This window comes from Phyllostomus hastatus, unplaced genomic scaffold (genome assembly GCF_019186645.2).
Source record: "Phyllostomus hastatus isolate PE091 unplaced genomic scaffold, TTU_PhHast_1.1 phas_scaffold_12, whole genome shotgun sequence".
Taxonomy (NCBI): domain Eukaryota; kingdom Metazoa; phylum Chordata; class Mammalia; order Chiroptera; family Phyllostomidae; genus Phyllostomus; species Phyllostomus hastatus.
The window spans coordinates 2355-146533 of record NW_025334007.1 but is presented as its reverse complement, the minus strand read 5'-3'; the positions used below and the strand labels follow the sequence as shown (position 1 = coordinate 146533).

The following is a 144179-nucleotide window of genomic DNA, read 5'->3' as shown; positions in this document are numbered from 1 at the left end:
AAGCCTGTACTATCAGGAGCCTGCCCTCCAGATGATAACTGTGGGTGTTTAGGGGTCCCCCCTCCTACATGGCATAGTTGATTGGGAGATTATCCAGGCTGGGCCTGATTTAATTAGGTGAGCTTGTAAAAGGCACAGAGAAGACTTCCAGTCCAAATGGTTTATACTCCTCTCGCACCCTGCTCTCCTTATAGAAGTACAACTATATATTCCAGAAACAACATAAGATAACCGAAGATCTTTCAAAGGTCTGAGGAAGAAGGTAAATCAGCTAGAGACCCTTGAAACTGATGAACAACTTCATTGCAGGCCATCTTATGACTGCCTCTCAACAGGAAAAGGTAACTCAGGCTCAGCATTTCATAATTCTTAGTTCCTAATTTAGTAAGAGGAGTTAGCTCAAATAGGCTCTTCCTCTTCAAAATCAAATGTGAGTCTCTCTGAAAACACCAGGCAACCCCTGCTGAAGCTGCAAGGAACAACAATTAGAAGTCTTGCTGAGAGTTAAGTGACCAGGAAAAAGTACTATCCCTCCCCAATAGGCCTGAGACTCTCCTTCCCCACCTAGACATATGGGTGGCTAAGGGTACCTGCAAAAGTGATCCTATCACAAAAGGTCCCACATGGAAAATGCTCTTCTTAGCTGGGCCTGAGACTACCTTCCCTTACCCAGAGACACCAGGCAACTTGCTGGTACCAGCAACAGGGATTCTACCACCAAAAGCTCTCAACTTGTTAAGTACCAAGTGCCTGGTCCAGAAAGTACTCTCAATCCAAGTGCTCCTGTGATTCCTCTCCCCCTACCTAGAAGCACTGGGTACCTTGTCCTAGGGAAACATCTGTACCCTTAAGCAGCATGATCAGGGACCCAGTGGTAAACCAACCTGCACAACATAAACCAAACAGACTAAAATAGCACCACAGAGGTTCTGGAAACTAGACTGTCATGGAACCACAGTCTACAAAAATAGAGGTACTATGTGGCAAGTCTAAACAGAGTGAATGCTTGCTAAAATTAAACGAAAAAAAAAACACTTTAGGAACCAATGTATCCTAACATAAACTAAAATGTGAAATAGACAATAAAATATCACATTTATAACAAGAACCAGATACATGACAATTTGAAAGAGAAATGACAAATCATGCCAACCCCAAGATGAACTAGATGCTAGAAATATCCAACAAGGATTTTAATGTGGATTTCAGGCCTTTAAGTCCTTGAACAGAGGACCTAGTTTCTCAATGCCAGTATTCCAAACTAACTGCAAACAAAACAAAGAATGTTTTGGGGTACTATGTTTGTGCTAATTTCCAATGCAGCAACAGAAAATTAATACCACTTCTCATCTACGGTCCATCCTGAGCCCAGAAAAAAGATTATAATGAGTCCTAGACAAGTAAATGGCTTGATGTCCTGGTTCTAGGCCTACTGTGACCTTACTATATTCTTGGTCCTGCAGAAAATACAATTATTAACCTATGAGCACCATTTTCCCCTAAAATGCAAACCCTACCTAATTCTTGCTATTGAAGCTCCAAGAGTACAACTTGGTAGTACTCTTGGTAGCTTTAAACAACTACCATTATCTTACCAGTCTAACTTTGCTTCATATCAAGCTTTCCCACTCTACCACTGTATGGTGCTTATATCATAAACCCAATTTACTACCCTGACTTTAAAACTATGTAGCCACTTATTTTTATCTCAAAGCAACTGCTGTATTATATTGCTCTCCCAAATCACATTACTCTATATCTGCCCTGCTAAATATTAGAAGTTCAAAAGATTTGAACCTTACTCTACCAAACTCCACCTGATCTCTATTTTTTACATTACAATCTATTGGTTTAAATCTGATGACTATGGAATTAAAGAAACCACATCCATCCAGATGGGTAGGAGGGGTACAGAGGCAGAACAGGCATGGGAGGGATATCTCGGGAGCAAGGAGTCCCAGCCCCACACTAGGCCCCCCAGTCCAGGGTTCCAGTGCCAGGAAGATAAGTCCCAACAACTTCTATCTGCAAAAACCAGTGGGGATTGAGTTGGTGGAAAAAAAATGTTGGAACCCCAAGCAATTCCTCTTAAAGAACCCACACATGGACTCAGCAACTCAGACTCACTGCCTCTGAGCTCCAGTACCGGGTAGCAGCTTGAAAGTCACCAGTGGCATAAGTGAGGAACTGAAGTGTCTGTCATCAAGGCAAGCAGAGGCTATTGTCCCTTTTCTAAACACTCCTCCTACAGAGTTGGCAAGGTGGTGCCATATCTGAGACTCTGTCAACCTGGCTAGCACTGTGGGACCCACTTTGGAGATCCCCAGAGACTCTGCCCCACACAAATTATGGGCCCACCCAAGCTGCTTTTCTGTATGAATTGCTACTCTTGGCTCATGGTTTGCAACTTCCTAAATCCTATCAAATAAGAAACAGCTGGCCTCAGTGAGCCCCAGGCCCAGCACTAGCAGCAGCCAGCCTAGATTCACCGCTTGGCTTTGCCTGGGAATCTCCAAGCCCAGCACAAGTAGCAGCCATCTCATATTGCTTTATAGCTCAGGCAGGGTGGCCCTGGGCAAAAACACAGGTGGGGGCTGACCTTGGTCTGCATCACCCAGGAAACTCCAGGGCCAGCGCACCCAGTGGACAGCTACAGACCACATCAGTATACCTCCACCCTGCCCTTGCACAGATGATCCTCCACAGATGGTGGAAGTTGGTAGTAAGTGGTCATAGCCAGTCCTTGCATCTGACTGACATGGGTAAATCCCTCCCATTGACCTGCCAACAGCAATCAAGGCTCAATTATAAGTGGAGGGTGTACTCAGCCCACACGAAGGGCACACCTCAAGTACCCAGCTTGGGTGATAGGGGAGGCTGTGTCACTGGACCCTATATGACACCTATCACATTAGGCCATACTACCAAGACACGGAGTCAAAGCAGCTCTACTTAATATATAGAAGCAAACACAGGGAGGCTGCCAAAACAAGGAGACAAAGAAACATGGCTCAAATGAAAGAATGGACCAAAACTCCAGAAAAAGAGCTAAACAAAATAGAGATAAGCAACTTATCAGATGCAGAGTTCAAAACACTATTTATAAGGATGCTCAAGTAGCTTAGTGAGGACCTCACTAAGAGCATAAAAAAGAGTCAGAAATGAAGGATACACTAATTGAAATAAAAAACAATTTACAGGGAAACAACAGTAGAGTGAATGAAGCCAAGAATCAAATCAATGATTTGGAATACAAGGAGGCAAAAAACAACATCAAACAACAAGAAGAAAACAAAAACCAAAAAAATGAGGATAGTATAAGCAGCCTCTGGGACAACTTCAAGAGGTCCAACATTCATGTCATAGGGGTGCCAGAAGGAGAAGAGAAAGAACAAGAAATTGGAATTCTATTTGAAAAAATAATGAAAGAAAACTTCCCTAATTTGGGGAAGGAAATAGACATGCAAGTCCAGGAAGCACAGAGTCCCAAACAAGATGGATGCAAAGAGGTGCACTCCAAGACACATCATAATTAAAGTGCCAAAGGTTACAGATAAAGAGAGAATCTCAAAAGCAGCAAGAGAAAAGAAGTTAGTTCCCTATGGGGCATGGGGGTGGGTTCCCATAAGACTGTCAGCTGATTTCTCAAAAGAAACTTTGCAGGCTAGATGAGATTGGCAAAAAATATTCAAAGTCATGAAAAGCAGGGACCTATAGCCAAAATTTCTCTACCTAGCAAAGCTATCATTTAGAATTGAAGGGCAGATAAACTGCTTCCCAGACAAGAAAAAACTAAAGGAGTTCATCATCACCAAACCATTATTATAAGAAATGTTACAGGGACTTATATAAGACAAAGATCAAGACTATGTATAGCAAAATGTCAAAAAATACATATCCATCAACAATTGAATCTAAAAAACAAACTAAGCAAAGAAGAAGAACAGAGACAGAATCATGGATACAGACAGCATTTTGAGGATTGCCAGGTGGGAGGGAGGTATGGGGGAATGGGTGAAGAAGTGGGAGGATTAATAAGTACAAATAGGTAGTTACAGAATAGCCATGGGGACGTAAAGTACAGTATAGGAACTGGAATAGCCAAAGAACTTATACCCATGACCTATGGACATGAACAATGGTGGGGATATTGCCTGAGGGAATGGGGATTGCTGGGTGGAGGGGGGCAAAGGGAGAACACCAGAACAACTGCAATAGCATAATCAATAAAACATAATTTTATTTTTAAAAAGATTTTACTTTTATTTTATTTTTAGACAGAGGGGAAGGGAGGGAGGAAGAGGGGGCCAGAGACATCGATGTCTGCTTGCCTCCTGAGCACCCCCCACTGGGGACCTGGCCTACAACCCAGGCAACTGGGAATTGAACCAATGATCCTTTGGTTCACAGGCTGGTGCTTAACCCACTGACACACACCCACCAGGGCTCAAGAAAATACAATTTTAAAAAAGAAAGAAAATAAATTGTGCTCTCAGTTTTCCATGAAGAATTACATGTAAAGATTCTTTTGTACATACAAATAAGGTTGAGCCCATAACAATATAAACATCAAAACACTACATGTACTAGAAACTTCACAAAGAAATGTGATGTTTCTTTTCAGTATTGTTACCTTTATCGATGTATTTTGATATTTTTATTATCTTCATCTTCAATATCTCCTTTTATTATATGAGAGGTGAATACGTAGTGCCTTCTATGAGAAGTTTTCTGGTATGAGAAATTTCAGTGGAAATCTGAACTATATGTCTCTTCTGTGACTTCACCTAATAAGATTTGAACATTCTTTCCCATCTGAATTCAGGCTTTTTCACTATGAAATAAGAGACCCTCCTTTGTGTAATATTTGAAATTCTCCATTTTCAAGTCATCAAGCCAGTGTCTCTAATATCACTGCAAAAAATGTGAAGACTTGAAAAAGGATTTTCTGGAAATTCCTTTTTCTCTCATTCACCATGCATACAGGACAGACATTAATTATCAGCCAACTCTGGGTTCTGGGTTCCCCTTTCTGACATGATTCGTCAAAACACAAATTTCCACCATCTCTGAACTTATCTTTAATTCTGGCAGTGTATTTTTTTTCTTCTGTAGCACTTCTGGCAATTGAAAACATTTCTTATTTATCTTGTACTTGTTTTCTTCCCCACTCCTATCTCAAAATAGAAGTTCCAAAAGATCTGCTTTTTTAATTTTAAAATTTATTTTTAGAGTGAGTGAAAGGGAGAGAGAGAGAGAGAAATATTGATGGGTTGCTTCTCATAGGCATCCTGACCTGGGACTGAATCTGCAACCTAGGTGTGTGCCCTGACCAGGAATCTAACCTTAATCAGTGACCCAGCGACTTCTTGCTTTGCAGGAGGATGCCCAACTAACTGAGCCACAGCAATTAGGGCCTTTTTAAAAAATCACTGCTACATTTCTAAAGACTAGAACAGTTATTGGCATATATATTATATTCCCCCACCCTCGAAGAAACTTCTTGGTTCTGTTTTAGAATTTTTTACCAATGTCAGCATCCCAGACATATTTTTTCACCCTTTACTTTCCAGTAACAATCATACTGGCCACTGTAGTTCACCCTGGAGACAACATTTTCATTTCTTGAAAGAAAATGCTCCAGTTTAAAAAAAAATGGTAAGTGGGTGGCTAAATGCCTTTCTGCCAGTCATTTAGCTTGGGAGCAAGAGGGTATATAAATTTACATTTATAAGGGAAATCTCTTTTTGTGAGGATATCTTCATCTCTGTACCAAGAAGGGGAGGATGACCAAGTTTCTAGAAACTCTCATAAATAGAAAAGGCAATGACTTAAATCTGCATAACAAACAAAGCCTTGTTTAATCTATTTTTCTTGATAGCCTCCCATAAATGACTCCCCAACCTCAGCACCTTCTCTAGTCTTTAGCTGGAGATGGTATTTAAGGTGGTGGCTTCCACCATTTCAGGGAGTTACTCAATTTTCCTGGGTCTCTCCCATGTATACAGGAGGTATACATGTGATTCAAGTTCTGTGTTTCTCTTGTTAATCTGTCTTTTATTACAAGGGAAGGGGGTTAGCCAAACCTAGAATTGTAAAGGAAAAATTATTTTCCTTTCCTACAACACTAAAACTATTCTCAGTCTACTCACTGTACTATTTTGCTATAGTCTTTGTCCATGATCCAATCTAATTCATCCACTATATTTTGCTATGATGGCTCTTGAATGTTCCATGATCTGGAACTGATCTAACGTCCTCTCCTTTCAATAGTATTGGATCCATTGCAGAGATAAGGTCATTTGTTCTTCAGCATGTTTCACATTTGGGATTCATCTGAATGTGTTCCCATGTTTAGATTCAGACAAAATATTTCTGGCAAGGATACCACATAGATGATGTGTAACTTCCTCTGCATCTCATCAATAAATAGGCACATAATGTCAGGTCATAACATTATTAGTGATTTATGAGGTGGCCACTAATATCTTTGTTGTAAAAGCATATTTTCCATTTCTAAATAATAAGTAATCTGAGGGAATGTGAATTTCCTGTTCTCCACAGTTTTTTACCATATGGTTTTGGCCATTGATTTTTTTACCTGAATATATTGCACACAAAACAGTGAGTGTCTAACTCTGAAATTCTTTTTATAGTTATTTACAGAGATCATCAGTTATCTCAAATCCTATTTTTAAAAGTTCATTTCCTTTTTTGTATCTTCTTTCTTTTTAAAATTATTAGGGGTATTTCTTATTTGTGGATATTATTTTAATATATTATAATTCACTACTGTTATTATTCTCTTTAGTGCTCATATTGCACTGAATTTAACCATTGGACCCACCTTCAACCTAGCTCCTGAATCCTTTTGAATTGGCCTCATTTGTGTTAGAGCACTTCTTTGCTTTCTGGTTGACCTTATACTTTCTCTGACCTCTCAAATATTGGGTCATAGCTCAAAGGAGCCTTGGCTCCTTTGAGCAAGAAATGATTTTTAGAAACCAAGATCTGAGTGTTATTTATACTCTTTGGAACTGACAAGTCAACATGTCAAAACCCCACAATCATGCCTAACTCTCTTTTTTTTCTTAATCAGAATATAATAGCTATAGTGAAGTCCAATTTCTTAAATTATTGATACAATTAAGGGAGGGTTGTACATTCTGATTCTGCATCATCATTTTGTTTCTGTAGGATTTAGTCTCCTTTATATACTTTATCCTTTCTCTTCATTTTCAAAAGTCCAAGGGATGCTCACAATACTAAGTTGCTCCCTTCCCCCGCCTCAGAACCAGTGCATTCCTATGACTGCTACCTCTGGCACTACACTTTTAGGTCCCTTCTTTGGTTCTCAGTAGTCAGTGTTCAGAACCATCTTGTCTCATATCCATTACAACATCACAGAGTTAAGATGTTTGCACCACAAATTTGCCTAACAATGTACTTCTCAAAACATATCCCCTTCGTTAAATGATGCATGACTGTAGATGTAAACTCAACTTGTAATATTCTTTGACTTAGCTATGCTGTTGGCATGAATTTTATGTGGTTTTCTTTCCTTGTTGATTTCTATGGGTTTTAGAGCACATGTGAAAATATTAGAATTTAAGAAGCTGCTATTATGCTATAGAAACTCAGAAATCAGAAACAATCTCTGTATGTTTGAAATTATTTTTATGTTTTATTTAAATAAAACTTGCTTTGCCTTCTGAGTTGTCCGTTATTTATAAAGAGGAAGTGCTTAAAAAAATTCAACATAATTTTATTAAAAGATTCACAGTATCTTTAGGCTTAATTTTAGCAGGACTTATGCCTCTGAGCCAAGTTGCTGGTCACTTTCGAGGTTCACTTGCACACTATGAAAGTTTTAAATATGCAAATGAACAAATGAAAGAATATTTGTTCCTAACTCTTTAGTCTAGCACTTCTGAATTAACTAAGAAAATAATTACCTCCTTATGTGCCTGCTGACTAATGATGTGCTAGACATCAAAAATTAATTTTCATCTGTTCCTCATTTCTTTTCCTGTTTGGTCTGGTGTTCAGCTGGTTAGGCTGTCTGTAATCAGATGCTTGCATTCTTTTTAACTAAGAAATACTAAATCAAGTGAGAGCACAAAAAGGAAACAAACGGCATTGGGTAATGATGAGAGCATCTAATTAAATAGAAAAAAAAGTACCCCAGGAACCTATCAAACTCATTTAAAATGCCCATTCAGACATTGCCAGTGTCCTCTTACAGTTTAATGAGTGTGTTTTCCATTATGTCAGCCAGATCATTAATGATCAACTGTCCCTTTTCCCAACTGGTTTTCATGCACAGTGTTACTGTAGTGCATATTGGTAAAATGACAAAAAGAAGAATCAAAATTATCTTAATCTTGTTGCAGACTACAGCCATATCTTTTCTTGGGGATGGGGGTGGGGAGTGGTTGTGCTCCAAATAGACAGATGAAAACGAACATTGGGAAGTTAAAGTTACAATGAGAATTTTTATCAACTTGAATCCCTGGCCCCATTTCCCAATGCACTGATATCTGGGGAACTTAAAATGGAACACATTAAAAGATGCTTCATGTTTTTCTAAAGCATTAGGCTTAAATACCTTCATGTCAAACCAGATCATACTTTGTTTTAATTCTTCTCTAACTCATTCAACACAATTTTTACTGAAAGTTTAAAATGTGGCTGGTTCTATGCTATAAGCTAAATACACATTCTTAAATAAAATATCTTTTGTACCTACCCTCCAAAAGCTTACAGTCTGGTGGGAAAGCAACATTAAAACAACAATGATACTATAAATGTGCAATCATATGTATCTATCATTGTTTGATATATTGAAAAAATGAACTATTGTGAGACACATAAATATAACACTGGTCATGATTCAGATGTAAGGTTGGAGATCTCTGTCAAGAAGGGACAAGTTCACCAGGTCCTGACAACAGCTGCCAGCCAGAGGAAGCTACCAGGGGAGAACAGGTAAGCAGGAAAATCAATGATATGGCATGTGCCCAAACTCAAACCTCTTTACTTTCTACGTTCCAGCTGGGTGGCAAGAAGAGGCAGAAGAAAAGCCAAACAAAAAGAAAATAGGCCTATCTAACAGAGTAGGCCATTGGTTTGCTGAATATTCTAGCCATTTGGGTAAAAAAGAGAGAACCACTCTGATCAACTAAAATTTAAACAGATTATCCAAAAGTAAGCATAGCTTATTCATTCTAACCAATTCATAAACTATCCTCCTCCCTTTGGAGGCAGTATATGAGGGATTAGGAAGGGGTCAGAGAGTGTGTGGCCTTGAATTACTTCTCATCCAAGCAGCATACCTGACTTCAAGAAAATGGTTTTTCAGCAGGAAACATCTGGAGGCAAGGCTCACCCTCCTTAGCTCTCCCCTAATGTGTCTGCCGTCATACCCATTTCTCCTTCCTGCCCCACTGAAGAAACTATTCTTCCTCATTATCATGACTGTGATAACCTTTTCATCTGTGTTCTGGATTTGATAAATTTTCATTTCTTCAGGTACCCTTTTCCATCTGATTTATATATCATTATCTTCTCCCCCTCTCTTGGCTCCTTCATCCCCAGCATTTAAGAAAATATTGATTTAAGCTGCTGAAATCTGGAGAGTAACCTCTCCATCTATTCTGCATCTTCTTGACCCTGCCACCATCATCATCAGAGATCTTACAACTCCCTTCATAACCCTCATACCTAAGTTTATTTTGAAAAGTTATCTCAGTTCTCTGCCTCTACTTCTTAATCCCCATGCATTTCCCAACTCACTGGAATTTAGCTTCTTCTCTAGTCTCTCCACAATGAGCAATCACTAAAATCACCAAAAGCTTCCCAGTTTTGAAAACCGGAAACATTTTGGAGATAATCTAACATTACCCCTGAAACCACCTATACTGATGGCCATGTCCATTTTCCTAAAATTTCTTTCTCCCTTGATTTCGGTAACTCCCTCCTTGATGCCCCTTGCTTATATTTATCCTGCTGCAATGTCTTCTTTTGGGGTTTTACAGGATCTCCTTCTCAAAGCTTTTAAAATATGTACATAGTTTCAAAACATATATTGCCCTGTGAGTACTCCCAAACTTTTTCCTCCTTCTAACAAAGGTTCTGACTCTTTTTTATCAGTGTTTTTGCTGATATGAAGTCTCTAAAAGGCTCTGGACATTCACAGACCCTTTCAGTTTTCTGAAACACTAAATCAGGAGAAGAAGAAGTAGTAAACAATTAAGAGAAATATATTATTGTTTTAGAAAGAGATGTTTTGGCAGAGTTTATAAAGAGGATTGCAGAGACTGTTGGGGTTTTAATGAAAAGTCTGGAAGAGATAAGCTGAGGAACTTTATGGGTGAAAGGAAGTGTGAGGGAAAGAAAATGTCATTTTAATAAGGACTTCTCTAAACTCCAAATATCATTGCCAATGTTTTATAAACACAAGAACTCCAATTATTTTGAAGTTCATTTAGTTTATGAGCTGTGATTCCTGTACTAGAACATCACTCTCAAAATAGAATATGTGTTTCATGTATTCAATTGGGTTATCTGCAGATTAAAATATAGTGATGAGATGGGTGTTTCATTTTGTGAAGTCATTGAACTGTGCACTCAACAATTCCACAGTTTTGTAAACTATACTCCAAAAATTGCTTTCCAAAATGTTTTTATGATGACTCTCTTGCAAATTAAATGTCCTAATTATATTTAGCTCTTGAGATCCAGAAATACATTTTCAACTACTTACCACATATCTCTGTTACTGTGTACCATAGGCAAATAAAGCCAAATTTTTCTAATGAAAAAACCTGTTCCTGATTAGAGAGCCTGGAAATAAACCCAAGTGTCTATGGTCAATTAATATTTGACAAAGGGGGTAGAAAGCATAAAATGGAGTAAAAATAGCCTCTTCAATAAATGGTGTTAGGAAAGCTAGACAGCTACATGCTAAAAAAAAATGAAACTCGATCACCAACTTACATCATACACAAAAATAAATTCAAGGTGGATAAAAGACTTAAGTAAAAGCTGTGACACCATAAAAGTCCTAAAGGAGGACATAGGCAAGAAAATCTCAGATATTCCATGCTGCAATATTTTCACCAATGTGGCCCCTAAAGCAAGGGACATACAGAAAAGAATAAACAAATGGGATCTCATCAAAATAAAAAGTTTCTGCACAGCTAAAGAAAACAGCATTAAAATGAAAAAAGAACCAACCAAATGAGAAAACATACTTGCCAATAATACCTCGGACAAGGGTTTGATGTCCAAAATACATAAAGAACTCACACAACTCCACTCCAGGAAGACAAACAACCCAATTAAAAAATGGGCAAAGGACTTGAAGAGACACTTCTCCAAGGAGGACACACACAGGGCCCAGAGACATGTGAAAGGATGCTCAACATCACTAGCCATCAGAGAGATGCAAATCAAAATGAGACTGTTGGGGTTTCAAAACCACAATGAGATACCACTTCACACTGGTCAGAACAGCCATCATAAACAAATCAACAAACAACAAGTGTTGGAGAGGTTGTGGAGAAAAGGGAACCTTAGTGCACTGTTGGTGGGAATGCAGACTGGTGCAGCCACTGTGGAAAACATTATGGAATGTCCTCAGAAAACTAAAAATGACTGTGAACTGCCTTTTGACCCAGCAATTCCACTGCTGGGATTATACCCTAAGAACCCTGAAACATTAATTCGAAAGAACCTATGCACCCCAATGTTCATAGAGGCACAATTTACAATAGCCAAGTGCTGGAAGCAACCTAAGTGTCCATCAGTAAATGAGTGGATCAAAAAACTGTGGTGCATTCACACAATGGAATACTACGCAGCAGAAAGAAAGAAGGACTCCTGCCCTTTGTGACAGCATGGATGGAACTGCAGAGCATTATGCTAAGTGAAGTAAGCCAGGTGGCGAAAGACAAATGCCATATGATCTCACCTATAAGTGGAAACTAATCAACAAAACAAGCAAGCAAGCAAGCAAGCAAAATAGAACCAGAGACATTGAAATAAAGAACAAACTGAAGCCCTGGTTGGCATAGCTCAGTGGATTGAGTGCGGGCTGGGAACCAAAGTGTCCCAGGTTCGATTCCCAGCCAGGGTACATTCCTGGGTTGCAGGTCATAACCCCCAGCAACCGCACATTGATCTCTCTCTCTCTCTCTCTCTCTCTCTCTCTCTCTCTCTCTCTCTCTTTCTCTCTCCCACTCCTTCCCTTCCCTCCCTAAAAATAAATAAATAAAATAAAATAAAATAAAAGAACAAACTGACAGTAACCAGAGGGGAGGGGGGAGAGGAATAATGGGGTATAATAGAGGAAAGGCCATCAAGAAACATGTATAAAGGACATATGGACAAAGTCAAAGGGGGTAGGTGTGAGGGTGGGAGGAGGGGATTGGTTGAGTTGGGGGGGACGTTGTGGGGGTGAAAATGGAGACAACTGTACTTGAATAATAAAAATAAATAAATAAAATAAATTTTGTATGACTCTTAGTGGAAAAAAATAAAATGCATTTTGCATCCCTGGAGCTGCTTTTCAAAGTGGCTGATGTTCCTTACACTACACAGGCTTGGGGAATGGCTAGAGACTCTCAGGATGCTGTGAAGAGAGAATGATGAAGTCCAAAACTGGGTAGATTGCGGTACAGTAGTCATGGAATAGCCAACTACTAAAGAGATTGCAGAAGAAAAGATTTCAAGTGAATCAACACCTTTCCTTGTCTTCCACAGCAGGCTTCCCTCCTTACTCAGTACTGAGAATGGATATAGAGCAGATTGACCCATTCACTCTGCTTATCAAGAATGGGCAGATTGATCTACAGCCCATTTAGGTGCCTGCTTATCAAGCGAAGAGGTCAATGTACACGTTCATGGATGAGAATATGGGTATTAAGCATTTAAAGAACAGTTTCAACAGTTCCTTGCTTGATTTTTTTGCTTAGAAACAAATGGAATTGACAAAAACCTCTGGGTGTACACAGACATCCAAGGGGTGGGGGAAGAGAGAAAGAAAGAAAAACATGTTGTATTGCCTCTCTAGCTTTATTCAGAAGACTGTATGAAGACCATGTTTATCTCAGGCCATACTCTGTCAGAAGAGTCAGACTTCAGGTTACTTACTGAAGAGTTTAGTACTTAATCTCACAAATAATCAACCAGTCAATGAATCAAGTATTTATTGAACACTCACTAAATGCAAGGGGTTTATGATATAACTTCTGGGATGAGTATTAAATTCCCATACTTAAACTTTCTTCTTTTTTATATCTTGCACTCATTATTCAAATCTTAATCCTCTTATTGTTGCTTATACTTTGAGTTACCCTATTGGAAATTTTCTTGACTTTTCTTTCCCACTTCCAACCTATCTGCTCCTAATTTTCTTCTTTCCTGTTTTCTTTCCATTTATCCATTCTTCAAAGCTATTGTCAGGAAGAAAAGTAGAGGTCTATTTCAAAGTTATTATAATGATCATATTGCTATTTTTTGAGAGCTCATACTACATGCCAGACACTAAAACATGCTTTAAATATACCCTAGTCATTGCCCTGGCTGGTGTAGCTCAGCAGATTGAGTGCCGGCCTGTGAACCAAAGGGTTGCTGGTTCAATTCCCAGAAAGGGCACATTTCTGGGTTTCTGGCTAGTTCCCCAGTAGGGAGCAAGTGAGAGGCAACCACACACTGATGTTTCTTTCCCCTCTTTCTCCCTCCCCTCCCCTCTCTAAAAACAAATAAATAAAAATCTTTTTTAAAAAGTTAACTTAAATACCCTAGTCATATAATCTCAAAAAGAAAGCAATTATCAAAACAGAGTTATTGTTATTTTACATTTCATCACAAATACTATTTCTATGGATCTTTATTTATTCATCAATTTGGTAAACAAATAGTTTGTTATATCCATTTTGTACCTTGCAATGTAGAAGTTACTGTGGTTAAACAGTGATTAGCCTCATGATCTTTTTCTTAATGACAACAAATAAGCAAAAAATATTTAATGGTAGTTAATAAGTACAGTGGTAGAGATATATCCTTGGCATCTCATGAGATAAAGACAAGGATGTCAGGAGAATGTTTTGAAGAAATTAATATGCATTCCTTTTCGAGAGAGAAGTTAATCACATAGACAAATTTGATGTGGCCATGGCCATGGGGAGAGTATCCCAGGTGAATGGAAAAAAATATGAAAGATGTCAAAGACATAAAACATATATGCTATTTTCAGGAAATTAAAAAAAAAGCCACTGAAAGGAAGGTCAGAAAGGACAATAAGTACCAGATATTGAGAGCTAGCTAACAGCAGAATTTCTTTGTTCCCCCCAGCTTTATTGAGTTATAATTGACAAAAAAAAACTTTGTGCAAATTTAAGATGTACAATGTTATCATTTGTTATACATATACAGTGATTAGCACAATAAAGTTAATAATGAGTTTCTGAAGTCCTACAGCTTTGGTGCAAATCCAAGCTCTGGTCATTGTTACCTATTATTTAATCTTTTTGTGATTCAGATTTATACCTGTATAATGGAGATAATATTAATCCTTTCATTATAAAGTTTTGTTAAGGATTAAACAAGTTAATAGCATTAAAGATTTCCAATATCCTCTATCATGTAACAAAGGCTACTATATGAGTATTGGCTGCTATTATGCTCTGCTGAAGAAACTGAAGGGACAGGGATATGTTTAGACTTTTATTTTAATAGGATCTCTATGGAAGAACTGATAAGAATGGACAGTGGGATGCATAACTGCCCTTAAGGAGACCAGACTCGTGTAGTGTATGGCTCAGAAATGTTGCACAGATCAACTAAGATGCTAGATGTGGGGATGGGGAGGGGGCATGGGTGTAGTTTGTGCCCGACTCAGGACCCTTACCATATGGAGAAGGAAAATCTGTTCTGAAAAACTGGTTGTGTTGTAGTTCTGCTCATAGAAATAGAAAAAGGAGTAGGAACAGGTTTTTCTCTCTTTTTTATATATTTTAAATTGTGGTTCAAGTACAGTTGTCTCCATTTCCCCCTCCACCATTCCACCCACCCCAGCCATCCTCACTTCCCACCCTTGATCCTACCCCTTTTGGATTTGTCCATATGTCCTTTATACATGTTTCTTGATGGCCCTTCCTCTATTATACCCCATTATTCCTCTCCCCCCTCCCCTCTGGTTACTGCCAGTTTGTTCTTTATTTCAATGTCTCTGGTTCTATTTTGCTTGCTTGCTTGTTTTGTTGATTAGTTTCCACTTATAGGTGAGATCATATGGCATTTGTCTTTCGCCACCTGGCTTACTTCACTTAGCATAATGCTCTGCAGTTCCATCCATGCTGTCTCAAACTCAGGGCAGGAGTTCCTTCTTTCTGCTGCGTAGTATTCCATTGTGTGAATGCACCACAGTTTTTTGATCCACTCATTTACTGATGGACACTTAGGTTGCTTCCAGCACTTGGCTATTGTAAATTTGCCTCTATGAATATTGGGGTGCATAGGTTCTTTCGAATTAGTGTTTCAGGGTTCTTAGGGTATAATCCCAGCAGTGGAATTGCTGGGTCAAAAGGCAGTTCACAGTCATTTTCAGTTTTCTGAGGACATTCCATAATGTTTTCCACAGTGGCTGCACCAGTCTGCATTCCCACCAACAGTGCACTAAGGTTCCCTTTTCTCCACAACCTCTCCAACACTTGTTGTTTGTTGATTTGTTTATGATGGCCGTTCTGACCAGTGTGAAGTGGTATCTCATTGTGGTTTTAATTTGCATCTCTCTGATGGCTAGTGATTCTGGGCATCCTTTCATATGTCTCTGGGCCCTGTGTGTGTCCTCCTTGGAGAAGTGTCTGTTCAGGAAAAAAATCCCATTTGCTATAGCAAAAAGAAAAATAATGTACCTAGCAATAAAGCTAACCAAGGGGGTAAACGACCTGTACTCAGAAAACTATACAACACTGAAGAAAAAAATTAAGAAAGACACAAATAAATGCAAGCATATGCCATGTCCATGGACTGGAAGGATTAACATCAAAATATATATATTACCCAAAGCAATTTATAGATTCAATACAACCCTTATTAAAATACCAATGGTATGTTCATAGACCTAGAACAAACATTTCAAAAGTGTATATGGAAGTGTAAATGACCATGGAGAGCCACAGAAATTTTAAGAACAAAGTAGGAGGGATCACGATACTTGATATAAGACTGTATTACAAGGCCCCTGTAAGCAAAATGCATCTTAGAAATAAGAAAAGTTATTTGGTGATACAAAGTACAGAGGTCCAGGTTGTTTTTTGGAAGGGGGTTTGTTTTTATTTTATTTTATTTTATTTTATTTTTATTGTTTATGCTGTTACAAGTGTTCCCACTTCTTCTCCCTTTCCCCACTTCTATCTGGATTCACTCTCTCCCCTCCCAAAGCCAATCCCTATATTGTACATGTCCAGGGGTTGTGCATAAATGTTCTACAGTTAATCCCTTCATCATTTTTATCTCCCCCCCCCAACTTTCTTTCTGGCAGCTGTTAGTCTGCTCTATGTATCTAAACTTTTGCTATTGTTTAGTTCACTGGGTTATTGTGTTCATTAGATTCCACACAGAAGTGAGATCATGTGGTATTTTCTTTTACTGACTGGCTTAATTCACTTAGCATAATTTTCTCCAGGTCCATCAATGTTTAGCATAATTTACATACACGTTAATGTAAAAATGTAAGAGCTTCTTCTTTTTTACTGTTTTATAGTATTACATTATGTAAATGTACCACAGCTTTTTTTTTCAATTCACAAAATAATCTTTATTATCCTGGACCCTTTGCCTTTGCCTTTGGTACAAATATAATACAAAAATACCAATTATATAAGGAAAAGCAACACTAGATAGCTCTCATTATTAGTCCAAATCCACTGTATATCACCTGTTTTTGGTAACTTCAGTTGGCTATTTGGCTTTTTAAGCTCTGCTCTGGGTTATTTTTTAAAATCATTTTGTATTGTTATTCTATTACAGTTGTCCCAATGGAACTGAAGAATATTATGCTAAGTGAAGTAAGTCAGTTGGTAGAAGACAAATATCACATGATTTCACCTATAAGAGGAATATAATGAACAAAATAAACTAATGAACAAAATAGAACCACAGGGGTGGGAACATGAAACAGCCTGACAGTGACCAGAGAGGATGGGGGAGGGAGGTAACAGTGGAAAGAAGGGGAAGGGACAAGTAAAAGAACATGTATGAATGACCCACACAGGCATGGACAACAGTGTGAGAATTGACTGTGGGAGTGAGGGGATGGGGTGGGATGATCAGAGAAGGGCAAAGGGGGAAAAATTGGGACAACTGTAATAGAATAACAATACTACAGCTTTTTTTATCCACTCATCTACTGATGGGCACTTAGGCTGCTTCCAAATCTTAGCTATTGTAAATAATGCTAAAATGAACATAGGGGCAATGTTTATACTTTTTTTCAATTGAGGTATAATTGACATATAATATTATATTAGTTTAAGATCTCCACCATAATGATTTGTGCATATTATAAAATGAGTACCTTAGTAAGTCTAGTTAACATCCATTACCACACATAGTTGGAAAAATTTTTTTTCTTATGATGAGGACTTTTAAGATGATGATTTTATTTTAATTGAGTCAATGACTATTTGAACAAGTACAAAGTTTATTCTGTTAAAGATTTCACCTAAAAGAAGAACACAAGTAGATTAGTGAAAAAGAAAAAGAACAGAGACTTCTGGCTAAGATGGAAGTGTAGGTAGATACACTGTGCCTCCCTGCACAACCAAAAGAAGGACAACAACACATTTAAAAACAAAAAAACAATCAGAACTGACAGAAAATCAAACTGTATGGAAGTCCAACCACCAAGGAGTTAAAGAAGAAACATTCATCCAGACTGGTAGGAGGGGCAGAGATGGGCGGAGAGGACTCGAGGCAAGGTGGTAGCTGGAGGACCAGGGTGGGTGAGGCAGTGGCTGGAAGACCAGGTGGTCCCATATATGTTTACAGATAAACCATGACGAACAAATGGGGACTGAGACAGACAGTGCAACCCATTGTTCCATTGTGGGGTAATAAAGTCTCTAAACCTCTGACTGAAAAAACCTGTGAGGGTTGAGGTGGTGGGAGAAATTTCCAGCCTCACAGGAGAGTTTGCTGGAGACACCCACAGGGTCCTAGAACATACACAAAACCACCCACCCACCTGGGAATCAGCACCAGAAAGGCCCAATGTACTTGTGGGTAGCAGCAGGAGTGAATGAAAGCTGGCAGAGAGCTGAACAAGTGACATTGTTCCCTCTCAGACCTCTCCCGCACATACAGCATCATAACACAGCAATGTGGGGAATACCTAAGCCTCTGCCCCTTACTACGTAACAGGCATACTGACACACAGAAGAAAAGGCCCAAATAAAAGGACAGATCAAAGCTCCAGAAAAAATACCATGACGCAATGAAGAGATAGCCAACTTATCAGATGCACAGTTCAAAACACTGGTAATCAGGATGCTCACAAAATTAAGTATGGTCACAAAATAGAGGAAAAAATGAAGGCTATGCAAAGTGAAATGAAGGAAAATGTACAGGGAACCAAAAGTGACAGGAAGGAATCTGGGACTCAAATCAATGATTTGGACCAGAAGGAAGAAATAAAACAGGCAACCAGAACAGAATAAAGAAACAAGAATTCAAAAAAAATGAGGAGAGGCTTAGGAACCTCTGGGACAACTTAAAACATTCCAATATCTGAATCATAGGGGTGCCAGAAGGAGAAGAGGAAGAGCAAGAAATTGAAAACTTATTTGAAAAAATAATGAAGGTGAACTTCCCCAATCTGGCAAAGGAAATAGACTTCCAGGAAGTTCAGGAAGCTCAAAGAGTCCCGAAGAAGTTGGACCCAAGGAGGAACACACCAAGGCACATCATAATTATATTACCCAAGATTAAAGATAAGGAGAGACTCTTAAAAGCAGCAAGAGAAAAGGAAAGAGTTACCCACAAAGGAGTTCCCATAAGACTGTCAGCTGATTTCTTAAAAGAGACGTTGCAGGCAAGAAGGGGCTGGAAAGAAGTATTCCAGGTCATGAAAGGCAAGGACCTACATCCAAGATGACTCTATCCAGCTAAACTTTCATTTAGAATGGAAGGGCAGATAAAGTGCTTCCCAGATAAGGTCAAGTTAAAGGAGTTCATCATCACCAAGCTCTTATTTTATGAAATGTTAAAGGGACTTATCTAAGAAAAAGAAGATTAAAAATATGAACAGTAAAATGACAACAAACTCACAACTATTAACTGAACCTAAACAAAAACAAAAACAAAAACAAACTAAGCAAACAACTAGAACAAGAACAGAATCACAGAAATGGAGATCACATGGAGGGTTATCAGTGGGGAAGTGGGAAGGGGAGAGAGGGGGGAAAGGTAAAGGGAATAAGTAGCATAAATGGTAGGTAGAAAATAGATAGGGGGAGGGTAAGAATAGTATGGGAAATGTAGAAGCCAAAGAACTTATATGTATGTCCTATGGACATGAACTAAAGGGTGGGAATGTGGGTGGTAGGTGGTATGCAGGATGGAGTTGAGTAAAGGGGAGGATGGGACAACTGTAATAGCATAATCAATAAAATATATTTTATAAAAATGAAACAAGAAAAGAAAAAGAATAGCAGCTTTAGTTAGGAAATTCAGTTAAATAAAACAAGCAAATGAGTAAGTGATGGAGACAACAAGCAAAACTTCCCTCATATTAGATACTAGGGGTTCAAAGAGGAAAAACTTTATCGATGTTGTATCACTTCCAATTCCCTTAAAAAATACATACATACAAATGCAAAAGGTAAACAACATAATTTATTAGTACAATTATTCTAAGAACATCTAGAAAATCTTTCAAATAAATTTGTTCAACTTGAAATCAGAGCTTTACCAGAACCCACAAATGCTGTTATTACCTTGTTTTTATGGATTACATATACAGTATGTATTATTATTAGCAATCTTGCCTGATTAATAAAGTCACAGTTTTAATCATTTTAAAACTCAACTAGATGTCACTAATAAAAATTAACAATTTTAGAAAGGCAATCCTGAGAATGTAAGTGCAAATTTTTTCATGAGACATTAAATTAGAAAAATAATATGATCCCACTTTTAAAAAGTATTATATCTTATTTGATTAATTTGTCCAAGTATAGATTTAGGTTGAAATGGGAAAAATGACTTTAGAAGAACATTAGAAAGACCCTAAGGGTTTTTCCTATTTCATTTTCTCCTATTTGTATTTCTCTCTGTTTGTGTGTGCATATGTGTGTGTGTACTAATACTCCCTGTCATAATTCTTCGTCAATGTAGTCTAGTAGATGGAAAAAAGGGGAACACACCAAAAAAACAAATATGAAGCAATTTTTAAAAAACCCATTACAAAGTATAACATAAATTTGAAATGGATCACGCATTACCACAGAAACAAAATGTGTACAGATCAGAAAACAAGTCTATAAGATTGTACAAAAATGATACTCCCGTTGTCCATTATCTTTTGTAATGAAGAAGAAAAGAGATCCTATGTCGTCTCATGGCAAATATAAAGGCTCTTTACCATCAGGTCCAAATCTCATCTGCTTTCAATTTCACATTTCTAAATAGCTCTGGTAAAAATCTCTAAATGACTATGAATGTTCATAATGTTTCTCAAACCACATTTCATACTCCTAAATTATTGAATCAAGGCAAATCAGTGCTTCTTAATGTTACCCATTCCTTGGAAATTTTACTGTTTCTTAAGTATTAATTTTAATCAAAGTAAAAGTAAATATGATCTGTTACAGCTCCTAGAAGGAAAAGATTTTATTTTCCCCTTAACTCAGTGAATCCATTGCAAATGGAAGCAACATTGTCACCTAATATGACTAGTGAGTAGAGTATACAGTGTTGACTAGTCCACAAGTCTCCATTTACTTAGCAGTAAATCAATGTAATCACCACTGTAACCCATGGTGTTGCTGTAGTCATAGTGAAGAGTGAAAGGCCAGCTTTGTTCATTTTGCTAGATCCCCTCATTAGAAGATGAAATATAGTGTTTTAATGGTCTGGTAGAATAATTAATGGAGAGCAAATTTTAAATGCCCCATGATCAATTCTGAATATTTTCTGTTTTAGAATTCTTTAAGGGACACAAAAGCTGCATAGTACTTTGAGACAAAAACACTTATGCACTTAGATTCAACAGAAATTTTAGATCCTATTCAAGGAATTGTGTTCAAGTATTGTATTAATGTACCAATAAATAGTAGAAATCTTTTTTACAAAGAGCTCACAGAATAGAAAAGTTTTAAAGTATATATAACATGATTCTGAAACACAGTTTACTGGGATAAAGGCTATGGAAGAATTTCAAATTGCTAGTATGTGTGATGATAGAAATACTTTTTTTTAGCCTCCCAAGATTGCAAAAGGATTCATGAAGGAGAAAGTGGCATTTGGGGGATCCTTCAAATGCTGACGCTTGACAGAGGTGGAGGAACTGGCAATGTACAAAGAATAATTTTAAAGGAATAAATACTAAAAGGTACAGGTGTCTTCAGGTCATGGTGTATCCTTCTCTGTGCCTACATTATTATGGGGGGAATCGAAAACAAGGCTTGAAATCAGAGAGCAGATCATCATGTTTATAAAATGACAATTCATTGTTTCTAGAGTAATGAGAAAGCAATATTATTCAAGGAAGAAAGTGATAGGGTCAGAATCAACCCCAAGATTATTCTTACACTAGCACTTGTGGAATGGTGATATGAAAAGTACATCTAATCCTCAACAAAACAATCATAATTGGTGATAGTTATTTTTTTAAAAAATTTAAAACCCCTACTTGTAGAGCAGAGGTTCTATCCTAAGCATAGCAAGCTAAGAATCCTGGGATCCCATTAGCTCTTGTCCCAGCTTACTCATTGGGTGAAAATTCCACAACAGGAGAAACAAGTGGGGAAGGTCAGAGGCTACTGCCCTACCCAGTGCCCTGCTTGTAAAGCAGTGCTATCATTCCAGTCCCCATCTCCAGAGTAGTGGCACAGAGATTTTGCTCAGTGGGAAGAGACTGTCCGTAAGAAGAGACTTTCTAAGCTCTCCCAAAAGGAACTGACTTTATTTGAAACATAAATTGAGCAAGTTCAAGTATAATATTGCTCTCAAAAACAATGGAGGTTCTGGTGATAAGCATAGAGAATAATCTGGTAGCTCTATGAAAACTTCAAGCTAGAGTCTCAGTGACAGAAACAAGATGACAAAGGGAACATCATTGTTTGGAAAGGGTCACAATAAGACACACACATTGTGCTGCCAATCTGGCTCAAAGGCCCACCACCTTCAGAAGTCAACATGTGGCAAGTGTGGCTACCCTGGCAAGATGAAGAGAAAGTATAACTAGAATGTCAAGGCTAAAAGATGAAATACCACCAGGGCTTGTCAAATGAGTCACCTAAAAATGGTATACCACAGCCCTAGCTGGGTGGCTCAGCTGGTTGGAGCACTGTCCAGTACATCAAAAGGTTGAGGGTTCAATTCCCAGTCAGGGAATATCTCTCACTCTTTCTCTCTCTCCCCACTCCTTCCTCTAAACATATCCTCAAGTCATGATTTTTTAAAAAATCATGTACCACAGATTCAGGCATGGATTCTGTGAAGAAACAATGAACACCTAAACACAAGAGGGCAGCTGTTGCAGCATCCAGTTAATCTTAAGGATTTCAATGATAAATCATGCAATAAATGTTCTAGTTTAAAAAGAAAAAACAGCTTCAAGCTAATCCATATGCTAGTTAGTTTACCAGAAGATCCAGGGAAAGAGATATCCAATAAGAGCCAAAAACCCCCCAAAACAAAAATCCCCACAAAGACTGGGCTCAAAAACTACCCCTGTAATGGCTCTTGAATTTAATTGGCTATTGTCAAAAAGTAAGTCCTTAACAAAACACTAGCAAACCACATTCTGCAACATATTAAAAGGAACATATACCATGACAATGTGGGACATATCAGGGATGCAATGTTCTTTTAACATCCAAAATAAAATTAATGTAATATACCTTATCAAAAAGGTAAATAAAAGACAAAACTACATGATGATCTCAATAAATATAGGGAAAGAAAGAATTTGATATCTGTTCATGATTTAAAAATGTTCAAAAAGTAGAAATAGAAGGAAATTTTCTTGAGAAAATAACCATGAAAATATCACATTTTACTTAATTGTGAATGAAAATGTTTTGCCCCTAAGATCAGGATGGCAAGAAAGGATCATCACTCTTACCATTTCTATTAAATGTTGTACTAGAGGTTCTAGTGAGGTTACTTAACAAAGAAAAAGAAATAAAGGCAACCAAGTTGGAAAAAAGTAAAACTATCTCTACAGATAATATTATCTTATATAGTGAAAATCCTAAGGAATACACTAAAAAATAATTAAACCTAATGAGACCACTAAGGTCGCTAGGCACATGATCAATTATAGAAACATCAGTTAAGTTTTTATTTACTAACAATAATAAACCATTCTAAAATAAAATTTATCACATGATTTTATCTCTAATAGCATCCAAAATAATAAATTACTTAGGAATAAATTTACCAAAACAAGTATAAAACTTACACAGAAATCCCCCACTGTTTGAAAGTTTGCCTTGTGCCACTTTGCTTTTACAAAGGACATGCATTAGTACCTCTTTTCCCTAACTGAAAGACATCCAGAGAGGATTTACACATTTACAAAAAAAAAAAAAGGTCAAAAGTGAAAATGGCATTTGCAGCACACACCCTGAATAGTGAGAGTGTCACCACCAAGTTCCTTCTGTGGGAACTACACTCAGAATCTCAACATCAGGCTACCATAAACTTTGAATTGTGTCTGAGCATCTCTTTTAGCTCATTTTGCGTGTTGGTTAGCAAGATGCGTCCCAAGATACTAGCAAAGCTTATGAGAATTCATCAAGATGTTAGGCTTAGCATAAAAGTGGACATAATTTAGCATTTCCATCATAGTAAACAAAATTAAACATAAATTAATAATTACTTCTTTGCTTTATGCTATTTTGGCCTATAAAAGATTTCATCAGAATGCTCTACTTTCTGGTAGCAGGGGAAATGTGTATTTTGAAAGAAATCAAAGACCTAAATAAATGGAAAGACATTGTGGATTATAAGATGTCATACTGTTAAAGTAGCAATAGTCCCTCAAATTCATGTATACCTTATTCACAATTCCTATCAAAATTCTAACTAGTTCCTCTGCAGAACTGGACAAATTGACCCTAAAATTCACATGGACATGGAATGAACAAAGAATAGCCAAAACAATCCTGAATGAGTCAAAGTTGGAAGACTCACACTTCCTTACTTTAAAACTTAAAGTTGCAATAATTGCTATGGTTTGTTATTGGCATAAAGCTAGACATATAGATCAATGGAATATAAGGGACAGTCTAGAAATAAATATTCATTTTACAGTTAATTTAGTTTCAAAAGGACTGCCAAGACATTCAATGGGGAAACAGTAATCTTTTCAACAAATGGAGCTGACATTACTAAATATCCACGTTCAAAAGAATGAAGTTGAACCCATCTCTTACATCATATACCAAAAGTAACTCAAAATGGAAATGTAAGGGCTACAGCTATTAAACTCTTAGAAGAAAACATGTAGTAAATTCTTGTGACCTTGGATTAAGCAATGGTTTCTTAAGTATCATACCAAAATCAAAGCATAAGCAACAAGAGAAAAAAAGTAAATTGGATTTCATCAAAAATTTTTTAAAAAGACTTTTGTGCTTTAAAGGGCACCATTAAGAAAATAAAAAGACAGCCCTGGCTGGCATAGCTCAATGGATTGAGCGCGGGCTGGGAACCCAAGTGTCCCAGGTTCAATTCCCAGCCAGGGTACATGCCTGGGTTGCAGGCCATAGCCCCCAGCAACCGCACATTGAAGTTTCTCTGGCTCTCTCTCTCTATCTCCCTCCCTTCCCTCTCTAAAAATAAATAAATAAAAATCTTTAAAAAGAAAGAAAATAAAAAGGCAACACATAGAATGGGAGAAAATATTTGCAAATCATATACAGGGGTCAGCAAAAGCAGGTTCATAGTTGTGAGTATATGAAACACAGTTTACTATTGATTATTTATTAATTCTTGTATTATTCATTTGTATTACAACTCTAAACTTACTTTTGCCCACTCCTGTATATATGGAGCTTTTACCTAGAATATACAAAGAACTCTCATAGATTGACAGTAAATACACAAATAACCCACTTAAAATGGGCAAAATATCTGAATAAACATTCCTTCAAAGAATATATACAAATACTCTAAAAGCACATGAAAAATGCTTACTGTCATTAACCATCAGGAAAATGCAAGTTGAAACCATGAGATATCACTTTACATACAATGGAATAGTTATCATCAAAAAGATAGATAACATGTTTTGGTGAGGATATGGAGAAATGAGAACCTTCAAATACTACTACTGGGAAAGTAAAATTGTACAGATACTTTGAACAGTCTCACAGTTCTTCTAAATGTTAAGTATAATTACCACATGACCCAGAAACTCCATTCCTAGATATATACCCAAAAGAAATGAAAATGTATGTCATAAAACAAATTATAAGCAAATGTTTATATTAGCATTATTCATAGTAGAAAAAATATATATATCTGCAACTGAATATCATTTGGCAATAAAAAATGAAGTGAAGTACTGATACACAAAACAATATAGATAAGTCTTGAAAACATTATGTTGAGTGAAAAACCAGCCACAAAACACCACGCTATTATTACATTTATATGAAATGTCCAGAATATGCTATTCTATAGACAAAAATAGATTTGTTTGCCAAATAGCCTTTGTCGTCAAGGGCTGAGGTCATTGGGAAGAATAGAGAGTGGCTACTAATAAGTATGGCGCTTCTTTTGGGGATAATGACAATATTCTAAAATCGATTATGGTGATGGTTGCACAACCATGTGAGTATACTAAAAACCATTCAATTATGCACTTTAAATGTGTAAACTGTATGAAATGTGAATTAAATCAAAATATATAAAGCTGTATATTCTCCATCAATGTAGAGAGCAGAGAGGATGAGTTAGAAGAAGAGTCTTTTTTTCTGATCTAGGCAAATGTAAGCAAAGTAATGTATCAGATATATATATATATATGTATGTATAGATATATATACATATATATACACATACACGTGTGTGTACACATGTGTGCATGTGTGTATGTGTGTGTATGTGTGTATGTGTGTGTGTATATATATATATATATATATATATATATATATATATATATATATATATATATATTTTTGGTCCAGCACAAATAACACCCCATTTTTATTACAAAATCATAAGCATCTAATTCTGTAACATAAGAATATCACACTCAAGCACACCATGACATTTTAGGTGAAATATTCAAATTTAAACTATAAATTATTATACCCATATTATTACTCTATCAACCACACTCAAGCAGGTCTTGCTGGACCTTGCATACTTCTCACCCAAGAATGTTTGGATGTTTATTGATTTTAGAGAGTGAGGAAAGGGGAGGGAGGGAGGAGAGAGACAGACAAACAGAGACAGAGACAGAGACATTAATTGGTTGCCTCCCGTACACACTCCACCAGGGATCAAACTCCCAACCTAGGTACATGCCCTGACCAGGGATCAAACCCACAACCTTTTGATGTGTGGAATGATACTCCAACCAACTGAGTCACACCAGCCAGAGCCAGACTTATATCTTTGAAGAGATAAAAGATGTTTCTCCTTTAAGGTACTGGAAATGAGTCTATACTCCAGTATTTTCCCCTGTACAAAATATTGCATTATTACAGGAAAGAATCTGTGTTCTCCTGATAGTTTGAAGCTGAATTTCATCTTTTAACCCTTTAATTTCTAAATTCTCAAAGGTTTGGTCTATGATTATTACATTATGCTTGCAATGCTACAGTGGCTGATTCTTTCTCCTATATCACTATACTTTTGCAAGCCCAGAAATAAATCTAAAATTTCACAGTCATGTTCTTTTCATATGATTATTCAAGTAAAATATGAACTTTCTTGATATTTTGGCAAGAACAAACTTTACAAGTTTCTTTAGTGAAAATTAAGGTCAAAAGTATATGAAATTGAAGTTCAGAGAAGATGAACAAAATCATGCATGCCTGGAATAACTTATGAAGAAACATTAAACAAGAAAGACTAAATTTGGAAAGCTGGGAATAGCAGATGACTAAGTGGAAACATAATTATATACAAATATTTGATAGATGTCAAAGGAGAGAGAAGTGACACATAGAAGCCAAGAATACACAGAAATAATTAACAATGTCACTTTGATTTTTTTTTCACAAAAAGGAAAATCAAAATGACAACTAAAAGGGGAAGCTAGTGGAATAATCTGATATTGAAAAAGTTTGCTAGATTGCAGGGTATCAAAAATGTTTTTCTTGTGTGTCGGTATAAAGGGCCAAAGTTATGCTAACAATTCCCTTTAAGCCACAACATTTGAATGCTCACTATTACTTTAAGAAGCAAAAACGGGGTAATTGAGCAAAGAGATTAGTAGTCTACATTGATAATCACTGTTCAGAAATATGTGCTTTGGGAGATGTTAAACAACCACAGCAGGCTCTTTTTCAATAGCTATAGCTCCTAATGATGACTTCCATAGCCAGAGTAGAATGGATACTTGTAAGATGCTGATTTTTACACAGTAACATAATCTCTTTTATTAGACAGTGCAGTGAGACCTGGAAGCATTGTTTGGAACACACAATGCTCATTCATTACATCTCACTTCATAATTTTAATAATGGATACATGTAATTTCTGCTTTACAGATATCTTTCCGCTTATGGAAAAAGTATATACCATATGACAAAGTGAGAAAACAGTAAACTTTCAAAGGTGTTTGAATATCGGGTGTTTTCCTATACTGAGCATTAACTTTAGGCTAATTGCCTTTTTTTATGAAAATGTCACTTTGTTCTAGACCTTAAATGGAGATGGTGTGCCTGTGATTCATACTGCAGAATTATTTTGAAATTAAAATTAAAATTAAAATTAGAATTATTATTATTTTAATTATTGCAATGATTTCTAGACTAGACCAAGTCCCCATTGAATTGTGGTCATTGAATTTTCATTCCTTGGCTTTATTCTTTAATTTCCTTTTTTTAAAAAAAGGATTTTATTAATTTTTAGAGAGAGGGGAAGGGAGGGAGGAAGAGAGGGAAAGAAACATCAATGTGTGGTTGCCTCTCACATGGCCCCCACTGGGGACCTGGCCTGCAACCCAGGCATGTGCCCTAACTGGGAATCGAACTAGCGAACCTTTGACTCATGATTCTGTTAAGGCTCCTACACACTGAGTAATGAAATTCCTCTCAAAAGTATGTGATAGTATATGGGAAGATGATTAGATAATTTTCTTTTTTTTTCAATTTAAGTATATTTTATTGATTATGCTATTACAGTTGTCCCATTTTTTTCTGTCCTTTATTCCCCTCTGCCTTATACACCCCTCCAGCAACCCTCCTCCTTAGTTCATGTCCATAGGTCTTACATATAAGTTCTTTGGCTTCTCCATTTCCTATGCTATTCTTAACTTCCTCCTGTCTATTTTGTAACTACCAGTTATGCTTCTTATTCCCTATACATTTCCCTATATAGGAGGAGGTGTGGGGGAATGGGTGATGAGGTGAGGGGAACAAGAAGCACAAATAGGTTGTTGCAGAATAGCCATGGGGATGTAAAGTACAGTATAGGAAATGGAATAGCCAAAGAACTTATATGCATGGACCATGGATATGAACACTGGTGAGAAGATTGCCTGAGGGAGTGGGAGGTGCTGGATGGAGGGGGGCAAAGGAGGAAAATCAGAACAACTATAATAGCATAATCAATAAAATATAATTATAAAAACTTACTGATAATGTTAAACACTTACTGATAACTTTAAACAAAAAGAACCCCATAGAAGAGAACTGAGTTTATTTACATTGTTGAGGAAGCTTTGTGAAAACAAATGAAGTGATTGGTACAATTGTTACATGGAATATGGACTCTAGATCAGATACTAGTATCACACCCATATTAAATTTCCTAAATTTCATCACTGTATTGTGGCTATGTAGCAGGATGACTTTGTTCTTAGGAAATGCACAGTGAAGTATTTTAGGGAAAGAAGGGTCTCATTTTCTCAAGTGAGGAAGATAAAGGAAACAGAGAAATATTAATAGGTGATTCTGGGTGAAAGATAAAAAGGAATTCCTTGCACTATTCTTGAGGATCTTCTATTAATTAGTTTGAAATTATTTCAAAATAAAACATTTACATATACCAAATGAAGTAATTTTAGTTTGATGTACTTAAACACTATATTTGTAGAGATAGTATTTAAACATTCCTAAATAAGCTTCTGCTTGAGTTCATCAATATTTTATGTATTTTACTAAGTATGAAATCAATATTCACATAAAGCCTCACATTTTATAGCATCGCAAATATTACATTGTTATATTAACTATTTGTAAAAAATAAATAAAAGACTTACTTAAAAAAATCTTGTTATGTCAGCTACAACATGGTATGAATCTCAAAATAACTGCGCAGAATTAAAAAATTTTAGCCTCATTCAGTAGTGAAATTGTTATCTCCTTTATTAGGATTGCATCAAGGCCCAAAACCAGATTGAAAACTACTTATCAAAAGTATAGGAGAAATGTTAGTTCTGTTGTTTTATCATACCTACCAATTAAATGTTTAAAAATTTTCACTTATTCATAAGAATTCACTGTGAAAGTGTGTTTTCATATCATGTAACACAGGTGAATAACAGGGAGCTTCAACTCCTGAAAATCTAGTGTGCAAAACAGATGTGTGAGTAAAACTACCCAGCAACCTTATATAACCTCGCCAATTTATTCAAGTGCAATTAATCTTTGCATTTCATGAATATCAATTTAAAATTCACTCATAAATTTAAAATAAAAGTCAAGCAATGTCTTCACATTTCTAAAATAACAGCTAAATCTGTCTGGGACAGGAAAATTTATAGCAAGAACAATTTGTAGTGCAGATCTAGAGTGCACTTCTGCTTGCATTAATGAAGAAATTCATATGTAAATGAAAGTGTATGTATATAGTATTTCATCTTTATAGGACGAGAGAGATATACATTTATTTGCAAATTTTCTATTTTAAATGAAGCTTATCTGTGTGTATTGTGTGTCTGGAGAACCAGGTCTTTTCTATGTATTTTTGTAAATGAAGGCCTAAAATTTCTCTCTAACTTAGAGTTTATCATCATAATCAAGTCTATTTTACCACTGTATCTTATTTTTGCAATGGTTTCCAAACTAGTCTCTGTTCTCCGTAGGTGTATTTTTCTAAAATGCAAATCTGATGAAATTCACAAGCTTGTTAATTCTCCAGGCTCATCTAAATTACCTACATACAGACACACCTCCCACACACATACAGCCATACAAACATGCTCCTGCATTCCAGACTCCAGTGAATATGTCCTTTCATACTGCTATGCCTTTGTACACAAAATTCTCTATTGTTAGGTCTTCTACTCAGGCCATTGCGATCCTGTTTCAATACTCTCTCTTCCAAAGCCAATTTTATGACTGGTTTGATCAAGATCTTATGTTTTTAAACAGTTTGCTTTTTACTAAAGACTTCACTCTAATATCTTAGTGAAGTGAGTCACTAATGCCTTCAAAACCTAGAAAATACCCATACTTATTTTTTCAGACATCAAAGAGGCCAATATTATGTCCTCTGGTTCAGTATTATCTGGTTTCTGTGGCTCTCCATTCAAGTCTTGGGATATGTGCTGCAGCATTAACCTGTACACATTCATTCAGGTCCACAAAGTCTGCATCTCCATATTTGGGCTATGTGACCTTGTGTTTCACTGAACATGCCTCCTCCTCTATAAAATAGAAGCCATATCATCAAACTTACATTTTGATGAGAGTGAAAGGATTACTTTACCTAAGTTCCTAAAACCACAAGCATCACAGAATGATACACAGCATGTATTTGTGGAAGGGTAGGAAGAAGAGATGAAGAAAGGAGAGTGCTAAAAAGGTATAAAGAAGCCAAGAAAAAATGTTTTAATAGTGTTTGTCTTGTGTGGTAGCTTTCAAATAAATTTCACTCAATTGTATCTGTTGATTAAGATGAAAACATTTATTGGCAAAACATGTGTCATTAGCAAAGCTTCTGTTGGTTTTGGGTGATGACTACTTCCAGTGAAAGAAACTTTCCTTGGAGAAATTATGTGGGGGTTTCCAGTGCTGCAATTACTTGAATTGGTGTCAGTTGTCATACAGAAACAAGCAGGCACAGTGTTTGATCTATTGAATTGTTTAACACCAATGAGACTACAAAAAATAAACTGGTGGGGTGGGGGAAAAAGACAGAAAACTACTTGAAAAACAATTAAATTTTTAAAAATTAAAAATAAATAAACTGACCTCAAATCTGTACTTTTTAGGAGCAGATTACAAGAGCCTAATGTATAATTTTGTTAGCATAGCTCCCTAAATTGTTCAAAACCCATTTTCAGTTTTTAATTTTTTTTGTTTTTGAGGTTCACAATATAAAGAAACCCACATATTATAATAATCAATTGTATTATGTTGTCACAGAAGGTGTAACAGAACCTTTGGAGAATGTGGCTCTAGGAACATGTAGTTTAATAGAGACAAAGGAATTTTTTTTCATTTCTGCCTAGCTCCAAAGGTCATGTTCTTAAAATTAAAGAGTATTAAGAACATGGCATTTGGAGCTAGGCAGAAATGAGTTCATATTCCAGCACTGCCATGTTCTTATCCTGTGATTACAGGCAAGATGCTTCACAGACCATGTTATCTCAAATGTGAAACAACAATACTTATTTCACCCTGGTTTTGAAGACTAAATGAGGTATGAATGCTTCTAAAAGTCTTGGTTGTCAATGAAATTTCCCTGTTCATCACTTGGTAATGAGCAAAATATGAAATACCTATTTGCTTTAAATTATCAATGTAAGGAGGAAACTTAAGTAAACATCAGACACAGCTTGATTAATTTCTCTAAATCTAATGTTTAGACTGAATGTACATGGCAAAGGAATTACTGAACTGAAGTTGAATATTGTACCAAATAGCCATTCAGTTATATCTTAAATAAAATTAGACTAGACTTCATATAAAATATCATGATATGAAATTGCTCCCAGGCACCACCATGGAGAAGATGCCATGGAGAAGCACACTGCTTTTCTGTGCAATAGAAGTTTTGAGCTCAGTGAGAACTGTGTGAAGTGTGCCTTATTGAACATCAGAAGATAAATGATATCAGAAATATATCCCTTGATAATATTCCAAAACACATATTTTGAGGCACTGACCTGGGGAATAAAAAAAAAATCACAAACTTGTAAGTATAATTTAAAAACTGATCACTTACTTTGTCATTTTCAAATTCTTCCTGACAGGGTTTAATAAGGAAGAAAGTAAGAACATATCATAAATATTATAAATTATACAATATGAACTAATTATTGAGTGCCATAACAATAAAGGACTAAATATTATCATTGATAAGGTTAATCTGATCTAAATGTATAGGGAAACATGTTCTTTCTATGCCATTAGAGAAGCAGAATTTAATCTCACTTTTTTCAACCCTAACATTGATTCTTAGCCAGAAAAATAAAGGGCTAGATCAATTAACACAATGAAAATAGTTGTATTTCTAGTAGCTTTCAGGACTCAGTCCCCATATACACACAGCAGTTGAAGAGCTCCTTGTGATGACACAATACCTACATCAAAGGTAGCAGTGATAGGTTTCATTTCCAAATAAATACTTTGAGAAGGTGGGCCAATTCACATATAATTAACAAATTTGATACAAGAAGGTCAGAGTGAATGCTATTGTAGTCATCTGGCAGGATGGGGTAAGGATGGCAAAATAGCTGAGCAACTGCCTAAAAACCAGAGGAAAAAAACTTAGTACTATTAATTATTGGTCCCTAAATTCATAATTTAAATTCAGTCCCTTGTGGGTTCTAGCTTGCAAATTACTTATTTGTTTAAAAAAGAACCACTCTGAGTACTTAATTTCTAATCTTTTTTCATGTGAGCAGTTGACAGCTATATGGGGTTCTACTTAAAATAACTGTACCTTATCTGCCAGACTGTTTCTTGTGTCCATGGGGAAGAAATATCTAAAAGTTACTCAGACAATCTAAGTGTCTGCTGACCAATATCTAGGTAAAGAACATATATATATATATATATATATATATATATATATATATATATATATATATATGTTCATATGTATAATATATATTATGTATAACACACACACACACACACATATGTATTTCAGTCATAAAAAGAGACTCCTGTCATTCTCATTTGCAATAACAGGGATGAACCTTGGGGGCATTAAGTTAGGTGAAATAAGTCAGAAGATAAAGAAAGACAAATACTGTATGATATCATTTATATATGGCATCTAAAAACACCAAACTCATGGGAGTAGAGAGAAAATGGTGGTTGTCAGGGGCTAGAGCAGGGGTGTCAAACTCATTTTTATTGGGGACTACATCAGCCTTGTGGTTGCCTTCAAAGGGCCAAAATAATTTTTAGGACTGTATAAATGTAACTACTCCTGAACTGTTAAGGAGTTGAAATTACATTTGGCCCCTTAAAGGTAACCATGAGGCTGATGTGACCCCCGGTAAAAATGAGTTTGACACCCTGGGCTAGAGGGTAGAGAAATGAGCAGATGTTGGTCAAGGGGTACAAACTTCCAGTTATGATGAATAAGCTCTGGGGAATCTAATGTACAGCATGGTAACTGTAGTTAACAATACTGTACTTTATACTTGAAAGTTGCTAAGAGAGTAGATCTTAAATGTTCTTACCACACATCAAAACATTGTCATTATGTAAGGTGATGAATATATAAACTAACCTTATTGTGGTAATCATTTCACAATATATACATGTATACCTTTATCATCACATTGTACACCTTTAATTTACACGTTATATGCCAATTATATCACAATAAAGCTGCAAAAATGTGTTAATCAAAATATTAAAATCACTCAAATCTATATGATGTATATTTTTAATCTTTTCTTCATTTTGTTTTTAAAAAGCAAATTCAGCATTATGAACTATTAAATTTTTCACAATACAGTACACAATACTCATACCAGTATTTAGTGGATCTATATTCAGTGGACTTAAATAACTCTATAGGATCTACTACTACTTATTACACTATTATTATTGAGCCTCCAGGAGAAAAAAAATGTGTAATGGAAACACAGACAAAATGTAAGTTTCCTTTTATTATTGTTGTTGTTGTTAGAGATGCAAGGCAAGTACAGTTGAAATTAAATAGCAATTCAGGACAGTAACGGACCAAATGTCTAAAGGCTATATAAATGTAGCCTTTTATAAGCTACTTCTTGAAGGTTGGCTCCACTTTCTCAGACTAATCTTTGGGATTTATTGATTCCAAAAGCTATTCATATGTTGGAAATGCACTACCTACTAACATTCCTACCAGAAAAAATATATAAATGAGATTTCAGTGACTAGCTGAAAAAGAAAAAGAAAACAACATGAAAGGGAAGAAAGTATTATATTAGCCTTCCAACTTACAATAGAATCTAAAGTTTAAAACTAACTTGAGTTTTAATATAATAGACTATGTTATCAAGGTTAGCTTTTTAAAAAAATTGCTACCACATATTGATTAAAAACAATGAACTAAGTTTACTAATCTTGTTGTTTTAAATGCATCACCTAATTTAGTAATTGTAGTATCTGGTTTATTATTAGACCCATTTTTCTTTTTTTTAAGATTTTATTTATTTATTTTTAGAGAGAGAAGGGAGGGAGAAAGAGAGAGAGAGAGAAACATCAATGTGCGGTTGCTGGGGGTCATGGCCTACAACCCAGGCATGTACCCAGACTGGGAATCGAACCTGCGACACTTTGGTTCGCAGCCCACGCTCAATCCACTGAGCTACGCCAGTCAGGGCTTAGACCCATTTTTCTAATGAATGAACCACTATACAAAAGCTTGCACACTTAGAATACGTAGAGTCTGTCTTTCAGTTGAGGGCTATATGACATAAGACACCCCCATGCCTTCCATCACCTCCTAAGAATGGAATAAAGAAGGCACACTTCATTGATTGTGTACCTGTGTAGCTTAAATGAAGTAGTAGTACACTGAGAATATAGATCATGAATTATCTCAATCCCCAAGGCTGCTATTATATCATAAAGCTATTAATTATATTTTTGCCAACTACCAGAATATTCACTATTATAACTAAAATTCATGCAAAAGGAGGACTTCAATTTACAGATATATGAGGTCACACAATGTAGGTGTATGGTTATGTTTTAAATTTGGGTATTGACTATTACCTTTTGAGTATAACAGCTTATAAAATAACAGAATGCTGTTTAAAAGATTTTAGTTGTAGGCTGTTTTCAAGAGACAAGTGTCCTGGGAATATGTCTCATTTAACTGTTCTTTAGTTTAATGTCTCCTATGGCTCCTTTGCTTCATTAATCATCAACATCAGCAATATGTCTTTTTAATGTGAATATGAAACATGTGTTCTCCAAGATGATTCTGGCAGAAGATAACAACAAACTTCTTATTTATTTATTTTTGCTTGCTTTTTTAAAAGTGAAGTCATCTTACCAATTGTTTACAAGATTTATTATTTAAAACGAGAACCTTATTTACTCTTGGATATGAAAAGAAAAATTAATAAACTTTATAAAATTTCATTATTTAATAAGCTGTAGTTAAATAATTTACTATAATGCAGCAAAGATTTACATATTTAGAGGCTTAGAAACACTTAATCATATGAATTAAATCAAATAAATAACAGTTGTAACCCCAACACTGACTATACTGAAAATATTTCTCATGTTTCTGAGACTGTTTTTGTCTATCCTGTTGGGGAAAAAAGTCACTGAAATAAACAAATACCTTTTTACTGTAATTTGGAGAAGTTCTATGGAACTTGTACTTGATTCAAGAGACAATGCTTCAACCATTCCCTTTAACCATACTGTAACTACCCAGCTAATATGAATATTCACTTATCTAAAATATCCTAAAGTTCAATGGGGCAACTTCAAAATTTTTCATATAATTACTCATTAAAATTTCTTTGTACCTTTTCTTATATCCACTTCATTTTTCACTTTTCAAAAAGAGTATATTATATAAAGGACTCATATCTACAATAAAGAACTCTTAAAACTCAACAATAATAAAATAACCTGGGAGAGGTGGGGAGAAAAGGCAGAAAACTGTACTTAAACAATAAACTTTTTAAAAAACCTAATTTATAAGAATATATGAATAATATGTATTTCCATCCAAGAAGATAGACGGATGGCAAATAAGCATATGAAAAGATGCTCCATGTCATCTGTCATCAGGGAAATACAAGTAAAATCACAGTGAGATATCACTATATACATACTAGAATAGCTAAAATCCAGAAACTGAGATGCTGGTGAAGATTTCATGCAACAGGGAGCTCACATTCTTTGCTAGTAGAAGTGTAAAATGATACAGCTACTTGGGAAGACAGTTTGGCAATTTCGTATACACTTAAACATATTCTTAACATAGCAGCTTTCTGCATAATTGTCTCAAACTGGAAATAATCAAATTGTCTTTCACAGGTGAATGAATAAACAAATTTGTTATTTGAGATGATGAATACTTTTCAGTGATAAAATGTAAGAAACTATCGATTCACACAACATGAACGGATCTTAAATGTATGTTGCTAAGTCGAAGACACCAGATCTAAAAGCCTACACATTGTATGATTCAGAACAGATCGGTATTTGTTTGTCAGGGGTTGGGAGGAAATGATACAAAGGGGACTCTCACAGGGAATATTTTAGGGCTATGAAACTTCTGTAGGGCACTGAATGGAAGATACATGATTCTACCCATTTGTCAAAATCCATAGGACAGTATATCACAGGGTGAACTTCAATGTGTACATTTTTTTAAAGGAAAATCAGAGTATCCACAGATGGAATGCAGGCTGTAACTAATGAATCTAACTGCATTACCACTATGCGATATAAATGTACTGGAGTGGGCAGAAAAAAAGGAGTTGACTTAAATTGACTGTGGAAAATGATGTTTTGATTGGCAAATGCAAGATCAAACAAAAAATAACTGTGTACAAACAAAATTTTAGTTGGCAAATACGTTTCTCAGTAGGGTATGGTTAAAAAAATATATGAAACTGCATGTATACTAGGATTGAACAAATAAGTAAATACATGGTAAATAATGTGAGTCACGTCTCTTACTGTCAGTAAAAGAAGTTACAAATAAGCAAGGGGAACTGTGATGCTGGATTTAGAGTCTTAGACACTAGTATGAACTCATATTTAGTGCAATATGTATAAAGATGGATACCTATAGAAATGATTATAGATGTGTATGTATATGTTGGTTAAGTATCCATGCATGTATTTCATAGTTCTGTCTGCTAAAAGACTAGAAAAAGTGACACCCAAGTAGCAACAAGCACATCCAGCATCCAGACCTTGGTTTCTAAATATCCTCCTAAATAACAAAAACAAAACAAAACCCAGACATCTTTGGAGAAATGACTAATTCTAGCACTGGGGCAATAAATATGGAAGTGCTAAAAAACAAAAGGGCGGGGGCAGATCAAAGGGAGAGAGGAGCCAAACTGAAGGAGTACCTGATGACCTCAGCTAAAACAATTTGAGCAACAGAATTAAAGTTACAGCACAATATAAAATAAATATCCATGAGTCTATACTGATATAAATAATTGAAATCATAAATAAAGGGGGAAGAAAGTAGAAATCTTTCTTACAAAGAATTTCGTATAATATATGTAGATAGTTCTTCCTCCTTGGAGTTGTGCCTGGATTCCCAAAGATAGATAAGGGGAAAGGGAACCGTAATGACTTTGCAGTGAAGAAACCCAGCAGGCTTCACCTTCACCAAGTGAGCAAGGTTAACATCACCAGTTATAAGTCACATTGGTATCATGTATCCTCAGAGAAAATGTGGTGAGAAAAGGCATTTTACCTCTATGATATTCTTCCCCCAAACTCAGCACTCAGGTCTAATCATGAGAAAAACTGAATGAACCCAAATTCGGGGACATTCTACAAAATATTTAACCAGTATTGCTCCAAACTATTCAATATATAGGTTATGGAAAACAAGGCAAGGCTAAAAACCCGTGAAAGACCACAGAAGACTAAAGAAATGTGACAACGAAATTTAATGTGAAATACTGGATTGGATTCTGGAGCAGAGAAAAGACAATATTGTTAAAAAATTAAAAAAATATATAAATCTGAATAAAGTCTAGAGCTTAATAAAAAGTAACATATCAACTTTTTTTCTTTAGTTTTACCATATATACTATGCAAGACAACATTAGCGGAAGATGGGTGAAGAGTACATGGGGACTCTTTACACTATCTTTACAACTGTTCTCTAAATCTAAAATTGTTACAAAATAAAAGGTTTCAGGTGTTTTTGGAGTGTACATTGCATTGTGATGGATCAACATAAAATGGCTATTAAGCATACCAGAAAGAAACTAGTCCCTTTAAAATACAAATTTGTGGGATCCTTCTCTCCATATACACTTTAGAATTTTCTAAAAATGGAGCCAAAATCTGCATTTACATGGTCTTTAGATGATTCTTATGCACACTGAAATCTGAGAATTACTTTTCATTAGCTTTGTGCCTTTTATAGGTCCAAAAGACTTTCAAAGGCTTTTAAAACCACAGTATTTCCCCCATGTTTATTGATTTTTTAAAGGGAGAAGAAGGGATGGGGGGGAGGAGGGGAAGAGTGGGGGGAGAGAGAGAGAGAGAGATGTGAGAGAGAGAAGTATCAATTGGTTGACTCCCATACGTGCCCCAATTAGGGATCAAACCCACAACCTAGATGTGTGTCCTAACCAGGAATCAGACCCCCAATCTCTTGGTATAGGGGAGAATGCTTCAACCAACTAATCCATGCCAGCCAGGGCTAAAACCACAGTATTAATCATATTATCCAAGGTAACAGAATTTAGAGAAAATTCAAACTTAGCATATACAAAATGGGAAAGGCAATATCAAATAGAAGCAGCTGTGGACAAAATAATTCACTTAAATAATGTGTAAATAACTGGTAGGCCTACAGGTTAATGGAGTCATAAAAGAGCTAAGAAGATACAAAGACTTGCAAGTATTCAAGTAGCAGTAAAAAAACTAGAAATGGAAGCAACATGCTTATGCAAACAACCCTTCCCAGGTTAAGGAAAACTGGCATCACTACAGAGTGCAGAGAAATTATAACTGGCCTGTTCAATCAACAGGCAACAACTGCCACTATATGAAAAATGGATAGTACAGTACTTATAGCCCAAAGCAACATCCACCAAACTAATAAACAAATGTTCAAGCAAATTGAAAGACTGATTGGAGCAGCATATAATGAACAGGTGAAAAAGGGAATGAGAATAAACTATGGAAATAGTGTGATAAAATTTACTGGTTAAATGAAGCTTTATGTGTCCCAATTCTGACATCCCGTGTGGCTCTGCCTACCCTCAGTTGCCTACAACACTTACTACAGATCTAACACTGGCTCAGGACACCATTTTCATGCCCCAACAGGCTCAAATGATCTGCAACCTTGCCGCCTCCCCCATTCACACACACACAGCATATCCAACCCTTCTCAGATAGCCAATTACATTCACTCGGACTGAACCTACTTCATCAGTCTTCCGCCTGCATCAGCCCTCATGAACATTTATCATCTGTGATGGTTAATTTTATGTGTAAACTTGGCTAGGTTATGGTACCCAGTTGCTCGGTCTAGATGTTATGAAGGTTTTTTTTTAGATGTGATTAATTAACATTTAAATAAATAGGCTTTGACAAAAGCAGAGAATCCCTTCCTAGTGTGCATGGGCATCATCCAGTCAGTTGAAGGCCTTAGGGGCAAAGATAGAAATCCTTGCAAAGAGAGAGAGAGAGAGAGAGAGAGAGAGAGAGAGAGAGAGAGAGAGAGAGAGAGAGAGAGAGAGAGGAAGAGAGGGAGGGAGAGAGAGAGAGAGAGAGAGAGAGAGAGAGAGAGAGGGAGAGAGAGAGGGAGAGAGAGAGGGAGAGAGAGAGAGAGAGAGAGAGAGAGAGAGAGAGAGAGAGGGAGAGAGAGAGAGAGAGAGAGAGAGAGAGAGAGAGAGAGAGAGAGAGAGAGAGAGAGAGAGAGAGAGAGAGAAAGAGAGAAAGAAAGAAAGAAAGAAAAAGAAAGAAAGAAAGAAAGAAAGAAAGAAAGAAAGAAAGAAAGAAAGAAAGAAAGAAAGAAAGAAAGAAAGAAAGAAAGAAAGAAAGAAAGAAAGAATTACTTATCCCTACAGATTACAATGCAGAAATTCTGAGTTTACAGCCTTTGGACTCAGGACTGCAACATGAACTTTTGTCTGATTTTCCAACCTACTGACATCTTTCTCTCTCTCTCTCTCTCTCTCTCTCTCTCCCCCCCCATCTGCCTTTCCTCCCTCCTTCTCTCCCTCCTTATTCCCCTTTCCCCTTTCCCCCCTCTCCCTCTGTCTTATATTAATGATCTGCCATACTATTAGGGTCTGTTTCTCTGGAGAAGCCTAATATGTTATCCCTTCTAATCATCTTTCTACCAGTGACACTGTTGACTATATTTTCTTATAAAGAGATACACTGCAGCTATTTTGCCACTACTACAACCACTGACATTTTCTCTTAGCCAGGTATGGTATTTAGATAAGTCATAAGTGATACATAAGTTTGAGATTCCCATTTTGTTCTTTGCATCAAGTAGCATAAAATCACTATTCTATATCCTGGCTAGGTATTAGTCACTTGTGGCTCTTCTTAAAAGTACATATGCCAGAGTTCTACCTAGATATACTGAATCAGAATTCCCTCAATTGATTTTGATTCACAGCCAAGGGTTGGTATTCCTGGGTATGAAATCATTTGATTTAAGTATCTCCAGCAAATATAGTCCAAGACCACTTTGTTAAATAAAGAACTTGAGGCCAAGGGAGAACAAATGACTTACTCAATTCCCAAAATAAAAACAGCAGGCTAATTTTTTTTCATATTTCTAGAAGGTTCATTTGATTTTTTATATAAATTTCAGAAAAAAATATGAGGGCTGTTCCTATATCAATCAGTTTATGCATATTTTATCATACTTAGGAGGAAATCAAGTAGAGACACCTCTATTTATAAAGTGGTTCATGCCACATACACATAAAATTCTCTGGTATATAATTAGAAGACCTCACAAATGGCTAAACTAATTTACTGAGTTATTAAAATTGTAAAATTTTTTCTTAGGATATGTAAATGTCACTGCTTTATGTCTGCTGATTTAATCAAAAGGATCTGTCTGCCTTCACTTTTCTAGTGATGAAACTTGAGTACATGCATTCAAAGAGCTATCATAAATCTTAGTTTATCTTCTAGTAGATACCAAAAATTTACAGAATCTCTTAATATTATACATGTAAAAAATTTAGAATAACCAATAATTTCAGTTCTCTACTACTGCTGGCTTAATTTTACTCCATGGTGTCTAATGCAATATTTGTATCTATAAAGAATTAAAAATTCACAGAATATATACACATAAAATCAACTAACATGTATGTTCTCACTAATGTCTACTTTACCTGACTAATGTCCAATATTGGAAGAGTAGGCAAAAATATTCATATTATTATTTCTAAATTATACAAGTATAACCTGAGTTATGAAATATAGGGTATTAATTTTATGTTAATAATCACAATTTATAATATATATCCATACCAAATTCCACATTAAGGTCCAAATTTTAGTTAACATTAGCTATCAAAACCTTATATGAACATACAAATGTATGCATTTGATGCATACATATATACACCATGGTTTTCTAAGGTGTTACTGACCTTATCACAAAATTTCAACTGAATTGCTATTTTATAAAAATAGTTCTAATATTATATTATTAGCTGTTTTCTCTTGTTCAGTTGACCCAACAGCATTCCTTTGCAAGAACACAGTCTGAAGGATGCTCTAAAGTTACATCATTTAGTTATGAAAACGTTTTATAAAACCAAGTGTCCCATACAGATATTTACTCTAATGAACTGGTTTATGAAAGGATGCTCAGCATCACTAGCCATCAGAGAGATGCAAATTAAAACCACAATGAGATATCACTTCATGCCAGTCAGAATGGCCATCATAAACAAATCAATAAACAAAAAGTGCTGGCAAGGTTGTAGAGAAGAGGGAACCCTAGTGCACTGTTGGTGGGAACACAGACTGGTACAGCCACTGTGGAAAACAGTATGGAATGTCCTCAGAAAACTAAAAATGACTGTGAACTGCCTTTTGACCCAGCAATTCCACTACTGGGATTATAGCCTAAGAACCCTGAAACACTAATTCAAAAGAACCTATGCACCCCAATGTTCATAGAGGCACAATTTACAATAGCCAAGTGCTGGAAGCAACCTAAGTGTCCATCAGTAAATGACTGGGTCAAAAAACTGTGGTGCATTCACACAATGGAATTCTATGCAGCAGAAAGAAAGAAGGACCTCCTACCTTTTGCGACAGCATGGATGGAACTGCAGAGCATTATGCTAAGTGAAGTAAGCCAGGCAGTGAAAGACAAATGCCATATGATCTCACCTGTAAGTGGAACCTAATCAACAAAACAAACAAGCAAGCAAAATATTACCAGAGACATTGAAATAAAGAACTGACAGTAATCAGAGTGGGGAGGGATAATGGGGGAAATAGGGGGAGGGTCATCAAGGAACATGTATAAAGGACATATGGACAAAGCCAAAGAGGGTAGGATTGAGGTGGGAGGCAGGGATGGGGGCGGGGGGCTTGGTGGGGGGGAATGGAAACAACTGTACTTAAGAACAATAAAAAATTACCATACCCTGTGATGGTGTAGCTGAGATAAAGATCTGTCTTAATATGCTACCTATCAGAAACATCAGACTAGTCACTATGTAGTACTAGATGGAAGTATCCAAAAGTGACAGTACCATTTTGGGCAAGAAATAAAAAGTTTTCTCCCCTTAATACATTCCCCCAAACCTCAAAAAATACTGGGGACATTACTGAATAAATGAATGCTAAAAAGAATGTATTCTAACCAAATATATTTAATAGCATGGCTAGGAAAATCACCACCATGGTTTGTGAAACAGTATCTGTGGAAGACAATGAAGTGGACTCTTGGTTCTGCATAGAATCTTGTTATTCCTATATCCACTTCCCCTCCTACATTTTAACAACTGAATAAATAGAGTATGTTTTTTGTACCTTGTAGCTGCAATCACTGCAGACAAACCTGAATACTTAACTGATATGATCAATGTATTTATTAATTAATAATGACACACAGGAATTGATTTTTATAACTTGAGAAATTCTGTACCTTAATTCATTTATATACTATTGTCTTTTTTCCTTTAAAAATTAGGGAGTGTTAAGGCACAAAAAAAGAATGAAGGGGAAGGGCCAAATAGGGAAAATTGCATTTCCCTTCATCATAATTGAGGAATACATTTGATTAAGGAGCAAAGTGAAGAATTAGGGGGGAATAAAAGCACTGATAACTGATAGAGGTCTGGTGCAATATGGAAGTGATTGTAAACAAAATATTTAGGACAAGGAACTGACATTTCCAATTATCATTATTGCTTTTAATCCCTGACAGTTAAGATGAGGAATGCTAAGCCATTTGCAGTGTCAATAGCTGCATGTACAAGAAAATAATGTTCCCTGCCACCAGAATCTGCTCTCAGAACAGCTTTCCCTTACTACTCCAGGACAAGGGCTTTAAAAATGAATGGCCATAGGGAGAGTGTTACAGAACAAACAAGGGGGGGCCTGGGATGATATACTATTATTGAAAGAAGCCCCCAGGTCCGTTATGTCTGCCGCCAGAGGAAAGATGTCTCTCAATGCCAGAGATTCGTGAAAAGGAAATGTTTATTTAATGCTATACAAACTTAAAGTAGTGACCTAATGTCTTTATCAAAAAATCCTAAAGTCAGCCCTGGCTGGCGTAGCTCAGTGGATTGAGCGCGGGCTGGGAACCAAAGTGTCCCAGGTTCGATTCCCAGCCAGGGTACATTCCTGGGTTGCAGGCCAGAACCCCCAGGAACTGCACATTGATGTTTCTCTCTCTCTCTCTCTCTCTCTCTCTCTCTCTCTCTCCCCCCACTCCCTTCCCCCTCTAAAAATAAATAAATAAAATCTTTTAAAAAAATCCTAAAGTCCCTTAAAACACCCACAAACAGACACAATCCTTCCTCCCCCCTTTGCCCAGTCCAGAGTACCATATCTCAGGAAAGGAAATAGAAGTCCATGGCTCAGGCAGTCCTCTGGTTCTTCCCAGTTAGTACTCTATCTCGACTGGGAGACCTCCCTGGGTTCCCGGCACCCTCAGCTGAGTCACCAGGATCTCTGCTAAAACCAGGTGGTGGTTTCCCCTTCTAAAGCTGCGGGGGTTCCCACTCTGCCAAAGCCACGTGGTTCTCTCTTCAATGGCTGCCATGTCTGGGTTTAAATCCCCGCACCAATCTTCCTCTGCAGCCCTATTTCCAACTCCTCCTACACTTGGGCACACTTGCCCTCAATCTGCTGTCTTCTCCAGCTTTTCTGGTCACCATCGTGGGTCTGAGCAGGTGTGACCCCATGTCATGGAGCCAATCTTCTCTGAGCTCCCACACAGGTGCTATAACTCGGGGGACCTGCCCCCCAGTCACATCTTGGGGGGAGGTCTGTTTCCATCCCCCTGGCCTAGAGCATGGCCATAGCTATTTAGCATATCTAAGTGACCAGCCAAAGGCTGTAGGTATGCTAAATGACCACGCCATGGATTAGCTGCAAAGCTGCCCTGCATGTTCTTGCTCTGTGTGCCCCTTCCCCCAACTCACACCTGTGGGGGAAGGGGTGGAAACATCTTAAAATCTCCTGGACACCATGAGTTCTGGACCCCATTTCAAATGCCTATTTGGGGTCCCCCCTCTTGGCTGCACCCTGTAACAAGAGAAGACTATTACCCTCCAAGAATTCTTTTCACTAGTTCCGTTCCCCTCAATTTCCACTTTCAACAGCCTCTTTCCTTCAAGTGGGCTGCCTTTGGCCTCAACAACTCCATTAATTACTCCATAACTGGTTTGATTCATGTCCTTAAAGGAATGCTAGGTTTTGGCTTTACACTCAACCCCTCTTGGTGTTGTGTGTAAACACCTACATATACATAGTGGCACACGGACATACATACACACACACTACATTCACATCACTGCCAGTGGTTTGGAAGAAATCAGCACTTTTCTGGCTGGACAAACTCAAGGGATAACATTACTGAAGGAAAAACAAGTCCTACAGCTGACAGTACTCCGCAGATCAATGAGCCTTTCCCCTTGAGTGATTGTCAGGTGAGAAACCAGAACTTGAGAACTCCATCCACAGAAGCAAAAGCCAAATGTTTATATTCTACCTAGTGAATATGTCTCAACCCATTGATTGACATTGAAATAAATTAAGTTTAAAATCATTTTGGCAGACAGCTACCAAATAATCAGGTATTTCCTAGGAATTTGAAATTCTCTCAATATTAAACACGGACCCTAAATACTGAGGGGGTTTTATGTGTTTGTTTGTTTGTTTGCATTTTTGGGAAAATGGCAAAAGCCTCAAGGAAATAAATCTAAAGGACATTTTTTATTCTTCAAGTGTGAGCAAAAACTGAAGAGTGAAAAGCTCAGAAGGTAATTCTGTGAATAGCACACAGAAAACACTACACAAAATCTACATTGGTAAGTGGTGTTTTTTACAGAGTTTTAACATTGGCTAGTTGAGGTTATTATATTTTTATGAATGAGAAAAAGAGCATATAAACATTTGAGAGTATGAAAGAAAAGTTAAAAAAATTAAAAATGGGAGAAAAATTGCTCATGCCCAATCATGAACAAAAATGATTACATGTAAAAGTTATTGTATTAGCACTCAAGGTCAATATGACTATGAGGTACAGAAAATTCTATAAGGATTATACTTTTTGCCTAACTTGTTTGGAAAGACTTATACTTCATTTTAGTGAAACAAATTATCTACAGCTTCAACCAAGACATGTGGAATCTGTAGGCTAATTTACATAATTGCACCAACTATATTTCCCCAAACATAATTGTTATGAAGGAAAAGGTATGAGCACTTCTGTATTTGTGACAACGGAAGGAAAGATTTTAAATAAAATATTATTGAATACATGTGAATATTTCAAAGTAACTACATATCACAGTGCATTCTTATTATCAACTTATCAGGAACTAATTTTACATCACATAAATGTATTTAATGTAGGTGAACAAAGGGAAATGAACTAGAGTCTTGGGCCCATGAGATCAAAATTCCTGCCATTTGCACTCATTCAGCACAAAGTAGGACTTACATTAGATGCTAAATAGGTTCTGATTAGATATATGGTATGTTCCTGTCATTCCAACTCGGTATTATCTGCATTTGTCCTTGAGTTTCATTCTAAATGAAATACAACAGTGTGCTGATGGTCAGAGAGAAGGGGTGGGGGCTGGGTGGAGGTAGGCAAAGGGGCAAAGAAGAGGAAAATCTGTAATAATGTCAACAGTAAAAATAAAGTTTAAAGAAGGAAAACAAAGAAAAATTATTGAAAGCATTTTCAGGATTCTCTCGATCTCTTTATAGCTCGTCACAGCCACACAGATACAGTGTGCACAATTGCACGTGTTTTGAATCCTGCCGAGTGTGATTGCTGCTGACTGGTTTGTCCAAGTGTAAAAAAGACAATTATCCCATGTCCACACATATGGTCACATTGACTGATTTCATCAGCTTCAAAAACTAGTATTTCCTTTTAAACTGATGCCAGGGAAATGAAAAATATTTTAATAGATGGAAACTTCTGTGGATGATACCATCCAGCAGTATCCATCTCAGCTGCAGATGCTCGTCGAAACATGAGAAAAAACATACACAGAGACAACCAGGTCCTGTGGGGGAATAGGGATAGAAGGACCACTCTCTCTAGTGGACAGCACCTTTGACCACCCTCTCTCTTGGAGGGTGCGCTGTATCTATTCCCAAGCAGATTTTTATTGAGAATATAGACCTAGTTTGTGGATTCACAGTCTGGCAGAAAAGATCAAAAGAAGTAGGTGACTTACAAAGGTGCAGACAGAACTCCTGCTGTGATTCTGGGCAGAGATTGGAGTTTTAACATGTGAAAGGACTACAGGTTCCAAAGGTTTCCTGTCTGTGCCTTTAAATTCCAAGTTAATAACATCCTCCAGCAAACAGATCTCACAGAACCTTGCATATTCTATGTCCCAGGTCTGATTACCCCAGGGATCCGCAGTTTCTGGCCTGAGCCGCCCCTGCAGGCCTGAGTTAACAGAGAAGAAAAAGGCAGCCAGGAGACTTGGATGCCATCACCCCTTCACTTCCACAGCCCCCTGAATCTCTTCCCTTAGGGCATTCCCACATGATCGCATCTGTCTTAGATTCATTCTCTTTCTTAGAGAATTGTTACCCATCCTTGACTGCCAATCATGCAAAAGGGAGCCAGGCATTACAACAGGCAGCATTCATGCCAGGGAAATAAGTTTGGTCTCCTTAGTGGCTTCTGGTCCAGAGGTCTTTCACTCAGCCTAAGTCACAGGGGGTTACAGCTTCCTGAGACCAGGCAGAGAGGTCCCCAACAAACTTCAACAACTTCAGTTATTGAAATTAGTGAGACCTTTAATGGTACTTCATGAAACCAGAATAACTACATCAGAGTAAAGTATCGCTTTCCTTTTCACAAGTCAGTGAAAAAGGACAGGCAGTTTTAAGTAATGCCTTTCACTACCTGAAAGGAAATTTACTTTATGAATCACCCAGAGAACTAAAGTGTGCCAACTGTTCCAGAAAGAAGAGTGGTCCAGACCTGAGATGGCCCACACATATCAGGGAATGAAGGCATGGCACTCGAGAGAACTTGCATCCCAGCATACAGAGAAGAGGCAGCAAGTGTATTCTCAGTCAGAAGTGATTATGTTTAAGACAAAAAGCATAATCTGAAGTGTGACTGAATCTTCTTAATTTCAATGTTGTAGTTTTATTTGCATATCTTTATAAATTGTTAGTTTTACAGCGATATAGGCATACCTTTAAGCATAGAGATTTTTATACCTAGTTTTATGTTTGTGTGTATTAAATTATAAGAATAATTTGTCATCATTGGGTGTCTTTGATTTTTTTCCTTCTAAAGGAATCCAGTTTAAATACATTCAACATCTAGTGACACGCACTTGTTTTAATTTGGAGAAATAATGAGACATGATGAAAAATAATAAAATAAAGCTTTTAATAAGGCCCTCGACATATTAACTAGTGTTTATGAGTCCCTACTATGTGAAATTTAGCATCAAAGAAGTTAAACAGTCTTTACCCTGAAGGAACTCATGGTGCAGCCAAACTTTCCAAACTACCCAGAGAGGAATCCAGATCACAGGGTCACTGGCTGCTAATTACAAGATGTGTGCTTGCTGGAGCATGTTACTGGCTCTCAAATTCACAGCATCTTTATCTGTAAAATATGGCTGGTGATGGTGAAAAGTTAACTGAGAGAGTATCTGTAACAGTGAGGTAATAGAGTGTCAACAGCCCAGAGACAGATGATATTAAGGATGGATAAGATAATACTGATTTTGGATTGCTCTCACTTTTCCCTGCTGCTTTACTAAATGAGTTTCATACATGTGCAAACACACGCAGAGTAAGTCACCAACTGCTGCTACTTATGATCTTCTTCCTTGTAAATATATCATCAAGACTACTGCATGTATTAATTTTTAAAGAAAAGATTATCTAGAAGCATTAACATTGATTAACACTTAGCTGCAAAAAAAGGCATATGTGAGGAGTTTGTGGGACAGGCTTTTATATTAGGACCTATACAAATATCTGCATTATAATATGTACTCAATAGAAATATAGTGAATGAATGAATGAATAAAAGCTCATCACTGACACTGAGTCAGAATTTATTGTCTAATATCAGTGGTGTAACTATTCTGTAGTTACTATTAGTGTCTGTAGCATTTTTAACAGATGAAAGAAGGGAACTGAAAGTCAAAACAGTTTTTGCCAATTACGGCACTAGAATTTTTGTGTTGACTCTGCACTTATTATGAATAACACTGTGATGGATAATTTTATATGTCAACTTGACCGGACCAGGGGAAACCCCAATATTTAATCAAACATTATTCTGTGTGTGCCTGTCAGGGTGTTTTTCCATGAGATTAATATATTTTTTTAAATTTTATTTTAATTGTTGTTCAAGTACAGTTTTCTGCCTTTATTCCCATCCCAGCCCACCACCCAGCCCTTCCCAGCTCCCTCCTGTTTCCACCCCCTTGTTTTTGTTCATCTGTTCTTTATACTTGTTCCTGCAAACCTTTGAGATGAATATTTAAAACAGTCCACTGAGTAAAGCAGATGGTCTTCCCTATTGTGGGTGGGCCTCATCTAATCAGTTGAAGGCCCGAATAAAACAAAAATGCTGACCCACTCTGAGAAAGAAGGAACTCCTCATTCTCAACTGCCTTTGAGTGGGGAACACTGTTTCTTTCCCCTGCCTTCAACTTCACTTCTTGGGTCTTGAACCTATTGGCCTTTGGACTGGACCTGCAACAGCAGCATTCCTTGGTCTGAAGCTTGCGAAATGGAGATTTGGGGAATTGTGAGCCTTCAAACCACATGAGCCAATTCTTTAGTTTACAGACAGACAAACAGACAGATAATATTCTATTCAGTTCTGTTTCTCTGGAGAACCCTGACTTGTACAAATACAGTACAAACACTAACCACAAACATTTCAAGGAAACCTTATCTTATAGTGTTATATTCATATATTTTTTTAAAAAATATGATCTTCTCGCCCTGGCTGGTGTAGCTCAGTGGATTGAGCGCGGGCTGGGAACCAAAGTGTCCCAGGTTCGATTCCCAGCCAGGGTACATTCCTGGGTTGCAGGCCAGAACCCCCAGCAACCGCACATTGATGTCTCTCTCTCTCTCTCTATCTCCCCCCCTTCCCTCTCTAAAAATAAATAAATAAATAAAATATTTAAAAAAAGAAATTATCTTTAAAAAAATATGATCTTCTCTTACATTTTCTCATTATGTTTGTATTTACTTTTATATTTCTCATTAAAGAAAAACTGAAGGGGACACTACTGTTCATACATATGTATGTTTTGTTCATGGAATTTTGAGGTTCCCAGCCCATGCTTATTTATTGATTTCCCTTAGAAAAGATAGTTTTTCAACCTTAGAGTAAAATTATAAGATGAATTATTATATAATACTGGAACACAATGAGAAACATTCTACAATGTCAAGGTTTCTTCTATTTAAACATGTTCTCACAGTGAGGTCTACAGTGAAATCTCCCGAAGAAATTTGGCAGTCTACAATTACATTAAGACTAAACACTGATGTAAGGAAATACAGATTAAAATTTCACATCATTGAGAAACTGATCATGTAGTTCTTTTTTTCCACCCAAAATGTGTTTATTGGGATGGTCCCCCACTACTCTTGATAAGGGTGCTTTTCATGCTACTTGCTTCTGAAAGAGCATACTTCTGCAAGCCTTGCTTTTCCTCCTGTAGGCTGACAGAGGACAATGGGGCAGACAACACACAAAACCACCATTTGTGCATGGCTAAAGCCATTGGTGATCTTCTAGCATCTTGGGCATTTCCCACCCATGAAGGAGGAATTAGGGATCTACACCAGGGGCTTCTTGTTGTGTTTCCTCTTCCCCTCTTCTGCAGAGGGATGAAGGAGATCCTTAGAGAGAGAAAGGTTGTCATGGGGAGGTAGTCCCTGCCAGAAACGTGGGCACGTAGTTCTTTTCTATGTCTAATATATGATTCTATCACTACAAATAACACATCAAATAGACACTGTTATTATTACATTTTTAGATAATCAACAAATTGAATACTCCTAAAACTGATTAGATTAGTTTACATTGTGATGTTTGATCCTTTGTTTTCCTCATAAACACTGAATGAGGGTGGACTGCATGGTGGAGGGCAAGGAGGGAAAAATTGGGACAACTGTAATAGAACAACAATAAAATATTTAATAAAAGTTAAATAGCACAAGCTTCCAAAGAGAAAGAGACAACTCAAAAAAGGTACAGTAATCAAAACCATTGGGAATAAAACTTTAAGCAAAAGTAGTCATTTTATTCATAACAATCACACCATGTGAGAGCACTTACAATATTCTGTCACTCTATGCTGTGTCTTCAGAGCAGACCCACGTTTGATTCTTCTGTGTATCTCCAGAATCTCAGTGTCCAACACATATTTGGAGTACATGTTTGGTGGTTGAATTAATCGTAAACAAATTAATTAGAAATACTTAGGTTGGTCTTATGTCTTCCACTATAATACCCTTGAATTGTAAGAACGTATTTTCTCTTTTTAATTTCCATACATGTGTAATATCGTGGATGTATTTCCTTGGGACACAAAGGGGAGAAAGATGGCAGTTTTCTGTCTGTTTGTGTTTTGATCTGCTTCTGCACTAGAATACAAATCCCATGGGAAGAGAAGAAGTTTCTCTTTTTTAGTAGTATTTGCCCAAACCCTAGACTAGTTCCTGGGCCTTTTTAGATAATAAGTATTTATTAAAATAATGAAAGGCAATTTTACATCAGTGATATTCTCTACTACTGTGGCTTGTTCCTTAGAACTTAACCGAAAGCCTTAAAAAAAAAGGCTTACTGAGTGGCAGGGAAATTACAAATGAGGTTGGAGGGGATGAATACACCCACATGGTTAACTGCTTGCTTTCAGGATTTAACTAAACCTTTTGTTTCCTGCCAGAGGGAACTGAAGTCTGAGCTTACCTAAGAGGACAGAGATAAGCAAGCCAGGTGAAAGGGGTGAAGGCCTCTAGGGGGTCAGTGATGAGGTCACCTACATTCCACATTGGGGTGCAGACAGGGCAGAAGGAAAGTGTCTCCAGGACTATGCTGAAAGGTTAGGACGGGAGAGAGAGTAAAGCGAGTGAAGAACAAATTCCAAGAGTGAAAGATGGAGAGGTGCCCGAGTCACTGAGACGCTGGAGGCCCTGCTCTGCAGTGAGCAAAATGTGAAACTGATCATGAATGGGGGAGAAAGGGAAGATCACTGGAGGAACAAGGTCTAGGAAGTCAGCGGGGCTGTCAGAACTGTCCTCATGTCCCTGCAAAGTCACTCAAACAAAGCTTTGAGATATTAAATGTAGCCTGTGATACCACAAAAGGGCTACATTTAATGAAACAATCACACCAGGGTAATATTCAAATAAGCTGCTCAAAGAAATCAAGCAGGTAATTGACTCAAATCCGTAGCACTTGAAATCCTGAATAACATTTTCAAATGTCTTACCTGCCCGATGCCCAGCACTGACAGACCCTGTCAGCCAGGCTGGCATGGAACTTGGAAAGTCTCCATTGGCCCCCACTCAAGCACCCCTGCTAACATGTTCAAGTCCTGACCCCGACCTCCAAGCCCTGCCCCAGCATCGAATGCTGCCTCCTTCCTCCATCAACACTATTGAGTGGGTAGGTTTTTCCAGTCTCAACTCAGAGCCAACTGCAGCGCCCGAGGCCTCACACGTGATCATGCCTGTTTTCGCGTCACTGCAGGACACACCAAGTCCCCACAGCCTTCACAGTCGTCCACCACTCCAAGGCCCTGCAGCCTCCACAGTTGCCCCTGCTGTAGCCCACCCAGCAGCCCCAACTTCAGCACCGCCTGAGTCTTGGTGCCCTGTGCCTGAAGACACGGAGATAATGTCCGGGCCCTTGTTTGTGCATCACAACTACCACCCTGAGTGTGAGGCCGCTGTCAACAACCACATCAACGTACACTTCCATGCCTCCCACGTGTACTCGTCCATGGCCTTCTACTTCAACCATGAAGACATGGCCCTGAAGCACTTCAGCCAGTTCTTCCTGCAGAGGTCAAACAAGGAGAAGGCTCACGCAGAGAGGCTGATGAGGCTGCAGAACCAGTGCGGGGGCCGAATCCGCCTGCAGCACATGAACTGTCCTCCCTGGGATGAATGGGACAGTGGCCTGAGGGCCATGCAGTGCGCCTTGCTCCTGGCGAAGAAAGTGAACCACAGCCTGCCGAGTCTGCACCAGCTGGCCACTGAGAAGGGGGACGGCCACCTGTGCAATTTCCTGGAGAGCCACTACCTGCCCCAACAGGTGATGTTCATCAAAGAGCTGGAGGACCATGTTGTCAACCTGCGCAAGATGGGAGCTCCAGAATCCGGCCTGGCAGAGGACCTCTTTGACAAGCTCACCCTGGGCGACAGCGAGAAGAACTGAGCCTGGACTGCCTTCCCCACAGCCACTGGGTGACTTCCCCTGGTCACCGTGCTGAGCATGCCTACTGCCATAGTGCCCTTCAAAACGTTCACTTACGTTTTTGTGTCCAAGGTTTACCATTTCTTCCAACAAAGTTATTGGTTCCAAAACAAGGTGTTTCATTGATTCCTGTGTGTGAAACCCAAGCCTTGTAAGTAGTAAAACAGGTATGTAGGAGTCTCTTTTTCCAACCACCCCCATCACTTGCAGATCAGGATTCCCATGGATGGGAGGGGATATCCCCTGGGACCATAGATAGAGGGAGCAAGTATTCTTTGGAACCCTGGATGGAGGGAACATGTATTCTGTGGGACCCAGGAAGAAAAGAGGGGTATTCCCTGGATTCAGGATGGAGAGAGGGTGTATTTTCTGAACCCTGGAGGAGGGAGGGGCATTCCCTGCAACCCAGGTTGGGGCAGAGGATAGTTCCTGGTCCTTGGATGGTGGGAGAGGAGTTTCATGGAACCCAGGTTGGGGGCAGGGGTTATTCCCTGTATCCTGGATGGAGGGAGAAGGAATTCCTTGGACACTGGATGCGGGGAGGGCATGTACCTAGGGCCCTGGGCGGAGAGACTGGGTATTCACTGAACCCTGGAGGAGCATGAGGATATTTTCAGGGACCCTGGAAAGAAGGAAGGCATACTACCTGGAACCTGGATGGAGGGAGGTTATATTCCCTGGGTCCTGAATGTGCAGAGGAGGTATTCCCTGGACCCCAGATGGAGGAAAGGGGTATTTTCTGGGTTCTAAATGGAGGGAGTATACATTCCCTGGACCCTGAACAGACAGAGCAGGTATGCCCTGGACCCTAGATGGAGTGAGAGGGTTTTCCTTGGGACCCTGGAGAACGCAGAATTTATCTTCTCCTTAGAAACCATGTGGTATACAGCAGTGGGCAGTCAGGTGGATGGTCTGGGGCCCCAGTGAAAACAGATTAATGTCCATGCTCAAAATACAAGGCTGAACCCTGACTGGTGTAGCTCAGTGGATTGAGTGTGGGCTGCGAACCAAAGCATCGCAGGTTCGATTCCCAGTCAGGGCACATGCCTCACATGCCTGGGTTGCAGGCCACAGCCCCCAGCAACTGCACATTGATGTTTCTCTCTCTCTCTCTCTCTCTCTCTCTCTCTCTCTCTTGCTCTCGCTCTCTCTCTCGCTCTCCCTCCCTTCCCTCTCTAAAAATAAATAAATAAAATCTTTCAAAAAACACATTACCTTCTTTAAAAAAAAAGAAGAAGAAACAGGAAAACTGAACAGATGGCTTACAACTAAGGAAATCAGGGCAGTTAATTAAACACAAAACAAAACAAAACAAAACTAAACTAAACAACTCCCAACAAACAAAAGCCACGGACCAGATGGCTTCACAGGTGAATTTTACCAAACATTCCAAGAACTAACATCTCTCCTTCTCATGCTATTCAAAAACATTTTGAGAGCAGGGAAGACTGCCAAACTCACTTTACAAGGCTGTTTCGGGTAAATATTTCCTCTTGAGTGAACATGGGTGACTACATGTATACACCATGGTCATGTGGATTTGTTTTACTAACATTTGTATTTAGAATTTTTTGTATCTAATTCATGCATTAGGTGAACCTATAGTGTTTTCAGCTCCATTGTTGAATTTATTGACATAAAGTTGTCCATTACTAATGAGTACATTTCTGACCACAAATGTGTCCATTTTTTCTCCACACCAACCAGTTCTCCAACTTTCCAGATACCAACTGGAAGCCCTAAAGTTCAGTAACGACACTAACTACCTGGAGCTAGATCCCACAGGTTAAGCACTCAGTCCCACGAGATTGCTTTACATCCTGCACTCTAGGCACTGCTTGCAAGTCTAGGTTCTCAGCTGTGCTTCTGACCAATAGGCTATGAATTGGAGGTTCCTGTGACCTCCTCCTCCTCAAGTTTGACAACTTTCTGGAAGGGCTCACAGAACTCAGGAAAAGAGTTTACCGACTGACTAGATTACCAGCTTATTATAACAGGATACAGCTCAGGATCAGCCAGGTGGAAGAGATGCATGGGCAAGGCATGGTGAGAAGGAACACGGAGCTTCCTGACTGCTCTAGTTGCATGGCCCTCACAGGACCTCCGTGTGTTCGCCGACCCGGATGCTCTCTGAACCCCCTTGCTTTAGGGTTTTAATGAAGGCCTCATTACCATAGGCATGATTAACTAAATCATTGGCCATTCCTGAGAAAGTCAACCTCCGAGCCCTCTCCCCTCCCCAGAGGTCAGGATGAAGGCCTGAAAGCCCCAACCCTCTAATAACACACTTGGTTCCCCTGGCAACCAGTCCTCCATCCTCAGGTCACTCCCAAAAGTTACCTCATCATCATAAACTCACTTATGGCTGAAAGGAGTTTGTTTTAAATAGCCAGAATCCCCTTTCACCTTTATCACTCCAGAGTCCTTTCCAAAGCTGCAGCTACCTGCAGGTAGCAAGGATTATAACTCAAGTTATCAAGGATTATAACTAAGTAGGTTTCTATCACTCATACGACTTCAAAAAATGAGAAAGGTTTGAGGCCCTCTGGCCAGGACCTGTCAGAGGGGAGGTGGTGGGGGCAGGCGGGGTGCTGGAGAAAAGAAGGTGAAGGGATTAGCCAAAGAACACATATGCACGAGCCATGGACCCAAACAAAGGTATGGGAATGGCCTGGTGGGGGGTGGGTGGGGGCTGCGTCGAGGCGGGAGAAGGGGCAAAAAGCGGGGACCCGCTGTAATAGCATAAAGGAAAACATACTAAAGGCCAGGTGCTCGGAATAGATTCTCCTTGCCCTCACCCAGGCTGCGATGGACCGTGGAACACGTTGATGGCGCTCTGCCCACTTAGGCCCCCCCTGCAGCACCCCTTCTGCGCCGGCCCTCCCAGGGGATCCTCCCCCCAATCCCACCCCCGTCCAACCCTCGCGCGAGTAGCGTAGCGAGGGCTCTCTTCTGCCCTCTTCCGGCCCCGGCCTCCATTTTCTGCGGCCACCTCCGAGCCCGCCGCCTGCGGCCTAGCGCCCGAGGACGCCTGTGTGCGGCCACACTGGTCGCCCTCCGCGGGGTCATTCCGCGGTCTCCACCGCCATCGCTGCCGACCGAGCCTCCAGCTGCCCTCACCGACCACCATGGGGGATGATCCGGGGCCCGCGACGCCGCCGCCTTCGCCCACGCCGCTGCCCGATCCGCAGCCCGCCTCTCAGCCCTCGTCGCGGCGCTCTGTTGGCCTTCTTGGCGGGAGAGCCCGACCCGCAAGCCCTGCTGCCTGCACCTCCAGCCCTGCTTCCTGAGCCTCCCATGGAGGGGCCCCCGCCGCCCCCGCAGCCCCCGCAGCCCCCGCTGCCCCCGCTGCCGCCGCCTCCCTCGCTGGTGCGCCAGAACTACCACCGGGAGTGCGAGGCCGCCCTCAACAAGCACATCAACCTGGAGCTCCACGCCTCCTACGTGTATCTGTCCATGGCCTTCTACTTCGACCGCCAGGAAGTGGCCTTGAAGCACTTCGCTACCTTCTTCTTGTGGCAGTGGAGGGAGGAATGGGATCGAGTGCAGACGCTGATGCGGCTGCAGAACCAGCGAGGGGGTCGCATCCGCCTGGGCGACATCCGGAGGCCTGACCGAAGCCGCTGGGAGAGCGGCCGCACGGCCATGAAACACGCCTTGCAGATGGAGAGGATGGTAAACCAGAGCCTGCTCGGTCTATTCCACCTGGCTACCATCAAGAACGACGCCCACCTGTGTGATTTCCTGGAGCATCACCACCTGCGCCAGGATGTGAGGTTCATCAGAAACGTGGCAGCAAGTGTGGTCAACCTGCGCAGGCTGGGGGCTCCCGAAGAGAGCCTGGCGGAGTACCTCTTCGGCAAGCTCACCCTGGGCGACAGCGAGAACTGAGCCGGGACTGCTTTCCTGATAGCCGCGGGGTGACCTCCCTGGTCACCGTGCCAGAGCATGCCTCTTGCCATATTGCCCTACGAAAGGTTCACTGAAGTTTGAACGTTTGAGTTTTATCGTTACTTCCAAAAGTTATTGGTTGCCAAATAAGTAAAGGTGTTTCGTTGATTCGTGTGTGCAAAGTCCTCGCCGTTCAAGTTTTAGAACAGGCGTGCAGCAGTCACTTCAGTCACCCATGTCCCATCACGACAGCTCGGGATCTTCAAGGATGGAGGGAGGGTGTATTCCTGGGACCCTGGAGGAGGATGGGGTTAGTCCCTGGACTCTGGATGGAGGGAGGCGGTATTCCCTAAACCCTAATGGAGGAAAGAGGTACTCCGAGGACCTGAATTGAAGGAGGGGCTATTCTAGGACACTGGAGGGAGGGAGGGAGGGAGGGAGGGAGGGGATAATCCCTGGGACCCTGGAGGACGATGAGGGTATTCCCTGGGCTCTGGATGGAGGGAGTGGGTATTCCGGGATCCCTGGAAGAGGGTGGGGCTATTCTGTGGGATAGTGGATGGAGCCAGGGGGTGTCCTGGGACCCTGGATGGCGGGAGGGGGCATTTCCTAGTCCCTCCATATAGCGATGGGGTTTCCCTGGGATGCTGGATGGAGGGAGAAGGTGTTCCCTGTACCCTGGACCGTAAATGGAGGGAGATGGTATCCCCTGTGCCCTCAAAGAGGATGGGGCTATTCTCTGGGACCCTGGATGAGGGACAGGTATTCAACAGCCTCTTCCCTTCAAATGAGCTGCCTTTGGCCTCACCAACTCCACTAATTACTCTGTAACTCGTTTGATTCATGTTGTTAAAGGAATGCTAGATTTTTGTCTTTGCACTCAGTCCCTCTTGTTGTTGTGGGTAAACACCTACACATACATTGGGGGCATGCATACATACATACACACACACTGAATTTGCTTCACTGCCAATGGTTTGGAAGAAATCAGCACTTTTCTGGCTGGACAAACTCAAGGGATGTCATTACTAAAGGAGAAACAAGTCATACAGCTGACAGTACTCGGCAGATCAATGAGCCTTTCCTCTTGAGTGTTTGTCAGGTGAGAAACTTGAGAACTCCATCCACAGAAGCAAAGGCAAAATGTTTATATTCTACCTAGTGAATATGTCTCAACCCACTAACTGACATTGAAATAAATTAAGTTGAAAATCATTTTGGCAGACAGCTACCAAATAATCAGATATTTCCTAGGAATTTGAAATTGCCTTAATATGTTTAACTAACCTTAAATATGGAGGGGGTTTTGTTTGGGAAAATGGCAAAAGCCTTCAAGGAAATAAATAAAAGGACATTGTTCATTTTTCAAGTATGAGTAACAACTGAAGAATGAAAAGCTCAGAAGGAAGGTAATACATGTGAATAGCACAGAGAAAACACTATACACAACCTACTTTTGTAAGTGGTGTTTTTTACTGAGTTTTAACATTGGATACTTTAGGTCATATTTTTATGAATGTGAAAATCAGCATATAAACAATTGAGAGTATGAAAGAAAAGTTAAGAAAATTAAAAATGAGAGAAAAATTGCTCATGTCCAATCATGAAGTGATTAAATTTAAAAACTTCTTCTATTAGCACTCCAGGTCAATATGACTGTGAGGCTTAGAAAATTTTACAAGGATTATACTTTTTGCCTAACATGTTTGGAAACACTTAGACTCGATTTTAGTGAAACAAAATATCTACAGCGTCGACCATGACATTCTGGATCTGTAGGCTAACTTATATAATTGCACCAACTATATTTTCCCTAAAAATTATTATGAAGGAAAAGGTATTAGTACTTCTGTAGCAACTTCTGTACTTGTGACAATAGAGGAAAGATTTAAACAAAATATAATTGAATACATGTGAATATTTCAAAGTAAATATCACAGCACATTCTTATTATCAACTCATCAGGAACTAATTTTATATTGGTGTTTTATACTATAATTTTATATTAGTTCCTGATATAGATATAGATATATATATCCATATATGTATATGGATGGATATATATATATATCCTAATATAATATATATGTATTACGTTGGTGAACAAAGGGAACTGAAACAGACTTGGGCCCATGAGATCAAAATCACTGTCAGTTACACTCATTCAGCACAAAACTGGACTTATATTAGATGCTACCTAGGTACTGACTAGATATATGATACATTTGTGTCATTCTAACTCTGTGTTCTTTATCTGTATTTGTTCTTGAGTTTATATCTAAATGAACTACAACAGTGTGGTGATGGCCAGAGGGAAGGGGACGGGCTGGGTGGAGGTTGGCAAAGGGGGGAAGAAGGGGAAAACCTGTGATAATATCAACAGTAAAAATAAAGTTTAAAGAAGGAAAACAAAAAAACATTGGAAGCATTTTCAGGGTTCTGTCGACCTCTTTATAGCTCATCACAGCCACACAGATACAGTGTGCACAACTGCCCGTGTTTTGAATCATGCTGAGTGTGATTGCTGCCGACTGGTCTCTCCCAAGAGTAAAAGGACAATTGTCCCATGTCCACGCATATAGTCACACTGACTGATTTCATCAGCTTCAAACACTAAAGTTTCCTTTTAAAGTGATGAGTAGGAAATGAAAAATATTTGAATAGATGGAAACTTCAGCACCTTCAGCTATTGAAATTAGTGACACCTTTAATGGTACTTCATGAAACCAGAATAACTACATCAGAGTAAAGTATCACTTTCCTTTTCACAAGTCAGTGAAAAAGGACAGGCAGTATTTAAGTAATGCCTTTCACTACCTGAAAGGAAATTTACTTTATGAATCACCCAGAGAACTAAAGTGTGCCAACTGTTCCAGAAAGAAGAGTGGTCCAGAACTGAGATGGTCCACACATATCAGGCAATGAAGGCATGGCACTCAAGAGAACTTGCATCCCAGCATACAGAGAAGAGACAGCAAGTGTATTCTCAGTCAGAAGTGACTATGTTTAAGACAAAAAGCATTAATCTGAAGTGTGACTGAATCTTCTTAATTTCAATGTTGTAGTTTTACTTGCATATCTTTATAAATTGTTAGTTGTACAGCCAGAAAGGCATACCTTTAAGCATAGAGATTTTTTATACCTAGTTTCATATTTGTGCATATTAAAGTAAAATTATAAGAATAATTTGTCACCATTGGGTGTCTTTGATTTTTTTTTCCTTCTAAAGGAAACCCAGTTTAAACACATTCAACATCCAGTCCCATTCACTTGTTTTAATTTGGAGAAATAGTGAGACATGATGAGAAATAAAAAAGCTTTTAATAAGGCCCTCAACATTTTAATTAGTGTTTCTGAGCCTCTACTATGTGAAATTTAGTATCACAGCAGTTAAACAGTCTTTGCCCTGAAGTAGCTCATGGTGCAGCCAAACTTTCCAAACTACCCAGAGAGGAATCCAGATCACAGTGTCACTGGCTCCTAATTACAAGATGTGTGCTTGCTGGAGCGTGTTACTGGCTCTCAAATTCACCGCTTGTTTATCTGTAAAATATGGCTGGTGATGGTGAAAAGTTAACTGAGAGAGTATCTGTAACAGTGAGGTAATAGAGTGTGGACAGCCCAGATGCAGATGATATTAAGGATTGGTAAGATAATACTGATTTTGAATTGCTCTCACTTTTCATTGCTGCTTTATTAAATGAGTTTTATACATATGCAAACACACACAGAGTAAGTCACCAACTGCTGCTACTTATGATCTGCTTCCTTATAAATATATCATCAAGCCTATTGCATGTATTAATTTTTAAGGAAAAAAGCATGTAGAATACTGATTAACACTTAGCTGCAAAAAACTTATATGTGAGGAATTTGTGGGACAGGCTTTTATATTAGGACCTATAAAAATACCTGGCATATAATATGTACTCAATAGAAATATAATGAATGAATGAATGAATGAATGAATAAAAGCTCATCATTGAGACTGAGCCACAAATTATTGTCTAATATGAGTTATGTAACTAGTAGTCCTGTAACATTTACATATTTTAGTAAACTAAAGAATTTCAGGTAAAATGCATAGTTGCCCAATTTCACTCTCTTTATTGTTCCTCCAGTGGCAAGAACAGCAATAATTTTAAGGACAAGCTTTATACTTTTATCATGAACATGCATCTATATTCACCAGAGCCCAAGACCATCAATCTCACCACCCCCGGCCATATACCATATGGTTTATAAGGGGAAGATTAATTCTGTATTTTCCATGATCCCAAGGAATACCTACTCACTCCATCTAGGGTCCCACTGAATAGCCCCACCCTCCTCTAGGGTTCAGGGGAATAATTAGTCCCTCTATACAGGGTTTGAAGAATACTCTGTCCCCCCTTCCAGGGTACAGGGAATACATCTTCCCTCCATTCAAGGTCCAGGGGAAAAAACATCTTCCAATCCAGGAAAGAGGGAATATCCCCTCCCTCCATCCAGGGTTCACAGAATACCTCCTCCTTTCATCCTGAGAACCAAGAAATACCTGTTCCCTCCTTCTAGGGTCCCAAAACATACTTGTTCCGCTGCCCATGGTCCCTGGGAATATACCCTCCCAACTACAGTGATCCTGATCTGCAAGTGCTGGGTGGTGGTTGGTAAGAGACTCCCACATACCTGTTTTACTACCTAGAAGGTTTGGGTTTCACACACACGAATCAATGAAACACCTTTATTTATTTAGGAACCAATAACTTTATTGGAAGAAATGGTAAAACAGGAACATAAAAACTTAAGTGCACGTTTTTAAGGGCAATATGGCAATAGGCATGCTCAGCACAGTGACCTGGGGAAGTCACCCCATGACTATCGGGAAGGCAGTCCAGGCTCAGTTCTTCTTGCTGTCGCCGAGGGTGAGCTTGTCAAAGAGGTACTCTGCCAGGCCGGATTCCGGAGCGCCCATCTTGCGCAGCTTGATGACGTGGTCCCCCAACTCTTTGATGAACATCACCTGTTGGTGTAGGTAGTGATTCTCCAGGAAATCGCGCAGGTGGCCATCCCCCTTCTTGGTGGCCAGCTGGTGCAGATTCAGCAGGCTGTCGTTCACTTCCTTCGCCAGGTGAAAGGCACACTCCATGGCCCTCAGGCCGCTGTCCCATTCGTCCCCAGGGAGGACTGCTGATGTCCTGCAGGCGGATTCGGCCCCCGCGCTGGTTCTGCAGCCTCATCAGCCTCTCGGCGTGCTCCTTCTCCTTGTTTGACCTCTGCAGGAAGAACTGGCTGAAGTGCTTCAGGGCCACATCTTCACGGTCGAAGTAGAAGGCCATGGACGAGTACACGTAGGAGGCGTGGAAGTGTACGTTGATGTGGGTGTTGACAGCGGCCTCACACTCAGGGTGGTAGTTCTGAAGCACAAAGGAGGGCCCGGATAACATCTCCATGTCTTCAGGCTCAGGCACAGGGCAGCAAGATTAAGGCAGTGGGGTAGCCGAGGCTGCCAGGTGGGCTGTGGCAGGCACGACTGTGGAGGCTGCTGGACCTTGGAGGGTCCTGAAGTGGCGCCAACGCAAGCGTGCTCACGTGTCAGGCAACAGGCCCTGCAGTTGGCTCTGAGTTGACACCGGAAAAACCAACCCACCCAATAGTGCGGGGTGCAGGATCCGGTATCTGGGCGGGGCTTGGGCATCCGGGTTTGGGGTCAGGACACGGCCTTGTTGGCAGGGGGTGCTTGAGGGGGGCCTAAGGGCGCCAGCGGCATTGACACCTTCCAATTTGCATGCAAGCCTGGCTGACAGGGCGTCTCAGTGCTGGGCATCTGGCAGGTATGACATTTTAAAATATTATTCAGGACTGCAAGTGCTACTGATATGAGTCAATCACCTGCTTGATTTATTTGAGCAGCTTATTTGAATATTGCCCTAATGTGATTGTTTCATTAAACGTAGCCCTTTCGTGGTATCACGGGTTGCATTTAATATCACAAAGCTTTGTTTGAGTGACTTCGCAGGGACAAGAGGACAGTTCCAACAGCCCCGCTGACTTCCTAGACCTTGTTCCTCCAGTGATCTCCCCTTTCTCCCCCATTCATGATCAGCTTCACATTTCGCTGACGGCAGAGCAGGGCCTCCAGCGTCTCTGTGACTCGGGCACCTCTCCATTTTTCACTCTTGGAATTTGCTCTTCACTCGCTTTACTCTCTCTCCTGTCTTGATCTTTCAGCGCAGTCCTGGAGACACTTTTCCTTCTGCCCTGTCTGCACCCCAATGTGGAGTGTGGGTGACCTCATCACTGACCCCCTAGAGGCCTTCACCCCTTTCACCTGGCTTGCCAGTCTCTGTCCTCTTAGGTAAGCAAACACTTCAGGTTCCTCTGGCATGAAACAGAAGACAGGTACACCCTAGGAGAAAGCACTTAACCATGTAGATGTATTCATCCCCTCCAAACTCCTTTGTAGTTTCACTACCACTCAGCAAGCATTTTTTTTTCTAAAGCTTTCACTTCTAAGGAAGGAACAAAAGTAGTTGAGAATACCACTGATTTCAAATTGCTCTTCATTCATTATATAAATACTTATTATCTAAAATGGCCCAGTCACTAGTGTAGGGTTTGGACCAATACCAGTAACAAAAAGCGACTTCCCTTCTCATGGGATTTGTATTCTTGTGCAGAAGCAGATCAATACACAAACAAACAGAAAACTGCCATCTTTCTCCCCTTTGTATCCCAAGTAAATACATTCAAGAAATTACACATATTTGGAAATTAAAAACAAAATATGTTCTTAGAATTCAAGGGTATTATAGTGGAAGACATAAGACCAACCTAAGTATTTCTAAATAATTTGTTTATGATTAATTCAAACCACCAAACATATACTCCCAATATGTGTTGGACAGTGAGATTCTGGAGATACACAGAAGAATCAAACGTGGGTCTGCTCTGAAGACACAGCATAGAGTGACAGTATATTATAAGTGCTCTCACATGGTGTGATCGTTATAAATAAAATACCTACTTTCACTTAAGGCTTTATTCCCATGACTTTGATTACTGAACCTTTTTTCAAGTTGTCTATTTATGTTTGGAAACTTATGCTATTTCATTTTTATTAAATATCTTATTGTAATTCTATTACAGTTGTCCCAATTTTCCCCCTTTGCCCTCCTCCACACAGCTCACCCTCATTCAGTGTTTATGAAGAAAACAAAGGATCAAATACCACAATGTAAACTTATCTAATCGGTTTTAGGAGTATTCAATTAGTTAATTTTGTAAAAATGGATTAATAACAGTGTCTATTTGAATAACAGTGCCTATTTGATGTGTTGACTGTAATGACAGATCATACACTAGACATAGAAAAGAACTACGTGGCCACGTTTCTGGCAGGGACCACCTGCTCATGACAACCTGCCTGTCTCTAAGGATCGTCATCATCCCTCTGCAGAAGAGGAGAAGAGGAAACACAACAAGAAGCCCCTGGTGTAGATCCCCAATTCCTCCTTCATGGATGTGAAATGCCCAAGATGCTAGAAGATCACCAATGTCTTTAGCCATGCACAAATGGTAGTTTTGTGTGTTGTCTGCCCCATTGTCCTCTGTCAGCCTACAGGAGGAAAAGCAAGACTTACAGAAGGATGCTCTTTCAGAAGCAAGTAGCACGAAAAGCACCCTGAACCAAGAGGAGTGGGGGACCAACCCAGTAAACACATTTTGGATAGCAAAAAAGAACTACATGATCAGTTTCTCAATGATGTGAAATTTTAATCTATATTTCCTTACATCAGTGTTTAGTCTTAATTATAATTGTAGACTTTCCAAATTTCTTTGGGAGGTTTCATTGTAGAACTCAGTGTGAGAACCTGTTTAAATAGAAGAAACCTTGACATTGTAGAATATTCCTCATTATGTTCCAGTATTACATAATAATTCATCCTTACAAATTTCCTCTACCTAAGGTTAAAAAACAATCTTTTCTAAGGGAAATGAATAAACAAGCATGAGCTGGGAACCTCCAAATTCCATGAATGGAATATACATATGTATAAACAAAAGTATCCCCTCCACTTTTTCTTTAATGAGAAATATAAAAGTAAATACAAACCCACAATGAGAAACTGTAAAAGAAGATTATATTTTAAAAAATATATCAATATGAGAAATAAGATAAGGTTCCCTTGAAATGTTTGTGGTCAGTGTCTATACTCCATTAGTATTAGTCAGAGTTCTCCAGAGAAACAGAACTGATAGAATATTATCTATCTGTCTGCCTGTCTGTCTATAAACTAAAGAATTGGCTCATGTGGTTATGAAGCCTCAAAATTCCCCAAATCTCCATTTGGCAAGCTTAAGATTCAGGAGAACTGCTGTTCCAGGTCCAGTCCAAAGGCCAATAGGTTCAAGACCCAAGAAGTGAAGTTGAAGTCAGGGGAAAGAAACAGTGTTCCCCACTCAAAGGCAGTTGAGAATGAGAAGTTCCTTCTTCCTCAGAGTTGGCTCAGCGTTTTTGTTCTCTTCAGGCCTTCAACTGATTAGATGAGGCCCACCCACAGTAGGGAAGACCATCTGCTTTACTCAGTGGACTGTTTTAAATATTCATCTCAAAGGTTTGCAGGAACAAGTATAAAGAACAGATGAACAAAAACAAGAGGGTGGAAACAGGAGGGAGCTGGGAAGGGCTGGGTGGTGGGCTGGAATGGGAATAAAGGCAGAAAACTGTACTTGAACAACAATTAAAAAAATAAAAAAAATATATTAATCTCATGGAAAAACACCCTGACAGGCACACACAGAATAATGTTTGATCAAATATTGGGGTATACCATGGTCCAGTCAGGTTGATGTATAAAATTATCCATCACAGTATTATTTATAATAAATATAGAGGCAACAAATAAAAATTCTAGTGCCATAATTGGCAAAAGCTGTTTTGACTTTCAGTTCCCTTCATCCTTTAAAAATCTACAGAACTAATAGTTACACCACTGATATAAGACAATAAGTTCTGACTCAGTGTCAGTGATGAGCTTTTATTCATTCATTCATTCACTATATTTCTATTGAGTACATATTATAATGCAGGTATTTGTATAGGTCCTAATATAAAAACCTGTCCCACAAACTCCTCACATGTGCCTTTTTGCAGCTAGGTGTTAATCAATGTTCTAGATAATCTTTTCTTTAAAAATTAATACATGCAGTAGTCTTGATGATATATTTATAAGGAAGAAGATCATAAGTAGCAGCAGTTGGTGACTTACTCTGTGTGTGTTTGCATATGTATAAAACTCATTTAATAAAGCAGCAGTGAAAACTGATAGCAATCCAAAATCAGTATTATCTTACCAATCCTTAATATCATCTGTCTCTGGGCTGTTGACACTCTATTACCTCACTGTTACAGATACTCTCTCAGTTAACTTTTCACCATCACCAGCCATATTTTACAGATAAAGAAGCTGTGAATTTGAGAGCCAGTAACATGCTCCAGCAAGCACACATCTTGTAATTAGCAGCCAGTGACACTGTGATCTGGATTCCTCTCTGGAAATCCTAGTTTGGAAAGTTTGGCTGCACCATGAGCTCCTTCAGGGCAAAGATTGCTTAAATGTTGTGATACTAAATTTCACATAGTAGAGGCTCAGAAATACTAATTAAAATGTTGAGGGCCTTATTAAAAACTTTATTTTTTATTTCTCATCATGTCTCATTATTTCTCCAAATTAAAACAAGTGAATGGGACTGGATGTTAAATGTGTTTAAACTGAATTTCCTTTAGAAGGAAAAAAATCAAAAACACCCAATGGTGACAAATTATTCTTAAACGTTACTTTAATATGCACAAACATAAAACTAGGTATAAAAATCTCTATGCTTAAAGGTATGCCTATATCGCTGTAAAACTAATGATTGACAAAGATACGCAAATAAAACTATAATATTAAAATTAGGAAGATTCAGTTGCAATTCAGATTATGCTTTTTCTCTTAAACATAATCACTTCTGACTGAGAATACACTTGCTGCCTCTTCTCTGTATGCTGGGATGCAAGTTCTCTTGAGTGCCATGCCTTCATTCCCTGATATGTGTGGGCCATCTCAGGTCTGGACCACTCTTCTTTCTGGAACAGTTGGCACGCTTTAGTTCTCTGGGTGATTCATAAATAAATTTCCTTTCAGGTAGTGAAAGGCATTACTTAAAACTGCCTGTCCTTTTTCACTGACTTGTGAAAAGGAAAGCGATACTTTACTCTGATGTAGTTATTCTGGTTTCATGAAGTACCATTAAAGGTCTCACTAATTTCAATAGCTGAAGGTGCTGAAGTTTCCATCTATTCAAATATTTTTCATTTCCTACTCATCAGTTTAAAAGGAAACTTTAGTGTTTGAAGCTGATGAAATCAGTCAATGGGACTATATGCGTGGACATGGGACAATTGTCTTTTTTACACTTGGACAGACCAGTCAGCAGCAATCACACTCGGCATGATTCAAAACACGTGCAATTGTGCACACTGTATCTATGTGGCTGAGATGAACTATAAAGAGATTGACAGAATCATGAAAATGCCTCCAATAATTTTTTGTTTTCCTTCTTTAAACTTTATTTTTACTGTTGAAATTATTACAAATTTTCCTCCTCTTTCCCTGTTTTGTTAACCTCCACACTGCCCCCACCCCTTCCCTCTGGTCATCACCACACTATTGTATTTCATTTACATATAAACTCAAGAACAAATACAGATAAAGAACACAGAGTTAGAATGACACAAACGTATCATGTTTATCTAATCAGTTCCTACATAGCATCTAATGTAATTGCAAATTTGTGCTGAATGAGTCTAACTGGCAGGGATTTTGATTTCATGGGCCACGATTCTCTTTTAGTTCCCTTTGTTCACCAACATAATACATATATATATATTAGGACATATATACATATATATAAGTATATATATGTATATATATATGTATATATATATATATAATCAGGAACTAATATAAAATTAGTTCCTGATGAGTTGATAAGAATGTGCTGTGATGTATTTACTTTGAAATATTCACATGTATTCAATAATATTTTATTTAAAATCCTTCTATTGTCACAAGTACAGAAGTTGCTACAGAAGTACTCATACCTTTACTGTCATAACAATTATGTTTGGGGAAAATATAGTTGGTGCACATATGTAAATTAGCCTACAGATCCAGAATGTTGTGGTTGAAGTTGTAGATATTTTGTTTCACTAAAATTGAGTGTAAGTTTTTCCAAACATGTTGGGCAAAAAGTATAATCCTTGTAAAATTTTCTATGCCTCACAGTTATACTGACCTGGAGTGCTAATAGAATAAGTTTTGCCTGTAATCATTTTTGTTCATGATTGGACATGAGCAATTTCTCTCCCATTATTTTTTTAACTTTTCTTTCATACTCTCAAATGTTTATATGCTCTTTTTCTCATTTATAAAAATATAATAACCTCAACTAGCCAATGTGAAAACCCAGAAAAAAACACCACTTACAAAGATAGATTTTGCATAGTGTTTTCTGTGTGCTATTCACAGAATTACCTTCCTTTTGAGCTTTTCACTCTTCAGTTTTTGCTCACACTTGAAAAATGAACAACACCTTTAGATTTATTTCCTTGAAGGATTTTGGCATTTTTCCAAAACAAACAAACAAATAAATAAATAAATCTCCCTCAGTATTTAAGGTCAGTTAAACATATTGAGAGAATTTCAAATTCCTAGGAAATCTCTGATTATTTTTTACCTTACTGCCAAAATGATTTCAATCTTAATTTATTTTAGTATCAGTCAGTGGGTTGGGACAATCTTTAGGTAGAATATAAACCTTTTGCTTTTGCTTCTGTGGATGGAGTTCTCAAGTTCTGGTTTCTTATCTGACAAACACTCAACAGGAAAGGCTCATTGATCTGCCAAGTACTGTCAGCTGTATGACTTGTTTCTCCTTCAGTAATGTTATCCCTTGAGTTTGTCCAGCCAGAAAAGTGCTGATTTCTTCCAAACCATTGGCAGTGATGCAAATTCAGTGTATGTGTGTGTATGTATGCATGCCCCTATGTATGTGTAGGTGTTTACACACACACCACCAAGAGGGACTGAGTGCAAAGACAAAACCTAGCATTCCTTTAAGGACATGAATCAAATGAGTTATGGAGTGATTGGTGGAGTTGGTGAGGCAGAAGGCAGCCCACTTGAGGGAAGAGGCTGTCAAATGCCAATACCTCATTCAGTGTCTGACAGAACAGCCCCATCCTGCTCCAAGGTTCAGGGAATACCCCCTCACTGAATAGAGCATCCAGGGAATACCTCCTTTCTCCATCCAGAGTCCAGGGAATAAGTCCTTCTTCCATCTAGGGCACAAGTGACAAACACAAGGCCTGTGGGCTGAATCTGGCCCTCAACCTTGTTTTATCCTGCCTGGTACATTGTTTCTACTGTGTGGAAGTGATGAGCTCTGGCTGAACAGTTAAGAATTAGATTCATACAGTCCTAAAATTACCTGTGGCCCTTTAAAGGCAACCACGAGGCTGATATGGCCTCCGGTGAAAATGAGTTTGATACCCCTGATCTAGGGTCACGCAAAATATCCCCTTCCTCCATGGTCCCTAGGTGTACCCACTCCCTCCATCCAGGGTCCTGGGAATACCTCTTTCCTCCATTCAGGATACTCCCTCCTTGAATCCAGGCTCCACAGCATACATTCTAACTCCATAGAGAGTGCAGGGTATACATTCTCACTTCATCCAGGGTCCCACAGAAACTTCTACCCTCTGTCCAGAGCCCCCTGCAAAAATCTTCTCCCTCCATACAGAGTCACAGAGAATACCTTCTCCCTCAATCTATCCAGGGTCCCAAAGAATGCCCCTCCCTCCATCCAGAGTCCAGGAATTACCTTCTTCCTCCATCCACGGTAACCAATGAATACCCTGTCACTCCACTTAGGGTCCCACGGAATAAGTCCATCCTTCATTCAGAGCCCAGGGAATACCCCCACCCTCCATCCAGGATCCATGGAATACCTCCTTCCATCCAGGGTCCCACCAGATATCCCCTCCCTCCATCCATCAAGATCCCATTCTGCACACAATGGGGCATGGGTGAGTGAAGAGACTCCTGCACACCAATTTTAAAATAAAAAAGGGGACAGTTTTGCACACGCAAACCAATGAAACACCTTTAATTATGTAGCGACCAATAACTTCAGCAAGTAAGGATAACACTCAAACATAAAAACTTAACTGGACATTTTGTAGGACAATGTGGCAATAGGCATACTCAGCATGGTGACCAGGGAAAGTCACCCTGCGGCTATTCGGCAGGCAGCCACGGCTCAGTTCTCACTGTCACCCAAAGTGAGCTTGTCAAAGAGGGCCTCTGCCAGGCTATCTTTCGGGGTCCCCAGCTTGCGCAGGTTGGTGATGTGGTCCCCCAACTCTTGGATGAACACCACTTGCTCATGCAGGTAGCCACCCTCCAGGAAGTGATAGACCTGGCCGTGCTTCTCGGTGGCCAGCTGTTGCAGACTCAGCAGGCTCTGCTGCACTCTCTCCGCCAGCTGCAAGGCGCACTCCAGGACCCTCAGGCCATTCTCCCAGTTCTCTTCCTCAGGCCTGGGGATGTTCCACAGGCGGGGCTTGCTGCCACACCGGTTCTGCAGCCCCAACAGATAATCTGCGTGCTCCCTCTCCTTGTTTGACTGCCGAAGGAAGAACAGGCTGAAGTGCTTCAATGCCACATCTCCACGGTCGAAGTAGCAGGCCATGGACATGTACACATAGGAGGCGTGCAGCTGCAAGTTGACCTGGTTGTTGATGGCGGCCTCACACTCCGGGTGACAGTTCTTACCCACATGGCAGGGCGTGAATGCGGTGGCCATGTCTGGTAGCGCAGGTGCGGGGTGGGGGCACCAAAGTGAAGAAGTCCTGGAAGCGGGAGCTGGAGTTTCAGGGTAGCCTCCGAGCGTCCAGTCCCCGGTGAGTCAGCGGCAGTGCACGGGGGTGGTGCTCCAGCGGTCTGCAGCAGGCGACTGCTGTTTGTCTCTGAGATGGAACCGGAAAAGGGAAGGTGGGACCTGAAGACTGAAAAACTGAGCAATTCTCGCGAGTGTTCAAGTGAGGGCGCAAGGAGGAGTCCTGCGAGGGGAGAGTGGTAAAGGGGGGTCTCAGGGGGGTTAAGTGGGCAGGGCACCAGCAGCATGTTCTAGATTCCATCACAGCCTTGGTGAGGCGGGGAGAATCTGTTCTGACCTCTTGACATTTAGTGTTTTCAAGTTTGCAATAATATGTCTATGTTGCCAGGACGTTATCTGTTGTCTAATTCCTTCTATAGGAGACATTTCTTTGTATAGATCCATTTTCTTCCCTTAAAGTTCTGAGAATATGAATTTGAATTTTTGGTAAAATTCTCTTGTTTCCTGTGTTATATCTGGGTTCCCCACCCCGGAAATAGTTCTGTATATTATGTGTATTTTTTTCTTTTATTTTTCTTATACATTTGGCAAATCTGTGTTCCTGTACAGTTAGGAATAAAGGACTTATTTCATCAACCAAGGTAATGAGCAGGCGTCTGGTCTGGAGTTGTGACGTGCATTTCCCTACAGGGCGTCTGCTGCAATGGAAGCCTGGAGTGTGCTGAGTTACTCAGGGGGTGTTCCTTTGAGCATACATGGTATGGCTTATAGGTAGGACAGGGACACTCCTTGTGGCCAAAATAAATAGGATAATTTTGACATTGGAAGATAATACTTTTTTCTTCTAGGTAGATGTGTCCTATTGTTTCCCTTCAACACAGGTCTGCATTGTGTTAACCTCATTCACTGATTTGAAGTGTACTTTGGGCAGATTAAAGGTGTCAGATACCACAGTTGCCTAAAATTCACCCCTGAAGCTATCCACTCCAGGGTGTTTGTTGGGTGTTTTTCTTGTTTTGTTTTGTTTTGTCTGATGACTGCTTTGATTTCCTTACTGGTAAGCCATCTGTTCAAATTTCCACTTTCTCCTTGATTCAGCTTCAGAAAATTGTATGTTTCTCAGAATTTATTCATTTCTTCCAGATTGTCTCATTTGGTGACATATACTTGTTCATGATAGTTTCTTTTGCTACTTACACACCTTAAACACACATTACTATGTCACTCTCCTAGTACTAGTGGGTAGGTGATCAGTGCCCACTGTGGGTAATTAACACCTACTGTGCATGAATGAGTCAGCATAGCAGGACTGCCACCACTGTCTTTAGAAAGGTCTCCCCTGGAGATTGGGCTTTTGGCCTGGTGTCTGGGAACTTTGATCAGGGGAGTGTTCCCACCTTTCCTAATTGATAAAAATGTCATTGTGCCTAGAGTGGGTAAACAATATAATTTACACTGAACACATGTTTTGTTGCTGTGTGTATGAAGTCTTGATACTTGCTAAGCCAAGGGTGCCTACACACCCAGCCCCCCGTACAAACCTGGAGCACTGGGTCTATAACGGCCTCAGAGTTATCTACAAGATGATTCCACTTGGACAACCAATGGGCATCTCAAATTTTACATAATATGGCAGTCCCACCCCTGGACAAAAGTCCTCAAATTAATAAACAGTACTACCATCAACCCAGATATTCAATTCTAATCACCAGTACCTAGATTATTTCCCTCCTTTCTCACTCTTCACCTCTGGCCCATAAGCTGAATTTATCAGCTCATCCAGTCCCTGTGAAATTTGCCCACCTCTCTTCATTTTCTCAGTCACCACCAGAGTTCAACCCCCAGTGCCTTTCACCTGGATCAGCCACAAGATCTCCTAACTGGCCTCCCAGCTTCAGCTCTCCCCCTCCCTCTACATTCTTGAAAGCACTGAGTCACTGATAACGTGCAGGGGAATGTGTGCTACTTCATATTCAATACCAGGAATTTGACTTTCAGCCTTGATCTTATACTTCTCCATCCTATGGATATAATTTCATGTTTGGGGTATCATGCTGACCTAGTGAAAGAAAGAGGACAACTGAAGCAAAAAACTATATTTGGAAGTTTTGTAAGGGTACAAGGCATGACCAACATGGGGACCTTGGGAAGGCACTCCCATGTCTCTGGGAAAGCCAGCCTAAGGCTCAGCTATCATTGCAGTTGCTCAGTGAGAGCTTGTGGAACTGGTACTCTACAGGGAACAGATCTGTGTGGTGTGGGGAATGTAGCCCAGCCCCTGACTGAGAAAATCCAGTGGGGAACGAGTCGACACACCGGACCTAGGCCCACGGATAGGTTCTCCCATGGGGAATCAGGCCTGCATTGTACCTAGGCTGCTATGAGTCTTCTTTTGCTAAAGTTCCCTCAGCCTGGATTAAGGCAGCAAATGTTTACTGCATACCTTTAAAGTAATTTACTAAAACCTGTGCTCAACCTCCCAAGTATGGAGTGTAACCAGTTCAACTACCTTTCCCCTTGATCTGTCACATACTTTCTTTGAAGTAGTTAGAGACATTCTTTCCTTTGTTATCTGTATAAAGCAATCACCTACATGGAACCTGTGCATAGTAAATGAGGACCATCCTGGATGTAATGTATCCAGAAACACAATTAAAGCTGGTCCAGGCAGGGGTCTCAGGCCCTTTCTCTCACTTAGAGAGTGGCCACGCCATCCCTTTTACTCCACAGGACTTCTGTAGTCCCTGTGAATGTGTTCCTTGCAGCCACAGCACAGGGACCCTGCGGGCCCAGGTCTCCATCAGTACTCTACCAAGATCACTTCTGGGGTCTTCATCTTGCTGCATAGGTATTGTTAAGAAACATTAACATTTGCATACTATAGTAAACTACAAACCTTCAGGTAAAGTCTAAGAACCCTCTTATTCTTGCCCAATCTCACTCTGTTTATTGTTTCTCCAGTGGCAAGCACAGCAATAATTTGAGGCCAGGCTTTGTATTTGGAGCATGGACATGCATCTGTTTCACCAGGGCCCCAGACCATCCACCTGACTGCTCCCTGCCATATACCACATGGTTTCTAAGGAGCAGATAACCTCTGCATTTTCCAGGATCCCAAGGAAAACCCTCTCACTCCATCCAGGGCCCAGGGATGCCTTCTCTGTCCATTCAGGGTCCAGGGAATACATACTCCCTCCATTTAGGACCATAAAATACCCCTTCCCTCCATGTGGGGTCCAGGGAATACATCCTCCATGCATTCAGGGTCCAGGGAATATAACCTCTGTCCATCAAAGTTCCCTACTACATGCCCTCCCTCCATCCAGGGTCCCAAAAGAGCTCCCAGCTCCTCCAGGTTTCAATGAATACCCAGTCTCTCCAACCATGGTCCTGGGTGTACTCCCTCCTCTCATCCAGTGTCCAAGGAATTCGTTCTCCCTCCATTCAGGGCCCAGATAAAACACCCTCCATCCATCAGGGATCCAGGGAATAACCCCTTCCTCCATCATGTGTTCCACAGAATGCCCCTGCCTCCATCCAGGACCCAGGGATTATCCTCTACCCTCAACCAACATCCCAGGGAATGTCCCACACTCCTCCCGGGTCCAGGTAATATAACCTGCCTCCATCCACAGTCCAGGGAATTTCCTTTCTTCCATAACGGGTTCAGGGAATAACCCAAACCTGCATTGAGGGTCCAGGGAATACTGCTCCCTCCTTCCAAGGTCTCAGGGATATACCTTACTCCATCCAGTGTCCCACAAAATGGCCCCACCTTCCTACAGGGTCAAGGGTGTATACTCTTCCTCCATCCAGGTTCCAGGGAAAGCCCTCTCACACCTGTCATTTTCCCTAGGCTCTCTCCTAGAGCCTAGGGAATAACCCCACCCTCATTCCAGTGTGCATGGAATTACCCTTCCATTCATGCAAGGGCCAGGAAATGAAAGCTCCCTGAATCCAGGGTCGAAAGAATATTCCCGTCCTGCTCTAAGTTTCAGGAAATACCACTCCCTCCATCCAGCACCCAGGGAATACCTCCTCCCTCCATGCAGGGTCTAGGAAACACCTACTCCCTCCATCAAGATTCCAAGAGAAACTCCTCCCTCCATCCAGGGTCCCACAGAATGTCCACCTCCTTGCCCAGGGTTTACCCCTACCATCCATTAAAGTCCAGGGTATAGCCTCTCCCGCCAATGTGGTTCCTAGTGAATAGTCTCCCTCCATCCATGGCCCAGGAAATACATTGTCCTTCCATTCAGGGTCTAGGGAATATGACCTCCCTCAACCTAGGGTCCAGGTAATATTCCCTCACTCCATCCTGGGACCAATGGAATGCCCCTCCATCATTCAGTGTCCCACAGAATAACCACAACCTCCTCCAGTGTTCAGGAAATACCACCTCACTCGATCCAGAATGCAGGGATGCCTGTTCCCTTTATCCAGGGCCCAGGGAATACTCCACCCACAGGACTGGATCCCACAGAATGCTCCTCCCTCCATCCAAGGCCCAGAGAATAATTTCTTCCTCCATCCAGGGTCCAGGAAATACCACCTCCCTCTGCCCAGTGTACAGAAAATATCTTCTCCCTCCATCCAGTATGCCAGGCAACCCCCTCTCTATATGCAGGGTCCAGGTAATGGCCCTTCCCCCATGCAGGATCCACAAAATACCTCCTTCCTCTATTCAGGCCCCAGTGAATACACTCTTCCTCCATCCAGGGTCCCAGGATACCCCCTGGCTCCAGACACTATCCCTCAGAATACCCCACTCTGCTCCAGGGATCAGGGAATACCTCCTCCCTCCATTTGTGGTCCCAGGAATAGCCCCTCCCTCTATCCAGGGACCACAAAACAACTCCTCCCTCCATTCAGGGCCCAGGAAATACTCTCTCCTACAATCCAGGGTCCCAGGATACCCCCTCTCTCTATCTAGTGTCCCACAGAATAGCCCCACCTTCCTTCAGGGGTCAGTGAATACCCACTCCTTCCATCCAGACTCCGGGGAATAACTCCTCCCTCCATCCATCGTCTAGGGATAGCCCCTCCCTTCATCCTTCATCCCACAGAACACCTGTTCCCTCTATCCAAGTTCCCAAAGTATACATGCTCTCTGTTTTCATGGTCCCAGGGAATATGCCCTCCCATCCACAGAGATCCTGATCTACAAGTGATGGGGTGTGTTTAGAAAGAGACACTCCTACATACCTGTTTCATTACCTAGAAAGTTTGGGGTTCGCACACACAAATCAATGAAACACTTTTATTCATTAAGAAACCAATAACTATTGGAAGAAATTGTAAAACAGGAACATAAAAACTTAAGTGCATGTTTTTAAGGGCAATATGGCAATAAGCATGCTCAGCAGGGTGACCAGGGGAAGTCACCCCATGGCTATCGGGAAGGCAGTCCAGGCTCAGTTCTTCTCGCTGTCTCCCAGGGTGAGCTTGTCAAAGAGGTACTCTGCCAGGCCGGATTCCGGAGCTCCCATCTTGCGCAGGTTGATGACATGGTCCCCCAACTCTTTGATGAACATCACCTGTTGGGGCAGGTAGTGGCTCTCCAGGAAATTGCACAGGTGGCCGTCCTCCTTCTCGGTGGCCAGCTGGTGCAGACTCAGCAGGCTGTGGTTCACTTTCTTCGCCAGGAGCAAGGCGCACTGCATGGCACTCAGGCCACTGTCCCATTCGTCCCAGGGAGGACTGCTGATGTCCCGCAGGCGGATTCGGCCCCCGCGCTGGTTCTGCAGCCTCATCAGCCTCTCGGCGTGCTCCTTCTCCTTATCTGACCGCTGCAGGAAGAACTGGCTGAAGTGCTTCAGGGCCATGTCTTCACGGTCGAAGTAGAAGGCAATGGACGAGTACACGTAGGAGGCGTGGAAGTGTATGTTGATGTGGCTGTTGACGGCGGCCTCACACTCAGGGTGGTAGTTCTGACGCACAAACGAGGGCCGGGACAGCATCTTCACGTCTTCAGGTGCAGGCGCAGGGCAGCGACACTAAGGCACTGGGGTAGCCGGGGCTGCGAAGTATGCTGAGGCAGGGACGAAGGTGGAGACTCCAGGAACTGGGAGTGTCCTGCAGTGGCGCGAAACACACTCGTCAGGCCTCAGGCGCTGCAGTTGGCTCTGAGGATAGACCGGAAAAAACGACCCAGTCCCCAGTTTTGAGGGAGGGACTTGAGGGTCAGACTGAGGGCACCGCCATTTTGGCGGGGGTGCTTGAGGGGGGCCCAATGGGGCCGCGGCATTGACACTTTCCAAGTTCCATGCCAGCCTGGCTGACAGGGCCTCTCAGTGCTGGGCATCTGTCAGGTATGACATTTTAAAATGCTTTTCAGGAATACGAGTGCTACTGATTTGAGTCAATCACCTGCATGTTTTATTTAAGGAGCTTATTTAAATATTGCCCTAATGTGATTGTTTCATTAAACATAGCCCTTTTGTGGTATCACGGGTTACATTTAATATCACAAACCTTTGTTTGAAAGACTCTGAATGGAAATGAGGACAGTTCCGACAGCCCTGCTGACTTCCTAGACCTTGTTCCTCCAGCGATCTCCCCTTTCTCCCCCATTCATGATCAGCTTCACATTTCGCTGGTGGCAGAGCAGGGCCTCCAGCGTCTCAGTGACTCGGGCACCTCTCCATCTTTCACTCTTGGAATTTGTTCTTCACTCGCTTTACTCTCTCCTGTCTTCATCTTTCAGCGCAGTCCTGGAGACACTTTTCCTTCTGCCCTGTCTGCACCCCAATGTGGAGTGTGGGTGACCTCATCACTCACCCCCTAGAGGCTTCACCCCTTTCACCTGGCTTGCTTATCTCTGTCCTGTTAGGTAAGTTCAGACTTCAGTTCCCTCTGGCAGGAAACAAAAGGTTTAGTTAAATCTTGAAAAAAAGCACTTAACCATGTGGATATATTCAACACCTCCAACCTCATTTGTAGTTTCACTGCCACTGAGTAAGACTTTTTTCCTAAACCTTTCCCTTAAGTTCTAAGGAACGAGCCAAAGTAGTTGACAATACTACTGATCTCAAATAGCCACTAATTCATTCAACAAATACTCATTGTGTAAAACGGCCCAGGCCATTTTAGGGTTTGGGTAAATACTAGGAAGAAAGAGAGACTTCTTCTGTTCCCATGGGACTTGTATTCTAGTGCAGAAGCAGATCAAATAACAAACGGAAAACTGCCATCTTTTTCCCCTTTGTGTCCCAAGTAAATACATCCAACATGTTACACATGTATGGAAATTAAAAACAGAAAATATGTTCTTACAATTCAAGGGTATTATAGTGGAACACATAAGACCAACCTAGGTATTTATAATTCATTTGTTTATGATTAATTCAACCACCAAACATATATTCCAAATATGTGTTGGACAGTGAGATTCTGGAGATACACAGAAGAATCAAACGTGGCTCTGCTCTGCAGACACAGCATAGAGTGACAGAATATTATAAGTGCTCTCACATGGTGTGATCGTTATGAATAAAATACCTACTTTCACTTAAGGCTTTATTCCCATGGCTTTGATTACTGTACCTTCTTTCGAGTTGTCTATTTCTGTTTGGAAACTTATGCTATTTCATTTTTCTTTAATATCTTATTGTTGTCCTATTACAGTTGTCCCAATTTTCCCCCTTTGCCCTCCTCCATGATTCTACCCTTATTCAGTGTTTATGAAGAAGACAAAGGATCAAATATCACAATGTAAACTAATCTAATCAGTTTTGAGTATTCAATTTGTTGATTATCTAAAAATGGAATAATAACAGTGTCTATTTGATGTGTTATTTGTAATGATAGAATCACATATTAGACATAGAAAAGAACTACGTGCCCACGTTTCTGGCAGGGACACCTCCCCATGACAACCTTTCTCTCTCTAAGGATCTCCTTCATCCCTCTGCAGAAGAGGAGAAGAGGAAACACAACAAGAAGCCCCTGGTGTAGATCCCCAATTCCTCCTTCATGGGTGGGAAATGCCCAAGATGCTAGAAGATCACCAATGTCTTTAGCCATGCACAAATGGTAGTTTTGTGTGTTGTCTGCCCCATTGTCCTCTGTCAGCCTACAGGAGGAAAAGCAAGGCTTGCAGAAGGATTCTCTTTCAGAAGCAAGTAGCACGAAAAGCACCCTGAATCAAGAGGAGTGGGGGACCACCCCAGTAAACACATTTTGGATAGCAAAAAAGAACTACATGATCAGTTTCTCAATAATGTAAAATTTTAATCTACATTTCCTTACATCAGTGTTTAGTCTTAATGTAATTGTAGACTTTCCAAATTTCTTTGGGAGGTTTCATTGTAGAACTCACTGTGAGAATCTGTTTAAATAGAAGAACCTTGATATTGTAGAATGTTTCTCACTATGTTCCAGTATTATCTAATAATTCATCCTTACAAATTTCCTCTACCTAAGGTTAAAAAACAGTCTTTTCTAAGGGAACTGAATAAACAAGCATGGGCTGGGAACCTCAAAATTCCATGAATGGAATATACATATGTATGAACAAAAGTATCTCCTCCAGTTTTTCTTTAATGAGCAATATAAGAATAAATATAAACACATAAAGAGAAACTATAAGAAAATATTATATTTAAAAACTATGAATATAAGAATATAAGATAAGTTTTCCTTGAAAGGTTTGTGGTCAGTGTCTATACTGTATTAGTATAAGTCAGGGTTCTCCAGAGAAACAGAACTTACAGAATATTATCTGTCTGTCTGTCTGTCTATAAACTAAAGAATTGGCTCATGTGGTTATGAAGGCTCAAAACTCCCCAAATCTCCATTTGGCAAGCTTCAGACCCAGGAGTGAAGGGGACCGGTTTGTTTTGGTGTGGGAAATGTGACTCAGCTCTGTATGGAAAATCTACAGAAGTGAGGTGTTGGGCAGGAGCCAGTTCTTCAAACCCAGTTTTTCCATGGGAATCAGGCCTAGAAAATGAATACAGACTGGTAGGGCTTTCTCATGATAAAACTCCATTACCCTAGTCTAAAACAACAAATGTGTATTGCCTATCTCCAAGGTAATTTCCAAAGCCTGTGTGAATTTTCCCAAGGACAGAGTTAATCAGCTCACCGCCTTTCCCCTCTGCATGTTATTTTCATTTCCTTGATTGTACCTAAAATATACCAATAACATTCTATGTAATAGATAATAAATCTTTCTTTGATGTAAAACCCAAGAAAAAGAGAAAAAGTCTATCTAGGAGCTCTCCTCTTGAGAGAGTAGCCATGACATTCACTTTTTCTCCACAGGATTGCTGTAGCCTGTGTATTTCTTCTCGTCTTCAGTCACAACAGGTAGACTCTGCTAGCCAGAGTTCACCACACAGGACAGCTCCTGTTGCAGGTCCAGTCCAAAGGCCAATAGGTTCAAGACCCAAGAAGTGAAGTTGAAGGCAGGGGGAAGAAACAGTGTTCCCCACTCAAAGGCAGTTGAGAATGAGAAGTTCCTTCTTCCTCAGAGTTGGGTCAGTATTTTTGTTCTCTTCAGGCCTTCAACTGATTAGATGAGGCCCACCCACAGTAGGGAAGACCATCTGCTTTACTCAGTGGACCGTTTTAAATATTCATCTCATGGAAAAACACCCTGACAGGCACACACACAATAATGATTGATTAAATATCTGGGTATACCCTGGTCCAGTCAAGTTGACATATAAAATTATCCAACACAGTGTTATTCATAATAAATGTAGAGGCAACAAATAAAAATTCTAGTGCAATAACTTGCAAACACTCTCTTTTGACTTTCAGTTCCCTTCATCCTTTAAAAATCTACAGAACTAATAGTTACACCACTGATATTAGACAATAAGTTCTGACTCAGTGTCAGTGATGAGCTATCATTCATTCATTCATTCAATATATTTCTATTGAGTACATGTTATATGCCATGTATTTTATAGGTCCTAATATAAAAGCCTGTCCCACAAACTCCTCACATATGTCTTTTTTGAGCTAAGTGTTAATCAATGTTCTAGATAATTTTTTCTTTAAAAATTAATACATGCAGTAGGCTTGATGATATATTTATAAGGAAGAAGATCATAAGTAGCAGCAGTTGGTGACTTACACTGTGTGTGTTTGCATATGTATAAAACTCATTTAATAAAGCAGCAATGAAAAGTGAGAGCAATCCAAAATCAGTATTATCTTATCCATCCTTAATATCATCTGTCTCTGGGCTGTTGACACTCTATTATCTCATTGTTACAGATACTCTCTCAGTTAACTTTTTACCATAACCAGCCATATTTTACAGATAAAGAAACTGTGAATTTGAAAGCCAGTAACATGCTCCAGCAAGCATACATCTTGTAATTGGCAGCCAATGACACTGTGATCTGGATTCCTCTCTGGGTAGTTTGGGATATTTGGCTGCACCATGAGCTCCTTCAGGGCAAAGACTGTTTAACTGCTGTGATACTAAATTTCACATGATAGAGGCTCATAAAAACTAACTAAAATGTTGAGGGCCTTATTAAAAGCTTTTTTATTTCTAATCATGTCTCATTATTTCTTCAAATTAAAATAAGTGAGTGGGACTGGATGTTAAATGTGTTTAAATTGGGTTTCTTTGAGAAGAAAAAATTCAAAGACACCTAATGGTGAAAAATTATTCTTATAATTTTTCTTTAATATACATAAACATAAAACTAGGTATAAAAATCTCTATGCTTAAAGGTATGCCTTTCTGGCTGTACAACTAACAATTTATAAAGATATGCAAATAAAACTACAACATTGAAATTAAGAAGATTCAGTCACACTTCAGATTATGCTTTTTGTCTTAAACATAATCACTTCTGACTGAGAATACACTTGCTGCCTCTTCTCTGTATGCTGGGATGCAAGTTCTCTCTCGAGTGCCATGCCCTCATTCCCTGATATGTGTGGGCCATCTCAGGTCTGGACCACTCTTCTTTCTGGAACAGTTGGCACACTTTAGCTCTCTGGGTAATTCATAAAGTAAATTTCCTTTCAGGTAGTGGAACGCATTATTTAAATATTGCCTGTCCTTTTTTATTGATTTGTGAAAAGGAAAGTGATACCTTACTCTGATGTAGTTATTCTGGTTTCATGAAGTACCATTAAAGGTCTCACTAATTTCAATAACTGAGGGTGCTGAAGTTTCCATCTATTCAAATATTTTTCATTTCCCACTCATCAGTTTAAAAGGAAATTTTAGTGTTTGAAGCTGATGAAATCAGTCAATGGGACTATATGCGTGGACATGGGACAATTGTCTTTTTTACACTTGGACAGACCAGTCAGCAGCAATCACACTCGGCAGGATTCAAAACATGTGAAATTGTGCACACTGTATCTCTGTGCTGTGATGACCTATAAAGAGATCAAGACAATCCCGGCAGTGCTTCCAGTAATTTTTCTTTGTTTTCCTTCTTTAAACTTTATTTTTATTGTTGACATTATCACAGATTTTCATCTTCTTTCCTCCTTTGGAATCTCTCCACAGCCCCCACTGCCTTCTCTCTGGCCATCACCACGCTGTTGTAGTTCATTTAGATTTAAACTCAAGAACAAATACAGATAAAGACACCAAGTTAGAATGACACAAACGTACCATATATCTAATCAGTACCTATTTAGCATCTAATGTAAGTCCAACTTTGTGCTGAATGAGTGCAACTGGCAGTGACTTTGATTTCATGGACCCAAGAGTCTGTATCAGTTCCCTTTCTTCACCAACATTATGTATATATGGATATGTATAATGTATATATATATATACATAATGTATATATATGTGTATATATGTAGTATAAAATTAGTTCTGGATGAGTTGATAATAAGAATGTTCTGTGATATGTATTTACCTTGAAATATTCACATGTATTCAATAATATTTTATTTAAAAATTTTCCTTCTGTTGTCACAAATGAAGAAGGTGCTACAGAAGTTCTCATACCTTTTGCTTCATAACAATTATATTTGGGGAAAATATATTTGCTGCAATTATGTAAGTTAGTGTACAGATAGATCCAGAACGTCTTGGTAGAAGCTGTAGATATTTTGTTTGACTGAAATCGAGGGTTTTTCCAAACAAGTTAGGCAAAAAGTATAATCCCTATAAAATTTTCTATGCCTCATAGTCATATTGACCTGGAGTGCTAATAGAATAACTCTTGCATGTAATCATTTTTCTTCATCATTGGACATGAGCAATTTTTCTCTCATTTTTAGTTTTTTTAACTTTTCTTTCAAACTCTCTATTGTTATATGCTGATTTTCTCATTCATGAAACTATAATGACCTCAAGTAGCCAGTGTTAAAACTCTGTAAAAAACACCACTTACCAAGGTAGATTTTGCATAGTGTTTTCTGTGTGCTATTCACAGAATTTCCTTCTGAGCTTTTCACTCTTCAGTTTTTGCTCATACTTGAAAAATAGACAATGTCCTTTAGATTTATTTCCTTCAGGGTTTTGCCATTTTCCCAAAACAAACAAGCAAACAAACAAACAAACAAAGAAACAAAACCCCCTCAGTATTTAAGGTCAGTTAAACATACTGAGAGAATTTCAAATTCCTAGGAAATCTCTGATTATTTGGTAGCTGTCTGCCAAAATGATTTTAAACTTAATTTATTTCAATGTCAATCAATGAGCTGAGACATATTCACTAGGTAGAATATAAACATTTGGCTTTTGCTTCTGTGGATGGAGTTCTCAAGTTCTGGTTTCTCACCTGACAAACACTCAAGAGGAAAGGCTCATTGATCTGCGGAGTACTGTCAGCTGTAGGACTTGTTTCTCCTTCAGTAATGTTATCCCTTGAGTTTGTCCAGCCACAAAAGTGCTGATTTCTTCCAGACCACTGGCAGTGATGCAAATTCAGTGCATGTGTATGCATGTACGTATGCCCGTATGTATGTGTAGGTGTTTACACATTACAACAACACCAAGAGGGACTGAGTGCAAAGACAATACCTAGCACTCCTTTAAGGACATGAATCAAACAAGTTATGGAGTAATTGGAGGAGTTGATGAGGCCAAAGGCAGCCCACATGAGGGAACAGGCTGTCAAATGCCTCTCCCTCATCCAGTGTCCGTCAGCACAGCCTCATCCCCCTGCAAGGTTCAGGGAATACCTGCTCATTCCATCCAGGGTCAAAGGAATACACCACCACAATACCAGGTCCCACAGAATGCTCTTCCATCCATTCAAGCCCAGGGAATGCCCTTTCTCTACATCCAGGGTCCAGTGAATAAGTTCTCCCTCCATCTAGTTCACAGGTGGCAAACACAAGGCCCATGGGCTGAATCTGGCCTTGCACTGGTTTTATCCAGCCCAGCACCGTGTTTCTGCCCTGAGGCTGTTGGGAGCTCTGGCTTATCAGTTAAGTAGTTACATTTATACAGTACTAAACTTACCTGCGGCCATTTGAAGGCAACCTCAAAGCTGATCTGGCCCCTTGTGAAAATGAGTTTGATACCCCTGATCTAGAGTCACACAGAATATCCCTTCCCTCCATCGTCCCAAGGTGTACCTACTCCTTCCATAGAGGATTGTGGGAATACCTCTTCCCTCCATTCAGAGTCCCAAGGATAACTTCTCCCTTGATTCGGGTCCATGACATACCCCTAACTCCATACAGAATGCAGGGTATACCTCATCCCTCCATCCAGGGTCCCACAGAAACTTCTACCCTCTGCCCAGAGCCCCTGCAAATACCTTCTCCCTCCATCCATCCAGGGTCCCAAGGAATGCCCCTCCCTCCATCCAGAGTCCAGGAATTACCTCCTCCCTCCATCCAGGGTAGTCAGGAATACCCTGTCACTCTACTAAGGGTCCCAGGAAATAGTCCACCCTTCATTCAGGGCCCAGGGAATACCCCCACCCTCCATCCAGGATCCATGGAATACCTCCTTCCATACAGGGTCCCACCAGATATCCCCTCCCTCCATCCATGGAGATCCCATTCTGCACACAATGGGGCATGGGTGAGTGAAGAGACTCCTGCACACTTATTTTAAAATGAAAACGGGGTCAGTTTTGCACACGCAAACCAATGAAACACCTTTAATTATTTAGCAACTAATAACTTTAGGAAGTAATGATAACACTCGAACATAAAAACTTAACTGGACGTTTCGTAGGGCAATGTGGCAACAGGCATGCTCACCAGGGTGACCAGGGAAAGTCACCCCGCAGCTATGGGGAAGGCAGTCACGGCTCAGTTCTTGCTGTCCCCCAGAGTGAGCTTGTCAGAGAGGGACTCTGCCAGGCTCTCTTCCGGGGCCGCCAGCTTGCGCAGGTTGGTGATATGATCCCCCAACTCTTGGATGAACATCGCTTGTTCTTGTACGTAGTGGTGCCTCAGGAAGTTGCAGACATGGCCGTGCTTCTCGGTGGCCAGCTGGTGCAGATTCAGCAGGCTCTGGTGCACTCTCTTCGCCAGGTGCAAGGCGCACTCCAGGACCCTCAGGCTACTCTCCCAGTTCTCTTCCTCAGGCTTGGGGATGTTGTGCAGGCGGAGATTGCAGGCATGCTGGTTCTGCAGCCCCAACAGATACTCCGCGTATTCAGCCTCCTTCTTGGACTGCTGAAGGAAGAACAGGTTGAAGTGCTTCAAGGCCACGTCTTCACGGTCGAAGTAGCAGGCCATGGACATGTACACATAGGAGGCGTACAGCTCCAAGTTGACCTGGTTGATGATGGCGGCCTCACACTCGGGGTGGCAGTTCTGGTGCACATGGCAGGGCGTGAATGCGGTGGCCATGTCTGGTAGCGCAGGTGCGGGGTGCAGGCACCAAAGCGAAGAATTCCTGGAAGCAGGAGCTGGAGATGCGGAGTAGCCTCTGAGCGTCCCGGGTGAGTCAGCGGCAGTGCACAGGGGTGGTGTTCCAGCGGTCTGCAGCAGGCGACTGGTGGTTGGCTCTGAGATGGAGCCGGAAAAGGGAGGGTGGGACCTGAAAACAGAAACAGTTACCAAGACTCGCGAGTTTTCCGGAGAGGGCGCAAGGAGGATCCCTCAGAGGGGGAGTGGCAAAGGAGGGTGCACGGTTTAGGAGGATAGCGGGGGAGGTCCAAATGCCCAATGCACCTTCGGCAAGTTCCGGGTTCCATCACAGCCTGGGTGAGGTGGGGAAAATCTGTTCTGACCTCTTAGCGTTTAATGGTTTCAATTTTGCAACAATATGCCCATCTTGCAAGGACTTTGTCCTCTAATTACTTCTATAGCATATATTTCTATTGTATAGATCCATTTTCTTCCCTTAAAGTTCTGGGAATATAAATTTGAATTTTTGGTAAAATTCTCTTCTGCTTCCTGTGTTATATCTAGGTTCCCCCCTGCCCAGAAATAGATCTGTGCATTGCTTGTCTTTTTTTCTTTTATCTTCCTCATACATTTGGCAAATCTGTGTTCCTGTACAGTTAGGAATAAAGGACTTATTTCATCAACCCAGGTAATGAGCACAGGTCTGGTCTGGAGTTGTGATGTGCATTTCCCTACAGGGCGTCTGCTGCAATGGAAGCCTGGAGTGTGCTGAGCTACTCAGGGGGTGTTCCTTTGAGCATACATGGTATGGCTTATGGGTAGGAAAAGGACACTCCTTGTGGCAAAAATAAATACGATATTTCTGACATTGGGAGACTAGTAATTTTTTCTTCTAGGTAGATATGTCCTATTGTGTCCCTTTTCTGCATGTCTACATTGTGTTAGAGACTGTGAATAATGCCTCTGTGCATTCAGGGCCCTGGAAATACAAACTCCCTCCATCCAGGTTCCATATACTATGCCCTCCCTCCATCCAGCGTCTCACAAAATACATCCACCCTCCTCCAGGTTTCAATGAACACCTAGGCCCTCCGCTCATCCAGTGACCAAGGAATTCCTTCTCCCTCCATACTGGGCCCAGGTAAAATACCCTCTATCCATCCGGAATAAGGAAATAACCACTCCTTGCAACCTGTGTTCCACAGAATGCCCCTGCCTCCATCCAAGACCCAGGGACTATCCTCTAACCGCAAACTGGGTTGCGGGGAATGTCACACACTCTTCCAGGGTTCAGAGAATATACCCTCCCTCCATCCACAGTCCAGGGAATTTCCTTTCTTCCATAACGAGTTCAGGGAATAATCCCACCTTGCATGAAGGGTCCAGGGAATACTGCTCCCTCCTTCCAGGGTCTCAGGGATACACCTTCCTCCATCCAGTGTCCCACAAAATAGCCCCACCCTCCCACAGGGTCAAGGGTGTATGCCCTTCCTCCATCCAGGTTCCAGGGACAGCCCTCTCCCTCCTGCCATTTTCCCTAGGCTCTCTCCTAGAGCCTATAACCCCACCCTCATTGCAGTGTGCAGGGAATTACCCTTCCATTCATGCAAGGGCCAGGAAATGAAAGCTCCTTGAATCCAGGGTCAAAAGAATAGTCCCATCCTGCTCTAAGTTTCAGGAAATACCACTCCCTCCATCCAGTGCCCAGGGAACATCTCCTCCTCAATCTAGGGCCAAGAAGATACAATCTCCCTCCATTCAGGGTCCAGAGATTACTCCACCCACACACTGGGTCCCACGGAATGCTCCTCCCCCATCCAGGGCCCAGGGAATACCTCTCCCCTCCACTTTAAGCCCATGAAATACCCTCTGTCTCCATCCAAGGCCCAGGGAATACCTCCTCCCTCCATCCAAGGTCTAGATAACAACTTCTCCCTCCATCAAGATACCCAGAAAACCTTCTCCCTCCATCCAGGATCCACAAAACAACTCCCTCCATCCAGGGCCTAGGAAATACTCTCTCCTACAATCCAGGGTCCCAGGATACCCCCCCTCTCTATTTAGTGTACCACAGAATAGCCCTACCTTCCTCCAGGGATCAGTGAATACCCACTCCTTCCATCCAGGTTCCTGGGAATAAATCCTCTCTCCATCCATCCTCCCAGGGATATCCCCTCCCTTCATCCTCCATCCCTCAGAACACCTGTTCCCTCTATCCAGGTTCCCAAAGAAGTTTTGCACCCTGTATCCATGGTCCCAGGAAATATTCCCTCCCATCTACAGAAATCCTGATCTACCAGTGATGGGGTGTGTTTGGAAAGAGAGACTCCTACATACCTATTTTATTACCTAGAAGGTTTGGGGTTCACACACAGGAATCAATGAAACAAGTTGTTTTGAAACCAATAACTTTGTTGGAAGAAATGGTAAACCTTGGACACAAAAGCATAAGTGAACCTTTTGAAGGGCAATACGGCAATAGGCATGCTCAGCATGGTAACCAGGGGAAGTCACCCCATGGCTATCGGGAAGGCAGTCCAGGCTCAGTTCTTCTTGCTGTCGCCGAGGGTGAGCTTGTCAAAGAGGTCCTCTGCCAGGCCGGATTCCTGAGCGCCCATCTTGCGCAGCTTGATGACATGGTCCCCCAACTCTTTGATGAACTTCACCTGTTGGGGCAGGTAGTGCCTCTCCAGGAAATTGCACAGGTGGCCGTCCCCCTTCTCGGTGGCCAGCTGGTGCAGACTCAGCAGGCTCTGGTTCACCTTCTTCGCCAGGAGCAAGGCACACTGCATGGCACTCAGGCCACTGTCCCATTCATCCCAGGGAGGACTGCTGTTATGCTACAGGCGGATTCTGTCCCTGCGCTGGTTCTGCAGCTTCATCAGCCTCTCGGCGTGCTCCTTCTCCTTGTCTGACCTCTGCAGGAAGAACTGGCTGAAGTGCTTCAGGGCCACGTCTTCATAGTCAAAGTAGAAGGCCATGGACGAGTACACGTAGGAGGCGTGGAAGTGTATGTTGATGTGGGTATTGACGGCGGCCTCACACTCAGGGTGGTAGTTCTGACGCACAAATGAGGGCCAGGAGATCATCTCCATGTCCTCAGGCGCAGGCACGGGGCAGCGACACTAAGGTGAAGCAGAAGCAGGGGATTCCGGGTGCACTGAGGCAGGGACTGTGGAGACTCCAGGAACTGGGAGTGTCCTACAGTTGCGGGAACACAGGCATGCTCACGTTGTCAGGCCTCAGGCGCTGCAGTTGGTTCAGAGGTGGGACCTGAGGAACTGAGGCACTTAAAACTCTTGAGGGAGCAGGGAGGCACAATCAGGTACCTGGGCTTCCGGGTCGGGCTCAGGGCAGGGTCTCTTTGGCAGGGGTGCTTGATGGGGGCCAATGGGACCAGCAGCACTGACACTTTCCAAATTCCATGCAAGCCTTGCTGACAGGGCCTATCACTGCTGGGCATCTGGCAGGTACGACATTTGAAAGTGTTATTCAGGAATACTAGTACAACGGTTTTGAGTTAATCACCTGAATGATTTTTTTGAGCAGCTTATTTGAGTATTGCCCTAATGTGATTATTTCATTAAACATAGCCCTTTTGTGGTATCACGGGTTACATTTAATATCACAAAGCTTTGTTGGAATGACTTCGCAGGGCCATGAGGACAGTTCCGACAGCCCCGCTGACTTCCTAGACCTTGTTCCTCCAGTGATCTCCCCTTTCTCCCCCATTCATGATCAGCTTCACATTTCACTCACGGCAGACCAGGGCCTCCAGCCTCTCTGTGACTCGGGCTCCTCTCCATCTTTCATTCTTGGAATTTGTTCTTCACTCGCTTTACTCTCTCTTCTGTCTTAATCTTTCAGGGCAGTCCTGAAGACACTTTTCCTTCTGCCCTGTCTGCACCCCAATGTGGAGTGTGGGTGACCTCATCACCACCTCTTGAGAACTGGGTCTGCTCTCAAGAACCAGCATAGAGTGACAGAATATTATAAGTGCTCTCACATGGTGTGATCGTTATGAATAAAATGCCTACATTCGCTTAAAGTTTTATTCCCATAGCTTTGATTACTGTACCTTTTTTGAGATGTCTATATCTTTTTGGAAGCTTATGCTATTTCATTTTTCTTCAATATCTTATTCTTGATCGATTACAGAAAAATTGTCCCAATTTCTCCCATTTGCACTTCTCCATCTAGTCAACCCTCATTCAGTGTTTGTGAAGAAAACAAAGGATCAAATGTCACAATGTAAACTTATCTAATCAATTTTAGAGGTGTTCAATTTGTTGATTATATAAAAATGGAATAATAATGGTGTCTATTTAATGTGTTGTTTGTAGTGATAGAATCATACATTAGACATAGAAAAGAATTACATCATCAGTTTCTCAATGATGTAAAATTTTAATCTATATTTCCTTACATCAATGTTTAGTCTTAATTATAATTGTAGACTTTCCAAATTTCTTTGGGAGGTTTCATTGTAGAACTCACTGTGAGAATCTGTTTAAATAGAAGAAGCTTGATATTGTAGAATGTTTCTCACTATGTTCCAGTATTATCTAATAATTCATCCTTACAAATTTCCTCTACCTAAGGTTAAAAAACAGTCTTTTCTAAGGGAAATGAATAAACAAGCATGGACTGAGAACCTCAGAATTCTATGAAGGAAATATACATATGTATGAACAAAAGTATACCCTCCAGTTTTTCTTTAATGAGCAATATAAGAATAAATATAAACACATAAAGAGAAACTATAAGAAAATATTATATTTAAAAACTATGAATATAATACTGTAAGATAAGGTTTCCTTGAAAGTTTTGTATTCAGTATTTATACTGTGTTTGTACAAGTCAGGGTTCTCCAGAGAAACAGAACTGAATAGAATATTATCTGCCTGTCTGTCTGTCTGTCTGTAAAGTAAAGAATTGGCTCATGTGGTTATGAAGGCTCAAAATTCCCCAAATCTCCATTTGGCAAGCTTCAGACCAAGGAAAGCTGCTGTTGCAGGTCGAGTCCAAAGGCCAATACTTTCAAGACCCAAGAAGTGAAGTTGAAGGCAGGGGAAAGAAACAGTGTTCCCCACTCAAAGGCAGTTGAGAATGAGGAGTCCATCTAGCTCAGAGTTGGCTCAGCATTTTTGTTCTATTCAGGCCTTCAACTGATTAGATGAGGCCCACCCACAGTAGGGAAGACCATCTGTTTTACTCAGTGGACTGTTTTAAATATTCATCTCATGGCAAAACACCCTGACAGGCACACACAGAATAATGTTTGATTGAATATCTGGGTATACCCTGGTCCAGTCAAGTTGATACATAAAATTATCCATCACAGTATTATTCATAATAAATGCAGAGTCAACAAATAAAAATTCTAGTGCCATAATTGGCAAAAACTCTGTTTTGACTTTTGGTTCCTTTCATCCTTTAAAAATCTACAGATCTAATAGTTACACCACTGATATTAGACAATAAGTTCTGACTCAGTGTCAGTGATGAGCTTTTATTCATTCACTCATTCACTACATTTCTATTGAGTATATATTATAATGCAGGTATTTGTACAGATCCTAATATAAAAGCCTGTCCCACAAACTCCTCACATATGCCTTTTTTTGCAGCTAAGTGTTATTCAATGTTCTAGATAATCTTTTCTTTAAAAATTAATATGTGCAGTAGGCTTGATGATATATTTACAAGGAAGCAGATCATAAGTAGCAGCAGTCGGTGACTTACTCTGTGTGTGTTTGCATATGTATAAAACTCATTTAATAAAGCAGCAATGAAAAGTGAGAGCAATTCAAAATCAGTATTATGTTATCCATCCTTAATATCATCTGTTCCTGGACTGTTGATACACTATTACCTCATTGTTACAGATCCTCTCTCAGTTAATTTTTTTACCATCACCAGCCATATTTTACAGATAAAGAAACTGTGAATTTGAGAGCCAGTAACATGCTCCAGCAAGCACACATTTTGTAATTAGCAGCCAGTGACACTGTGATCTATATTCCTCTCTGGGTAGTTTGGAAAGTTTGTCTGCACCATGAGCTCCTTCAGGGCAAAGACTGTTTAACTGCTGTGATACTAAATTTCACATAGTAGGGGCTCAGAAACACTAGTTAAAATGTTGAAGTCCTCGTTAAAAGCTTTATTTTATTATTTCTCATCATGTCTCATTATTTCCCCAAATTAAAACTATGAGTGGGAGTGGGTGTTGAATGTGTTTAAACTGGGTTTCCGTTAGAAGGAAAAAAATCAAAGACACCCAATGGTGACAAATTATTCTTATAATTTTACTTCAATATGCACAAATATGAAACTAGGTATAAAAAATCTCTATGCTTAAAGGTATGCCTTTCTGGCTGTACAACTAACAATTTATAAAGGTATGCAAATAAAACTACAACATTGAAATTAAGAAGATTCAGTGAAACTTCAGATTATGCTTTTTGTCTTAAACATAATCACTTCTGACTGAGAATACACTTGCTACCTCTTCTCTGTATGCTGGGATGCAAGTTCTCTCTCGAGTGCCATGCCCTCATTCCCTGATATGTGTGGGCCATCTCAGGTCTGGACCACTCTTCTTTCTGGAACAGTTGGCACACTTTAGTTCTCTGGGTGATTCATAAATAAATTTCCTTTCAGGTAGTGAAAGGCATTACTTAAATACTGCCTGTCCTTTTTTATTGATTTGTGAAAAGGAAAGTGATACCTTACTCTGAAGTAGTTATTCTGGTTTCATGAAGTACCATTGAAGGTCGCACTAATTTGAATAACTGAGCGTGCTGAAGTTTCCTTCTATTCAAATATTTTTCATTTCCCTGTCATTACTTTAAAAGGAAATTATAGTGTTTGAATCTGATGAAATCAGTCAATGGGACTACATGCGTGGACATGGGACAACTGTCTTTTCTATGCTTGGACAGACCAGTCAGCAGGAATCACACTCAGCATGATTCAAAACACGTACAATTGTGCACACTGTGTGCCATGATGAGCTATAAAGAGATGGAGAGAATCCTGAAAATGCCTCCAATATTTGTCTTTGTTTTCCTTCTTTAAACTTTATTTTTACTGTTGACATTATTACAGATTTTCCTCTTCTTTCCCCTTGGCCAACCTCCACCCAGCCCACACCCTCTTCCCTCTGGCCATCACCACACTGTTGTATTTCACTTAGATGTAAACACAAGAGCAAATGCACATAAGTAACACTGAGTGGAATGACACAAACATACCATATATCTAATCAGTACCTATTTAGTATCTAATGTAAGTCCTACTTTGTGCTGAATGAGTGCAACTGGCAGTGACTTTTATCTCATGGGACCAAGACTCTGTTTCAGTCCCTTTGTTCACTTACAATATATATATATATGTAATATAAAATGAGTTCCAGATAAGTTGATAATAAGAATGTGCTGTGATATATTTACTTTGAACTATTCACATATATTCAATAATACTTTATTTAAAATCTTTCCTTCTGCTGTGAAAGACAAATACCATATGATCTCACCTTTAACAGGAACCTAAATAACAAAACAAAGAAACAAGCAAAATGTAACCAAAGACACTGAAATAGAGGTCAGGCTGACAGTGCCCACAGAAGAAAGTAGAGGGAATTTCAGGGGACAGTGGGAAGGGTTCACGGGAACAAACTTAAAGGACACAAGGTCATAAACTAAGGGGAGGGTGGTAATGGGAGGGAAGTGGGGAGGGTGGAAGGGGGGACTGGATTGGGAGTAAAAAGGAGAAAACTGTCTTTGAACAATGATTAAAATAAAATTAAAAAATAAATAAAAAAAATCTTTCCTTCTGTTGTCACAAATGAAGAAGGTGCTACAGAAGTGTTCATACGTTCTCCTTCATAATAATTATGTTTGGGGAAAATATATTTGCTGCAATTATGTAAATTAGCCTACAGATTTGGAATGTTGTGGTTGAAGCTGTAGACAATTTGTTTCACTAAAATCAAGTGTAAATATTTCCAACCAAGTTAGGCAAAAAGTATAATCCTTATAAAATTTTCTATACCTCATAGTCATATTGACCTCGAGTGCTAATACAATAACTTTTACATGTAATCATTTTTGTTCATGATTGGCCATGAGCAATTTCTTTCCCATTATTTATTTAACTTTGCTTTCCTACTCTCAAATGTTTATATGGTGATTTTCTCATTCATAAAAACATAATAACCTCAACTAGCCAATGATAAAACTCAGTAAAAAACACCACTTACAAAGGTAGATTTTGCATAGTGTTTTCTGTGTGCTATTCACAGAATTACCTTCCTTCTGGGATTTTCACTCTTCAGTTTTTGCTCATACTTGAAAAATAAACAATGTCCTTTAGATTTATTTCCTTGAAGAGTTTTGCCATTTTCCCAAAAACAAGCAAAGAAACAAACAAAACCCCCTCAGTATTTAAGGTCAGTTAAACATATTTAGGCAATTTCAAATTCCTACGAAATATCCGATTATTTGGTAGCTGTCTGCCAAAATGATTTTATACTTAATTTATTTTAATGTAAATCAATAGGTTGGGACATATGCTTTAGGTAGAATATAAACATTTTGCTTCTGCTTCTGTGGATGGAGTTCTCAAGTTCTGGTTTCTTACCTGACAAACACTCAAGAGGAAAGACTCATTGATCTGCCGAGTACTGTCAGCTGCATGACTTGATTCTCCTTTAGTAATGTTACCCTTTGAGTTTGTCTAGCCAGAAAAGTGCTGATTTCTTCCAAACCACTGGCAGTGATGCAAATTTATACTGTGTGTGTGTATGTATGTATGCATGCCGCTATGTATGTGCAGGTGTTTACCAACAACAACAACAACAACAACAACAAGAGGGACTGAGTGCAAAAACAAAACCTAGGATTCTTTTAAGTATGTGATTCAAACAACTTATAGAGTAATTGGTGGAGTTGGTGAGGCCAAAGGCAGTCCAGTTGAGGGAAGAGGCTGTCAAATGCCTCTACCTAATTCAGTGTCTGACCGAACAGCCACATCCTCCTGCAAGATTCAGGGAATACCACCTCACTCCATACAGCATCCAGGGACATACCCCCCTTCACCCAGGGTGCAGGGAATACTTCTTCTCTACATTTTCCTCAAGGGAATACTCCTGCCTCCATTTAAGGCCCAGGAAATACTTCTCCCCTCCATTCAAGGCCTTGGAATACCCTCTCTCTCCATACAGGGCCAAGGGAATACCTCTTCCCTACATTTTGGTCAAGGGAATACTCCTCCCTCCATCCAGGGTCCAGGGAATACCCCACCCACAATACCGGGTCCCAAAGAATGCTCCTCCCTCATTTTAGCCCAGGGAATACCCTATCTCTCCATCCATGGTCCAGAGAATAACTCCTCCCTCCATCCAGAGTCCCAGGGAATATCACTTCCCTCTATCCAGGGGCCAAGGAATAAGTCCTCCCAGCATCTAGGACACAGGCGATAAACACAAGGACCCTGGGCTGAATCTGGCTCTGCACCTTGTTTTTATCCAGGCTGGCACCTTATATCTACCCTCTGCAAGCAGTGAGCCCTGCCTTAAAGATTAAGGAGTAGTTACATTTATGCAGCCCTAAAATTACCTGCAGCCCTTTGAAGGCAACCTGGAAGCTGATGTGGCCCCCTGTGAAAATGAGTGCGATCCCCTTAACCTAGGGTCACACAGAAAACCCCCTCCCTGCATGGTCCCAAGGTGTGCCCACTCCCTCCATCCAGGATCTTGAGAATACCTCTTCCCTCCATTCAGGGTGGCAATGATACCCCCTGCCAGGGTCCAGGGCATATACCCTAACTCCTTAAACTGTGCAGGGTATACCTCCTCCCTTCATTCAGGATCCCACAGAAATGTCTAACCTCTGTCCAGAGCCCCAGGGTATGCCTCCTCCCTCCATCCAGAGTCCCGGAATTACCTCCTTCCTCCATCCAGGGTAGTAGGGAATACCCAGTCACTCCACTCAGATTCCCAGGGAATAGTCCACCCTTCATTCAGGGCCCAGGGAATACCCCACCCTCCACCCAGGATCCATGGAATACCTCCTTCCATACAGGGTCCCACCCATGGAGATCCCTCCCTCCATCCATGGAGATCCCATTCTGCACACAATGGGACATGGGTGAGTGAAGAGACTCCTGCACACTTATTTTAAAATGAAAACGGGGACGGTTTTGCATACACAAACCAAGGAAACACCTTTAATTATTTAGCAACCAATAACTTTAGGAAGTAATGAAAGCACTCGAACATAAAAACTTAACTGAACATTTCGTAGGGCAATATGGCAATAGACACGCTCTGCATGGTGACCAGGGCAGGTCACACCCGCGGCTATTGGGCAGGCAGTCCTTGCTCAGTTCTTAGTGTTGCCCAGAGTGAGCTTGTCGAAGAGGTACTCTGCCAGGCTCTCTTCCGGGGCCCACAGCTTGCGCAGGTTGGTGACGCGGTCCCCCAACTCTTGGATGAACACCACTTGCTCATGGAAGTAGTCACGCTCCAGGAAGTTGCAGACGCGGCCATGCTTCTCTTTGGACATATGGTGCAGACCCAGCAGGCTCTGGTGCACTTTCTTCGCCAGCTGCAAGGCGCATTCCAGGACCCTCAGGCCATTCTCCCAGTTCTCTTCCTCAGGTCTGGGCATGTTCCACAGGAAGGGGTTGCCGGCACTCCGGTTCTGCAGCCCCAACAGATACTCCGCGTGCTCCCTCTCCTTGTTCGACTGCTGAAGGAAGAACAGGCTGAAGTGCTTCAAGGCCACGTCTCCACGGTTGAAGTAGGAGGCCATGGACATGTACATGTAGGAGGCGTGCAGCTCCAAGGCGATCTGGTTGTTGATGGCGGCCTCATACTCGGAATTGTAGTTCTGACCCAGGTGCCAGGGTGCAAAAGCATTCGCCATGTCTGGTAGCGCAGTTGCGAGGTGGGGGCAGCTACGTGAAGAAGTGGCGGAAGCCGGAGCTGGAGTTGCTGGAGACCTGGGTGTGCCCTGGGTGAGTCAGCAACACCGCCGGTGGGTGGTGCTCCAGTGGTCTGCAGCAGGCGACTGGTGGTTGGCTCTGAGATGGAACCGGAAAAGGAAAGGTGGGACCTGAAGACTGAAAAGGTGACGAATTCTCGCGAGTGTTCTGGAGAAGGCGCGAAGAGGATCCCTGGGAAGGGGAGTGGCAAAGCGGGGTGCGGTGGGAGGGGTTGTCAAAGTGGGCAGTGCACAGGAGTCCTGTTCCTGGTTGCATCACAGCCTGGGTGAGGCGAGGAAAATCTGTTCTGACCTCTTAGCATTTAATGTTTTCAATTTTTCAATAATATGTCCATGTTGCAAGGACTTTGTCCTCTAATTCCTTCTATAGGAGACATTTTTATTGTATAGATCCATTTTCTTCCCTTGAAGTTCTGAGAATATGAATTTGAATTTTTGGTAAAATTCTCTTGTGTTTCCTGTATTATATGTGGGTTCCCCCTGCCCGGAAATAGTTCTGTGCATTCATTGTCTTTTTTTCTTTTATCTTCCTCATACATTTGGCAAATCTGTGTTCTTGTACAGTTAGGAATAAAGGACTTATTTGATCAACTGAGATAATTAGCATGGATCTCATCCGCAGTTGTGATGTGCATTTCCCTACAGGGCGTCTGCTGCAATAGAAGCCTGGAGTGTGCTGAGCTACTCAGGGGGTGTTCCTTTGAGCATACATGGCATGGCTTATGGGTAGGAAAGGGACACTCCTTTTGGCAAAAATAAATACAATATTTCTGACATTGGGAGACTAATACTTTTTTTCTTTTAGGTAGATATGTCCTATTGTGTCCCTTTTCTGCATGTCTGCATTGTGTTAAGCTCATTGACTGTCTTAGGAGTGTACTTTGGGGAGATTAAAGGTGTCAGATGCCACAGTTGTATAAAATTCACCTGTGAAGCCATCCAGTCCAGGGCTATTGTTTGTTGGGAGGTATTTTTTTTTCTTAATGACTGGTTTGATTTCCTCAGTTGTAAGTCATGTGTTCAAATTTCCAGTTTCTTCTTCATTTGGCTTTAGAAGATTGTATGTTTCTCAGAATTTATTCAATTCTTCCAGATTGTCTCATTTGGTGGCATATACTTGTTCATGATAGATCTCTTTGCTACCTACACACCTTAAACACATATTATTATGTCAGTGTCATAGTACTAGTGGGTAGGTGATCAGTGCCCACTATGGGTAAATAATACCTACTGTGCATGAATGAGTCAGCATAGCAGGACTGGCACCACTGTCTTTAGAAAGGCCCCCAAGAAGGTTCCACTTGGGCATGGTGTCTGGGAACTTTGATTAGGGAAGTGTTCCCACCTTTTCTAATTGCTAAGCAAGTCCTTGTGCCTAGAGTAGGTAAACAATATAATTTACACTGAACACATGGTTTTTTGCTGTGTGTATGAAGTCTTGATACTTGCTAGGCCAAGATTGCCTACATACCCAGTCCCTGATACAAACCTGGAACACTGGGTCTACAATGACCTCAGAGTTATCTACAAGATGGTTCCACTTGGATGTCCAATTGGCATCTCAGGTTTTCCATAATATGGCAGACCTACACCTGGAGAAAAATCTTCAAATTAATAAACAGTGCTAGAATCAACCCAGGTATTCAATTCTAATCACCAGTACCCAGATTATTTTCCTGGTCCCTCACTCTTCACCTCTGGCCCATAAGCTGAACTTATCAGCTCATCCAGTCCCTGTGGAATTTGCCCACCTCTCTTCATTTTCTCAGTCACCACCAGAGTTCAACCCCCAGTGCCTTTCACCTGGATCAGCCACAAGATCTCCTAACTGGCCTCCCAGCTTCAGCTCTCCCCCTCCCCCTACATTCTTGAAAGCACTGAGTCACTGATAACGTGCAGGGGAATGTGTGCTACTTCATATTCAATACCAGGAATTTGACTTTCAGCCTTGATCTTGTACTTCTCCATCCTGTGGATATAATTTCATGTTTGGCGTATCATGTTGACGTAGTGAAAGAAAGAGGACAACTGAAGCAAAAAGCTATATTTGGAAGTTTTGTAAGGGTACAAGGCATGACGAGCATGGGGACCTTGGGAAGACACTCCCATGTACCTCAGAAAGCCAGCCTAAGGCTCGGCTATCATTGCAGTTGCTCAGTGAGAGCTTGTGGAAGTGGTAGTCTACAGGGAACAGATCTGTGTGGCGTGGGGAATGTAGCCCAGCCCCTGAATGAAAAAATCCAGTAGGGAGCGAGTCCGCACACAAGACCCAGGCCCACGGATAGGTTCTCCCATGGGGAATCAGGCCTGCATTGTACCTAGGCTGCTATGAGTCTTCTTTTGCTAAAACTGCCTCAGCCTGGATTGAGGCAGCAAATGTTTACTGCATACCTTTAAAGTAATTTACTAAAGGCTATTGTAAACCTCCCAAGTGTGGAGTATAGCCAGTTTAACCACTTTTTCCCTTGGTCTCCCACATCCTTCTCTGTGAAGTAGTTAGCAACATTCTTTCCTTTGTTATCTGTAAAAGGCAGTCATCTACTTAGAACCTGTACATAGTAAATCAGGACCATCCTGGATGTCATATACCCAGAAAAGCAAGAAAAGCCTGTCCAGGCAGGGCTCGGGTCTTCTCTATCACTCAGAGAGCTGCCACGCTGTCCCTTTTTCTCCACAGGACTTCTGTAGTCCCAGTGAATGTGTTCCTCACAGCCACAGCACAGGGACCCCGCGGGCCCAGGTCTCCATCAGGACTTCATCAAGATTGCTTCTGGGGTCTTCATCTTGCTGCACAGGTGCTGTTAAGAAACATTAACATTTGCATACTATAGTGAACTACAAACATTAAACTAAAATATAAGAAACCTCTAATTCTTGCCCAATCTCACTCTCTCTGTTTTTTTCTCCAGTGGCAAGCACAGCAATAACTTTAATGCCAGGCTTTGTATTTTGAGCATGGACATGCATCTGTTTTCACCAGGGCATCAGACCATCCACCTGACTGCCCCCTGCCATATGCCACATGGTTCCTAAGGAGAAGATAAAGTCTACATTTTCCAGGGTCCCATGGAAAACTCTTTCACTCCATCCAGAGTCCAGGGAATACGTGCCCTGTCCATTCTGTGGCCAGGGAATACATACTCCCTCCATTCAGGACCAGTATATACACCTGCCTTCCATGTGTAGTCCAGAGAGTACCTCTGCCCTCCATCCAGAGACTGTGAATAATGCCTCTGTGCATTCAGGGCCCTGGAAATACAACCTCCCTCCATCCAGGTTCCATATAGTATGCCCTCCCTCCATCCAGGGTCCCACAAAATGGCCTCACCCTCCTATAGGGTCAAGGGTGTATGCCCTTCCTCCATCCAGGTTCCAGGGACAGCCCTCTCCCACCTGCTATTTTCCCTAGGCTCTCTCCTAGAGCCTATAACCCCACCCTCATTGCAATGTGCAGGGAATTACCCTTCCATTCATGCCAGGGCCAGGAAATGAAAGCTCCCTGAATCCAGGGTCAATAGAATAGTCCCATCCTGCTCTAAGTTTCAGGAAATACCACTCCCTCCATCCAGCGCCCAGGGAATACCTCCTCCTCAGTTTAGGGCCAAGAAGATACCATCTCCCTCCTTTCAGGGTCCAGAGAATATTCCACCCACAAGACTGGGTCCCACGGAATGCTCCTCCCCCATCCAGGGCCCAGGGAATACCTCTCCCCTCCAGTTTAAGGCCATGAAATACCCTCTGTCTCCATCCAGGGCCCAAGGAATACCTCCTGCCTCAATCCAGCACCCCAAAAATAACTTCTTGCTCCATCCAGGGTCCAGGGAATACCACCTCCCTCTGCCCAGTGTACAGGGAATACCTTCTCCCTCCATGCAGTATCCCAGGCAATCCCCTCCCTATATCCAGGGTCCAGGTAATGGCCTTTCCCTCCACCCAGGGTCCACAAAATACATCCATCTTCCATTCAGGGCCCAGGGAATACTCTCACCCTCCATCGGGGGTCCCAGGATACCCCCTGGCTCCAGCCATTATTCCTCAGAAGACCCCACCCTCCTCCAGGGATCAGAGAATACCTCCTCCCTCCATCCAGGGTCCCACGGAATGTCACACCCTCACCCAATGTTTATCCCTCTATTCCATTAAGATCCAGGGTACAGCGCCTCCCTCCCTCCTGGTTCCTAGGGTATGCCCCCTGCATCCATGGTCCAGATTATACATTGTCCTTCCATTCATGGTCTAGAAAATACGACCTCCCGCCACCCAGGGTCCAGGTAATATTCCCTCACTCCACCCTGGGAACCACGGGATGCTCCTCCTTCATCCAGTGTCTCACAGAATAGTCCCAACCTCCTCCAGGGTTCAGGGATACCACCTCACTACATCCACAATCCCAGGATAACTCTTCCCTCCATCCAAGGCCCAGGGAATACCTCCTCCCTCAATCTACGGCCAAGAAAATACAATGTCCCCCCATCCAGGGTCCAGGGAATACTCCACCCACAAGACTGGGTCCCATGGAAGGATCCTCCCTCCATCCCTGGTCCCAGGAATAGCCCTTCCCTCCATCCAGGGTCCACAAAACAGCTCCCTCCATTCAAGGCCCAGGAAATACTCTGTCCTACAATCCAGGGTCCCAGGACACCGCCTCTGTCTATATAGTGTCCCACAGAATAGCCCCCACCCTCCTCTAGGGGGTCAGTGAATACCCACTCCCTCCTCCCAGGTTCCTGGGAATAACTCCTCTCTCCATCCATCCTCCCAGGGATACCCCCTCCCTTCATCCTCCATCCCTCAGAACACCTGTTCCCTCTATCCAGGTTCCCAAAGAAGTTTTGCACCCTGTATCCATGGTCCCAGAGAATATGCCCTCCCATCCACAGTAATCCTGATCTACCAGTGATGGGGGTGTGTTTTTGAAAGAGACACTCCTACATACCTGTTTCATTACCTAGAAGGTTTGGGGTTCACACACAGGAATCAATGAAACACCTTTATTTAGGAACCAATAACTTTATTGGAAGGAATGGTAAGACAGGAACATAAAAAGCTTAAGTGAAGGTTTTGAAGGGCAATAGGCATGCTCAGCAGGGTGACCAGGGGAAGTCACCCCATGGCTATCGGGAAGGCAGTCCAGGCTCAGTTCTTCTCGCTGTTGCCCAGGGTGAGCTTGTGAAAGAGGTCCTCTGCCAGGCCGGATTCCGGAGCGCCCATCTTGCGCAGGTTGTCAACATGGTCCTCCAGCTCTTTGATGAACATCACCTGTTGGGGCAGGTAGTGCCTCTCCAGGAAATTGCACAGGTGGCCGTCCTCCTTCTCGGTGGCCAGCTGGTGCAGACTCAGCAGGCTCTGGTTCACTTTCTTCGCCAGGAGCAAGGCGCACTGCATGGCACTCAGGCCACTGTCCCATTCGTCCCAGGGAGGACTGCTGTTGTGCTGCAGGAAGATTCGGCCCCCGCGCTGGATCTGCAGCCTCATCAGCCTCTCGGCGTGTTCCTTCTCCTTATCTGACCGCTGCAGGAAGAACTGGCTGAAGTGCTTCAGGGCCACGTCTTCACGGTCAAAGTAGAAGGCCATGGACGAGTACACTTCGGAGGCGTGGAAGTGCACGATGATATGGTTGTTGACGTCGGCCTCACACTCAGGGTGGTAGTTCTGGCACACAAAGGAGGGCCGGGACAGCATCTCCAGGTCTTGAGGTGCAGGCACAGTACAGCGAGACTAAGGCGGTGTGGTAGCCGAAGCTTCTGGATGCGCTGAGGCAGGGACTGTGGAGGCTCCAGGAACTGGGAGTGTCCTGCAGTGGCGCCAACACAGGGGTTCTCAAGTGTCAGGCCTCAGGCACTGCAGTTGGCTGGGAGGTGGGACCGGAAGAACTAAGGCACTTAAAACTGTTGAGGGAGCGGGGAGGCACCATCAGGTACCTGGGCTTGTGGGTTAGGCTCAGGGCAGGGCCTCGTTGGTGGAGGTGCTTGAGGGGGGCCCAATGGGGCCAATGGCATTGGCACTTTCCAATTCCCATGCCAGCGTGGCTCACAGGGCCTGACAAGTATGGGCATCTGGCAGATACGACATTTTGAAATGTTCTTCAGGAATATAAGTGCAACTGTTTTAAGTTAATCTCATGCATGTTTTATTTGAGCAGCTTATTTGAAAATTGCCCCGATGTGATTGTTTCATTAAACATAGCCCTTTCGTGGTATCACGGGTTACATTTAATATCACAAAGCTTTGTTTGAGTGACTTCGCAGGGACATGAGGACAGTCCGGACAGCCCCGCTGACTTCCTAGACCTTGTTCCTCCAGCGATCTCCCCTTTCTCCCCCATTCATGATCAGCTTCACATTTCGCTGGCGACAGAGCAGGGCCTCCAGCGTCTCAGTGACTCAGGCACCTCTCCATCTTTCACTCTTGGAGTTTGTTCTTCACTCGCTTTACTCTCTCTTCTGTCTTAATCTTTCAGCGCAGTCCTGGAGACACTTTTCCTTCTGCCCTGTCTGCACCGCAATGTGGAGTGTGGGTGACCTCATCACTCACCCCCTGGAGGCATTCACCCCTTTCACCTGGTTTGCCAGTCTCTGTCCTCTTAGGGAAGCTCAGACTTCAGTTCCCTCTGGCAGCAAACAGAAGGTTTAGTTAAATCCTTAAAGAAAGCACTTCACTTGTATTCTATCCTAGTTACTTGACTAACAGTGATACTTGCATCCTGCCATTTCTACTTGTCTGTGATTTTGAAAACAAGAAAAGGAACTTTGGGGCAATAAAGCAAAATGGTGGTTCATTTTTTTTCTTCCTTTCTGTGGGCCAATATAGAAGTGAATGGATTGAAATGCTTTTCTTCAAATTATGACGTTTAGATTGGTAATAAAAGGTTAAACATCTTGTTACTAGTCAGAGAATATTGGATTAGAAAATCAGTGCTAATTCATATGTTTCAGTTTGTTACTAAGCATTATATTAATTGGTAAGTATGGTCACTCGATAGGCCATTTAAAATAGTCCCTTCCTACTTACCTTTCACCTTCCTCTTTCTATTGCATATGCCCAATAAATGTCTTCTGAAGATCCATGTAGCTAGCTGACTGCGGCCCTATCAGTGCCAGGGTTCACTTCTCTGAATCTGTGCATTACATTAATGCAGAGCAGAAGGCTCTATGCTGAAATTTACTGCCCTTCTTACAATAACTCCAGAAATCTCTTTGACATTTCAGATCACAGGCTATGTCAGTTTAGACTAGTGTTACTTAAGTGATTGAACCTGTTATGGACGTGTGCCACTGGACTGACATTCCCATTACACCAGGCTTTTAGGATCTCTTCCCTACTAACATCCTGCAGCAGACTTTGTCACATTATAACTCACTGGGCTTGTAAACTTCTCATGTATTCAATACCATATAGACTAGTGGTTAGGTTCTCAGGCCCTTAAGTTACACTGCATGTGTTTAAATTTAAGTGCAGCCATTTATTAAACTGTGGGACATTAGGGGATTGATGAATCTCTAAATTCACTGTGATCATCTGTGAAATGGTGGCAACAATAGTAATGCCTTTGGTGCTATTGTGAGGAGGATATGAAATAATGCATGTAAATGCCTTAATCTGATGTCTAATACATAGTGAGCTCTCAATAATTATAAGTTATTTTTATTAGTGGATGCCAGTAGTGATGCTGTAAACACTTTCAATAAGTACATGTATTTCTTTCTTAAATAGAGAAGTGCCCTTGGGGCTGCCCTGGATTTCTTTTTTTTTAGATTACCTCCATGTATAGATTTCTTACAGATTGGAATCACAGTGTAAATAACATTTGTAGTTCTGAAAACATGTTTTCAATCTATTCCCTTAGAAGACTCTTGTGTGATTCATACTAGTAAAACATACCTTCAAGGGCTTCTTCTTTTTCATGCAAATGGAGCATACACTATATAAACAAATGAGTAATCTTCTTTGCTAAAATTTAATTTGATAATTATGTTGTATTGTTGTTCTTCAAATTCTTTCTTCCCCTCAGGTGAGGACATTCACTATCTGGAAGAGGGAGTCCTTTAATACACTATTTTGACAGCATAATGTGTTCAGATGATTGTCAGTATCATGATGCTTCAGATCAGTTTAGGGGCCACTATTCTGAGCAAAAGAGTAGCTGGCCTACATTCTCCCACACACCTTATTAAAACAGTCTGCATTTCCACTTGTGAAAGTTTGTTGAGAGACTATGTAGCATACCTGTTTCTAAAGTGAACAGTAATAAAGGGAAACACTGCCTATCTATACTCTTGGTTTCACTGGTTACTAAAATCATCTCATATTGGTTCTGCATTTTACTTTTTAGGAAATGGGCAAAATGCTAATATATTTGTTTCAAATAGACCAAGTCCATGTAGTTTTTAACTTGGATTCCCCAGCACAAACTCACTTCCTAAGAATAAATGCGTGTTCAGTGTGTCCTGTAGCTTGGAAAGGGCCCCAAGCCTGGCACCAGGGGAAGCCAGCATTGCTCCAAAGCACTGCCAGTCACAGGAGCCTCCAGGTCGAACACGGGCAGCTCCCCATGCAGATCACTTTGTATCTCCTGCCAGCTGCCCCTGGCTAGGAACAGCTGCTGAACTGAGCCTGCACCAGAGACCCTCCCAAGAGGCCCCAGAACCAACACTGCCTGTGCCCTGTTTCAACCACAGCAGAGCACCATCCAGAACTTCTCAAACAACACACCCAAAGGGTGGGATTGGCAGGCACCACTAAAACCTATCCTGTTCTGTGTAGTCCACCCACACACAATAGCACATCACCTGTAGTCAGGGCCAGCCTCCACAGCCAGTCAGCCTGAGGGTCAGTCCTGTCCACTGACGCGCCAACAGCAATCAAGGCTCAGCTACAATAGGAAGGCACAGGAACCCCACACAGGTGACACGCCTGAGGGGCCCAGCTCAGGTGACCAGGGACAATGTGCCATTGGGCTGCACAGGATACCTACCACATAATGCTGCCCTCCCAAGATGGGGAACTATAGGAGATCTGCCTGCAGAGAAGAAACACAGGCAGGCAGCCACAATGAGGAGACAGAGAAGAAGCAAATAAAGGGATGAAACACAACTCCAGAAAGAGAACTAATCAAAATCGAGGCAAGCCATCTACAGATACAGAGCTCAAAACACTGCATATAAAGCTGCTCCATGAATTCAGGGGAAGAACAGATGAACTCAGTGAGAAATGACAGAGATAGAAACCATGAAAAATAACCAGTCAGAAACGACTGAAAGGAATAGTGCTTTAGATAGAATCAACAGAAGTTTAGATGAAGCAGAGAATCGAATCAGCAATTTGGAAGACAAACAATTAGAAAACATCCAATCAGAATAGCAATAAGAAAAAAAGTAAATGAGGATAGGTTAAGAGACCTGTGGGAAAACATCAAGGGTGACAACATTCACTTCACAATGGAACCAGAAGGGGAAGAGAGACAGCAAGGTACTTGAAAACCTGTTTGAAGGAATAGTGAGAGAAAACTCCCATAACCTGGTGAAACAAATAGACATGTAAGTCCAGGAATGCAAAGAGCCCCCAGTCAAATGAGCCCAAGGAGGGTGACACAAAGACACAGCCTTATTAAAATCCCAAATGTTAAAGACAAAGAGACATGCTTAGAAGCAACAAGGGAAAAGCAGTTAGTTACCCTCAAGGGGGCTCCCATAGACTATCAGCTGTTTTCTCAACAGAAACGTTGCAGGCCAGAAGGGATGGGCACACAATTTTCAAAATGATGAAAAGGAAGAACTTACAACCAAGGTTACTCTACCCGGCAAGGCTATCATTTAGATCAAAGAAGAATTAAAGAGCTTCCTAGACAAGAAAAAGCTAAAGAAGTTAATCACCACCAACCAGCACTACAAGAAATGTTGAAGGGACTACCTCAAATAGAAGAAGAAAAAATGTAAAAATATGAATAGTAAAATGGCAGGGACTACATCCCTACCCATAACTACTTTAAGTGCAAATGGTTTAATGCTCCAATCAAAGACATAAGGCGGCTGAAATGGATAAAAACCCAAGAGTCATATATATGCTACCTACAAGAACCCCACTTTATATCAAAATACACACAGAGGGAAAGTAAAGGCATACAAAAAGGTATTTCATGGATATGAACAGGAAAAACAAAAACTGCAGTAGCTGAGCTTATGTCATACAGGATAGACTTTCAAACAAAGGCTACGCTAAAAGGTACCAAAAGATATCACATAAGATAAAGGGATCCATCCCACAACAGGATATAACCCCTGTAGGCATTTATGCACCCAGTGTAGAAGCATCTAAATATATAACAAACACATTGACGGACATAAAAGTGGACATCAAAAGTAGTATAGTAATAGGAGGGGATGTCAATACCCTGTTGACATCAAGGAAAAGATCATTTGGATAAATAATCAACAAGGAGATACTGGGTTGGCTGAAAAATCCACTGAGTTTTTCCCATAAAATAAAAGACACATTTTTCATTTTCACTAATAACTTTCTTGATTTGGATATTTTAAGTATGTTGGCTATATATGCTGCTACTAGCTTCTAGTGACTAGAGGCCAGGGGTCCTGCCAAACATCTTCCAATGCATAAGACAGCCCTGTAGGAAAGAATTATTTGGCCAAGGTACCAATAGTACCAAGAAATGTCACAAACCACTTTTGACACATTTGATCAGTCACAGCACCTTGTCCATACACTGCAAAGATGTTCTTTTTCACGTTTCGGTCGCATTTTACCTTTCTTGAAATAATAAACCATAATATGCCGAAAATGTTGCATAGCTTCTTCCACCTTCAGTAGTAAAACGGCTGCACAAAAAGTTCACCAGTTTTGCTTCTTTTTAATGCATGCTGTTGTGACAATTGTCACAATACAATCTAACGAAACTGTTTCAAATGAATTCCAAGATAACTAAGCACTACTAGAGCCATTGTATAGATAAAAACTAAACGAACTTTCTGGCCAGCCCAATAATTGTCTTTAAGGGTACATTAGAGCAGATTGACGTCATTGATATCATTAGGACATCACACCCAAAAGCAGCAGAATATGCATCCTTTTTTGAGTGTACGTGGAACATTTTACAGGATAGAACACATGTTAAGACACAAAACAAGTCTCCATAAATTTAAGAACATTAAAACCCTAACAAGCATCCTCTCTGATCACAATAGTATAAACATAGAAATCCATTAGAAGGAGAAAACTAAAAACTACGCAAACACATGGAGGCTAAATAACATGTTAGTAAACAATGAAGGGCTATCCTGGCTGGTGTAGCTCAGTGGATTGAGCGCAGGGCTGCGAACCAAAGTGTCCCAGGTTCGATTCCCAGTCAGGACACATGCCTGGGTTGCAGGCCACAGCCCCCAGCAACCGCACACTGATGCTTCTCTCTCTCTCTCTTTCTCCCTCCCTTCCCTCTCTAAAAAATAAATAAATACACTCTTTGAAAAAACAACAACAATGAAGGGCTTAATGAACAGATTAAGGAAGAAACCAAAAGACCCCTTGAGATAAATGGTAATGAAAACACAATGACCCCAAATCTATGGAACACAAGCAAAGCAGTTCTGGGAGGGAAAACATAGCAACACAGGCCTACCTCAAGATGAAAGACAAACCTTAAGCAATCTAAATTTACACCTAAAGGAAATAAGAATAGAATGAGAAACAAAGCTCAAAGTGACTAGAAGAAATGAAATAACAAATATCAGAGCAAAAATACATGAAATAGAGCCTAAAACTACAATAGAAATGATCAACGAAATCAAGCACCGGTTCTTTGAGTAGATACACAAATTTGACAGACCTTTAACCAGATTCATCAAGAAAAAAAGAGAGGATCCTAATAAATAAAATCAGAAATGAAAGGGGAGAAATGACACCTGACAGCACAGAATGCAAAGGAATATAAGAGAATACTGTGAACAATTTGTATGCTGACAAATTGAACACCCTGGAAGAAATAAATTCCTACAAATATACAATTTTCAAGACTGAATCAAGCAGAAACAGTAAACCTAAAGTGGGCAATAAATACTAACAAAATCAAGTCAGTTATTAAAAAACTCCCCACAGGCAAAAGTCCTGGACCAGATGGCTTCACAAATGAATTTTACCAAATATTCAAAACATTACCATGTATCCTTCTTGTACAATTCCAAAGACTGAATAGGAGGAAAGGCTCCCAAGCTCAATCTATGAGGCTACCATTACTCTGATTCCAAAACCAGATAGACACTACCAAGAAAGAAAATTACAGTCCAATATCACTGATGAAAATATATGCAAAACTGCTGAAAAAATATTAGCAAACAGAATTTAGCAATACATTAAAAAGATCACACACCACAATCAGGTGGTATTTGTTTCCAGAAAGGTGAGGTTAGTTTAATAGTAACGTGACACCACAGAAACAGAAGAAAGGATTCTATGGGTTTTAAAAAATGGGCAAAGGACCTGAATAGACACTTCTCCAAAGAAGAAATACGGGTGGCCAATAGACATATGAAAAGCTGCTCAATGCCACTAGTCATCAGAGAAATGCAGATTAAAACTGGAATGAAATATCACCTCACAATGATCAGGGTGGCCATCATAAATAAGTCAACAAACAAGTCTGGCGAGGATGTGGAGAAAAGCGGGCCCTAGGGCACTGTTGCTGAGAATGCATACTGATGCAGCCACTGTGGAAAGCAGTATAGAGATAGCACAAAAAAAATTGAAAATGGAGCTGCTTTATGGCCCAACAATGCCACTTCTGGGAACTTATATGAAGAAACTAGAGACACCAATTGGAATGAACATAAGCACCCCTATATTCATTGCAGCATTACCATCGCCAGGTTAGAGAAGCAGCCCAGGTGTCCATCAGGAGATGAGTGGATAGAACAACTATGGGACCTTTACACAATGGAATACTACTTGACCACAAATAAGAAGAAAATTTTACACTTTGGGACAGCATGAAGGGGGCGGGAGAACATTATACCAAGTGAAACAAGCCAGTCCCAGAAAGACAAATATGATTTCACTCATATGTGGACTCTAATGAATACACTGAACTAACAAGCAAAATAGCAGCAGACTCATAGAGAGAGAGCAGGCTAACAGCTCTGGGAGGTAGTTAGGAGTGGAGGGATTGAGCAAAAAGGGAAAAGACTCGTGGATGCAGAGAACACTGTGGTGATTGCAGGGGGGCAGGGGGGTAAAAAGGGGATAAAAGGTAATGGGAAAATACACTAAAACGTCTGAATGGCTATTAATAAAATTACAAACCACAAGTGTTGGCAAGGGTATCAATAGAAGGGAACCCTCCTCATGCATTGTTGGTGAAATTTCAATTGGTGCTTGCCCTGGAGAACAGTATGGAGGTCCTCAAAAAAATTAAAAGATACAACTACCATATGACCCATCAATCCCATTTATGGGCATTTACCCCAAGAAATCCAAGACATTAATTACCAAAGACTTATGCACTCCTACGTTTATTGCAACATTATTTACAAAAGCCAAGAGATGGCTTTTGTAAAGAAGAGGTACATTCACACTGTGGAATATTACTCAGCCATAGTAAAGAGTGAAATCTCACCGTGGAAACAAAATGGATGCACCTAGAGGATGTTATGCTAAGTGAGCCTCGTGAAACAGAGAGAGGCCAATACCATATGATTTCATTTGTATGTGGAATCTAAAAAACAAGATTCACGAACAAACAAAACAAAAACAAACTCATGGAGGTCAAACTAATTGTCAGATGGGTTGGAGTTTGGGAGGCTGGGTGGAAAAGGTGAAGGAGTTAAGAAGTACAAATTGGTAATCACAAAATAGTGGTGGGGATGAAAAGCAAGCCACAGGGAATATAGTCCATGTTATTGGAATAATTATGTGTGGTGGCACAAGGGTATTAGACTTCATAAATTATATAAATGTCCAACTACTATGTTGTATACCTGAAACTAATGTAATATTGAATTTCAAGTGTAATGGAAAACATTTCTGTTGTTTACAAAAAGAATAATTTCTTGTTGAATAGAATTAGGCAGCCAAAGGATAGACAAATAAAAGTCATGGTTAATAAGATGGATCAGACTCAGGTACAAGTTCTTGTTGAGAAGTTTGTCTTAGTTATTTTGTGATTTCCTAGCAAAATATAGACTATTTTGCAGATTGAGCAAATAATAGTGTTGTGTTATATTGATATTTGCCTAGGACCAAAATAGGCATTTTATCCAATTTGTTGGAGGTGTCATGAGAATTGAGACCTGAGAGTAGTTGTGGGAACATTTTTAAAATTAAAAAATCTGCAAGAGTTCACCTTTAGATAGTGCCCCACACCAACTACTCTTTGGGATTAGTGCAGTTGCAATGTAAGGAATTGCATCATGTATTTTAGGTCTGGAGAGAAACCTGACAGGCCCTCTATCGAACTCAAAGAGAAATGTATTGCAATCAGGTACTCACCCAAAACCAAATAATCGTATAGGCCGTAATATCGATGATCTCCATTGGAGGAAAAAGATGAAGTGTGAGATGCTGAATAGGAAGTACATTGTTTACTGTGTATTTATTTCTTATGATCTCATTGATCCTTTCATTGAAGCACTTATCAAATTATATTTTCTTATAGTCTTTAAACTTATTTTAATTTTTCAACTACAGTTGATATATAGCAAAGTATATATTTACTAACAATCCTGGACTTTATTAATAAAATGCTTTATAGCATATATGCCTTGTTCTGTTTTCTCGCAGTTAAGTGTCTGCATCACTCCAAATGAAGTGCTAAGAAAAAAGAAAATTCAGAGCAGTATGTATAATAATTTAATTTGTGAAGGGGAAAATATAAATATGTATACTATATATTTATATATTCTGGAATTTTTATTCAAGAAGCTGCTGTGTGAAGCTCAGCTATCAGAGGATGTCCCACTGTACTGCTGAAAGCTTTCATCATGAATATGTATTATTAAACATTTTTACTTTAATTTTTTAAAAAATGTCTGAGTTTTTGAGGAACTTCTGCATTTTATTTCCCCAAAAACACAGGCACAAATTGCTTTCGACCCAAAGGTGTGTAACTGACCAAAGTTCAGCATTCTAGTCAGGAAAATGAAAATGAGGAATTCTGCTGTTGGTGAGATTAAGACATAGGGAGAGAGGCAGGTGAGAAATGTAAACTACTTAGCCTTTCTCCCTTTGATTTAAGTACTGAAAGAAGTATCATTGTGATCATTCCCAGAAAGCCATTCAGTTACAAACAGAAATTAGAATATGATGGAAAAAGACCATATTAGGAGTCACCCATTAGAGAACAAAATGGGTATGTGTGATAGCTACCCACTGTCATGGTGAGGGCCCTGCATTACATTTACTGTCCCAAAATGAACTGTGCTGGAACCTTCACAGCGAACTTTCCTATTTCTCATAAAGCATTCTTAATGAAAATGACTGAGGTGTAGCTACAGGGATGGGCTTGTGGAACAAACACAGGATGAGATCTTTTAACGTTGTTTCCAAGGCTACCTTTTTGCAATAGTGTTCTATGAGATTTGGTAGCAAAAGGATCCCATGATTAGAATGTTTTGGGAATGGTGAATATTTTATCCCCGTGTTATAAATTTGCAACGTATTCTTTTGCCATCAAAGACGTAAGATTCCTAAACAATAACGGAAAGGCTAAACCAGAAATCCCGCTAATTTGACTGATACAAACAAGTGTGTGTGCATGTGTGTGTATGAATTCCTTTTTTACTGAACACCTGCCAGTATTTTTGTGGCACTGGCTGATACTGAACACAGTCTTGGAAAGGCTGGTCTAAAAGTTCAAGACCTGCAAATTAACGTGAAAACACTTTCAGGCCAGAAGGGAGGCCTGTGGTAGCAGCCTTCCTTAGTCTCCATTTCCATGCAGGCAATTATTTGTTTTTATCCCTCATACTCTTTCATCTTTATTTTCCTTACAGAGGAATCTGACCGAGAGACAGAGAGAAAAATGTCATTTACTCCTCTAGAGTAGGTATTTACTGTAAATAGTTATGGCCTAGCCTGGTAAAGTTGTGGTGATAATAAGAAGACATACTAGCTTAGGCTCTCTTGGGAGCAAGTAAGACTTACTAAATTAGAAGTGGATACCTGAAACCTAAAGGCAGATGTACAGCCAGGCTCAGGAAAGGTCTGGAATGCAGCCACATCATATCTGATTATGCTGTCACTGAACTGGTTTTGAACAAAGGGTGTCTCCCTAAGCAAACATTTTCAGAATCTAGTCTGGAGATTCAAAATGAGCTGCGGTGCTGAAAATATATATGCATTTTTATACATGAAAAAAAATATATATATATAAAACAAATGAAAGAAAACATGCAGAAGTATACGTATCGGTTTTCTCACTGCAGTGCGCAAGCCCAGCATTGGTGACTATGGAAGTCACTCCTCTGACTCTCGGGGAAGCCAGCCTGAGGCTCACTTGCCATTGTCACTTTTGTCCAGTGGTAGCTTCTCAGGCATACTCCACCCTTAGGACTTCCAATAACCTCATCTGGCTACACAGACTTAACGATTAGTTTTTGCATGATTTAATGAACATAAACATTTCATGTAAAGCTGTTTATGCCTTTATTTTAGCCCCTGCCCAACACCATTCTTCACGACTTCCTTACAGGCAACCAGTATCATGATTTTCCTACTGTTTTTATTATGCTTTTACCATACACGGGCAACCTACTTAACCAGGGCCCTACCTGACCTCACCCTCACGTACCTACATTGTTTATAAGGGGAGATTGATTCTGCCTCTCCCAGGGTCCCATGCAGTACTTCCTCCCTGCATCCAAGGTCCCACGGAATGCCTCTCCCTCCATCCAGCGCCCAGGGAATGCCTCCTCCCTCCATCCAGGGTCCAGTGAATAAGTCCTCCCTCCATCTAGGGCAGAGGTGGCAAACACAAGGCCCGTGGGCGGAATCTGGCCCTGCACCTTGTTTTTGTCCATCCCAGCACCTTGTTTCTACCCTGTGCAAGTAAGTGCTCAGCTCTGGCGTAACAGTTAAGGAGTAGTAACATTTATACAGCCCTAAAAATGCCTGCAGCCCTTTCAAGGTAACCACCAAGCTGATATGTCCCCTGGTGAAAGTGAGTGTGATACCCCGATCTAGGGTCACACAGAATACCTGCTCCCTCAGGGGGGACCGAAGTGTACCCACTCCCTCCATCCAGGGCCCAGGGCATACCCCCTAACTGCATAGTAAAGAGTACAGGGGATACCTCATCCCTCCATCCAGGGTCCCACAGAAACCTCCACCCTCTGTCCAGAGCCCCAGGGGATGCCTCCTCACTCCATCCAGAGTGCCAGGGAATACCTTCTCCCTCCATCCATCCAGGGTCTCAAGGAATGCCCCTCCCTCCATCCAGAGTCCAGGAATTACCTCCTTCCTCCATCCAGGGTAGCAGGCAATACCTCATCACTCCACTCTGGGTCCCAGGGAATAAGTCCATTCTTCATTCAGGGCCCAGGGAATACCCCCCCACCCTCCATCCAGGATGCATGGAATACCTCCTTCCATCCAGGGTCCCACCATATCCCCTTCCTCCATCCATGGAGATCCCAAGCTGCACACGATGGGGCATGGGTGAGTGAAGAGAATCTCGCACACTTATTTTGAAACTAAAAGAGTGACAGTTTTGCACACACAAACCGATGAAACACCTTTAATTATTTAGCGACCAATAACTTCAGCAAGTACGGATAACACTCGAACATGAAAACTTAACTGGACGTTTCTTAGGGCAGGCAATATGGCAATAGGCATGCTCTGCATGGTGACCAGGGCAGGTCACCCCGTGGCTATTCGGCAGACAGTCACGGCTCAGTTCTCGCTGTCGCCCAGAGTGAGCTTGTCAGAGAGGGACTCTGCCAGGCCATCGTCCTGAGCCTCCAGCTTGCGCAGGTTGGCGATATGATCCCTCAACTCTCGCATGAACATCACTTGTTCAAACAGGTAGCCGCCCTCCAGGAAGTTGCAGACGTGGCCGTGCTTCTCCTTGGCCACCTGGTGCAGACCCAGCAGGCTCTGCTGCACTCTCTTCGCCAGCTGCAAGGCGCACTCCAGGACCCTCAGGCCATTCTCCCAGTTCTCTTCCTCAGGCATGGGGATGTCCCACAGGCGGGGGTTGCCGCCACGCTGGTTCTGCAGCCCCAACAGATAGTCCACGTGCTCCATCTCCTTCTTGGACTGCTGAAGGAAGAACAGGCTGAAGTGCTTCAAGGCCACGTCTCCACGGTCGAAGTAGGAGGCCATGGACTTGTACGCGAAGGAGGCGTGCACCTCCAGGTTGACCTGGTTGTTGATGGCGGCCTCACACTCGGGGTGGCAGTTCTGGTGCACATGGCAGGGCGCGAATGCAGTGGCCATGTCTGGTAGCGCAGGTGCGGGCTGGGGGCACCGAAGCGAAGAAGAGGTCGTAGAAGCGTAGAAGCGGGAGCTGGAGATGCGGAGTAGCCTCTGAGCGTCCCGGGTGAGTCAGCGGCAGTGCACAGGGGTGGTGTTCCAGCGGTCTGCAGCAGGCGACTGGTGGTTGGCTCTGAGATGGAACCGGAAAAGGGAGGGTGGGACCTGAAGACGGAAAAAAGTGACCAAGTCTCGCGAGTGTTCTGGAGAAGCGCAAGGAGGATCCTTGGGGGAGGGTGGTGAGCTAAAGGTATGCGGGGGGGTGGGGCATGGGGGGTGGAGGGTTGGATGGTGGGAGGGGCGGGTTCCGCGTGGGTGAGGCGGGGAGAATCTGTTCTGACCTCTTGATATTTAATGTTTTCAATTTTGCAATAATATCTTCATCTTGCAAGGACTTTGTCCTCTAATTCCTTCTATAGGAGACATTTTTATTGTATAGATCCATTTTCTTCCCTTAAAGTTCTGAGAATATGAATTTGAATTTTTGGTAAAATTCTCTTCTGTTTTCTGTGTTATATCGGGGTTCGCCCTGCCCGGAAACAGTTCTGTGTATTCCTTGCCTTTTTTTCTTTTATCTTCCTCATACTTTTGGGAAACCTGTGTTCCTTTATAGTTAGGAATAAAGGACTTATTTCATCAACCGAGGTAATGAGCAGGCGTCTGGTCTGGAGTTGTGATGTGTATTTCCCTACAGGGCGTCTGCTGCAATGGAAGCCTGGAGTGTGCTGAGCTACTCAGGGGGTGTTCCTTTGAGCGTACATGGTATGGCTTATAGGTAGGACAGGGACATTCCTTCTGACCAAATTAAATATGATATTTCTGACATTGGGAGACTAATACTTTTTTCTTCTCGGTAGATGTGTCCTACTGTGTCCCTTCTCTGGAGGTCTGAAATGTCTTAAGCTCATTGACTGTCTTAGGACTGTACTTTGGGCAGATTAAAGGTGTCAGATACCACAGTTGAATAAAATCCACCTGTGAAGCCGTCCAGTCCGGGGCTTTTATTTGTCGGGTGTTTTTTTTGTTTTTGTTTTTGTTTTCTCTAATGACTGCTTTGATTTCCTTAACTTTAAGCCATGTGTTCAAATTTCCAGTTTCTTCTTGATTCAGCTTCAGAAGATTGTATGTTTCTCAGAATTTATTCATTTCTTCCAGATTGTCTAATTTGGTGGCATATACTTGTTCATGATAGTTTCTTTTGCTGCTTACACACCTGAAAGATAGATATTGTTGTATCTGTCTCATCGTACTAGTGGGTGGGTGATCCGTGCCCACTGTGGGTAAATAACACCTACTGTGCGTGAATGAGTCAGCATGGCAGGACTGGCACCACTGTCTTTAGAAAGGCCTCCTCTGGAGGTTGGGCCTTCGGCCTGGTGTCTGGGAACTTTGATTTGGGCAGATTCCCAGCTTTCCTAAATGATGAGAATGCCATTGTGCCTAGAGTGGGTAAACAATATACTTTATGGTGAACACATGTTTCTTTTCTGTGTATGAAGTCTTGGTACGTGCTAAGCCAAGGGTGCCTACACACCCAGCCCCCAATACACACCAGGAGCACTGGGTCTAGGAAGAGCTTCAGGGCCTCAGAGTTGTCTACATGATGGCTCCACTTGGATGTCCAATGGGCACCTCAGATTTTAAATAACATGGCAATCCCTCCCGGGGACAAAAGTGCTCAAATTAATAAACAGTGCTACCATCAACCCAGGTATTCAATTCTAATCACCAGAACCTAGATTATTTTCCTCATGTCCCACTCTTCACCTCTGGCCCATAAGCTGAACTTATCAGCTCATCCAGTCCCTGTGGAATTTGCCCACCTCTCTTCATTTTCTCAGCCACCACCAGAGTTCAACCCCCAGTGCCTTTCACCTGGATCAGCTAGAAGATCTCTTAACTGGCCTCCCAGCTTCAGCTCTCCCCCTCCCTCTACATTCTTGAAAGCACTGAGTCACTGATAACGTGCAGGGGAATGTGTGCTACTTCATATTCAATACCAGGAATTTGACGTTCAGCCTTGACTTTCTACTTTTTCCTACTATGGAGATAATTTCGTGTTTGGGGTATCATATTGTCCCAATGGAAGAAAGAGGACAACCCAAACAAAAAAGTATATGTGGATGTTTTGTAAGGATAATATTCACGACCAGGAAGGGGATCTTGGGAAGTCACTCCCATGTCCCTCAGAAAGGCAGCCTAAGGCTCAGCTATCATTGCAGTTGCTCAGTGAGAGCTTGTGGAACTAGTAGTCTACAGGGAAGAGATCTGTGTGGCATTAGGAATGCAGCCCAGCCTCTGACTCAGAAAATCCAGTGGGGAGGGAGTCAACACAGGACACAGGCCCACAGATAGGTTCTCCTGTGGGGAATCAGGCCTACATTGTACCTAGGCTGCTAATGAGTCTTGCTCTTCCTGAAGCTCGCTCACTGTGAATTGGGGCAGCAAAAGTTTACTTTACATCTTTAAAGTCACTTCCTAAAATCTATGCTAGAGTTCCCCTGTACGGAGTGTAGCCGGTTCAACCACTTTTCCCCTTGATCTGTCACATCCTTCTCTTTCAAGTAGTTAGCAACATTCTTTCCTTTGCTATCTGTAAAAAGCAATCAGCTACAGGAAACCTGTGCATAGTAAATGAGGACCATCCTGGATATAACGTACCCCCAAAAGCAATAGAATCCTGTCCAGGCAGGGGTCCGGGCCCTCTCTCTCAGTTAGGGAACAGCTATGACGTCTGTTTTTCTCCACAGGACATCTGTAGTCCGTGTGAAGGTAGGTGTCCCTCACAACCATAACACAGGGAACCTGTGGACCGGGGTTCGGATCAGTACTCTGCCAAGATCGCTTCTGGGGTCTTCATCTTGGTACACGGTTATTGTTAAGGAAGATTAACATTTGGGTACTATCGTAAAGTAAAAACTTTCAAATAAATTGTCAGAACCTTCTAATTCTTCCCCGATCTCACTCCATTTATTGTTTCTCCAGTGGCAAGCACAGCAATAATTTTAAGGCCAGGCTTTGTATTTGGAGCATGGACATGCATCTGTTTCCATGCACCAGGGCCCCAGACCATCCACCTGACCGCTCCCTGCCATATACCACATGGTTTCTAAGGAGCAGATAACCTCTGCATATTCCAGCATCCCAAGGAAAACCCTCTCACTCCATCCAGGGTCCAGGGCATACCTGCTCTGCCCATTCAGGGTCCAGGGAATACATACTCCCTCCATTCAGGATGAGAAAATACCCCTGCCTTCCATGTAGGATCCAGTGAAGACCCCCACCCTCCATCCCAAGACCAGGGAATACCCCTCCATACATTCAGGGCCCAGGAACTACAACCTCCCTCCATGCAGGTTCCATATAATATGCCCTCCCTCCATCCAGGGTCCCACAATATAGCTCCATATTCCTCCAGGTTTCAATGAATACCCAGGCCTTCCACCCAGGGTCCTGCCTAGACTCTCTCCCCCTATCAAGTATCCAAGGAATTGGTCCTCTTTCCATTCATGCCCCAGGGAAAATACCCTGCCTCCATGCTGGACCCAGGGATTAACCCCTCCCTCCAACCTGGGTTCCACAGAACGCTCCCCCCTCCACCCAGGGACCAGGAAATAATTTTTCCTTCCATTCAGGGCCCAGGGAACACTTCCTCCCTCCAAGCAGGGTCCAGGTAATATCCCCTCTCTCCATCATGGCACCCATGGAATCCCCCTCCAGTATCCAATGTCCAACAGGCAAGCCCCAACCTCCTCCTCAAGTGTTCAGGGAATACCACCTCATTCCACCCAGCATCCAGGGAACAGCCCCTCCCTCCATTCAGGGCCTAGGAAATACTCTCTCCTTCAATCCAGGGTCCCAGGATATCCCCTCTCTCTATCTAGTGTCCCACAGAATAGCCCCACCTTCCTCCAGGGATCAGTGAATACCCACTTCGTCCTCCCAGGATCCTGGGAATAAATCCTCTCTCCATCCATGGCCCCAGGGATACCTTCTCCCTTCATCTTCAGTCCCACAGAACACCTGTTCCCTCTGTTGGGGTTCCCAAAGCATACTTGCTTCCTGTATTCATGGTCCCAGGGAATATGCCCTCCCATCCACAGATTCCTCATCTACAGGCGATGGGGTGTGTTTGGAAAAAGAAGCTCTTACATACCTGTTTTATTACTTAGAAGGTTTGGGGTTCACACACGCAAATCAATGAAACACCTTTATTGGTTTAAGAACCAGTAACTTTATTGGAAGAAATGGTAAAACTTGGACATAAAAACTTAAGTGAACGTTTTGCAAGGGCAATGTGGCAAGAGGCATGCTCAGCACGGTGACCAAGTCACCCCATGGCTGTGAAGAAGGCAGTCCAGGCTCAGTTCTTCTTCCCGTCACCCAGGGTGAGCTTGTCAAAGAGGTACTCTGCCAGGCCGGATTCCGGAGCTCCCATCTTGCGCAGCTTGATGACGTGGTCCCCCAACTCTTTGATGAACATCACCTGTTGGTGCAGGTAGTGATTCTCCAGGAAATCGCGCAGGTGGCCATCCCCCTTCTTGGTGGCCAGCTGGTGCAGACTCAGCAGGCTGTCGTTCACTTCCTTCGCCAGGTGAAAGGCACACTCCATGGCCCTCAGGCCGCTGTCCCATTCGTCCCAGGGAGGACTGCTGATGTCCTGCAGGCGGATTCGGCCCCCGCGCTGGTTCTGCAGCCTCATCAGCCTCTCGGCGTGCTCCTTCTCCTTGTTTGACCTCTGCAGGAAGAACTGGCTGAAGTGCTTCAGGGCCACATCTTCACGGTCGAAGTAGAAGGCCATGGACGAGTACACGTAGGAGGCGTGGAAGTGTACGTTGATGTGGGTGTTGACGGCGGCCTCACACTCAGGGTGGTAGTTCTGAAGCACAAAGGAGGGCCCGGACAGCATCTCCATGTCTTCAGGCTCAGGCACAGGGCAGCAAGATTAAGGCAGTGGGGTAGCCGAGGCTGCCAGGTGGGCTGTGGCAGGCACGACTGTGGAGGCTGCTGGACCTTGGAGGGTCCTGAAGTGGCGCCAACGCAAGCGTGCTCACGTGTCAGGCCTCAGGCGCTGCAGTTGGCTCTGAGTTGAGACCGGAAAAACAGACCCACCCAATAGTGCGGGGTGCAGGATCCGGTATCTGGGCGGGGCTTGGGCGTCAGAGGTTGGGGTCAGGACAAGGCCTTGTTGGCAGGGGGTGCTTGAGGGGGGCCTAAGGGGGCCAGCGGCATTGACACCTTGCAATTTGCATGCAAGCCTGGCTGACAGGGCGTCTCAGTGCTGGGCATCTGGCAGGTATGACATTTAAAAGTATTATTCAGGACTGCAAGTGCTACTGATATGAGTCAATCACCTGCTTGATTTCTTTCAGCAACTTAATTGAATATGCCCTAATGTGATTGTTTCATTAAACATAGCCCTTTTGTGGTATCACGGGTTACATTTAATATCACAAAGCTTTGTTTGAGTGACTTCGCAGGGACATGAGGACAGTTCCGACAGCCTCACTGACTTCCTCGACCTTGTTCCTCTAGGATCTCCCCTTTCTCCCCCATTCATGATCAGCTTCACATTTCGCTGGTGGCAGAGCAGGGCCTCCAGCTCCTCAGTGACTCGGGCACCTCTCCATCTTTCACTCTTGGAATTTGTTCTTCACTCGCTTTATTCTCTCTCCTGTCTTCATCTTTCAGCGCAGTCCTGAAGACACTTTTCCTTCTGCCCTCTCTGCACCCCAATGTGGAGTGTTGGTGACCTCATCACTGACCCCCTAGAGGCCTTCACCCCTTTCACCTGGTTTGCCAGTCTCTGTCCTCTTAGGTAAGCTCAGACTTCAGGTTCCTCTGGCAGGAAACAGAAGACTTAGGTACACCCTAAGAGAAAGCACTTAACCATGTGCATGTATTCATCCCCTCCAACCTCCTTTGTAGTTTCACTACCATTCAGCCAGCCTTCTTCTTTTTTTTAAAGCTTTCAGTTAAGTTCTAGGGAAGAAGCCACAGCAGTTGAGAATATCACTGATCTCAAATAGCCCTTAATTCATGCAACCAATACTTATTATCTAAAATGGCCCAGGCAGTATCTAGGGTTTGGGTAAATACAAGTAAGAAAGAGACACTTCATCTGTTCCCATGGGACTTGTATTCTAGTGCAGAAGCAGATCAAAACACAAACAAACAGAAAACTGCCGTCTTTCTCCCCTTTGCATCCCAGGTAAATACATCCAAGATATTATACATGTATGGAAATTAAAAAGAGAATGCATGTTCTTACAATTCAAGGATATTATAGTGGAAGACGTAAGACAAACCTAGGTATTTGTAACTAATTTGTTTATGATTTATTCAACCACGAAACATACATTCGAAATATGTGTTGGACACTGTGATTCTGGAGATACACAGAAGAATCAAATGTGGGTCTTGTCTCAAGAACCAGCATAGAGTGACAGAATATTGTAAGTGCTCTCACATGGTGTGATAGTTATGAATAAAATGCCTACTTTCCCGTAAAGTTTTATTCCCATAGTTTTGATTACTCTACTTTTTTTGTGTTGTCTATTTGTCTTTGGAAGCTTATGCTATTTCATTTTTCTTCAATATTTTATTGTTGTTCTATTACAAGTGTCCCGATTTTTCCTCCTTTGCTCTTCTCCACGTAGATAACTCTCATTCAGTGTTTGTGAAGAAAACAAAGGATCAAATATCACAAATTAAACTTATCTAGTCAGTTTTACAGATATTCAATTTGTTGATTATGTAAAAATAGAATAATAATGGAGTCTATTTGATATGTTTACTGTAATGACAGATCATACATTAGACATTGAAAAGAACTAGAGGATCAAGTTTCTGTTGGGGACCACATCCCCATCACAACCTGCCTCTCACTAATGATCTCTGTCATCCCTCTGCAGAAGAGAAGAGGAAACACAACAAGAAGCCCCTGGTGTAGATCCCCAATTCCTCCTTCATGGGTGGGAAATGCCCAAGATGCTAGAAGATCACCAATGGCTTTAGCCATGCACAAATGGTAGTTTTGTGTGTTGTCTGCCCCATTGTCCTCTGTCAGCCTACAGGAGGAAAAGCAAGGCTTGCAGAAGGATGCTCTTTCAGAAGCAAGTAGCACGAAAAGCAGCCTGAATCAAGAGGAGTGGGGGGCCATCCCAATAAACACATTTTGGGTAGCAAAAAGGAACTACATGATCAGTTTCTCAATGATATGAAATTTTAATCTACATTTCCTTACATCAGTGTTTAGTCTTAATGTAATTGTAGACTTTCCAAATTTCTCTGGGAGATTTCATTATAGATCTCACTGTAGGAATCTGTTTAAATAGAAGAAACCTTGCTATTGTAGAATGTTTCTCATTATGTTCCAGTATTATGTAATAATTCATCCTTATCATTTTACTCTACCTAAGGTTGAAAAGCTATCTTTTCTAAGGGAAATAAATAAACAAGCATGGGCTGGGAACCTCAAAATTCCATGAAGGAAATATGCATATTTATAAATAAAAGTATCCCCTCCAGTAGTAAATATAAACACATAATGATAAACTATAAGTTAATATTATATTTTTAAAATATGAATATAAAACTATAAGATTTCCTTGAAATGTTTGTGGTCAGTGTTTATACTGTATTATTACTAGTCAGGGTTCTCCAGAGAAACTGAACTGATAGAATATTACCTCTCTGTCTGTCTGCCTGTCTGTCTGTAAACTAAAGAATTGGCTCATGTGGTTATGAAGGCTCAAAATTCCCCAAATCTCCATTTGGCAAGCTTCAGACCAAGGAAAGCTGCTGTTGCAGGTCCAGTCCAAAGGCCAATAAGTTCAAGAGCCAAGAAGTGAAGTTGAAGGCAGGGGAAAGAAACAGTGTTTCCCACTCAAAGTCAGTTGAAAATGAGGAGTTCCTTCTTCCTCAGAGTTGGCTCAGCATTTTTGTTCTCTTCAGGCCTTCAACTGATTAGATGAGGCCCACCCACAGTAGAGAAGACCATCTGCTTTACTCAGTGGACTGTTTTAAATAGTCATCTCATGGAAAAACACCCTGACAGACACACACAGAATAATGCTTGATTGAATTATCTGGGTATACCCTGGTTCAGTCAAGTTGATATATAAAATTATCCATCACAATATTATGCATGACAAATGCAGAGTCAACAAATAAAAATTCTAGTGCCATAATTGGCAAAAACTCTGTTTTGACTTTTGGTTCTCTTCATTCTTTCAAAATGCTACAGATCTAATAGTTACACCACTGATTTTAGACAGTAAGTTCTGACTCAGTGTCAGTGATGAGCTTTTATTCATTCATTCATTCACTATATTTCTATTGAGTACATATTATAATGCAGATATTTGTATCGGTCCTAATATAAAAACCTGTTCCACAAACTCCTCACATATGCCTTTTTTGCAGCTAAGCATTAATCAATGTTGTATTTAATCTTTTCTTTAAATATTAATACGTGCAGTAGGCTTGACGATATATTTACAAGGAAGCAGATCATAAGTAGCAGCAATTGGTGATTTACTCTGTGTGTGTTTGCATATGTATGAAACTCATTTAATAAAGCAGCAGTGAAAAGTGAGAGCAATCCAAAATCAGCATTATCTTATCCATCCTTAATATCATCTGTCTCTGGGCTGTTGACACTCTATTACCTCACTGTTACAGATACTCTCTCAGTTAACTTTTCACCTTAACCAGCCATATTTTACAGATAAAGAAGCTGTGAATTTGAGAGCCAGTAACATGCTCCAGCATGCACACATCTTGTAATTAGCAGCCAGTGACACTGTGATCTGGATTCCTCTCTGGGTAGTTTGGAAAGTTTGGCTGCACCATGAGCTCCTTCAGGGCAAAAACTGTTTAACTGCTGTGATACTAAATTTCACATAGTGGGGGCTCAGAAACACTAGTTAAAATGTTGAAGTCCTCATTAAAAGCTTTATTTTATTATTTCTCATCATGTCTCATTAATTCTTCAAATAATGGAGTTGGACTGGATATTGAATGTGTTTAAACTGGGTTTTCTTGAGAAGGAGAAAATCAAAGACACCCAATGGTGACAAATTATTCTTATAATTTTTCTTTAATATGCACAAACATAAAACTAGGCATAAAAATCTCTGTGCTTAAAGGCATGCCTATATAGATTTAAGGCTAACAATTTACAAAGATATGCAAACAAAACTGTAACATTAAAATTAGGAAGATTCAGTTGCAATTCAGATTGTGTTTTTTCTCTGAAACATAATCACTTCTGACTGAGAACACATTTTCTGTCTCTTTTCTTTTTGCTGAGATTCAAGTTCTCCTTCCTGTGCCATGCCTTCATTCCCTGATATGTGTGGGCCATCTCAGGTCTGGGCCACTCTTCTTTATGAAACAGTTGGCACACTTTAGCTCTCTGGAAGATTCATGAAGTAAATTACCTTTCAGGTAGTGGAAGGCACTATTTAAATATTGTCTGTCTTTTTTATTAACTTGTGAAAAGGAAAGTGATACTTTACTCTGATGTAGTTATTCTGGTTTCATGAAGTAACATTAAAGGTCTCACTAATTTCAGTAACTGGAGGTGCTAAAGTTTTGTTCTATTAAAAATATTATATAAATTATGTAAATTAGCCTACAGATTCGGAATGTCTTGAAGCTGTAGATAATTTGTTTCACTAAAATTGAGTAGTATTTCCAAACAAGTTAGGCAAAAAAGTACAATCATTATAAAATTTGTCTATGCCTCATAGTCATATTGACCTTGAGTGCTAATACAATAACTTTTACATGTAATCATTTTTGTTCATGATTGGACATGAGCAATTTTTTCTCCCATTTTTAATTTTTTTTAACTTTTCTTTCATACTCTCAAATGTTTATATGCTCTTTTTCTCATTCATAAAACTATAATAACCTCAACTAGGCAATGTTAAAACTTAGCAAAAAACACCACTTACAAAGGTAGATTTTGTGTAGTGTTTTCTGTGTGCTATTCACAGAATTACCTTCCTTCTGAGCTTTTCATTCTTCAGTTTTTGCTCACACTTGAAAAATAGACAATGTCCTTTAGATTTATTTCCTTGAGGAGTTTTGCCATTTTCCCAAAAACAAGCAAAGAAACAAACAAACAAACCAAACCTCCTGAGTATTTAAGGTCAGTTAAACATATTTAGGCAATTTCAAATTCCTAGGAAATATCTGATTATTTGGTAGCTGTCTGCCAAAATGATTTTAAACTTAATTTATTTCAATGTCAATCAATGGGTTGGGACATATGCTTTAGGTAGAATATAAACATTTGGCTTTTGCTTCTTTCTGTGGATGGAGTTCTCAGGTTCTGGTTTCTCACCTGACAAACACTCAAGAGGAAAGGCTCATTGATCTGCCGAGTACTGTCAGCTGTATGACTTGTTTCTCCTTCAGTAATGTTATCCCTTGAGTTTGTCCAGCCAGATAAGTGCTGATTTCTTCCAAACCACTGGCAGTGATGCAAATGTAGTGTGTGTGTATGTATGTCCGCGTGCCCCTATGTATGTGTAGGTGTTTACACACATACAACAACAACAAGAGGGCCTGAGTACAAAGACAAAACCTAGCATTCTTTTAAGGACGGGATTCAAACAAGTTGTGGAGTAATTGGTGGAGTTGGTGAGGCCAAAGGCAGCCCACTTGAGGGAAAATGCTGTTGAATGCCTCTCCCTCATTAAGTGTCTGACTGAACAGCCCCATCCTCCTGCAAGGTTCAGGGAATACCACCTCACTCCATACAGCATCCAGGGATACCCCCTCCCTCCATCCAGGGTCCAGGGAATACTTCTTCCCTTACATTTTGCTCAAGGGAATACTCCTGCCTCCATTTCAAGGGTCCCAGGAAATACTTCTCCCCTCCATTCAAGGCCTTGAATACCCTCTCTCCATACAGGGCCAAGGGAATGCTCCTCCCTCCATTTTGGCCCAGGGAATACAGTCCTGCCTCCATCCAGGGTCCAGAATACCCCATCCCCAATACTGGGTTGCACAGAATGCTCCTCCCTCCATCCAGAGTCCCAGGGAATACCCATCTCTCTCCATCCAGGGTCCAAGAATAAGTCCTCCCAGCATTCTAGGGCACAGGTGGGTAAACACAAGGCCCTGTAGGGCTGAATCCAGCCCTCCACTTTGTTTTTATCCACGCCATGGCACCATGATTTCTACCCTCTGGAAGCAATGAGCCCTGGCTAAACGAGTAAGTAGTAGTTACATTTATGCAGTCCTAAAATTATCTGCAGCCCTTTGAAGGCAACCTCGAAGCTGATGTGGCCCTCTGTGAAAATGAGTGTGATACCCCTAATCTAGGGGTCACACAGAGATATCCCCCTCACTCCATGGTCCCAAGGTGTACCCACTCCCTCCATCCAGGATCTTGGGAATACCTCTTCCCTCCATTCAGGGTGGCAATGATAGCCCCCTGCCTCAATCCAGAGTCCAGGGCATACAGCCCTAACTCCTTAAACTGTGCAGGGATATACCTCCTCCCTCCATCCAGGGTCCCACAGAAACCTCTAACCCTCTGTCCAGAGGCCCCAGGGGATGCCTCTCACTCCATCCAGATGTCAGGGAATACCTTCTCCCTCCATCCATCCAGGGTCCCAAGGAATATCCCTCCCATCCATCCAGAGTCCTGGAATTACCTCCTACCCTCCATCCAGGGTAGTCATGGGAATACCCTGTCACTCCACTCAGACTCCCAGGGAATAGTCCACCCTTCATTCAGGGCCCAGGGAATACCCCCCTACCCGCCATCCAGGATCCATGGAATACCTCCTTCCATACAGGGTCCCACCCATGGAGATCCCCTCCCTCCATCCATGGAGATCCCATGCTGCACACGATGGGGCATGGGTGAGTGAAGAGACTCTTGCACACTTATTTTAAAATTTGAAAGGTGACAGTTTTGCACACGCGAAACCAATGAAACACCTTTAATTATATAGCAACCAATAACTTTAGGAAGTAATGAAAGCACTCGAAACATAAAAACTTAACTGAACATTTCATAGGGCAATATGGCAACAGGCACGCTCTGCATGGTGACCAGGGCAGGTCACCCCCGCGGGCTACTGGGCAGGCAGTCCTTGCTCAGTTCTTGCTGTCCCCCAGACTGAGCTTGTCAAAGAGGGACTCTGCCAGGCTCTCTTCCGGGGCCGCCAGCTTGCGCAGGTTGTTGATATGGTCCCCCAACTCTTGGATGAATATCTCTTGTTCATGTACGTAGTGATGCCTGAGGAAGTTGCAGACGTGGCCGTGCTTCTCTGGTGGCCAGCTGGTGCAGACTCAGCAGGCTCTGGGTGCACTCTCTTCGCCAGCTGCAAGGCACACTCCAGGACCCTCAGGCCATTCTTCCCACTTCTCTTCCTTAGGCCTGGGGATGTACCATAGGCGGGGGTTGCTGGCATTCCGGTTCTGCAGCCCGAGCAGATACTCCGCGTGCTCCCTCTCCTTGTTCGACTGCCGAAGGAAGAACAGGCTGAAGTGCTTCAAAGCCACATCTCCACGGCCGAAGTAGCAGGCCTTGGACAGGTACACGTAGGAGGCGAACAGCTCCAAGTTGACCTGGTTGTTGATGGCGGCCTCACACTCGGGGTGGCAGTTCTTACCCACATGGCAGGGTGCAAAACGCAGTCGCCATGTCTGGTAGCGCAGGTGCGGGCTGGGGGGCACCGACGTGAAGAAGTCCTGGAAGCAGGAGCTGGAGATGTGAAGTAGCCTCTGGGCGCCCCCTGGGTGAGTCAGCAGCACTGCACAGGGGGGTGGTGCTCCAGTGGTCTGCAGCAGGCGACTGCTGGTTTTGGCTCTGAGATGGAACCGGAAAAGGAAAGGTGGGACCTGAAGACTGAAAAAGGTGACCAATTCTCGCGAGTGTTCTGGAGAAGGCGCGAAGAGGATCCCTGGGAAGGGGAGTGGCAAAGCGGGGTGCGGTGGGAGGGGTTGTCAAAGTGGGCAGTGCACAGGAGTCCTGTTCCTGGTTGCATCACAGCCTGGGTGAGGCGGGGAGAATGTGTTCTGACCTCTTAGCATTTAATGTTTTCAATTTTTGCAATAATATGTCCATGTTGCAAGGACTTTGTCCTCTAATTCCTTCTATAGGAGACATTTTTATTGTATAGATCCGTTTTCTTCCATTGAAGTTCTGAGAATATGAATTTGAATTTTTGGTAAAATTCTCTTCTGTTTTCTGTGTTATATCGGGGTTCGCCCTGCCCAGAAACAGTTCTGTGTATTCCTTGTCTTTTTTTATTTTATCTTCCTCATACATCTGGCAAACCTGTGTTCCTGTACAGTTAGGAATAAATGACATATTTGATCCGCTGAGGTAGTGAGCATGGATCTCATCCGCAGTTGTGATGTGCATTTCCCTACAGGGCGTCTGCTGCAATGGAAGCCTGGAGTGTGCTGAGTTATCAGGGGGTGTTCCTTTGAGGCTACATGGCATGGCTTATAGGTAGGACAGGGACAGTCCTTCTGACAAAAATAAATACGATATTTCTGACATTGGGAGACTAGTACTTTATTCTTCTAGGTAGATGTGTTGTATTGTGTCCCTTTTCTGCATGTGTGCATTGTGTTAAGCTCACTCACTGTCTTAGGAGTGTACTTTGGGGCAGATTAAAGGTGTCAGATGCCACAGTTGAATAAAATTCACCTGTAAAGCCATCCAGTCCAGGGCTATTGTTTGTTGGGTAGGTTTTTTTTTGTTTTGTTTCTGTTTTTTTTTGTAATGACTGCGTTTGATTTCCTCAGCTGTAAGCCATGTGTTCAAATTTCCAGTTTCTTCTTGATTCAGCTTCAGAAGATTGTATGTTTCTCAGAATTTATTCATTTCTTCCAGATTGTCTCATTTGGTGGCATATACTTGTTCATGATAGTATCTTTTTTTTTGCTACTGCTTACACACCTTAAACATAGATATTATTATGTCAGTCTCATTGTACTAGTGGGTGGGTGATCCGTGCCCACTGTGGGTAAATAACACCTACTGTGCATGAATGAGTCAGCATGGCAGGACTGGCACCACTGTCTTTAGAAAGACCTCCTCTAGAAGGTTGGGCCCACTTGGGCCTGGTGTCTGGGAACTTTGATTTAGGGAAGTGTTCCTACCTTTTCCTAATTGATAGGCATAGTCCTTGTGCCTAGAGTGGGTAAACAATATAATTTATACTGAACACATGGTTTTTGTTTGCTGTGTATGAAGTCTTGATACTTGCTAGGCCAAGGTTGCCTACATACCCAGTCCCTGATACAAAACCTGGAGCACTGGGTCTACGAAGAGCTTCAGAGCCTCAGAGTTATCTACAAGATGGTTCCACTTGGATGTCCAATTGGCATCTCAGGTTTTTGCGTAATGATATGGCAGATCCCACACCTGGAGAAAAAAGTCTTCAAATTTAATAAACAGTGCTAGAATCAACCCAGGTATTCAATTCTAATCACCAGTACCCAGATTATTTTCCTGGTCCCTCACTCTTCACCTCTGGCCCATAAGCTGAACTTATCAGCTCATCCAGTCCCTGTGGAATTTGCCCACCTCTCTTCATTTTCTCAGTCACCACCAGAGTTCAACCCCCAGTGCCTTTCACCTGGATCAGCTAGAAGATCTCTTAACTGGCCTCCCACCCTCAGCTCTCCCCCTCCCTCTACATTCTTGAAAGCACTGAGTCACTGATAACGTGCAGGGGAATGTATACTACTTCATATTCAATACCAGAAATTTGACCTTCAGCCTTGACTATGAATTTTCCCATCCTATGGAGATAATTTCCTGTTTGGAGTATCATGTTTCCTTAATGGAAGAAAGAGGACAAGCTGAAGCAAAAAGCTATATTTGGAAGTTTTGTAAGGGTACAAGGCATGACGAGCATGGGGACCTTGGGAAAGACATTCTCATTTCTCTGGGAAAGCCATCCTAAGGCTCAGCTATCATTGCAGTTTCTCAGTGAGAGCTTGTGGAAGTGGTATTCTACAGGGAACAGATCTGTGTGGCGCGGGGAATGTAGCCCAGCCCCTGACTGAGAAAAATCCAGTGGGGAGTAAGTCAACACAGAAGACCCAGGCCCACGGATAGGTTCTCCCATGAGGGAATCAGGCCTGCATTGTACCTAGGCTGCTATGAGTCTGCTTTTGCTAAAACTGCTCTCAGCCCTGGATTGAGGCAGCAAATGTTTACTGCATACCTTTAAAGTAATTTACTAAAAGCTATTGCTAAACCTCCCCAAGTGTGGAGTGTAACCAGTTCAAACCACTTTTCCCCTTGGTCTGCCACATCCTTCTCTGTGAAGTAGTTAGCAACATTCTTTCCTTTGTTATCTGTAAAAGGCAGTCATCTACTTAGGGAAACCTGTACATAGTAAATCAGGACCATCCCTGGATGTAATGTACCCAGAAAAGCAAGAAAAGCCTGTCCAGGCAGGTGCTCTGGGTCTTCTCTATCACTCAGAGAGCTGCCACGCTGTCCCTTTTTCTCCACAGGACTTCTGTAGTCCCAGTGAATGTGTTCCTCACAGCCACAGCACAGGGACCCCGCGAGCTGGGGTCTGCATCAGTACTCTGCCAAGATTGCTTCTGAGATCTTCATCTTGCTAGCACAGGTGTTGTTAAGAAACATTAACATTTGCATGTACTATAGTGAAACTACAAACATATAAACTAAAATGTAAGAACCCTCTGATTCTTGCCCTATCTCACTTCTCTGTTTTCTTGGCCACTGGCAAGCACAGCAATAATTTTAATGGCAGGCTTTGTATTTTGAGCATGGACATGCATCTATTTTCACCAGGGCATCAGACCATCCACCTGACTGCCCCCTGCCATATGCCACATGGTTCCTAAGGAGAAGATAAAGTCTACATTTTCCAGGGTCCCATGGAAAACTCTTTCACTCCATCCAGAGTCCAGGGAATACGTGCCCTGTCCATTCTGTGGCCAGGGAATACATACTCCCTCCATTCAGGACCAGTATATACACCTGCCTTCCATGTGTAGTCCAGAGAGTACCTCTGCCCTCCATCCAGAGACTGTGAATAATGCCTCTGTGCATTCAGGGCCCTGGAAATACAACCTCCCTCCATCCAGGTTCCATATAGTATGCCCTCCCTCCATCCAGGGTCCCTACAAAATGGCCTCACCCTCCTATAGGGTCAAGGGTGTATGCCCTTCCTCCATCCAGGTTCCAGGGACAGCCCTCTCCCACCTGCTATTTTCCCTAGGCTCTCTCCTAGAGCCTATAACCCCACCCTCATTGCAGTGTGCAGGGAATTACCCTTCCATTCATGCAAGGGCCAGGAAATGAAAGCTCCCTGAATCCAGGGTCAAAAGAATAGTCCCATCCTGCTCTAAGTTTCAGGAAATACCACTCCCTCCAACCAGTGACCAGGGAATACCTCCTCCTCAATCTAGGGCCAAGAAGATACAATCTCCCTCCTTTCAGGGTCCAGAGAATATTCCACCCACAAGACTGGGTCCCACGGAATGCTCCTCCCCCATCCAGGGCCCAGGGAATACCTCTCCCCTCCAGTTTAAGGCCATGAAATACCCTCTGTCTCCATCCAGGGCCCAAGGAATACCTCCTGCCTCAATCCAGCACCCCAAAAAATAACTTCTTGCTCCATCCAGGGTCCAGGGAATACCACCTCCCTCTGCCCAGTGTACAGGGAATAACTTCTCCCTCCATGCAGTATCCCAGGCAATCCCCTCCCTATATCCAGGGTCCAGGTAATGGCCTTTCCCTCCACCCAGGGTCCACAAAATACATCCATCTTCCATTCAGGGCCCAGGGAATACTCTCACCCTCCATCGGGGGTCCCAGGATACCCCCCTGGCTCCAGCCATTATTCCTCAGAAGACCCCACCCTCCTCCAGGGATCAGAGAATACCTCCTCCCTCCATCCAGGGTCCCACGGAATGTCACACCCTCACCCAATGTTTATCCCTCTCTTCCATTAAGATCCAGGGTACAGCCCCCTCCCTCCATCCTGGTTCCTAGGGTATGCCCCCTGCATCCATGGTCCAGATTATACATTGTCCTTCCATTCATGGGATAGAAAATATGACCTCCCGCCACCCAGGGTCCAGGTAATATTCCCTCACTCCACCCTGGGAACCACGGGATGCTCCTCCTTCATCCAGTGTCTCACAGAATAGTCCCAACCTCCTCCAGGGTTCAGGGATACCACCTCACTACATCCACAATCCCAGGATAACTCTTCCCTCCATCCAAGGCCCAGGGAATACCTCCTCCCTCAATCTACGGCCAAGAAAATACAATGTCCCCCCCCATCCAGGGTCCAGGGAATACTCCACCCACAAGACTGGGTCCCATGGAAGGATCCTCCCTCCATCCCTGGTCCCAGGAATAGCCCTTCCCTCCATCCAGGGTCCACAAAACAGCTCCCTCCATTCAGGGCCCAAGAAACACTCTGTCCTACAATCCAGGGTCCCAGGACACCGCCTCTGTCTATATAGTGTCCCACAGAATAGCCCCACCCTCCTCTAGGGGTCAGTGAATACCCACTCCCTCCTCCCAGGTTCCTGGGAATAACTCCTCTCTCCATCCATCCTCCCAGGGATACCCCCTCCCTTCATCCTCCATCCCTCAGAACACCTGTTCCCTCTATCCAGGTTCCCAAAGAAGTTTTGCACCCTGTATCCATGGTCCCAGGGAATATGCCCTCCCATCCACAGTAATCCTGATCTACCAGTGATGGGGTGTGTTTTGAAAGAGACACTCCTACATACCTGTTTCATTACCTAGAAGGTTTGGGGTTCACACACAGGAATCAATGAAACACCTTTATTTAGGAACCAATAACTTTATTGGAAGGAATGGTAAGACAGGAACATAAAAAACTTAAGTGAAGGTTTTGAAGGGCAATAGGCATGCTCAGCACGGTGACCAGGGGAAGTCACCCCATGGCTATCGGGAAGGCAGTCCAGGCTCAGTTCTTCTCGCTGTTGCCCAGGGTGAGCTTGTGAAAGAGGTCCTCTGCCAGGCCGGATTCCGGAGCGCCCATCTTGCGCAGGTTGTCAACATGGTCCTCCAGCTCTTTGATGAACATCACCTGTTGGGGCAGGTAGTGCCTCTCCAGGAAATTGCACAGGTGGCCGTCCTCCTTCTCGGTGGCCAGCTGGTGCAGACTCAGCAGGCTCTGGTTCACTTTCTTCGCCAGGAGCAAGGCGCACTGCATGGCACTCAGGCCACTGTCCCATTCGTCCCCAGGGAGGACTGCTGTTGTGCTGCAGGAAGATTTGGCCCCCGCGCTGGATCTGCAGCCGCATCAGCCTCTCGGCGTGTTCCTTCTCCTTATCTGACCGCTGCAGGAAGAACTGGCTGAAGTGCTTCAGGGCCACGTCTTCACGGTCAAAGTAGAAGGCCATGGACGAGTACACTTCGGAGGCGTGGAAGTGCACGATGACATGGTTGTTGACGGCGGCCTCACACTCAGGGTGGTAGTTCTGGCACACAAAGGAGGGCCGGGACAGCATCTCCAGGTCTTGAGGTGCAGGCACAGTACAGCGAGACTAAGGCGGTGTGGTAGCCGAAGCTTCTGGATGCGCTGAGGCAGGGACTGTGGAGGCTCCAGGAACTGGGAGTGTCCTGCAGTGGCGCCAACACAGGGGTTCTCAAGTGTCAGGCCTCAGGCACTGCAGTTGGCTGGGAGGTGGGACCGGAAGAACTAAGGCACTTAAAACTGTTGAGGGAGCGGGGAGGCACCATCAGGTACCTGGGCTTGTGGGTTAGGCTCAGGGCAGGGCCTCGTTGGTGGAGGTGCTTGAGGGGGGCCCAATGGGGCCAATGGCATTGGCACTTTCCAATTTCCATGCCAGCGTGGCTCACAGGGCCTGACAAGTATGGGCATCTGGCAGATACGACATTTTAAAATGTTCTTCAGGAATATAAGTGCAACTGTTTTAAGTTAATCTCATGCATGTTTTATTTGAGCAGCTTATTTGAAAATTGCCCCGATGTGATTGTTTCATTAAACATAGCCCTTTCGTGGTATCACGGGTTACATTTAATATCACAAAGCTTTGTTTGAGTGACTTCGCAGGGACATGAGGACAGTTCCGACAGCCCCGCTGACTTCCTAGACCTTGTTCCTCCAGCGATCTCCCCTTTCTCCCCCATTCATGATCAGCTTCACATTTCGCTGGCGGCAGAGCAGGGCCTCCAGCGTCTCAGTGACTCAGGCACCTCTCCATCTTTCACTCTTGGAATTTGTTCTTCACTCGCTTTACTCTCTCTCCTGTCTTTATCTTTCAGCGCAGTCCTGGAGACACTTTTCCTTCTGCCCTGTCTGCACCCCCAATGTGGAGTGTGGGTGACCTCATCACTCACCCCCCTGGAGGCCTTCACCCCTTTCACCTGGCTTGCCAGTCTCTGTCCTCTTAGGGAAGCTCAGACTTCAGTTCCCTCTGGCAGGAAACAGAAGGTTTAGTTAAATCCTTAAAGAAAGCACTTCACTTGTATTCTATCCTACTTACTTGACTAACAGTGATACTTGCATCCTGCCATTTCTACTTGTCTGTGATTTTGAAAACAAGAAAAGGAACTTTGGGGCAATAAAACAAAATGGTGGTTCATTTTTTTTCTTCCTTTCTGTGGGCCAATATAGAAGTGAATGGATTGAAATGCTTTTCTTCAAATTATGACGTTTAGATTGGTAATAAAAAGGTTAAACATCTTGTTACTAGTCAGAGAATATTGGATTAGAAAATCAGTGCTAATTCATATGTTTCAGTTTGTTACTAAGCATTATATTAATTGGTAAGTATGGTCACTCGATAGGCCATTTAAAATAGTCCCTTCCTACTTACCTTTCACCTTCCTCTTTCTATTGCATATGCCCAATAAATGTCTTCTGAAGATCCATGTAGCTAGCTGACTGTGGCCCCATCAGTGCCAGGGTTCACTTTTCTGAATCTGTGCATTACATTAATGCAGAGCAGAAGGCTCTATGCTGAAATTTACTGCCCTTCTTACAATAACTCCAGAAATCTCTTTGACATTTCAGATCACAGGCTATGTCAGTTTAGACTAGTGTTACTTAAGTGATTGAACCTGTTATGGACGTGTGCCACTGGACTGACATTCCCGTTACACCAGGCTTTTAGGATCTCTTCCCTACTAACATCCTGCAGCAGACTTTGTCACATTATAACTCACTGGGCTTGTAAACTTCTCATGTATTCAATACCATATAGACTAGTGGTTAGGTTCTCAGGCCCTTAAGTTACACTGCATGTGTTTAAATTTAAGTGCAGCCATTTATTAAACTGTGGGACATTAGGGGATTGATGAATCTCTAAATTCACTGTGATCATCTGTGAAATGGTGGCAACAATAGTACTGCCTTTGGTGCTATTGTGAGGAGGATATGAAATAATGCATGTAAATGCCTTAATCTGATGTCTAATACATAGTGAGCTCTCAATAATTATAAGCTATTTTTATTAGTGGATGCCAGTAGTGATGCTGTAAACACTTTCAATAAGTACATGTATTTCTTTCTTAAATAGAGAAGTGCCCTTGGGGCTGCCCTGGATTTCTTTCTTTTTTAGATTACCTCGATGTATAGATTTCTTACAGATTGGAATCACAGTGTAAATAACATTTGTAGTTCTGAAAACATGTTTTCAATCTATTCCCTTAGAAGACTCTTGTGTGATTCATACTAGTAAAACATACCTTCAAGGGCTTCTTCTTTTTCATGCAAATGGAGCATACACTATATAAACAAATGAGTAATCTTCTTTGCTAAAATTTAATTTGATAATTATGTTGTATTGTTGTTCTTCAAATTCTTTCTTCCCCTCAGGTGAGGACATTCACTATCTGGAAGAGGGAGTCCTTTAATACACTATTTTGACAGCATAATGTGTTCAGATGATTGTCAGTATCATGATGCTTCAGATCAGTTTAGGGGGCCACTATTCTGAGCAAAAGAGTAGCTGGCCTACATTCTCCCACACACCTTATTAAAACAGTCTGCATTTCCACTTGTGAAAGTTTGTTGAGAGACTATGTAGCATACCTGTTTCTAAAGTGAACAGTAATAAAGGGAAACACTGCCTATCTATACTCTTGGTTTCACTGGTTACTAAAATCATCTCATATTGGTTCTGCATTTTACTTTTAGGAAATGGGCAAAATGCTAATATATTTGTTTCAAATAGACCAAGTCCATGTAGTTTTTAACTTGGATTCCCCAGCACAAACTCACTTCCTAAGAATAAATGCGTGTTCAGTGTGTCCTGTAGCTTGGAAAGGGCCCCAAGCCTGGCACCAGGGGAAGCCAGCATTGCTCCAAAGCACTGCCAGTCACAGGAGCCTCCAGGTCGAACACGGGCAGCTCCCCATGCAGATCACTTTGTATCTCCTGCCAGCTGCCCCTGGCTAGGAACAGCTGCTGAACTGAGCCTGCACCAGAGACCCTCCCAAGAGGCCCCAGAACCAACACTGCCTGTGCCCTGTTTCAACCACAGCAGAGCACCATCCAGAACTTCTCAAACAACACACCCAAAGGGTGGGATTGGCAGGCACCACTAAAACCTATCCTGTTCTGTGTAGTCCACCCACACACAATAGCACATCACCTGTAGTCAGGGCCAGCCTCCACAGCCAGTCAGCCTGAGGGTCAGTCCTGTCCACTGACGCACCAACAGCAATCAAGGCTCAGCTACAATAGGAAGGCACAGGAACCCCCACACAGGTGACACGCCTGAGGGGCCCAGCTCAGGTGACCAGGGACAATGTGCCATTGGGCTGCACAGGATACCTACCACATAATGCTGCCCTCCCAAGATGGGGAACTATAGGAGATCTGCCTGCAGAGAAGAAACACAGGCAGGCAGCCACAATGAGGAGACAGAGAAGAAGCAAATAAAGGGATGAAACACAACTCCAGAAAGAGAACTAATCAAAATCGAGGCAAAGCCATCTACAGATACAGAGCTCAAAACACTGCATATAAAGCTGCTCCATGAATTCAGGGGAAGAACAGATGAACTCAGTGAGAAATGACAGAGATAGAAACCATGAAAAAATAACCAGTCAGAAACGACTGAAAGGAATAGTGCTTTAGATAGAATCAACAGAAGTTTAGATGAAGCAGAGAATCGAATCAGCAATTTGGAAGACAAACAATTAGAAAACATCCAATCAGAATAGCAATAAGAAAAAAGTAAATGAGGATAGGTTAAGAGACCTGTGGGAAAACATCAAGGGTGACAACATTCACTTCACAATGGAACCAGAAGAAGAAGAAAGACAGCAAGGTACTTGAAAACCTGTTTGAAGGAATAGTGAGAGAAAACTCCCATAACCTGGTGAAACAAATAGACATGTAAGTCCAGGAATGCAAAGAGCCCCAGTCAAATGAGCCCAAGGAGGGTGACACAAAGACACAGCCTTATTAAAATCCCAAATGTTAAAGACAAAGAGACATGCTTAGAAGCAACAAGGGAAAAGCAGTTAGTTACCCTCAAGGGGGCTCCCATAGACTATCAGCTGTTTTCTCAACAGAAACGTTGCAGGCCAGAAGGGATGGGCACACAATTTTCAAAATGATGAAAAGGAAGAACTTACAACTAAAGTTACTCTACCCGGCAAGGCTATCATTTAGATCAAAGAAGAGTTAAAGAGCTTCCTAGACAAGAAAAAGCTAAAGAAGTTAATCACCACCAACCAGCACTACAAGAAATGTTGAAGGGACTACCTCAAATAGAAGAAGAAAAAATGTAAAAATATGAATAGTAAAATGGCAGGGACTACATCCCTACCCATAACTACTTTAAGTGCAAATGGTTTAATGCTCCAATCAAAGACATAAGGCGGCTGAAATGGATAAAAACCCAAGAGTCATATATATGCTACCTACAAGAACCCCACTTTATATCAAAATACACACAGAGGGAAAGTAAAGGCATACAAAAAGGTATTTCATGGATATGAACAGGAAAAACAAAAACTGCAGTAGCTGAGCTTATGTCATACAGGATAGACTTTCAAACAAAGGCTACGCTAAAAGGTACCAAAAGATATCACATAAGATAAAGGGATCCATCCCACAACAGGATATAACCCCTGTAGGCATTTATGCACCCAGTGTAGAAGCATCTAAATATATAACAAACACATTGACGGACATAAAAGTGGACATCAAAAGTAGTATAGTAATAGGAGGGGATGTCAATACCCTGTTGACATCAAGGAAAAGATCATTTGGATAAATAATCAACAAGGAGATACTGGGTTGGCTGAAAAATCCACTGAGTTTTTCCCATAAAATAAAAGACACATTTTTCATTTTCACTAATAACTTTCTTGATTTGGATATTTTAAGTATGTTGGCTATATATGCTGCTACTAGCTTCTAGTGACTAGAGGCCAGGGTCCTGCCAAACATCTTCCAATGCATAAGACAGCCCTGTAGGAAAGAATTATTTGGCCAAGGTACCAATAGTACCAAGAAATGTCACAAACCACTTTTGACACATTTGATCAGTCACAGCACCTTGTCCATACACTGCAAAGATGTTCTTTTCACGTTTCGGTCGCATTTTACCTTTCTTGAAATAATAAACCATAATATGCCGAAAATGTTGCATAGCTTCTTCCACCTTCAGTAGTAAAACGGCTGCACAAAAGTTCACCAGTTTTGCTTCTTTTTAATGCATGCTGTTGTGACAATTGTCACAATACAATCTAACGAAACTGTTTCAAATGAATTCCAAGATAACTAAGCACTACTAGAGCCATTGTATAGATAAAAACTAAACGAACTTTCTGGCCAGCCCAATAATTGTCTTTAAGGGTACATTAGAGCAGATTGACGTCATTGATATCATTAGGACATCACACCCAAAAGCAGCAGAATATGCATCCTTTTTGAGTGTACGTGGAACATATTACAGGATAGAACACATGTTAAGACACAAAACAAGTCTCCATAAATTTAAGAACATTAAAACCCTAACAAGCATCCTCTCTGATCACAATAGTATAAAACATAGAAATCCATTAGAAGGAGAAAACTAAAAACTACGCAAACACATGGAGGCTAAATAACATGTTAGTAAACAATGAAGGGCTATCCTGGCTGGTGTAGCTCAGTGGATTGAGCGCGGGCTGCGAACCAAAGTGTCCCAGGTTCGATTCCCAGTCAGGACACATGCCTGGGTTGCAGGCCACAGCCCCCAGCAACCGCACACTGATGCTTCTCTCTCTCTCTCTTTCTCCCTCCCTTCCCTCTCTAAAAAATAAATAAATATACTCTTTGAAAAAACAACAACAATGAAGGGCTTAATGAACAGATTAAGGAAGAAACCAAAAGACCCCCTTGAGATAAATGGTAATGAAAACACAATGACCCCAAATCTATGGAACACAAGCAAAGCAGTTCTGGGAGGGAAAACATAGCAACACAGGCCTACCTCAAGATGAAAGACAAACCTTAAGCAATCTAAATTTACACCTAAAGGAAATAAGAATAGAATGAGAAACAAAGCTCAAAGTGACTAGAAGAAATGAAATAACAAATATCAGAGCAAAAATACATGAAATAGAGCCTAAAACTACAATAGAAATGATCAACGAAATCAAGCACCGGTTCTTTGAGTAGATACACAAATTTGACAGACCTTTAACCAGATTCATCAAGAAAAAAAGAGAGGATCCTAATAAATAAAATCAGAAATGAAAGGGGAGAAATGACACCTGACAGCACAGAATGCAAAGGAATATAAGAGAATACTGTGAACAATTTGTATGCTGACAAATTGAACACCCTGGAAGAAATAAATTCCTACAAATATACAATTTTCAAGACTGAATCAAGCAGAAACAGTAAACCTAAAGTGGGCAATAAATACTAACAAAATCAAGTCAGTTATTAAAAAACTCCCCACAGGCAAAAGTCCTGGACCAGATGGCTTCACAAATGAATTTTACCAAATATTCAAAAACATTACCATGTATCCTTCTTGTACAATTCCAAAGACTGAATAGGAGGAAAGGCTCCCAAGCTCAATCTATGAGGCTACCATTACTCTGATTCCAAAACCAGATAGACACTACCAAGAAAGAAAATTACAGTCCAATATCACTGATGAAAATATATGCAAAACTGCTGAAAAAATATTAGCAAACAGAATTTAGCAATACATTAAAAAGATCACACACCACAATCAGGTGGTATTTGTTTCCAGAAGGTGAGGTTAGTTTAATAGTAACGTGACACCACAGAAACAGAAGAAAGGATTCTATGGGTTTTAAAAAATGGGCAAAGGACCTGAATAGACACTTCTCCAAAGAAGAAAATCGGATGGCCAATAGACATATGAAAAGCTGCTCAATGCCACTAGTCATCAGAGAAATGCAGATTAAAACTGGAATGAAATATCACCTCACAATGATCAGGGTGGCCATCATAAATAAGTCAACAAACAAGTCTGGCGAGGATGTGGAGAAAAGCGAGCCCTAGGGCACTGTTGCTGAGAATGCATACTGATGCAGCCACTGTGGAAAGCAGTATAGAGATAGCACAAAAAAATTGAAAATGGAGCTGCTTTATGGCCCAACAATGCCACTTCTGGGAACTTATATGAAGAAACTAGAGACACCAATTGGAATGAACATAAGCACCCCTATATTCATTGCAGCATTACCATCGCCAGGTTAGAGAAGCAGCCCAGGTGTCCATCAGGAGATGAGTGGATAGAACAACTATGGGACCTTTACACAATGGAATACTACTTGACCACAAATAAGAAGAAAATTTTACACTTTGGGACAGCATGAAGGGGGGCGGGAGAACATTATACCAAGTGAAACAAGCCAGTCCCAGAAAGACAAATATGATTTCACTCATATGTGGACTCTAATGAATACACTGAACTAACAAGCAAAATAGCAGCAGACTCATAGAGAGAGAGCAGGCTAACAGCTCTGGGAGGTAGTTAGGAGTGGAGGGATTGAGCAAAAAGGGGAAAAGACTCGTGGATGCAGAGAACACTGTGGTGATTGCAGGGGGCAGGGGGTAAAAAGGGGATAAAAGGTAATGGGAAAATACACTAAAACGTCTGAATGGCTATTAATAAAATTACAAACCACAAGTGTTGGCAAGGGTATCAATAGAAGGGAACCCTCCTCATGCATTGTTGGTGAAATTTCAATTGGTGCTTGCCCTGGAGAACAGTATGGAGGTCCTCAAAAAATTAAAAGATACAACTACCATATGACCCATCAATCCCATTTATGGGCATTTACCCCAAGAAATCCAAGACATTAATTACCAAAGACTTATGCACTCCTACGTTTATTGCAACATTATTTACAAAAGCCAAGAGATGGCTTTTGTAAAGAAGAGGTACATTCACACTGTGGAATATTACTCAGCCATAGTAAAGAGTGAAATCTCACCGTGGAAACAAAATGGATGCACCTAGAGGATGTTATGCTAAGTGAGCCTCGTGAAACAGAGAGAGGCCAATACCATATGATTTCATTTGTATGTGGAATCTAAAAAACAAGATTCACGAACAAACAAAACAAAAACAAACTCATGGAGGTCAAACTAATTGTCAGATGGGTTGGAGTTTGGGAGGCTGGGTGGAAAAGGTGAAGGAGTTAAGAAGTACAAATTGGTAATCACAAAATAGTGGTGGGGATGAAAAGCAAGCCACAGGGAATATAGTCCATGTTATTGGAATAATTATGTGTGGTGGCACAAGGGTATTAGACTTCATAAATTATATAAATGTCCAACTACTATGTTGTATACCTGAAACTAATGTAATATTGAATTTCAAGTGTAATGGAAAACATTTCTGTTGTTTACAAAAAGAATAATTTCTTGTTGAATAGAATTAGGCAGCCAAAGGATAGACAAATAAAAGTCATGGTTAATAAGATGGATCAGACTCAGGTACAAGTTCTTGTTGAGAAGTTTGTCTTAGTTATTTTGTGATTTCCTAGCAAAATATAGACTATTTTGCAGATTGAGCAAATAATAGTGTTGTGTTATATTGATATTTGCCTAGGACCAAAATAGGCATTTTATCCAATTTGTTGGAGGTGTCATGAGAATTGAGACCTGAGAGTAGTTGTGGGAACATTTTTTAAAATTAAAAAAATCTGCAAGAGTTCACCTTTAGATAGTGCCCCACACCAACTACTCTTTGGGATTAGTGCAGTTGCAATGTAAGGAATTGCATCATGTATTTTAGGTCTGGAGAGAAACCTGACAGGCCCTCTATCGAACTCAAAGAGAAATGTATTGCAATCAGGTACTCACCCAAAACCAAATAATCGTATAGGCCGTAATATCGATGATCTCCATTGGAGGAAAAAGATGAAGTGTGAGATGCTGAATAGGAAGTACATTGTTTATTGTGTATTTATTTCTTATGATCTCATTGATTCTTTCATTGAAGCACTTATCAAATTATATTTTCTTATAGCCTTTAAACTTATTTTAATTTTTCAACTACAGTTGTATATAGCAAAGTATATATTTACTAACAATCCTGGACTTTATTAATAAAATGCTTTATAGCATATATGCCTTGTTCTGTTTTCTCGCAGTTAAGTGTCTGCATCACTCCAAATGAAGTGCTAAGAAAAAAAGAAAATTCAGAGCAGTATGTATAATAATTTAATTTGTGAAGGGGAAAAATATAAATATGTATACTATATATTTATATATTCTGGAATTTTATTCAAGAAGCTGCTGTGTGAAGCTCAGCTATCAGAGGATGTCCCACTGTACTGCTGAAAGCTTTCATCATGAATATGTACTATTAAACATTTTTACTTTAATTTTTTTAAAAAATGTCTGAGTTTTGAGGAACTTCTGCATTTTATTTCCCCAAAAACACAGGCACAAATTGCTTTCGACCCAAAGGTGTGTAACTGACCAAAGTTCAGCATTCTAGTCAGGAAAATGAAAATGAGGAATTCTGCTGTTGGTGAGATTAAGACATAGGGAGAGAGGCAGGTGAGAAATGTAAACTACTTAGCCTTTCTCCCTTTGATTTAAGTACTGAAGAAATATCATTGTGATCATTCCCAGAAAGCCATTCAGTTACAAACAGAAATTAGAATATGATGGAAAAAGACCATATTAGGAGTCACCCATAAGGGAACAAAATGGGTATGTGTGATAGCTACCCGCTGTCATGGTGAGGGTCCTGCATTACATTTACTGTCCCAAAATGAACTGTGCTGGAACCTTCACAGCGAACTTTCCTATTTCTCATAAAGCATTCTTAATGAAAATGACTGAGGTGTAGCTACAGGGATGGGCTTGTGGAACAAACACAGGATGAGATCTTTTAACGTTGTTTCCAAGGCTA

At 41.5% G+C, this 144179-nt stretch overlaps 9 protein-coding genes and 7 pseudogenes across 9 annotated transcripts; 5 read left to right on the top strand and 11 right to left on the bottom strand.

The window, feature by feature from the left end:
- The first annotated feature begins 22327 nt into the window (after nucleotides 1-22327).
- Nucleotides 22328-22782, top strand: LOC123830128 (annotated as a pseudogene).
- Nucleotides 22783-50909: 28127 nt separating this feature from the next.
- Nucleotides 50910-52298, bottom strand: LOC123829898 (annotated as a pseudogene).
- Nucleotides 52299-53145: 847 nt separating this feature from the next.
- On the top strand, nucleotides 53146-53688 carry LOC123830103 (ferritin heavy chain-like). The gene has a single exon (XM_045856115.1). It carries the CDS (start codon nucleotides 53146-53148, stop codon nucleotides 53686-53688), a length of 543 nt encoding a protein of 180 aa, XP_045712071.1.
- A 3174-nt stretch (nucleotides 53689-56862) lies between these two features.
- Nucleotides 56863-57618, top strand: LOC123829897 (ferritin heavy chain-like). Its single transcript, XM_045855834.1, has one exon. It carries the CDS (start codon nucleotides 56863-56865, stop codon nucleotides 57616-57618), a length of 756 nt encoding a protein of 251 aa, XP_045711790.1.
- A 4879-nt stretch (nucleotides 57619-62497) lies between these two features.
- LOC123830048 lies at nucleotides 62498-63044 on the bottom strand (annotated as a pseudogene).
- A 1448-nt stretch (nucleotides 63045-64492) lies between these two features.
- On the top strand, nucleotides 64493-65268 carry LOC123829896 (annotated as a pseudogene).
- Nucleotides 65269-70965: 5697 nt separating this feature from the next.
- On the bottom strand, nucleotides 70966-71511 carry LOC123830126 (ferritin heavy chain-like). Its single transcript, XM_045856134.1, has one exon. It carries the CDS (start codon nucleotides 71509-71511, stop codon nucleotides 70966-70968), a length of 546 nt encoding a protein of 181 aa, XP_045712090.1.
- A 5447-nt stretch (nucleotides 71512-76958) lies between these two features.
- On the bottom strand, nucleotides 76959-77504 carry LOC123830059 (ferritin heavy chain-like). Its single transcript, XM_045856042.1, has one exon. It carries the CDS (start codon nucleotides 77502-77504, stop codon nucleotides 76959-76961), a length of 546 nt encoding a protein of 181 aa, XP_045711998.1.
- Nucleotides 77505-85755: 8251 nt separating this feature from the next.
- On the bottom strand, nucleotides 85756-86301 carry LOC123830124 (ferritin heavy chain-like). Its single transcript, XM_045856133.1, has one exon. The coding sequence runs from the start codon at nucleotides 86299-86301 to the stop codon at nucleotides 85756-85758; it is 546 nt and encodes a 181-aa protein (XP_045712089.1).
- A 2543-nt stretch (nucleotides 86302-88844) lies between these two features.
- LOC123830075 lies at nucleotides 88845-89390 on the bottom strand (annotated as a pseudogene).
- A 7296-nt stretch (nucleotides 89391-96686) lies between these two features.
- Nucleotides 96687-97232, bottom strand: LOC123829894 (ferritin heavy chain-like). The gene has a single exon (XM_045855833.1). It carries the CDS (start codon nucleotides 97230-97232, stop codon nucleotides 96687-96689), a length of 546 nt encoding a protein of 181 aa, XP_045711789.1.
- A 5214-nt stretch (nucleotides 97233-102446) lies between these two features.
- Nucleotides 102447-102992, bottom strand: LOC123830079 (ferritin heavy chain-like). The gene has a single exon (XM_045856085.1). The coding sequence runs from the start codon at nucleotides 102990-102992 to the stop codon at nucleotides 102447-102449; it is 546 nt and encodes a 181-aa protein (XP_045712041.1).
- Nucleotides 102993-115202: 12210 nt separating this feature from the next.
- LOC123829893 (ferritin heavy chain-like) lies at nucleotides 115203-115748 on the bottom strand. Its single transcript, XM_045855832.1, has one exon. The coding sequence runs from the start codon at nucleotides 115746-115748 to the stop codon at nucleotides 115203-115205; it is 546 nt and encodes a 181-aa protein (XP_045711788.1).
- A 4399-nt stretch (nucleotides 115749-120147) lies between these two features.
- Nucleotides 120148-120693, bottom strand: LOC123830056 (ferritin heavy chain-like). Its single transcript, XM_045856039.1, has one exon. It carries the CDS (start codon nucleotides 120691-120693, stop codon nucleotides 120148-120150), a length of 546 nt encoding a protein of 181 aa, XP_045711995.1.
- Nucleotides 120694-121519: 826 nt separating this feature from the next.
- On the top strand, nucleotides 121520-122907 carry LOC123829892 (annotated as a pseudogene).
- A 10855-nt stretch (nucleotides 122908-133762) lies between these two features.
- LOC123830082 lies at nucleotides 133763-134309 on the bottom strand (annotated as a pseudogene).
- Nucleotides 134310-144179: the final 9870 nt, after the last annotated feature.

Coding starts and splice junctions, on each gene's coding strand:
- LOC123830103 (XM_045856115.1), top strand. CDS start 53,146: ATGTCCGGGCCCTTGTTTGTGCATCACAACTACCACCCTGAGTGTGAG.
- LOC123829897 (XM_045855834.1), top strand. CDS start 56,863: ATGATCCGGGGCCCGCGACGCCGCCGCCTTCGCCCACGCCGCTGCCCG.
- LOC123830126 (XM_045856134.1), bottom strand. CDS start 71,511: ATGGCCACCGCATTCACGCCCTGCCATGTGGGTAAGAACTGTCACCCG.
- LOC123830059 (XM_045856042.1), bottom strand. CDS start 77,504: ATGCTGTCCCGGCCCTCGTTTGTGCGTCAGAACTACCACCCTGAGTGT.
- LOC123830124 (XM_045856133.1), bottom strand. CDS start 86,301: ATGGCCACCGCATTCACGCCCTGCCATGTGCACCAGAACTGCCACCCC.
- LOC123829894 (XM_045855833.1), bottom strand. CDS start 97,232: ATGGCGAATGCTTTTGCACCCTGGCACCTGGGTCAGAACTACAATTCC.
- LOC123830079 (XM_045856085.1), bottom strand. CDS start 102,992: ATGCTGTCCCGGCCCTCCTTTGTGTGCCAGAACTACCACCCTGAGTGT.
- LOC123829893 (XM_045855832.1), bottom strand. CDS start 115,748: ATGGCCACTGCATTCGCGCCCTGCCATGTGCACCAGAACTGCCACCCC.
- LOC123830056 (XM_045856039.1), bottom strand. CDS start 120,693: ATGCTGTCCGGGCCCTCCTTTGTGCTTCAGAACTACCACCCTGAGTGT.